The following is a 142,485-nucleotide window of genomic DNA, read 5'->3' on the forward strand; positions in this document are numbered from 1 at the left end:
CATGAGCAATAAAACATGTCAAGAAGTCTGAAAATACAGAAATAAAAGAAATCATCGTAGTTGGGTGGGTGAAAAATCCCTATAATTAAAACCACAGGGCAGCCCAAAATGAAGAGCTGGGACTCAAATGAGATGAAGACACCTGGACTCTGTTTGCACTTATAGCAGGCTTTAATGATAGAGGCTTCCTCATCTCCCCTCCCAGACAGCCTAGGAGAGCTGAAGAAGCTGGTATCTGGGAGGAAACGTTCCAGCAAGGTGCCACTTCTCCAGCACGTAGCAACGTCTCTGTTAGAAACATGGAGGTCCAGCATATGAGGACCAAAAAAGTCCAGAAGAGAATATGCTTTGTTAGATAAGGACCGAGCGTTTAGATGAGGCGGTTTAACATCCTGACGTGACCCGACGCAACGATGACCAGCAGTAGTCCATCAGCTGGGCCTGCTCCGCTGATGTTGGGTAAACAGGAAGAAGCCCAAAACATCCAGAATCACCGATTGAGTGGATCCAAGATCTGACCCGCACACGCTTCCCAGAGCAAGTACCGCGCCTACGACCGCTCTTCCAGCACTTCCGTTTGGAGGGATCCCAAGCTGGATCACGCCAAAGCAGTTCCTCTGGTACCAACGCCAGCAGCGCTGGGAGTTCTCCGGATCGCTGTCTGACGCAGGGGAGCATCAGCAGAGAGTCACGGATACCAAGAAGCATCTGTCGCTCATACACCAACAGGGAGCGAGCTTCAGGATAAACGAAACGTGTTTTCCTGCAGGAGCTTCAACTTTTACAGAGAACTTACATCATACTGAGTGGACGATCCGTTTCCTGTGTTCTCCTTCCTGTTCTGGTTGAAGAAACATCTGAAGGTCCTGCTGCTGCTGGCCTGAAACCACAGAGAGGTCCAGCTTTAATACAGCTGGAGTGTGCTGGAGAGGCGGAGGTTTGGATCAGTTTAAACTGCAATGGGACTGCAGAAGAGACCCTGCTGTCACTCCTCAACAGAACCTGAAGAATACTGAGCCATAAATCTACCACTGGGTCCAGATCATCCTCCATAACCACTAAAATAAAAGCTGATGACTCCAGTGTTGGAGGGATGAGCATCATCATGGAGATCCAACTTTATTCTAAGAAATAAGTTTAGTTATCAACAGCTCAATAAATGCTCAGAGATCTGATCTCCCAAAGAATCAACCAACTTCAAACTGTGAGGAAGAAACATCACAAGAAGGTCTGATTAGATCAGGTTCAACTGAGGGATGAGGATGTGTGAGAACCTGTTGCTGAGCAGAACCTACAACAAGCTGAGTGAGAACATTTAATCTGAGACGGGTACCTTCTGACGGCATTTCCATAAAACTCCGAGGATGAGGATGAAGATGAGCCATATGATAACTGAGATGATCGCAGGTAGACGGCTCCTCGGGTGAGCGAGCAGCGGTGATGGAGGCTCAGCACCGCCTGTAACAGAGACCGGATCAGAGTTAGTTTAACAGAAGATCTCCAGATGATTTCTGTCCCTGCAGAACATCAGAAACCAACAGCATGGAGTTCTAGACGTGATTTATCCAAGTGGTGCTCAATGCAGAACCAACGTCAACCCCAACCCCCTGTCAACAGGCAGGTTAGGTGGGGGTTCTGCAGTGAGACCCCTCTGGATTTATCCACATGTGGACCATAGTCCATTCAATCTGAACCTTTTGATTTAGTAAAAAAAACAATAAACTCTTCCTGTTCATCTGGAGCAGTTTTCTCATCACTTACTGAATTCTGCAGAACTGCTCTGATGGTCAAAGAGGCTGCAGTTCACTGGGAAAGATGGAAAAAGTGTCAGGAAATATTCGGCTGAGCAGGAAAGAGACAGAAACATGCTGTGTTAAAAACCATCTCTCACCTCTGCAGTCGACAATCCGCTTAAACTGAAAAACAAGGAAACAAAGACATAAAATTACAGCTTCAGTTTGTTTCCAGTTTCCTTTGTTCGTTGAAGTTTGTTCAGAGTTCTTACCACCAAGCAGTCCGTCTCGTGTCTCAGGTGATGCTGGCAGATCTTCAGGTCGATGTGCTCGTCTGTCAGATTCTCTACGAGGGTTTCGTTGAAGAAAGAGTCCCGGGCGATCACAATGTGCTGCAATATCAAGTTGGGAGATCATCTGATCATTGATAAATTCATGAATCTGATCATCAGAAATTCTAATTTGCCCTTAAAAAAATATTTTGTTCACTTTGTTCTTTAGTTTTTATTTTGAGTCCATTTGAACTACATTTATTAAATTCAGCAACTCATGTTTTCTGTCTCATTCTGATCATTGTGTCTCCTTGTCTTTTCACTGGATATTTGAAGAAGTTTCATTGGACATGTTTTAGTGAAATTATAGTTTAGTTCATTTTATTTGAACAGAATTGATAAACCATTACATCGTGGTCCTCCCAGTATGTGTCGCAGTCAGGTAAACTGGTCGGCTGGGACAGCTGGTATCTGAAGGAACCGTTTGGAAGTCGGGTGATGCTGCAGTTCAGGGGAGGAAGATCTGCAGCTGCTTCAGGAAACATCAGCAGAGACTCTAAACCTGAAACATGAACAAAGAGAACAGATTCAAAGTGTTTGTCAAGTTAATCCAACAAATCTGACAGGTCTGAATGTTTTACTATCTTCATGCAACTGGAGTGCACTCTACAACAAATCAAGCGCACCCATCCCTGTCATTGCTCTATCTCAGCAGGCAAATCTATAAGGTAATCCTGTTCACCTGTGCTCAGTTTGAATTCTATTCAGAGAAAGAACTTCAGCTGAAAGCTTCTCCAAAGACACCACTGGTAGGAACTGGACAATATTATTTGAAGTACATAATACATATTTAATTTGAAAAACTAAAACTGTACTGAAATTTGCTGATTGTTTGTGGTTGGATACATATTAGTATGCACGCTTTGCAACATAGTTTATTTACCTTTTTTATTCACTGTTAAGTTAAAAGTCAATTATTAAAAGCATTAATTAAGAAACTAGTTGAATATGAAAAGTCAAAGTGAACATTGTTGTTTCTGATGTTTAATGTTTATCTCATGTTTGTAGGTTATCAACCTACTTATGTCCTATGAATGTTGCACTGCTGTTAAGATCCATCTAGAAAGAAAGGATGAATAAACAAATGTGACTGAGTTGAGTTGTTCCTGCATCTCTTTGGAGGAAGCAAAAGCCTTTTCAAGTTTGGGAAAATGCTGAAGTAACTTCAGATGGTGAAAAAACTTGACAGTGTTTTTATTTAAAGTTGACCAGTTTACATTGCAGCTCTGTAACCAACACTGTTTCCCTTCTGCTTCCTCTTCGCGCTTCTCCAATAAAACACAAACTTCTCCGCAGTGGTGGCTCAGAGGACAGTCAGCTCAGGCAGAAGAAGAAGCTTTCAGAGGCATTCATTTAAAGAAGAGCAGAGATCTAAGCAGTTCATTAGGAAATTATTGGATTAATATGAATTTATTTATTGTAAACTATTTATCACATCTTTCCAATCCTATGCTATCCACATTACTCACTGTAAATAGCACATTTAGGAAAACACAAGTCATGTCAACGTGTTGCTACACTGATGGATATATAGTGCTGATAAGAAAAAAGTATTTACCCCCTTACAGTTTTCTTTTAAATGTTCCAGATCATCATTTTTTTATATTAGACCTAGAGAACTTGGGTGAAAACAAAAAGCAGTTTTCAAACCATGATGTCATTTACTAAGGGAAACAAGGTCCAAACCGACCTGGCCCCACATGGGAAAGTAAGTACTTTCTAAATCTAATGACTATTTGTTTGACCCCTGGCAGCAACAGCTGACCTCGGCTGTTTCTAATACTTTGGAGGGATACTGGTCCACTCTGCTTCACACAGTTGTTTTAATTCAACCACAATGAAAGGTTGTCCAGCATGAACAGCCTGTTTATTACCATACCACATGGTCTCAATAGGATTTAAGCCCACACTTTGACTAGGCCACTAACAAAACCTTGATTTTGTTTCTTTTGAGCCAGATTTAAAGCCTGGTTGAAAAACCTGAAAGACATTATGACCATCTAAAAGGGTTTTAACCTAAGAAAGGAGGAGTTTCTATAAGATTTTAGAAATAAAAGGCAGCTTGGAGATGAGCGACTTCAAGGGAGAAGCCGATGACTTGATGTGGCCGACTCCATCATTTAGCATGGGCAGAGTTACTGGTTGAAGTTTATAAAACCCTCCTGGACAACAACCGCTGATGTGAAAGAAAGGAGCAAAGATCTGAATGATGGATAATCAGGCTTCGACCCTTGATTTGTGAAGAGACAACTGCTACAGCAACGTCTGCGTCCCTTTTTCCAAAGTTAGGTTAACTGACAAGCGAGCACGATCTGCTCAAACGGACGTTTTGCGTTTGACTGTAGCTTGAAAGCTTTTAGGATGAGAGCTGCAGCCCGAAATCAGACTTCCAGCATCGGATCAAATAGGAAAACCTCACCGCTGAATCTGCGGAGCGTGAACATCCAACATCTAACCTAAAACTAATTTCACTGTGGTTTTTAACCGTCCTTATTATATTTAGGAGGGCAGTAAATGACTAAGTTTCACCAGCCGTCCACCACATCTACCGTGGCGACCATCTCCGCCGGCCGGATAGAGCAGGCATCCGGAAGAGATAAGTCGGTATTCCTCATAAATTCGGAGATAAAGTTTTTTTGCCCACCGTAATAAAAAGCACCAAAATTTGTGATTTTTTGTTTAATATCTAGAAGAGCGTGGCGATTACACACCGACAGAGACTCAATGTTAAACACAAAGTATAAAAACAGAGAGCGACCTGAACCACACACACTGGTCCCATATTGTTTGAGGAGTTTAACTCGGCTACTTACATGGTGTGAGCTGAGAATATTAAACAGATGTTTAACAGGCTGCAATTAAACTCACCAATCAGGCTGATCAGACAGAGGATCATTCTGGAATTCATGCTGCCACCAGTCAGTTGTGTTTGCTACTACACGTAGAATACACAGGTATTTATATACAAGTGGGAGGGAATATACCACAGGTAGATATCCTATCAACTTACACCAAATGGTGGGAGGGATATTCCACAGGTAGAATGGGGTGGAAACATCCTTCATAGCAGACATCAGTAGAGTATTTAGACTCTGTCATCGTTTCATTGCTGCTGAACCCTGTAGTTTGGTTCGGTTCCACTGGGATATATAGTTTAGTTACATGTTAGCTAAGGCTAATTACTGCACTTATGAACCAGAGTTTTAACTGGATTTTAAAATGCAACTACACCTATAGAAACATCAGTCTATAAAGTTAAATGATTCCCCACAAATAGTGTATTGGTTGTAATATTTACAGAAATGTAATTACTTTGCTGTAAGCTGCATCCTACACGTTTTGTTTGGACAATATCTTATTAGGAAAACTGCGGTTTTGTCAGAAAAGTACAGCACAGAAGTAGAAATGTGTCTCGTTAATGTCCAAATCCACAAACATTTGAACATTTTTCTCAGTTCGGTACTTTAATCTGCCATGTCCCTGCTGATTTAAATGTAGGGACTCACCTTGATGGAGCTAAAGCTTTCTGAACATCCCTGATGGTCACCGTGAAGCCTGGAGATAAGCGGGTTGGTTTCTTCATGGCAACTTTTAGATGAGCTTTTTAAAACTTTTCGGAAAATAGTCGGTTCCAATATTTATTTGTTTCAAAAAGTGCGTAATTCTTCTGGTACGTTACGTCCCGTAGATCCACCCTCCAGCCTCCCTCAGCTCGGCCAGGGAAGACAGAAGGTCCGTCGCCATATTGGAAACTTTTAGATGTTACAAATTCAGAGAGTTCACAGCAAGTATCACCCTGAAATTCACCCATTACTCTAAATGTAACTTAGAATCCCAGAGCTGGATGTAAAAACAACGTTTTTCTTTACAAAATAACAAAAAATCTCAATGTAAAGGAGACGAAGTGGGAAACTCCCCGATGTCCTCCTGAGTCCTGACTTCCGCGTCCTTGGAGAAACTATTCCACCAAAACACGTCCCAAACTGACTCCGTTAGTCAGGAAAGCAAAGAAATAATATATTAAAAGTGAAAACGTTGCACAAACTCCGTAGAATATTTCTCGAATTGGAGAAAATTTAATCCAGGAAGTGACTGATCTTCAAAAACGATCCTCTCAGGCAGACGGCGAGGAAGAGAATGAAATGCGCATGCGCCGTAGAATAGTTTTTCGTGAGGCTCTGGCTTCGTGCAGGCGGGAAAAGCTGCAGCACTTCCTGTTTAACTGCCTGTTGTTACTGGTAAACCCTGCTGTTATGAAGGCTAATATGTTTCAACTGGATGAATGTAACCGATCATTTTCAAGTTCATTATGTTTACCACAGTCAGCTGAACTTTAAAATAAACTTTAAAATAAACTTTAAAATAAACTACAAATGAAAACAGTTCCTAAATCCCAGCTTCCAGGAGCTAAATAGAGCCTCTTTTAACGCAGAAAAGCTCGAAGCCATGATCAAAGTTCCTCTTTAGAACTGATGAACATTTTCTGCAGAAAAAATAAAGTTTATTTTTTTTATGTGGACCGCCAGAACAAAGAGGACAACAAAGAAAAGTTTTAAAAAACATTGATTTATTGGTTCCTTTGAAAGAACACAGCTACTCTGTGTTCAGACGGGATAAAAGATAACAGCTGAGGATTTGAAGGAACATCAGCACTAAGTCTTAGAAGTAACATCTCAATATGTGGATGATGTGAGCTGCAACAGAGCAGCATTTTTTTTTTCGACTTATTAGTCATGATTTCAACACTTTCTTGGAAAGGAGTCAAACTCTGCAGAACCAGAGACTAAATATTTGTGTCATACCCCTTTAGAGTCTTTTACATTGTAAAAGTAGTAGCGCTATCTTCTGGACACTGAACGAATATGTCAAGTTTCTGCCTTGAACTCATGTTTAGTAGAAGAGAAGCTATTGACCCTTCACAGGCAGGTTTCTAACTGACTTCACCATCAGATTCAGAGGAACTCAGAGTAAACAGAAACACCAGAGCAGAGTGCTGATTGGTAACTAAGCTAAGAGTTTACCAAAGATAGGATAGGTGTTAACTGCTAATTTAATTCACCCCTGTGGATTTTTACGATACAAAAGGATCTTGATCCACCAGGTTACGTTTTGCTGGGAGAACATCTCCATCATCATGGAGCACATGGAGCCATCTGTCTGCTTTATTTAACTGAGTTTCAACTGTTTTAGCTGCTGGCTGATTGGGGAGACTAGGTCATGTGACCCAGTCTTTTATTGTGTTCATAAATTAAAGAGCTTTTATTGTTGTTGATTTCTTCAGGTTTCTTCTCTGATGTAGAAAATCCATCACATCTTTCATTCATTTTGATCTTTAACCCACATTATTATATTTTGTTCATATTTTATATTTTATTTTATTTTTAGCGTCAGGAAGGGCGGAGAAGGTAAGGTTCATATTTATTTATATTTCTCTGCTGAATCCAGATGCTTCTGTGCTGTTGTTTTTACTATCAAGCAGGCTAGCTCTGTGTTAGCCTGCCTCCTCGACCCAGTGGTGGGAAGCAGGAAGATGCTAATGCAGTTTTTCATCTTCAGCATCGTCTATAATCCCGTTCATGAGGCATCGACTGACCATAACTGTAATCTGCAAAGGAGCAGAAAGGAAGGTCCTTTTTTCTCCCTGCAGCTGTCAGACAGAACATCCAGACTTTCATACAATCTGTCTGCAATCTTTACACTATTTATCCTGTTATTTTCCCCCAGTCGTTACATTTTACAATGCTGTCAAAAGTATTTTTAATGATTTCTTCTCTTTTCGCTTTTGCCAAACCTCAGTGTTTCCAATCATTAATGGTATTAAATAGATCTAACCTATTACTATTACTGAATACTAAAAAGAGCTTTCAAATGACAATTTTATTTTAAAAAGTGTTGTTTAATTATGAATAAACGGTGATTAACAGCACCTGATCTAATTACTGCCAGTCCTGTGGAATAAATAAATCGCTTAAATATAACTTGTCTCACAACATGAACAGCAATATTTAAGATGTCCCAGTTTTACCAGTATACCAGTGCTATGACTGGAAATATGCTACCCTCCGTGAAAAAGTAAGTGTTAAGTCATTAAGTATCTGGGATTTATCGCATTTTGGGAAATCTTAGTACAATGTCACTCACCACGCCCAGCATGATTACCGCCTTACCTTTAGTTTAAAAAAATCTCCTTGATAGAATCTGTATAAGAAACAGTAAACATAAAAGTTGTAGTCAGATTTGGGTATGGTCATGTTTTAAAGAGTTTAAAGAAACATACCAGTAGTTCTACTTGTGTAAAATGACTAAATTTCTTCTGATCTTTTCCAAATTGTCCATAAAATTAAAAACTAATTTCCCTGACGGATGATTTCAGGCAGCTGGGCTGTTCTATTTATGTTTATCAAAATAAACACAGAATGACGCTGCATGGGTTTATTAGGACAGCTCCACAGGGAACCTGTATGAATCCCATCCCTACCAGAACCCCAGCCCTACGAGAACCCCATCTCTACCAGAACCCCAGCTCTAGCAGAACCCCAGCCCTACCAGAACCCCAGCTCTAGCAGAACCCCAGCCCTACCAGAACCCCAGCTCTAGCAGGACCCCAGCCCTACCAGAACCCCAGCTCTAGCAGAACCCCAGCTCTAGCAGAACCCCAGCTCTAGCAGAACCCCAGCTTTAGCAGGACCCCAGCCCTACCAGAACCCCAGCTCTAGCAGAACCCCAGCTCTAGCAGGACCCCAGCCCTACCAGAACCCCAGCCCTAGCAGAACCCCAGCTCTAGCAGGACCCCAGCCCTAGCAGAACCCCAGCTCTAGCAGAACCCCAGCTCTAGCAGGACCCCAGCCCTACCAGAACCCCAGCTCTAGCAAAACCCCAGCCCTAGCAGAACCCCAGCCCTAGCAGAACCCCAGCTCTAGCAGAAAGTCTGAAAGGAGAATATCTGAACATTAGTAACATTGAGCTCAAGGTGATTTGAGTTGAGCAGCAGGACAGTGATTTAAAACCAGCCAGTCTACATATAAGTGACTCAAAGAAAAAAACAATCAAGATTTAGGAATGGGCTAGTCAAAGTCTGGACCTAAATCTGATTGATACTGTGTCATGACCCTAAACAGGCCATTCATACTTGAAAGCCTTCTATTGTGGCTGAATTAGAACAAAGAAGAGTAGACTAAAATCCCTACAGAGCGATCTAAAAGACTGACCCTCAGTTATTATAAACTCTTGATGACACTTTTTGCTGCTAAATGTAGGAAAACCAGTCATTAGGTTGAGGGGACCAAAACCTTTTTACATAGGCTGAGTTGAATAGCTTTTTTTCCCTAAATAAGTGAAACCTTGTTTTGAAAATGGCATTTTGTTTTAATTTGGGTCATATTTGGTATGGAAATTTGAAGATATTTAAAATATATCTACATGGTGTTGGAGTTGTTAGGGCGGCTGCCTTGGAGTGAGACGTCCCTGGGTTTGAATGCTGGTCAGGGCCTTTATGCACTAAGTTTCCATATTCTCTGCTTGCAGGTTCTCCCCAGGTTCTCCGATTTCCTCCCTCAGCAAGAAAGTTTTGAACTTAGTCTAAACTGATCACCATAAATTGCTGGTAATTACCAGTATGTGTATGCATGGTTGTTTTGCTGTGTGTCTATGTTGTCCCTGTAATAGATGTTGTCCCATTGTCAGCTGCAGATAGGGACCAGAAGCCCACGATCCTGCTCAGATGAGGTTTAAATCTGACACATTTCAGTGTGAAGAAAATATTTTTTTAAAACCCCATCGGTAACAAGGCAAATACTTTTCCATGGTACTGAACAGGTCCAAACTTTCAGTCAGCCGAGCCATCTACTTTAATGGTAAAATAAAATATAGATCATGTTGTACTGAAGAAGTCTAGAGGCCTTTGTCTCTGTTCGTTTGCAGGCTAGCTTTATGAAATGTTTTGAGCACATTAATAACTAAATCTAACTGATAGAGTAAAAGTTTCCATTGAAATAATAACTCTGCAAATAAAAAAAATAGATGGTTAGATCTTATCAGGTCAATAACTGTGAAAGTCATCAATGCTGTTTTCAGGAATATTTCCTGTAGGAATGCTTTATTATTTGGTACTTATTTAAATGCTAGCATACATTCATAAAGGGGTTTCTACATTCGGAATGAGTTTGAGAAATGTACAGAAATGAAAGCAACAGTACACTACAATTAAAGTAGGTTTTAAAGCTGTGGGCTGTGCCCTTGAATGGCTTTAAGTCTGTTCTGCTGCTGAAGCATTGCCATTTCCATGCAGTGAAACAAATAAAAATGTGTTTATTTTATTCTGTTCTTAATCATTTGTGATGAAAATGTCATACAAATAATTATTGTTTTCCTGAATCTGGCTCGCCTGCACGGCCTTGATGGCTGGTTATCTTCAACTTCTCCTGGAAGTTATGTAAACATGACGCTCTGCTCCCTCCCTTCCCTGAGGACATCTGTGGACCTGCTCAGAACTTTGTGGCCAGTTGATGAATATTTCAACGTACCATCAAGGACAATGGCCTCTGTGACATTGCTTCATGGACTTACTTGCACATACACACATGCTCAAGATAAACATATGCACCTCCTCACACCACCTTCACCGTTCCCGGCATGATGTTGTTTTGTAAACTTGTTGCTTCTTTGTTCTGAGGTTTTTTACAATCTCAAACTGTATCCTGCTGAGGATAAAGTGTAAAATATGATTTTTTTTCTCCTCTACTTACCTAATGTGGCCTCTTTTCTCATCTAACAAGGGCAGCGCCTGTGAGTGGGCAGCAAAGCCTCGGTGACCCGTCTCCCTTGTCTTGTGTCATGATGTATGTTTGGATGGGTTCTACTGGACTTCTAATTTCCCCTCGGGGATCAATAAAGTATCTTTGAATTGAATTGAATTGAATACTGGTAAGCCAACCCCCTCAATATGAAGGAAGATATAGAACAAAGAATAAGTCATGATTAAAAAAACATTGTTTTATTTTGACAGTCGATTCAGAGGGGCACTGCATTTTATTTTGAAGCAGTATATCAGTTCCGTGCTGAAACTGACGGAGTGAAACAGTTGGAAAAGTACTGCAGGCTGCAGCTGAGCAGGAAAACTGTGAGTGAAAGTTGAAGCGGAGGTTAGTGAATGAAGATGGACTCTGCGGCGGTGGAGATAGACGGCAGCGTCATGGAGGGAGTGAGTATTCACTTTATTTAGCTGAGAAACGAGGCGAAACCCGCAGGCGGTCCTCCTCCGCGGTGATAATAACAGGCTAACGGGGAGCTAACGGCTAACAGCCGCCTCTCTGCGCTCTGATGCGGCTTCTGTTTCACCCCGGTGTCGGTTCTTTGCAGGGCGGACAGATCCTGAGACTCTCAGCGGCGCTCAGCTGCATCACCGGCTCCGCTATAAAGATCACCAAGATCCGGGCTGGCAGGAGCACCCCGGGGCTCAGGTGGGATGGCGGCTAACAGGCTAACGTTAGCCTATTCATTAAAGTTGGTTCAGTCCATTTTAAATGAACAAAACCTCGTTTAATCAGCGCCGCTGTTAGTTTGTTTATGTGAGATTTGTGTCCCAGCTCAGTTTAAACCTTTAACTTTTATCTGGTCGCTGCTGATTTTAAACCTGAACAGATTTCATGACCAGTATCCCCCAAAACAGACCAGACTTCATTCAAAAAAATCTCCATAAATAAGAATATTAATGAGCATCGGAAGCATCAGTGAGTCAGACTGCCAGCCAATAGGAGCGTCTTTCAGGTTCATCTGGAAGTATTAAAGCCTCCAGATTATTCGCTGTTTTCTGTGCAGCTTCCTTCCTTCCAGACAAATCTGCTTATCATCAAACATCCTTCAGTTCCTGCTGATTCAGTTCACTTTGGGCCAGAAATTTAAAAACTGGATGATCATGGTTTAGCTCAGCTGAAACTGAAGTAGATGTGAAAAAATATAGCTTTTTGAGACCATAGTTTGAGCTGCCCTCTTTAGAGAATAATACAACTTAATTATGTTTTTCACATGTTTACAAAACCTAACGAGTAATTAAAAACCATTTGATTGGTTAACAATTGATTTCTATTGTTAATTTTCTTCAGTTTGGCTTCAACACATTTTTTGTAAATAAAAAAAGCTTTTGTGTTGTTTCTGTATGAGAGTAGAGGAAGAGAAGAGAGAATTTATATAGAATAAAAAACTTAATGAACTTATAAGAGGAGTACATGTTGTGAATAATGAGGTTAAATAAATCCTTTAAATATTTATGATCAATTAAGAGAAATAATTTTCCCACTTAAAAAATAATGCAAATAATAAATAATGCAGCCTTATAATATGACTGAACCGAACCGAGTCTTTTCTGTCACCTTGATATTTTATATTATTGCTTATTTCCATATTATTTTGGTCAGAGTTATTAAGAGTCACTTTGGAGGGTCTGAAGAGCTGCAGGTTACAGACTCCTGGTCTAAGCTGTGTCATTCAGCAGAGGCCTGGTAGCAGTAACAATAGAGGATTAATGGTAATAAATGTCACATCGCTACTTCTATGGTCTTTATTCTGTGTTTTCAGACCACAGCACCTGATGGGCCTCCAGCTGGTCTCAGATCTGTGTTCAGGCAGTCTGCAGGGAGGCACCATCGGTTCCACAGACATCAATCTGACTCCAGGGAAGATCCAGTCTGGGAACCATACGGCAGACACCCAGACTGCAGGGTGAGTCTCTGTCAGCAGCTGCTGCACTCTGTGTTAACTCCTCACTCCCACAGCTTTTAATAATGTGTGTTTTCTGTCAGGAGTGTGTGTCTGCTGCTCCAGGTGGCTCTGCCCTGCGCTCTTTACGCTGATGCTGCCTCACAGCTCTGTTTAAAAGGAGGCACCAATGCAGAGATGGCCCCTCAGATCGACTATACTGTAAAGGTAGGCTGCTTGCTCCCTCTGCTGGAACTGCCAGGTCACTACATCAGGTCTTAAAGGTTAAAGATGCACCGAATGATTGAATGCTTCATCCCAAATGTTGTCCAGTTTGTAACTATTTATGTCTGTTGACACAGCACTGGTTCCATAGTTAGTTTGACGTCAGGAGGCTGATTCATGCCCAAATAATTTGTTGGGTAATATTTAGTAGCTTTACACAGGATACTGCTGAAATGATCAGATCCCTGACAGAAATGAGAAGAGAGGAAGCTGAAGTCCAAAGAAAAACTTTGAAGAACTTCAGACAGTCTGCAGAACGGTGGATCGACACGTTAAAACAGGAATGTCCGACTCCAGACGTCAAGGTCCAGTGTTCTGCATGTTTTAAATGGATCCCTGCTCCAACACAGCTGATTCAAATGGTGGAATAAGCTCCTCAAGATGCCGTGAGGTTCTGACCATTTGATTTGAGTTATTTGTGTTGGACCAAAGAAACATCTGAAACCTGCAGCACACCTGCTCTTCAGGCTGAATTCTTAAACGATTGGATGAAGGTCTGTCTGTATCGAGGGAAACTGGATCAGGGGTTCAGTGGTGTTTAAATATGGCTAAAAATATTTTTAATCAAGACTGTTTTTAGTGCCTTCCTTGTCCCTGAAGCCCCTGTGATGAGAACCATATTCTGTGATCAGGGGAAGGCAGTGATTGCATCCATCCAGGCCCGACCCAACCCAACCAGCTGGCTTCTGTTTACTCTGAGCTGCTGATGTTGTGCAGCGGAGAGTCATTTCAGATGCTTGTATTCATGTGATGTTCTTTCTGTCAGTACCCAAAGCTCATGACCACTGGCCAGGGTTGGATTCTGGTTCTGACAGGTTCTATTGTACTTTTATTCCCACATGCTGCCCCACTCCCCCTTCTAACACGAGCCCAGGTTGTTAAAACACGTCCCATTGGCGAAGTAACCAAGTCCAAACCTGCAGGTGAGGTCGTCACGGTGGAGGGGATTACAGTAGCTGACTCGGCAACCCCAGAAGCTATGTTGTCCCAGGCAGTGAACCCAATGGAGGGGTTTTTCTGGGCTTACTGGTTCTGGCTGAACATCCAGACTAACTGTTATTACTTCAGCATTATGGAACCAAACGACCTTCTAAGGATTTAAGGATCTTCTGGCTTTTAGGAGCCCGGAGTGTCAGGTGGGAAAAGAGCCCGAGATTATGCTGCAGGATGAGAGATGACGGCTAGATCTAGATGCGGTCTCCTTGGCCTACAGCATGGCACCCTGGAGATGATGGCTAATCATGGCTTTGCTCTTCCTGATCGCAGCCATTTGTTCCATCAGTGTGGATGAAGGGATTTTATGAAGGAAATTACATGTAAGTTTTACCGTAAACAACCACTAACCATCTTCTAACATCTAGATTTCTCCTTCAGGTCTTTAAACCCATCGTGGAGAAGTTTGGAGTCCACTTTGACTGCGACATCAAAATGAGGTCCGTTCACTGATTTTTCTGCGCCACGGCTGCTGTTTGCTGTCAGAACGTCTGGATGTGATGGGTTCTGTTTGTGCTGCAGGGGTTACTACCCTAAAGGTGGAGGGGAGGTGATGGTGACGGTGAATCCGGTCAAGGAGCTGCAGCCCGTCACCCTGACAGAGAGAGGAAACATCACAAAGATCCACGGCAGAGCGTTCGTGGCCGGAGTCCTGCCCTTCAAAGTAAAACTTGCTCACAGACGCGTCCCATTTCATATTTATAGTCTCCTGTCTTAATGTGTCTTTACATTTTTTGAGTTTGAATGCCTCCCTAAGTCGCTCGTTTGTCTGTTTGAGCCGACTTTATTTTCCTGTTTCCTAGTTGGCTAAAGACATGTCGGCCGCCGCCGTTCGGACCATCAGGAAGGAAATCAAAGAACTTTACATCAACATCCAGCCTGTGCAGGAGAAGGAAAAGGCCTACGGAAACGGGAACGGCATCATGTAAGCCCCGCCCACTTACCACTGCAGCATCTGTCTGTGATCTCTCATCAGCAGCTTGCTGATTGGTCGCTCTGTCTGTGCTTCAGAATCATCGCAGAGTCGTCTACAGGTTGCCTGTTTGCAGGCTCGGCTCTGGGAAAGAAAGGTGAGGATGTCGGTTGACCAGCAGGTGGCAGCACCACTCTACAAACTGGTCTCATTGTTTTCAGATCACTGGTTATATGTAGACTGATTCATTACAAAGCGTTGTTATTGATGTACAATTCCCTTTTTAAGAAAAACTCAGCTAACTTCATTTCAGGACAGTCTTATATCTGCAGCACAATTTAAGCTGAAATCTCTCCTTCAGTCTAATTAGCAGGCTGGTCGCTGCAAAAGAGGAGCAGATATGCTAAAATCTTCATACTTGCAATGGTTCCCCCCAAAGAAAAGCATGCAGCCATCATCTGCTTGCATCAAAACGACCTTACATGCAGGAACCGGCTGCTGAAAATATTGCTTCTGGAAGAACAGTTTTCTGGATCATCAAGAACATCAAGCTGAGAGGTTCAGCTGTTGGGTAGAAGTCTTCAAGATGTCCAAAAGGGTCCAGAAAGCTTTAGGATCATCTGCTTCTGAGGGGCTGCTACAGAATTTTGTTGCCACCAGTGCAGAGCTTGCTGAGCACTGGCAGCAGGTGAATATAAGTGCATCTCCATGGATAAAGAAGCATCTTCAGACAAACAGGAAGTTATGGGATGGGCAAGGAGCACCTTCTTCCAACAACCCTGGAAAAGGTGGAGAAACAGAACACAAGAACCTGAGATTGACTCTCAGGACTAAGAAGACAAGAATGGGTCACCATCTGTCAGGATCTGGTTCTAACGTTGAGGATTACATCCTTATCAAGACAGAGAAGCAGCACTGCAGATGTTACATGTTTACATAAATTTAATTTATTAAAAAAACTTGGGATGCATCTTTAGTTGTTCTTCGGGGTAACAAATAATTCTGTTATTAAACAATGCAGCCAAAACATTTAACTACGACTCATCTGAACATGAGATCTGATGAGTTAAATCTCCATTTGTTAACATGGACTCTGGTCTTTGCCATTGTGTTACATTCCCTTAGTGGACAGATCAGATACGTTCAGCTCTGATCCGACCAATCACGTCTCAGGTCCCCGCCTCCTGTAACCTCTAACCTGTCTGTTTCAGGTGTGTATGCAGATAAAGTCGGTATTGAAGCTGCTGAGATGTTGCTGAGAAACATCAGACACAACGGCTGTGTGGACGAGTTCCTGCAGGACCAGGTGAGACTCAACACACCTGATGATGACATGTCAGGGGTGATCGGCTGTGACCTCACTGACCCTTCCTCCTCCTCAGCTCATCATCTTCATGGCGCTGGCAAAGGGAACGTCTCGGATTCGGACCGGCGCAGTGACGCTACACACACAGACGGCTATCCACATCGCAGAGCAGCTCACTCAGGTCAGACGCCCTCTAATTGGGTCTTAAAATTGTTAAAGTTAATATTGAAACTGTAAAATTTGTAATTTTGGTTTCTAAAAAAAAAAAATCAACTTATCAATATTTCACTCACTGACAATTGTATTAGCAAATTAATAGATTATGTGTAATAATGTCCCCAGAGAAAGGTAGGGTTCTGTAAATGATTGCCTTGTAAAAATGTTTTAAATCCTTGAAATTTTACACAATTTGTTCCTTTTTCTCCACAAACTCTAATGTGTTTTATTGGGATTTTATATGACAGAGCAACGCAGAGTAACTGTGAAAGGAAATATTCAAATAAAGATCTGAAAGGGTGGTATTTATTCCGGACTAAATTCAGAAGTCAGCCAATCTGTTCTGTTTCTGGCCTCAGAGGTTTGGTTAAAGAACATTAATGAACAAACGGGATCATGAAGACCAAGGACCACAGCAGACAGGTCAGGGAGAAAGTTGTACAGACGTTTAAGGCAGGGTTAGGTTCTACAACCACATCCCAAGCTTTGAACATCTCCCAGATCTCCGTTCAATCCACCATCGGAACATGGAGAAAGGATGGCACAACTGCAGACCTACCAAGACATGGAGGTCCACCTGAGCTGACAGGCTGGGTAAGGAGAGCATTCAATTAGAGAAGCAGCCAAGATGGTAACTCTGGAGGAGCTGCAGAGATCCACTGCTAATTTGAAATAATCTGTCGTCAGGGCAACCAGTGCTCAAATTTTTCACCAATCCGTCCTTAGCAAGAAGAAAGCAATTGATTGAAAATAAATTTGGCACAAGCCGTGTAGGGGCCACAGGAAACATTTGGTAGATGGTGTTCTGAGTCAGATGAGACCAAAATTCAACTTCTTTGTATCCCGTGTGGAAGAAAGATGAGTCTGCACATCACCGACCAAACCACGCCCATAGTGAAACAGGGTGGTGGCAGCATCATGTTGTGGGAATGGTTTTCACCAGCAGAGCCAGGGAAGATGGTTAGAGTGGATGGGACCTCCAGACCCTAAACATACAGTACGAGTTACAGTGAAACAGTTCTGATTGAAGCATGTCTTAGAATGTCCTAGTCAAAGTACAGTCCTAATTCTCATTCTCTAGATGTACATAGCTGGTGGAGACAGCAGTAGTTCTTTCTACAAAGTGTTGACTCTGGAGGCTGAATATAAATGCATGCCACACCTTTCAGATTTGTCTCTTTAATAGTAACAGAACCTTTCAGGATGAGATGTGATATGAGTGGGTGGGGCATCAGGGCTCCCTTTCAATAACGTGACAAGACCCAGCAACCCAAACGCTTTATAATAACAGACAAATTCACTTTTTTGGTCCTTGTTGCTTTTATTGAACAGTAATTTTGACAGGAAAAGGGGCGGACAGAGAAGAGGAAGACCTGCTGCAAATAGCCCAAGACTGGGTTCGACTAAAATTCAAACCCAGGACCGGCTCGTCGAAGACTTTAGTCTCTGCGCTTGGTGTGCCTGCTCTAGCAACAGCCACCCAGTTTTTCTGCAGGTTTTCTGTTTTTCTTTACTGGAGGAACTGGGTCAGGTTTGCTCACACACACCTTCACCGATCTGCTCACCACGGTTTTGTGATGGCTGCTCTAAAACATCAACCTTGTTGTCTGATGTCTTCATGTTGCGTCAATATTCCCACAAAGTGTTCTTTCCTGATGATGTCATCAATTAAGTGCACCAGTCCCTCCTGAGGCAAGACATCCCCACACCACGATGCTGCCACCACCGTACTTCACAGTTGGGATGGTGTTCTCAGGCTAGCAAGCTTCCCTCTTTTTCCTTCAAATATAACGATGATCATTATGTCCAAATACTTCAGTTTTGGTCCCATCAGACCACAAGACTTATCTTCAAAAATGTAGAAACATCTATCTAACTTGTCGTTAGGTGTGTGTTCATGGCTATTTGTCCTGTGTGTCTCTGTGATGGACTGGTGACCTGTCCATGGTGCCGCTTCTCGCCCAGTGGCCACTGGAGATCCACGCAGGGCCTGGATTTTATAGCATTGATCTTCTGCCACAGTTTAGACTTTATAGATGTTTCTTTCTGCAGTCAGTCTCTTCAGAGGCCTCAGCCTCATGTTTGGAGCTTCTTCATAATCGGCTGGTGAAAAATCAACACATTTAGGTTTTTAATCAGAAACTTAATTCATTCAAACCTCCACTTCCTGTTGTGTTTGCAGGCAAAGTTCACGATAACGAAGAGCGAAGACGAGCTGAGCAGCAACGTCACCTACATCATCGAGTGTCAAGGATCAGGAGTGGTTAACCCCAACCTGTAGTCTCACACACACACACACACACACACACACACTCTCTGCTGGACTCGTAGCTGTTCCTGACATGGCCGACCCTCTTAGTTTCTGTCGCTCAGGGTTTTTGTTTTGTTTCCTTAAAATACTGTAATAAAATAAATAAATAAAATTCTTCCAAACAAACATAATGTGTTTTTTCCGGTTGTTGTTTCATCTTTAAAGGAACATTTAAAAGTTTTGACTTAAAACTTAAATTTTTGGTGATTTTATTGTTGGGAAAAGTCATGTTCTAGATTACCTGTTTCTGGACATGAACCACTCTTGTACAGCTGAATTCTGGGTACTGTAGTCTGCTCCAGCTGAGGATGGAAAAATCAAAAACACATGACGTTTTCCAGACTTCAGCTGCTGGATCAGGACCAGTACTTCCTGTGTTGTCCCGCCTTGTTTCCGTGGCGTCAGCAGCGTGGTGTCGTGTTGACTCTGAGCTCTTTCACACACCTGCTGCAGGTGAGCTGATGTACAGCTGGGAGTCCAGCTCAGACCTGAATGTGTGTTGAAACCCGAGAATGCTGTAAGCTCACACCTCTGGCCCCTCCAGGACCGGCAGTAACCCGATCCGGGTCACCCGACGCCTCCTGGGCTCAGTGTCCTCGCAGTCTGCTTGTTGTCCTGCAGCATGGCGCAGACTCGGGCCTGGAGGAAGCACCAGGATGAACCCCGGATCCCCCAGCCTACACCAGGACCTGGACTAGCTCCCGGTTCGGGACCAGCACCAAACTGTGTCTGGATCTCACTGATTGCAGGTAAGTTTAACATCATGATGCAGTTTTGATTCCCTTGTCTCATCTGCTGCTTCGTCTGGACTCTGAAACCTTAAAACCTAAAATCAGAGCTAATTATTTAATATTCTAACAGCAGCTTTTTCTCTTAATGGGCTAAGAGGATCAAATAAGTTTGAGCCTGAAATAAACATGGTGGGGATATTTTCCAAACTCAAGGTTTTTAGATGAGAAGATGAATTCTGTAGCTGTCTGCCGCTCCTGAACGCCATCTGAGCTGACGGTCCGGACCTAAAGAGCTGATGGATGCAACGAGAGAACAACAGGAGCTGCAGACTTTCAAATAAAGTCCCTTATGAGCAGAAATATTTTCTTCTGGAACATCTCAACAAAGTTACAAAAAATATATTTAATATGAAATCCACTTTTACAGGAGCACATTGTCCAATTAGTGCACTTCCGTTAATTAGTAAGATCATGGGAAAAAATTGCTTTTCAACAGATGCAAAAAATATTTCACCACTAATGGGCTGATTACCAATAATCAGCATAACCTTTATGGCTAGCGATTACTCATAAACTTCAACTAATACTTCTTTTATTATTATGGAACGTTTTTGTTACAAAGCAGCCCTCATTTTTTGCTGAACGAGTTGTTGTTGAAAACAATCAGTTTTTTAACAAGGGGAGCAACAGGTGAAGACATTAAACTCCCTCGACCCAGGAAAACTCACCTGAACTCCACCGTGTTCTACAGAGCTTCATCTCACTGGAACCAACTGACATTAACTATACTGTTCGTAGAGTCCAGAACAAATTAAGACTCGAGAAGATCTTGTCCTCAGAGCTACTGCAGTTGACTTAAAGAACAGAGCTGTATTTATTTAGATATTGTTGTGTTGCATCATTTTTATCTTTATGAATTTATTTCATGTACTAATGCTATTTGAAATGGTTGTAGTGAAAACCCCAGGAAGATTAGTAGTCCTGGGCAGCTAATGGAATCCTAATAAAACAACAGTATTTTTAAAATTATGATTGTGTCTTGCTTGAAAACTTTGATGAACTCAAAGTCATAGTTGTAAATTAAATCTAAGTGAAAGAATAGAATAGATTTCTAAACCATGCAAACTCTATTGTAGTCAGGTTATATTTTATGGCAAAATTCGTTTTTAAAGCTTCACATACTGGTGATTCTCAATAAATAATAGTCATTTTTACAAGTAATTCACTCTTAACACATGAAAAAAAATCATTGTTTAATTGGAGGGATATATTTTAAGATTGTATTTATTCATTTTGATGGTTGTGGCTTACTACTAAGCTTACAGTTTATCAGGAATTTAAAATAGTACATCAGACCAGTAGGAGGATTTTAAATACAAAAATATGGGCCTGTTGAAAATTGTCTCCATGTTCATTACAGTATGTTCACTCCGTACTTGGTCTGGGCTCCTTTTGCATGAATTACTGCATCAGTGCAGCGTGGCATGGAGGAGATCAGCCTGTGGTTCTGCTGAGGTGTTCAGGAAGTCCAGGTTGCTTTGATAGTGGCCTTCGGGTCATCTGCCTTGTAGGTTCTGGTGTCTCTCACCTTCCTCTTGACAATACTCCATAGATTCTGTATGGGGTTCTGGTCAGGGCCGTTTGCTGGCCAATCAAGCACAGTAACACCAGGGTCATTTTACCAGCTTCTGGTACCTCTGGCAGTGTGGGCTGGTACCACATTCTGCTGGAAAATGAAACCAGCATCTTTATAAACTCTGTCAGCAGAAGGAAACATGAAGTGCTCTGAAATTTTCTGGTAGACGGCTGCGTTGACTGTGGACTTCAGAAGATCCAGTGGTCCAGAACCAGCAGATGTCATGGCACCTCAAACCATCACTGACTGTGGAAACTTCCCACCGGACTTCAAGGAACGTGGATTCTGTGCCTCTCCAGTCTTCCTCCAGACTCTGGGACCTTGATTTCCAAACAAAATACAAACTTTAATGCAATTTATTTCACATCAGATGTTTCATTGCATTTTACTGAACAGATCCAGTTAATATACAGAAATGTATATGTTGTGTAGAGAAGACTTTGGACCACTGAGCAGCCGTCCAGTCCTTTTTCTCCTTAGCCCAGGTATGTTTTTGTCTCTGGTTTAGGAGTAGCTGAACACAATAAAGCCCACGTCCTGGATATGTCTGTGTGGTGACTCTTGAAGCTCTGGTTTCAGCTGCAGCCTTTGCTTCACAATTCTCTACAGGTTATGGTTATTGCTGTTGCTTGTGCACCTTTTTCTAACGCGTTTGTTCCTTCCACTAAACTTTCCATTATACTGCTTTTATACAGAATTCTGTCAACACTTTTTGTGGCTTACCCACCTCTTGGAGGATATCAGAGGCTGCCTGCTGGATACATTTTGAGTTGGCAGTCTTCCCTATGATTGTGTAAACCACAGTGGAAGAATATTGTCTTAAAAATCTATTTTTATTGGTTTGATTCAATATTTAAATTTTCTGAGAAGCTGAATTTTGGGTTTTCATTAGCTGTAAGCAGTAATCATCAAAATGAACAGAAAGGGCTTAAAATATGCTATCACTTTTGTAGTTTATGTTATAAATTTGGTCCTTAAAGTTTAATTTTTATTTATTTTTCTGTGGTGGAGTAGAATATTGCATGTCTGCCGCGGCATATGATATAAGCCAAACTCCATACTCAAAGTAAAAACGTCAATTCAGGACAAAATAAATCCGTGAACTAAATGTGAATTTATTGTGAAGCGAGTATTATTTGGTTTTCTCCTTCAACGATTGTTTCCGGTGGACAGTGAACGCGGCACAAAGTGTTCTGTTTGTTGATTGGCTGCGGTTTCCTGAAGAGCGGCTGCCGTTGTTATGGTAACGTGTCTTAAGGAGGGATTTAGTCAATCAGACTTTCAGACTCTCGTCAAGCTGTCGGAGCGTTAGCATGCTAGGCCGGGCCGATTTATGGGTTAATGGGGGAGAAACAAAACAAGAGAAACAATGGGAATAAATCCGCAGTGAGTGAAAAGAAGCTACAGTGACTGATGTGGAACCGAGGAGGAACTTTTTAAACTTTTTAAACACTATGTATCCCGCTCGCTGCTAGCCCCGCAACTGCTAACAAGTTGGTAGTTGGAAAGTTTCTGAAGTCGCCGGGAATTAGACGGACCCCTTTCTGGAGCTGAACAAGTTCCGGAATTAGACAGATCCAAGACGGTGGAGGGTGTTAAGCAGTCCCCGGTCCTGTCTGCCCTGTTCGGGATGGCTGAAGAAGCCGAGCCGCAGGGAGCGGCAGAGTTGATCAAAGGTAACTTTAAGAAATATGACGTTAAAATAACTAAATGAACTTAAATGTCACAGGACAAGGTGAATGTTACATATTAAAATAAGATACTTAAATTTAAGGAACTCAACCTAAAACCCTTTAAGAACATTTAAAATCTCCCACATAACTTGGCAGTAAATTAGCTATTCATAACATGCATAACACTATATAAAGTTTATACAATAAGAGAAATGATGCTGTAATTAGTTGCTGTTCGGTAAACCTGGATATTCTGTAATTTAATTCTTTTTTCAGTTTGGGTCAAAATGAAGTAACATTTTAAATGTGCTTTTTTTTAAATGTGTTTTGACACATTTAAAGCTTTTAATTGGCTTCAGGCAGCAGGTGGATGACCTTCAGGTGATCTTTCCTGCCTCTCGGACTTCAGCTTATTAATGATGATGACAGGAGATGTTCACAGCCACCATTTCTTCATCAGTTAAAGCTCTGTAGAAAAGCTCTTTGTGTCACTAGTTTGATTTACTGAACAACAAAAATAATTTTTCCAAGTTTATCAAACCCATATGGTTTACTCCTTCATCCTTATCTTTATTTCCTTTAAAGTTTATATATTTATACTTAATGCTGGAACGCTCTGAGCTTCGGAAACCGAAGTCAAATTCTTTGTGCACATAAATAAAGCTGATTCTGATTTTAAATGGAGTATATAAGTGTTGAAAATAACCTGTACAGTAGTTAATAACTATGTGAATAATGATAATTAAGACTAGTTTATTATCTTGGTGTTGTTTTTACAGATTTATGATTTCATAAATGAAATGCATTTAAATTAAATGTTAGTTTTATTAAAGTTCAGGTCTTTGATTTGTTCTGAACTTAAGTTAAAAGTAAAAAAGAAAGCAGGAACAAAACTTGTGTGACGTGCAGAAAAGCAAACGCTACCAGCCTAAATTTTCTGTTTCAATATTACGCTGTAAAGATTTGTAACAATAGCAACCAGTGTTTGAATCCAATGTGGCAGAAAGTAGCAGGACCAAAGGTCACCGCAACCCAACCCCCAACATGTCGTTTTTAAAATTCATTTCTATTTTGGCATTGTTTCAATCCATCACACAAACTCTTTTTATATTGTACGAACACACAGTTGTCTTTTATATTCAGTTTTAAACCCCGTCTCTCTCACTAAGCAGGTTTTGGATATTTCCTGGAAGTAAACCGTTTCTTGCCCTGAACATGATTATTGTAATTTTGAACGCGATCAGATCAACCAGTTAGAATGTTTGTGACTTTAAAAACTGGATATACACTCACCGGCCACTTTATTAGGTACACCTTGCTAGTACTGGGTTGGACCCCTTTTGCCTTCAGAACTGCCTTAATCCTTCGTGGCATAGATTTAACAAGGTACTGGAAACATTCCTCAGAGAGTTTGGTCCATATTGACTTGATAGCATCACACAGATGCTGCAGATTTGTCAGCTGCATCCATGATGTGAATCTCCCGTTCCACCACATCCCAAAGGTGCTCTATTGGATCTGGTGACTTTGGAGGCCATTTGAATACAGTGAACTCATTGTCATGTTCAAGAAACCATCTGAGATGATTCGTGCTTTATGACATGGTGGGTTTTCCTGCTGGAAGTAACCATCAGAAGATGGGTACACTGTGGTCATAAAGGGATGGACATGGTCAGCAACAATACTCAGGTAGGTTGTGGCGTTGACACGATGCTCAATTGGTACTAAGGGGCCCAAAGTGTGCCAAGAAAAGATCCCCCACACCATTACACCACCACCACCAGTATGAACCGTGATACAAGGCAGGATGGATCCATGCTTTCATGTTGTTGACACCAAATTCTGACCCGACCATCCGAATGTCGCAGCAGAAATCGAGACTCATCAGACCAGGCAACGTTTTTCCAGTCTTCTGTTGTCCAATTTTGTTGAACCTGTGCTAATTGTAGCCTCAGTTTCCTGTTCTTAGCTGACAGGAGTGGCACCTGGTGTGGTCTTCTGCTGCTGTAGCCCATCTGCCTCAAGGTTCGACGTGTTGTGCATCAGAAATGCTCTTCTGCATGCCTTGGTTGTAACGAGTGGTTATTTGAGTTACTGTTGCCTTTCGATCAGCTCGAACCAGTCTGGCCATTCTCCTCTGACCTCTGGCATCAACAAGGTATTTGTGCCCACAGAACTGCCGCTCACTGGATATTTTCTCTTTTTAGGACCGTTCTCTGTAAACCGTAGAGATGGTAGTGCGTGAAAATCAGAATCAGAATCAGCTTTATTGCCAAGTTCGTACATACAAACAAGGAATTTGACTCCGGTACACTTTGCTCTTTTGTTCTGTTTTTGCATTACAGAATATACAAATTTACAATATACACATATATAATAATAAAAAGGTGCATTTGCAACATCTGTCTGCTGTTGTTTTGTACTCTATTAAATGTTCATCAGAGAAACAGCCTGGGGGAAGAAACTGTCTCTCTGGCGGCTGGTTTTAGTGAACAGTGCTCTGTAGCGTCACCTGAAGGTAAATCTCTGAACAGTTTATGTGCAGGGTGTGTGGGGTCTGCAGAGATGTTAGCAGCTCTTTTCTTGACCCTTGACCTGTATAAGTCCTGGATGGAGGGAAGGTCAGCTCTGATTATTCTCGTTGCATTCCTGATTATTCGTTGCAGTCTGGACCTGTCCTGTTTTGTGGATGATCCAAACCACACTGAGATGGATGAAGACACGACAGACTGAATGATGGCAGTGTAGAAGATGACCAACAGCTTCTGTGGAAGGTTGAACTTCTTGAATTGCCTCAGGAAGTACAGTCTCTGCTGGGCCTTCTTTCAAACAGTGTCTATGTGTGAAGACCATCTCAGGTCCTCAGAGATGGTGGTTCCTAAGAACCTGAAGTGGTCCACGGCCAATACAATGTTGTTGAGGGGGGTGTATGGGGGTGGTGTTCTCCAAAAGTCCACCACCATTTCCACAGTCTTGAGTGGGTTGAGTTCCTGGTAGTTCTGACTACACCAGTGTACCAGCTGATCCACCTCATGTCTGTATGCAGACTCATCACCGTCCTGGATCAGTCCAATGACAGTGGTGTCGTCTGCAAACTTAAGGAGTTTCACGGACGAGTCCGATGAGGTGCAGTCATTTGTGTACAGAGAGAAGAGGAGTGGGGATAGAACACACCCCTGGGGGGCACCAGTACTTAATGATCTGGATCGGGAGAAGATGCTCCCCAGTCTCACCTGCTGCTGTCGGTCCGTCAGGAAGCTGTTGATCCACTGACAGGTGGAGGCTGGGACGTTGAACTGGGTGAGCTTCTGGTGGAGGATGTCTGGTATGATGGTGTTGAAGGCCGAGCTGAAGTCTACAAACAGGATCCTGGCGTATGTCCCTGGGTGGTCAAGGTGTTGCAGGATGAAGTGTAGACCTAAGTTAACAGCATCATCTGCCGACCTGTTTGCTCGGTAAGCAAACTGCAGGAGGTCCAGCAGGGGGCCTGTGATGTCTTTCAGGTGCTTCAACACCAGCCGCTCAAAGGACTTCATGACCACAGACGTCAGGGCTACAGACCTGTAGTCATTTAATCCTACGATGGTGGGTTTCTTGGGAACCGGGATGATGGTGGATTGTTTGAGGCAGGAGGGGACCTCACATTTCTCCAGTGACTTGTTGAAGATCCTTGTGAAGATTGGAGCGAGTTGATTAGCACAAGCTTTCAGGCATGATGGGGAGACGTTATCAGGTCCTCCAGCTTTCTTTGTTTTCATGCGCTGAAAGAGCCTGTTTACATCTTCCTCTGAGATCTTTAGTGCAGGCAGAGGATCTGATGGTAGGGGGTTGGTTGCTTTATGGGAGGAATTTGTTCCTGAATGGGATGTAGAGGGGATGATTTGAGGTGTGAATGGCTTCCTGTCATGTCTGCAGTAGAAGCCATTCAGACGGTTGGCCAGGAGACGACTCTGTTCAGGATGGGTGGAGGGGCTCCTATAGGCAGTCAGGTTTCTCAGACCAGTCCATACAGCTGAAGTGTCACCAGGAGAAAGGTTGTTCTTAAGCTTCTCACTGTAGCTTCTCTTGGCTGCGTTGATCTCCTTTGTTAGTCTGTTCCTGGCCTGCTTGTACTGCGCCCAATCTCCACTGCTGTGAGCTTCTTCCTTTTCCCTGCAGAGATTCCTGAGGTGTGGAGTAAACCATGGCTTGTTGTTCCCAAAGGTGCAGAAGGTCTTGGTCTGCACACACATGTCCTCACAGAAACTGATGTATGATGTCACCACATCAGTGAGTTGGTTTAAGTCAGTGGCTGAAGTTTCAAAAACAGTCCAGTCTGTGCATTCAAAGCAGGCCTGTAGCATCTGCTTTGATTCCTCAGTCCACTTCTTAACAGTGTGAACCTTGGGTTCCCAGTAGATCAACAGTTTCTGAAATACTCAGACCAGCCCGTCTGGCACCAACAACCATGCCACGTTCAAAGTCACTTAAATCACGTTTCTTCCCCATTCTGATGCTCGATTTGAACTGCAACAGATCGTCTTGACCATGTCTTCATGCCTAAATGCATTGAGTTGCTGCCATGTGATTGGCTGATTAGAAATTTGTGTTAACGAGAAGTTGGACAGTTGTACCTAATAAAGTAGCCGGTGAGTGTATGTGTGTTCCTTATTTCTCACATTATTTACAATCCTGATTGCTCTTTTTTATTATATGTATAATAGGTGTTTCCTAGGGCTGCAGCTAACAATTATTTAGCTAATCAATCATCTGTCCGTTATTGTTTTGATTAATAATCAGATAGCAAAAGGTGCTTAATAGGAGATTTTTTACAGAATTCGAACCAGGTGAAACTAAAGCTTGGCCACTTGAGGAGTTCTGGATAGAGCATATTTACACACAAAGAAAGTTTTTCATCTTAAATGCAAAATGTATGTAGTTTTTGTACAACTTTTGCTTAATTACTGTTCTAAGTGGGTTATTCTTTCAGCAAATGGCATATTTTAGAGTATGTATACTCCAGTTAACGATTAGTCAATTACTACATTAGTTGGCAATTATTTCAATAATCGATTAATCGTGATTAATCAGATGAATTGTTTCAGCCCTAGTGTTACCCCAGACTTCAACATAAGTAACATACGGTGGTTTTACATGTCTTATTTGAAGCCTCCAGCAGGTTTGTGGTTTACTTTTTCACTTCTTTAAGGTTGCATTGACTTTTCTCAGGGGTGTATGTTTTACATCAGGGGATGTCGCCGCTGTCTCAGCATCGGTGTGCAACATCACTTGGATGCAATATTTTATAGGATATGAAATTTAACGTGCTGAGCTGGCAAATTCTGCTTTACCATAAATACAATAGGTCTAGTTGGATGTACTGTTCTTAGTGGTTTTACTGGATGCATGTTTAGCCGCTGAGATGCTAAACATCACACAGGGTGGGGTGACACTGTGATCAAAGAAAAGTAACATAACATTCATTTAAATTGAGTTTTGAGCATTTTTATTATGATTTAACACCCCAGTTTATTTTTATATTTACTACCAAAGAAATAAACTGGTTTCACGTGTGTGAAATGGCTGTTTGCTGGTACAGAATGGAAGTGGGATGGGATGGAATAATGCTGTAAGGAAAACATCCTCGCTGGAGCGTCGCTGTGGTGTTTCTGGCCTCTCCTGTCTGGATCCGGATCAGGTCGGGTTGTTGACAAGAAAACAAACACAATCTGAAGCTTCATGTGTGAAAATGGTCGTCCTGCTTATAGAGTCTCAGAGGCTGAAACACTTTGAAGGAGGAGTTTCTATAAAGATGAGGAGCTGCTCTGACAATCGGAGCGCAGAACAAGAGAGAAACTGCCTCTGAGCTGCCGAAGGGTTAATCATCTTCATCACGACTGGTTCACTGAACGGTTCTACTCCACTGCTTCACCCTCCTATTTACCTTACTGTTGAAAATGTAACATTTACCTGATCTGATTGAATCTAAATAGTTCTTTGCGTTTTCCCTCCAGACCGCCTGTACTTTGCCACGTTGCGCAGCAAACCCAAAAGCACCGCCAACACCCACTACTTCTGCACCGACGACGAGTTCATCTACGAAAAGTAAGTTTGATTTAAACATCTGCTGTGTTCCGTCCATCTAAAACAGAGATTCAGCACACCTATGAACAGGTGTGACGACATGTTGAGACATGCAGCCGTTAATAGGATTAGAGTTTATGTTGACTCCCTTGGTGTCGATTCATCCGGGACCTGGCAGGTCCTGATTGGAGGTTGCTGGACTTCTTCTCTTGTTTGTTGAAGATGTTTCACCTCTCATCCAAAAGACATTTTCAGTTCTGAACATGTGTGGAGCCCACTGACCTGTTAGGGTCACACGGGTCACTGGTCCTACCCCCTGATGTTAGGGTCACGTGACGATTCAAACGTGTCAACCTGCCCCCATTAGTGGGATTGTTATGGCTACATCTCCTCAGCCTGATACCTCGACCCGTGTTCAGAACTGAAGCAGTTTTTTTCAATGAGGCAAGACGTTTTGAGGAAGAAGAGGTCCGGTTGGCGTTAACATCTCTGGCATGGTTTAGTCTCCATCTCTCCCATAGCTTTCCTGTTAGGCACACAGTTAAACACATGATGAGTTTGTGTGGATGAGATGGTTCTGGTATTCCAGAACCATCAGCAGACCAGTTTGTCCCTACTGCCTACTCTGTGGCGTGTCTACACGTTTAATTGAACCTCGGTAACCGTGAACCGATCAAGCTGGACAGATTTTAATGCCACATGTGAACTGTCGTTGTTCGGCTTGTTGACCTGGATCAGCAAGGAAGCATGTTGGTAGTATGTCTAAACCGGGCCATGGTTCTCCTGGCTTCAGTAAAGGTTTTATTTTATTGTTTATTTCTCTGTTTGTTGTAAAACTTTGATCGGCCAACAATGATTGTTTCAGATATTTATCTGTTAACTGCGCTCAAAATATTTTTTGAGTCTTTCTGCCCTGACTGATCCATCATTATTCATACTAGGAGCAGGGGGTGATGTCACACTGTGTGTGTGGGAGAGCAGTCACTGTAAAACAACAACAAAAAGCTGATTTGAAAGGGAACATTTCATATTTTTAGTATCTTATATGAATGATTAGCATGGTTAGCATTGCTAACTTGTAAACATCACTTTTTGTGTAGATATGGTGTGTTCATGTGACCAGGAAAAAGGTTGGATTTATGGGTTTGGGAGCAGTTGGATCAAACGGCTAGTTCTGGTAACTTGGTGCATCTTTGGACTACAGGAGTCAGTAGTTTGAGGTCAACAAACGGAAACGTTCTGTCACGATTTCATATTCAATCAGATTTATTGTTCTGTTGGAGGGTTGACCTTTAATCTCTGAGGAATCCGTCTCTGGTTTTCTCCTACGGCTGCTTTGGATCTATTAATTTGTTTCTGATTGTTTGCAGCTATCTCAACAAAACAGGATTTTCTAACTTTTTTCCAAATTTTTCCAATAAAAAGGTTTTTTGTTTCTGGCGTCGGCTGATGAACAAGTTTCAGCTGAGAGTTCAGAGGCTGCCTGGCTGAGTTGGGAGTGACCTGTTGGGAAAGTTTAGATCATTTTGAGCAGGACGTATTTCTGGAATTTCAGGGGAGACTTTCACTCTTTGCTGCTCAGCATCATTTCCTGTTTTCCGTCTTGTTTCAGTCGGAGGATTTCTGACTAGTTTGAACCTTGTTTTCTGTTTCTCCTCAGTTTCTATGCAGACTTTGGTCCTCTGAACTTGGCCATGTTGTACCGATACTGCTGCAAGCTCAACAAGAAGCTAAAGGTGAGTTTCTCTGCTGCTGATCCTCCCTCTGCAGGAATGTCCTGAATGTCAAAGAGGAATGATGTAAACATGATGCAGTCGTTCATTCAGACAGTGCAGCAGGTTTGCTCCGCTGCTGCTGCTGCTGCTTGGTTGGACTCTTTCAGCTCCTCCTGCACACCATTAAACATGCTTTCTCCTTGTTTGTGTTTGTTGCCATGGCGCTCGGATTCCTCTGGTGGACTGTTGTCGCTCGTCATGCCGACTGGATGGTCCGGATTCGCATGGTGGGATCAGAGTTAAAATCTTAGCATGAAGCTTCATGCAGATCATCTGCAGCAGTTAATGATTGGTTCAGACTGTGGCCAGAACCCACCCAGTATCCTCTCCTCCTTTCATCTGTCAGTGCTGGAGAATGTACCTGTTCCCATTTAAACCAGTCCAGCTGACTGGGGGATGATGTTACTCACTGGTTTGCTTTTGGCGTGAACTTTTCCATTTAGAGCCCAGACCTTCCAGAAGCTAGTCCTTGGAAAAGTTTTCACAGCCTTTGAACTTCTGGATATTTTTCAACCCTAAACGTCGACATGTTTTACTGGGACTTCATGTGACAGACCAACATAAAGCAGGAAAATAAAACCTGGGGTGGAAAATGTTTCATGAATAAAAATCTGAAGAATCTGGTGGGAATTTGTATTCAGCCCCTTCACTCCGATACTCCTAAATAAAATTCAGTGCAGCCGGTCAGACCAACCGCTCTGGAGATTCTTTGGAACCGTACCGAGACCACCTCCTCCAAACGAACTCCGGCGAGGTTCATTTATGGTGTGAGTGTGATCCAACAGGGCTACCGTCGTACGCCGCAAGCTTGATTCAGACACCTTCCCACAGCCGGCTTTGCATTGCATTGTGGGATTTCTTAAAGCAAACAAACTAACAGACAATGGCAACGTGTCTTTGTCTTAAAGCATAAAGACCAATGCAACTTTCTTCTCAACATCATTCCTTTACTGCTGGGATAATTTTACCTGAAATAAACCCAGAACCACACTAAGGGTGTGGTAAAAAGCCAATGGTAACTCTGGAGGAGCAGCTGGGAGAATCTGTTAGGAGTCTTTGATTTGCACTCCACAAATCTGGCCTTTATGGAAGAGTAGTGAGAAGAAAGCCAGAGGAGGTCCTGGTTGCAGTTGCCCAGGAGATGTGCAGGGACACAGGCAACATGTGGAAGAACATGCGATACTCCGATGAGACCAGAATGAAACGTGACCCTGAATACACCACCTCCATGGTGGCACATGGTGGTAGCAGCATCATGCTGTGGGGATGCAGTGGTTAGCACTGCTGCCTTGCAGCAAGAAGGTCCCAGGTTGGGATGCCACCATGGGCTCTTTCTGAAAGGAGTTTACATGTTCTCCCGATGCATGTGTTGGTTCTCTCCGGGTTCTCCAGCTTCCTGTCATGCTCCAGAAACGTAGGTTAGTTAATTTCCCCAAGGTGTGTGTGTGTGTGTGTGTGTGCTTGTTTGTTCTTTCTGTCCTTCTGTTGCCCTGTGACAATGCTGAACAGTTTGAGAACCAGTAGTTTTGTTTAGAGCATTTTTATACATGTTAGAGTGGCCTAGTTAAAGTCCAGGCCTAAAGAGAATGATCTCAGATGTTCCCAGTGCTGTCTGACTGAGCCTGGTCCATCCATTGCTTCTTGGTTTGAACAAAAACCCGGATTTGAAGCTCGGAGTTGATCCATTTAATGTGTTTCCAGTCCGCCGTCCCTCATTGTGTGTAACCATCAGGGGTGATTGGATGGAACGAGGACTCTGCTCGTGTTTTTGGGAGAGTAGCTGCTCTCACTAGATGTTTACTGGGTTCAGTGGGTTCATCGGGCAACCTCTAATGAGAAAATGGAGACGGCTGATTATTTAACAGCCGGCTGTGACAATCTGCATCTCTGTGTTTTCTCTGATTCAGCAGCTGCAGTTTTAGTCCTTCCTGAAACTCACAAACTTGAATTTAGTCATCAGTTCACACTTTAAATTCAAAGAGGTGTGGAAAGTTCTCGCCCAGCTTCCTCTTCTGGGTTTCTGGTGTGACTTTATGGTTTCTGTGAGGGGGAAAACAAACAGCAAAAATATATGCAAGTTCTAGCTGAACATCAATTAATAAATGTATTTTTAATTTTGTTCTGTTTGTGTGCAGTCGTTCACTCTGACCAGGAAGCGCATCGTTCACTACACCAGCTTCGACCAGAGGAAGAGGTCCAACGCCGCGGTTCTGATCGGAGGCTACGCTGTGAGTCCATCTTTTCTCATCAGTTTGTCTCAAAGGGAAGAATTTCAGCACATCTATCCCTCTGTTACACTAAACAATGTTACACTGTTTGTGTAGGATGGTTATTTCTAGCTGTGTGCGTGTTGAAGGGTGTAGGCAGCTGTGGTCAGGAGACACTTAGCAGTAGAATCGAACTGTCATTGCACATGTCACGTGTACAAAGCAACAAAATGCAGTTTACATCCACCCATGAATATGCTATAACTGTTAGTATAAGTATATACAAGTTATGGATGTACAGACTGTAACAGATTATCTATACAGTTTAATCAATGGTGGGCTGACAGACGAGAGAGCAAGTAAGTGGTGTTTAAGTCCATGTGTTAAAATGTTCCAGTTCATATGTTGTTGTTGTTGTTGTTGTTGTTGTTGTGTATCAGGATACAGTCCGTCGTTGTTCAGATGTCAGGAGGCAGAGTTCAGGAATATGACGGCTGTGGGGAAAAAACTGTTCCGGTTACTGGTGGTCTTAGTCCAGAGTTTCATGTAGCGCCTCCCAGAGGGCAGGAGGATGAAGACTCTGTGTGCTGGGTGACTGGAATCCTTGATGATTTTCCCAGTCCTTTTCAGACACCGCTTCCTGTAGACGTCCTCTATGGCATGAAGTGGTGCTCTGGTGATGTGCTGGGCGGCTTTCACCACCCTCTGGACCGCCTCCTGGTCTGACGCAGTGCAAATCCAGTACCAGACGGTGATAGAGTGGGTGAGGATGCTCTCGATGTTGCAGCGGTAGAAGTTCACCAGGATATCTGAGGACAGGTGGTTCCTACTCGGAGTCCTCAGAAAGAGAAGGCGCTGTTGAACCTTCTTCACCAGCTTGGAACAGCCGGTCGTCCAGGTGAGATCCTTGGAGATGTGGACACCCAGGAACTCAAAGCTGCTCACGTGCTCCACTGCCGTCCCTTTCAAATGGATGGGTGGATGTGGGTCAGCGTTCCTCCTGAAGTCCACGATGAGCTCCTTAGTCTTCTCAACGTTAAGCAGCAGGTTGGTGGTGTCGCACCACTCAGCTAGACGATCTATCTCCTCGCTATAGGAAGTCTCATCGTTATCTTTGATGAGGCCGATCACCGTGGTGTCATCTGCAAACTTAATGATGGTTTGCAGTCATGCGTGTTCGGGCAACTTTTATGAAACCATCTAAAGAAAAGCCCAGATTTACATGGTTTGAGGCAATCCCAAATGGACAATGAAAATCAGAAAAGCAACCTGCATTTCAAAATGAAGCTTCTCCAAATGAAAGCTGCAGAGCATCGCAGCAAAAATCTTCCTGAACTTTTCCTCAGTCCGCAAAAGTACTGAAGCAGGAACGAAGCACCAAACGTTCATCGCATGCAGAGCAGAAGGTATTTAATGCAACATCTTCTGATTCTTGATTTAGCTTGAAGTTTGAATGCAGTGAAGCCAAATCCTCCAACAGCCTCAGATGATCCTGGATGTTCTCCACTGGATTGACTGAGTTAATCAGCCGTCTTCCTTCACTGTAATCATGCATTACACCGTTTAGGAGCAAGCGTTCACAATCGCCGACGAGGTGATAAACTCGTCTCAACGTTGGGAATCTGTCTACAGATGAAGTCTGTAGATTAACTGTCTCCTTCATTCATCGGGATTCATCGGTTAGAGTTGATTCTTTGAATTAATGACTTTTCTTTATAAAACGTGGTAAAACGTTCATCCTCAGTCTTTCCACAGCATGAAACTGACACTTTAACATCTAACCCACCATTTTTACATGATCTAAATAATCAGTTTTCTTCCTGTGGCGTTTAGTTTGTTCTGTTATTTCCATGCAGATACTATCTGACTTTGTTGGTGTTCTGGAAGTCAGGCTCTTCTAGAGCTGCTCAGCAAGATAAAATCTCCTCATTCTTCAGCCTCTTCTTCTACTCATAGAGACATCTGTCTGTTAGGAAACACCAGAACCAGAATCCACTTCTACGGAGCTGATTCTGCTGCAGGGAGTCCAGCCTCCTCGGTTTATTTTACGCTCCTGATTTCTGGCTCTGCAGGTGGAGCGGTCTGTCCGGACCCAGACTCTCTCCTCTCTCTCCTGCTGCGTTTTGCACATTGAATATTTGATGTTGGTGCAGCTGCTGAAACAAAAGGTGATTGTGTGCATGGAGCAGCTTTGGACCCAATCAGACCCAGTCAGACTCGCAACAAGAAGAGTTTTTCATATTTTAAGAGATTAAGTCTCCACATTAGGAAGCAGAACACTGCAGGTGGTTTGTGTTCAGTGTGCTCACCTTACACTCCAGTTTTCAACAACACAAGAGATTTATTTCTGTCCTCAGAACCTAAACTACCTGACTGAGAACGGATCTTCTTCATTGTGATCATTCAGCACCTTCTTACAAGTCTTTCCTTTTAGGGCTGCTGATCCACTGCTACAGTTCGTCTCAGAAATGTAGATGTTGATTCAGACACCAGAACCATTTTATGTTCATAAAGCAAGTCCTTTCTTGGGTTTGTGTTCTCCAGATGAAGAACAATGGTCTTTCCTTCTTTCCTCAGGTGATATACGTGAAGAAAACTCCAGAGGAAGCCTACAGAGCTTTGATATCTGGTTCCAACGCCTCCTACCTGCCCTTCAGGTGAGTTCCTTCACTCTGTGAATCCTGTAGCTGTTCTAACACAGCAACAATAATCTTATTTAATGTAGATTTTCCATCTAATCCAGTCTGATTCCTCAGACATGTCTATAATCATTACGCTTGCATCCTGCTGATGATCCAGATGCTGGCGGAAAGGAAATCAGGCTCCTTGTAGAGATGTGTTATATACTGGATCACCATCATGTCTCTGTAATGTCTGATGTCGTGATCACGGTCCAGCTGCACTTTCTCTGCTTGTTTCTGCAGCGAAACGTCTGACATTAAAGATCCGGACGTTTATTTTTACGATTATTTCTTTTAAAACCAGCAAGTACTAACAGTCAGCAACGTTTTCATGTAGAGCTGCACAATTTCAGGAAAATATGTATCTGTTACAATATTGTTGCAAATTGAGATGAAATGAATTATGATTAACCCCCATTCCCTCGTGTAATATCGGTTATCGGCCAAAACAACAATATTAATATTTATTGGCCCAAAATGTTCATATCTGTGCATCCCTACATTTCTTTCTTTCCCGTTACACGATAAGCCCACCGCTCTCCATGAGTTCTAGCACCTCAGAACCGCTCCGGCTGTGGGCGTCCAGCTGGCCAAATGGATCACAGCTATGCAGAGCATCATTGCAGGACATACTGCCTCCATCCAAGCAGGGTTTTGTGACTGCAATATTGCACACACTGATATTGTCTATTGTCATGGTAACCATTAAAAACAGCAACTGTTGCGGAGACGAAACAGGATGTCATGGTCTAATCCACAGGGCTGCAGTTATCAGCCAAGCTGGTTTCAAACATGCAGCCATCGTGTCTTCCTTTTCACCGCATCCCTGTTGATCAGAACCAGTGGCTGAGGTTCCAGTCATCGAAAGCTATGGGCTGTGTGCAGATCTCAGTGTAAACATGCTGCTGTGAGCTTTAATGACTGACTCTGAGCTGGCAGCAGCAGAGCAAAGGTTTGGCAGTGATGATGAAGGAAATGTTTGCATGTGGAGGTTTTCCCTCAGATTCCCTCCTAGTTCTCCTCCCTTCCAACCGCAGATCAGACCAGGGTAACCAACCCACTTTATCCGCTGGATGGAAACTTCTGCTAATAATTAGCAGATGAAGGTCGGCCCATCTGCTCCTGTTTGGATTTCCAACAAATAAAACTGTTCTGCTGCTGCTGATTCTCTGGCTGGACTCTTCTTCTACTGCAGAACCTGGTTCTCACACGAGATATTTGGTGCTTTGGTAAAGTTGGTGTCAAGCTTCTGTTTTCTCAATGCTGACCCAAACAGAGCAGCCGAGCCTGTCTGATGTGTGTGTGTGTGTGTGTGTGTGTCAGTGAGATAAAGGGCTTTTTGTCATGAACACACTGAGCGGTTACATAACAGCAGAAGACTTTGTTCTTCTGTCGGCCTCATGAGGAGCTCTGAGCTCTTTGCAGACCGCTGATGGATTAAACATGATGTAGACAGGCCACGCCCACTGAGGGAGACCTTCACTGTCTGCTCGTAAAATGATCACTTCAGAAGCTTCCTGGACCCTCTGATCCTCAGTGCATGTTTGAGATGTTGGAACTTAAATAGCAACTTTCCCTCAAATAGAAACATAATGGCACCAAACATGCAGTTAACTCTGAATATCTGGAGTTTTTTTCAGAACTTGAACAAGAAAACCCTGATTTTAAGTGAAAAGGTTTCTCTGCCTGGAGGCCCGTCCAGAACAAGAACATTAACTCTGTGGATCTACCAAGGAAGCTGAAGGTGTAGTTGAAAGGTGGAGTCCAGCCTCTGCTGCAGCAGTAGTGACCCTCAGAACAACAGAACCCAATCAGGGTCAAAGGTCATTCTGGAAAGATGAACAGCTGCCCTGGTCTTTAAAATATATATACAAGTCCTTCTCAAAATATTAGCATATTGTGATAAAGTTAATTATTTTCCATAATGTCATGATGAAAATTTAACATTCATATATTTTAGATTCATTGCACACTAACTGAAATATTTCAGGTCTTTTATTGTCTTAATACGGATGATTTTGGCATACAGCTCATGAAAACCCAAAATTCCTATCTCACAAAATTAGCATATCATTAAAAGGGTCTCTAAACGAGCTATGAACCTAATCATCTGAATCAACGAGTTAACTCTAAACACCTGCAAAAGATTCCTGAGGCCTTTAAAACTCCCAGCCTGGTTCATCACTCAAAACCCCAATCATGGGTAAGACTGCCGACCTGACTGCTGTCCAGAAGGCCACTATTGACACCCTCAAGCAAGAGGGTAAGACACAGAAAGAAATTTCTGAATGAATAGGCTGTTCCCAGAGTGCTGTATCAAGGCACCTCAGTGGGAAGTCTGTGGGAAGAAAAAAGTGTGGCAGAAAACGCTGCACAACGAGAAGAGGTGACCGGACCCTGAGGAAGATTGTGGAGAAGGGCCGATTCCAGACCTTAGGGGACCTGCGGAAGCAGTGGACTGAGTCTGGAGTAGAAACATCCAGAGCCACCGTGCACAGGCGTGTGCAGGAAATGGGCTACAGGTGCCGCATTCCCCAGGTCAAGCCACTTTTGAACCAGAAACAGGCGGCAGAAGCGCCTGACCTGGGCTACAGAGAAGCAGCACTGGACTGTTGCTCAGTGGTCCAAAGTACTTTTTTCGGATGAAAGCAAATTCTGCATGTCATTCGGAAATCAAGGTGCCAGAGTCTGGAGGAAGACTGGGGAGAAGGAAATGCCAAAATGCCAGAAGTCCAGTGTCAAGTACCCACAGTCAGTGATGTTCTGGGGTGCCGTGTCAGCTGCTGGTGTTGGTCCACTGTGTTTTATCAAGGGCAGGGTCAATGCAGCTAGCTATCAGGAGATGTTGGAGCACTTCATGCTTCCATCTGCTGAAAAGCTTTATGGAGATGAAGATTTCATTTTTCAGCACGACCTGGCACCTGCTCACAGTGCCAAAACCACTGGTAAATGGTTTACTGACCATGGTATCACTGTGCTCAATTGGCCTGCCAACTCTCCTGACCTGAACCCCATAGAGAATCTGTGGGATATTGTGAAGAGAACGTTGAGAGACTCAAGACCCAACACTCTGGATGAGCTAAAGGCCGCTATCAAAGCATCCTGGGCCTCCATAAGACCTCAGCAGTGCCACAGGCTGATTGCCTCCATGCCACGCCGCATTGAAGCAGTCATTTCTGCCAAAGGATTCCCGACCAAGTGTTGAGTGCATAACTGTACATGATTATTTGAAGGTTGACGTTTTTTGTATTAAAAACACTTTTCTTTTATTGGTCGGATGAAATATGCTAATTTTGTGAGATAGGAATTTTGGGTTTTCATGAGCTGTATGCCAAAACCATCTGTATTAAGACAATAAAAGACCTGAAATATTTCAGTTAGTGTGCAATGAATCTAAAATATATGAATGTTAAATTTTCATCATGACATTATGGATAATAATGAACTTTATCACAATATGCTAATATTTTGAGAAGGACCTGTACAGTAATAGATAAACAAATTAATTATAAAATAATCGAATATTTATTTTACGTATACATCATATTGAGATAGATCTTCTGTTTTCCAGCGGTTTGGTTTATGTGGGCTTAATGATGTAAAAGAAACACATTTTCTCTAACTACTGATCATAAAAAACCCAAATATATATTTATCTAAAAGCAGAAACCTGAGCAGTTCTGATTTTCTGCCTTCAGCCGGGTTTGTTTCAGGACAGGAAGCCATCTTTGATTAAGCAGCCTCCATCTCTCCACTTTGACCTCAGCGAGAGTCTGACACTGTAGACTCCCCTCTGCTCCCAGTGTGTTCGTGCAGAGACCAGTTGAGACCAGTGTCACTGAGAGCTGAGTACGTCGGGACTGATGGTGTCCCTCTGCAGCCCTGGTTGTTATTCAGTCTCATCAGGTTTCCCTGGTTGTTCTCCCCTGCCACCCTGGCTGCATGAGCCCAGTTAGCAGGTTGATTCTGGTTCGGTTTTTTTACTTAGATGGTGGAAGAAGAAGTTGCTTTCTACTGACTGTGACTAAAAATACTGCTGCTGGTCCTGGATCTGCTGCAGCTCCACTGGTAGCTCTGGGTCCTGCATGTTTTCCGTTCTTTGAAGACGAGCACATTTCAGCAAATTTGTCCTCCTCCTGTGAATAATTTAATATTCCACATGTTGCTAGAATTAAATGTAGCAGATTTAATAAATCAAGCTGAAAACAATCAGCCTCAGGGTGAAGCTCCATGTTAGATTATAAAGGATGATGTAAAGCAACATAATGGGCTGCAGAAAAAGGTCCTGCAGCTATCATCAGTATGCACACTCATATCTCATATAAACTGGATTATTCTGGCACATTTCTTTCATTTTGCAGGACGTTTCTAACGCAGTTTGTTCCTTAAATGTTGGGGAAGATTTCAGAGCTGCAGTCTGAGTTTATAAAGAAACATTAAGAGGTTTGATGGGAGCTGTAGGATTCAAAGCATGGTTCAAGTTCTCTAAATGTTCCTTCCCTCTACCAGACTGACAGGCTGTAGCAGCTCATAACCACTGAGGAAGGAACAGGATGGGGTCTCATAAAGCTCCATCTGTATTATTATCTGTGTTGGAGTTAACCTGCGTTCTGTTTTCTGTCTCTGCAGGGATGCCGCCTTTGGGAATTGCACCTACAACCTCACAGTGCTGGACTGTCTGCAGGGAATCAGGAAGGTGAGATCATCAGCTGCTTCAAACCGTGGTGGTAAAAATGTTCTGCAACTAAGATGTTTAAAAGATGATGGCTAGAATCTTTGATGGTGATTTCATAGCAAGATCAGAACCTGGTCCTAAGCGTCTAGAGCCTGGTCCTAAGCATCTAGAACCTGGTCCTAAGCGTCTAGAACCTGGTCCTAAGCGTCTAGAGCCTGGTCCTAAGCGTCTAGAGCCTGGTCCTAAGCGTCTAGAGCCTGGTCCTAAGCGTCTAGAGCCTGGTCCTAAGCGTCTAGAGCCTGGTCCTAAGCGTCTAGAGCCTGGTCCTAAGCGTCTAGAGCCTGGTCCTAAGCGTCTAGAGCCTGGTCCTAAGCGTCTAGAGCCTGGTCCTAAGCGTCTAGAGCCTGGTCCTAAGCGTCTAGAGCCTGGTCCTAAGCGTCTAGAGCCTGGTCCTAAGCGTCTAGAGCCTGGTCCTAAGCGTCTAGAGCCTGGTCCTAAGCGTCTAGAGCCTGGTCCTAAGCGTCTAGAGCCTGGTCCTAAGCGTCTAGAGCCTGGTCCTAAGCGTCTAGAGCCTGGTCCTAAGCGTCTAGAGCCTGGTCCTAAGCGTCTAGAACCTCTAAGCGTCTAGAACCTCTAAGCGTCTAGAACCTGGGTCTAAGCGTCTAGAGCCTGGTCCTAAGCGTCTAGAACCTCTAAGCGTCTAGAGCCTGGTCCTAAGCGTCTAGAGCCTGGTCCTAAGCGTCTAGAACCTCTAAGCGTCTAGAGCCTGGTCCTAAGCGTCTAGAACCTCTAAGCGTCTAGAGCCTGGTCCTAAGCGTCTAGAGCCTGGTCCTAAGCGTCTAGAACCTCTAAGCGTCTAGAGCCTGGTCCTAAGCGTCTAGAACCTCTAAGCGTCTAGAGCCTGGTCCTAAGCGTCTAGAGCCTGGTCCTAAGCGTCTAGAACCTGGGTCTAAGCGTCTAGAACCTCTAAGCGTCTAGAGCCTGGTCCTAAGCGTCTAGAGCCTGGTCTGCAGAGAAGAATGCAGCTGCAGAGAATGCCTCAGCTCTGAAGTACCCTCTGTATGTGGATCTTCTTGATGCATGAGAACCTTGATCAGTGGAACAAAAACCCAGTTTGTTTTATCTCCAAGCATATTTGATCAAAGCTTTTTCCTCATAAGCTTCTGTCTAACATGGATATTAAAACGTGGAAATAGTCTGCTGCACTCCTAAGTCGACCACATGAAGATAATGAGAAACTGAGGTGCTTTTGTGTGTTTCAGATTGGAGGTTTTAAACCTTTGCTTGTGGACTGGAGATCCAGAGTAGATCAGAAATGGAACCGTTGAGGTCCACTTTGCCCGAGCGTTTTTTCTTATCTGTTTTCCTCTTTTCTTTCTCTGACGGCTTTAAGTTTCAAACGCAACCTAAACAAGTTAAAGGTCAACAGCTCTTCATGTTCAGAGCTGCATGACATCAGGGAAACGCGTCATTCTTATTTGTGTCTCAGCCACTAAAAATATACCTCCACCGTGAGCATAATATTCTAAGTGAAGTATTATATAGAATAATTATTCACAGACTTTATTTATGTTAATTATTATGGTTTTGTGCTTGCAGCCAATAAAAACAGGACATTTAACATCAGACCAGTAAAGAAACATTAATACAGAAATGTGAGCTTAATGAAAAGTTAGTTTCCTACCTGCTTAATTTATTTTTAAAAGTACTTTTAACCTGACCAACGAGGGTCCTCAGAGCATATATTCTAATTTATTGATGATGGCTGATTATGGCTTTCTATATGGCCCGTGAAATCTCGTATCCTAGCAACCACTGCATCCCTGCTGTCTCTTACAGCTGTGATTTTGCACACACAGATATTTTGAGGATGACTGTGATTGGATGATTGTGTAGCTCTACTTATTTTAATGCTCAATATTGTTCTGGAGAATGATGAGCCATGGAGTTTACAGCACCTCACAGTACCAGGAAAAGCTCAAGAGAGTCTACAAAAATATTAAAGACCACAATGACCGAAGCGGGTCAAACCGAAATCTGTGGCGCTGTTCTGAAAGGGATATCTGGATGTCAGCAAACTCACTGTTTTCAGAGAACCATCTGGTGCTGGAACCATGAGTGGAAAAGAGATGGTGGCATTTAGGGCTGAAACAGCAATTTGGATCAATTGCAATTCATTCATTCATTCAGCCGGGTTTCAGTCACGTGATTTTGATGACGCGCGAAGAGGGCGCGATTTCAGATGGAGGGCAGGAAGTAAAATGTCAAAGGAGGCAACCGTTGCAGAGAGTCTGTATTGTAGGAATTTAGATCCAGTTTCCAGGCGAAGATACAAACAGTTAATTAACAGATATGTTGGATATGACCCGTATCTCATCAAGATGAGTGAGTTTTCGAGAGAACCTAAAGATTTGCTTTTAATCGAGGCTGTTGATATCACGAACTATCTGGTACTTCAAACGTCTTACTACACTAAACAGCAGATGAAAGCCTACAAAAGTCTGGAGGCATATAACGTTTTTGTCAGTGGGTGGGTCCAGAACCTCGGCACCAAACGGCTCCGCGAAAATAATCGTTTGGTCTTTGCCAAGGTGAGTGTGAGTTCATATATTCATATATTAGTGGAGATGTTAGCGGTTAGCAGTAGTGGTTAAAACAAACATACAGCGCCTCTCTACGGCTACATTAGCCTGACAGTCATTTTCAGTTAGTTTTTTACATCTTTCACCTTTATGAATGACAACCTTTGGCACTCGATAATAATGCTTTTCCTTTCCTCTGCTGGAGCGATTGGAGCAGCCGTAAACGGCACAAAACATGGGCATGTTTACAGATGGCAAATCCTCGGCTACTTCACTTCCTGCCCTCCATCTGCATTTCGCGCTCTCGTGGTATAGCTATGTGACGTCACGTGAAAGCTAATCGTCAACTAATTTAGTAATCGATGCCATGTGCTCAAAGAACAACCCACTCAGAGCAGCAGTTAGACCAAAACTGTTCAAAAAATATATACATTTTTAAGATGAAAACTCTTGTATGTCAGTAAATATGTTCTATCCAGAACTCCTCAGGTAGCAGAGCTTTAGCTTCACATGGTTCAAATTCAGTAAAAAATCTATCTATTATTTAGCACCTTTTGCTATTTATATTAACATTTGCATTAATATCCAAACTATATAGCTTAAATATTAATGCTTTCCAAAAATGGTGAATATTTGCTCCCTGCATAGTTTATAAAATAAAACCCTTATTGTTGAAGGTAGCAGCATCCCTCCATCCACCTGTACCCCTCATAAGAAAGGCCCAGTAGGCATCTCTACAGGGTGCTGAGAACGTCTCCAGCAGCCTCATTTTGTTCCAGATAAGCTGAACTCAGTTGGAGATCACCGGAGGTCATTGTGCCGTTTTCTAACCAAGGTCTTCTCTGGGTGCTGAACAGTAAATGGTGTTGGTTCTGAGTCCAGTCACGCTCCGTCTAATTCCCTACAAACACCAGATTCAGTGCGTTAATGAGACAGTTTGTTTGCTCCGTCTGCACAGAGCATGCTCAGATCATCACAGTGTTACTGATCGAGTGTAAATGTTTGAATCCTGCTGGAATGTTTTCCTGTTCTAAGAGCTGAATCATTCTGTCGGTTTCAGCAGGTCAGAAACCATCACCCCCACTGTGCAGATTTCACACGGGCCGAAGAGTCCGATCGGAGATTATATTAGTTGTTTGCTTGACTTGGTGTTGGTCTGTTCAGCTTAAATGACCAATAAGATGATGTCAGAGGTAGGAGAGATGGAGAACAGCTTCACAACATCTCAACATGACTGAGGTCTTCATCTGGTTCTCTGGACCAGGTTTTAAACACAGCTTTATGGACTCTGTGGCTGAGGTGGAAATGTTTGTATCTCCAGAAGAAGCAGGAGGCCGACTGGAAAACTCCCAGCAGACTCCTGTTACATAACAGCTCAGCATGGAGCTGGACAAGGAGCTGCTGAACTGTCTGAGAGCGTCGACAGCCAATCAGAGGGCAGCAGCTCTCTGGAGTGTTCGTCTGGGTGCTAATCTGTCAGAAGTGTGAACAATCTGTCGCTGAGCGTGCTCACATGGAGCCGAGAGTCCCAGGAGTTTATCTGGGAATACTGGGATCTGGTTCTGGAGTAGCCTCTGGCTGCTGCTGTGTACTTACCAGCTAACCACCTGCCTGCTTATTCATACAGTTCAGGTGTTTGTTGGTCTTCCTGTGATCTTCAGGTTGTTCTCCAGAAATCCTTAACAACTGATCAACAAGGTCTGTCACAGTTCATCTTTGGACCATTTATCAAATCCTCTGTCTGGTCCTGTTCTAAAAAACCAAAGGAAGCTAAAGTAAAAACCATCCCCTGCAGATGAACACGATCTAAAGGTCATGTCTTATAAAAACCAGGAGGAAATTCAGCAAAGAGCTGAAGCAGAGCCTGAGAGATGCATCAAGCTGATCTTACGCCACGTTATCAGATGCCAGCTCTGAGTGTTTTCTTCTGCATCTCCATCACAGTTTAACATTTCTCACTTTCTGGCTGCTTGAGGATGAGTTCGATTTAAATTTGTGGAAGATTGTCCCAGTGAGGCCAGACCTTCACCATGTTCTGCTGCTGCAGGGATACACAGATGTTCCTCTTGGAGGGATTTCCTCACCTCTAGTATTAATATTACTGTTTTCTAAGATCTTTACTTTCATCTGTGTTATATTGATAATATGAGTAATCAACTGTCTTTTTGAATATTGTTTTTAAATACGATAGATAATACTTTGAGTTTGCACAGAAGGTTGTCTTAAAACGCCTGAAGAGACATTATCACTTTAGCTGGGTGAAGGCTGGGAAGCGTTTTCAGTTAATTGTTCAACCATCATCTTCTTATTTGGGTGATATTCCCGTTTATTGATACCTCTGGTTAGACGCCGTGTTACCTGTGGGCGGAGCTCTGTGCTGCGTGGCATGAACGGCCACCGTCACCAGGGCTGAAATACAAACCGTGAGATATTTCATAGCTGTACAGTTTTATTTTTCCATCTTGTACATTTCCCCTTTCTGTGCAGCCTTTCAGGTTTATTTTCTGTTTTTAGATTTTTGACATTGAATGAATTTGCATGCTGCCATTTGCTCATCACTTTGCTGCAGGTACACCTGAATTTCCTCACTGAGGCACAATAAAGGTTATTTCTGTTCTATTGCAGAGACCTTATATTTTGCAGACCTACATGATAGACATGATTTTTTCTCTGTGTTTCATTGGATTTAAATACTTCAAGGTTGTCCACCTTTAAATCAGGTGTTTAGATCTAACTTGTCATGCTGCAGGTTGGTTTGTATGTTTCAAAACAGTTTTATCTTCCTGGTCATGATTCTTTCTGCTGTTTGGTTCACATTATGGAGGAAATATTGACCTATTAATTCACTCATTGAAAGATGTTTTGCGAACACTTACTCATCAAATAACTGCGGTAGAGTCTGCTTATTAAATGAAAGAAATCCTATTTAAATCTGCTAAACCATCTGGATCAAACGTTGCAGTCTCAGGATGCGGACCGGTCTCCCTCTCAGTCTGCTTATAATATGAATCTGTATTTATAATCTAATTTTTGTAAAAGAAATCGGTTTTCTTTGTGTTTTTCAGGCTTTGCAGCACGGCTTCTTTGACTTTGAGACATTCGACATGGACGAATACGAACACTACGAGGTAAAACTGGCCCAAGAACCAACCAGCTACAGCTGCAGAGCCTTTAGGGGTTCATCTAGAAGGAAAACCTGCAGGTTTTGGTCTGAAAACTGTCTAAAGCAAAGTTTTCAGAGTTTCCTTGCTGCAGCTGGAAGTCTGTGTGCGTTTTGTATGGAGTTAAATTTGTCTCTATATTATTCAATCAAACAAAAAACTAATCTCAATAAAAAAATATTAAGTTGTTATCAAAACTTTCAGAGTTGTAACAATTTTTTTTTATTTTTATGGAATATTTTATTTTGGGGAAAAAAACAAATTGTTTGATAAAACTTTTTTAGATTAAAATGACTCATTTTTTCTCACAAAGAGAAAAAAGTTATTTGCAAAACATAAACTTTTATTTGCGCAGGTCAAAAATCTTTGGTTACGAGTCTCGCGTTTTTGGTTGAACTCAACGAATTTTGAGTTCTGGAAACATGAACATCCTGGGCGGGGCCTAAAGACGAACGCTGTAAGACGTTTCCCTATTGGTTAGCGCTAACTAAAGCAGCAGACTCTGATCCCCCGCATCTCTGAACTTCTGCTCGAACTGCAGGGCTTGCAGCGTCGCTTCAGTGAGGAGACATCAACTCTACAGAAGAAAACTGCGGTCAAGTGAGCCGACAGTCAGAAATACGCGGTCACGCCACCTGACACCAGCTCTCTCTTAAAGATTAGCGTCGCGCATACAAGGTGCTTTACGGTAATGGAGCAGAAAGGACCAGATCCTGGCAACGGTTGAGAAAATAAGAGAAAAACAGGAAAGTAACCTACAGAACATTTATATTAATTACATTTTTACAACTTTCACATTCATGTTTTATGTAAAAGAATAAATATTTAATATTTTACTGTACAGTTTTGGAGAAATATCTTGTCAAAATACCTCAAAATGCTCAACCATTATATGCATTTGTCCCACCTTCAGGAATTTATTTCTCCAAAACCATGAGAGGTGACAACACAATCTCTTCAGATTATATTAGAGGGTTATCTATATTATAACCAGAATTAGTATTTCATAATTTCACTGTAGGTTTCTGGAGAAATACACAACTACCCCAACAAAGTACCACAAACGCTTCTTTTTGGTGAGGTTGATGAGATCCTGGGAAGTGGTCTGGACAGCTTAAAGTGCAAGAGCATCCAGATCTCCTCTGACCTCTCCTGGACCGGAAACGCCCCTCACCTGTTGAAGAAGGTACAACAACAGCTCTTCTTCATCTCCTCAGCTGCTTACAGATGTCTGCAGGGCCACGGTGGAAAGCACTCTGTGTCTCAGCATGACAGTGTGGTGAGGGAACTGCACTGGAGAGGAAGTATCACGGGTTGTGAAGACAACACACAGGATTATGGGATGCCGTCTGCCCGACATGGACTCTGTTTTATACAACACTTGGGGTAGTTGTGTATTTCTCCAAACCTTTACAGTAAAATTATGAAATACTAATTCTGGTTATAATATAGATGACCCTCTAATATAATCTGAATGATTGTGTTGTCACCTCTCATGGTTTTGGAGAAATAAATTCCTGAAAGTGGGACAAATGCATATAATGGTTGAGCATTTTGAGGTACTTTGATCCGTTATTTCTCCAAAACTGTACAATAAAATATAAAATATTTATTCTTTTACATAAAACATGAATGTGAAAGTTGTAAAAACGTAATTAATATAAATGTTCTGTAGGTTACGTTTCTGTTTTCCTCTTATTTTCTCAACCGTTGCCAGGATCGGGTCCTTTCTGCTCCATTACCGTAAAGCACCTTGTATGCGTGATGCTAATCTTTAAGAGAGAGCTGGTCGGCTGACGTCACCGCGTATTTCTGACTGTCGACTCACTTGACCGCAGTTTTCTTCTGTAGAGTTGATGTCTCCTCACTGAAGCGACGCTGCAAGCCCTGCAGTTGGAGCAGAAGTTCAGAGATGCGGGGGATCAGAGTCTGCTGCTTTAGTCAGCGCTAACCAATAGGGAAACGTCTTACAGCGTTCGTCTTTAGGCCCCGCCCAGGATGTTCATGTTCCCAGAACTCAAAATTCGTTGAGTTCATCCAAAAACAGAGATCGTCAAAACCAAAAACGCGAGACTCGTAACCAAAGATTTTTGACCTGCGCAAATAAAAGTTTATGTTTTGCAAATAACTTTTTTCTCTTTGTGAGAAAAAATGAGTCATTTTAATTAAAAAAAAGTTTTATCAAACAATTTGTTTTTTTCCCCAAAATAAAATATTCCATAAAAAAAAAAAAAAATTGTTACAACTCTGAAAGTTTTGATCACAACTTAATATTTTTTGATTGAGATTAGTTTTTTGTTTGATTGAATAATATAGAGAGAAATTTAACTCCATAGTTTTGCTGATTATTGCTTCTGATGAGGAAAACGGTGTTTAGAAATTTAGACTGTGGTGCCCCCTTCAGGATGACCAGAGTACTTTTCAGCTTAGATCTAAATGAAAGGAAACCCAGGTTACAATAATTAGAGTTAAAGATTTCATTTTATTCTTCACTACCTGAAATCATCCAGCAGCGGTTCTACATCTTCTCACCTGCTTTGTGTTTCTGTCTCCAGCGTGTGGAGAACGGAGACCTGAACTGGATCGTCCCGGGAAAGTTTCTGGCCTTCAGCGGACCTCATCCTAAATCTAAGATAGAAAACGGTGCGTGAAGAAGTTTAAGCTGTTTTTCTTTCAATATTCTATGAAAAATACTAGAAACCTTTATGTTCTGCACAGTATTATCGCTGCATTTGGATCATTATGTCAATGACATACTATAAACTTAATTTTTTTAAAGCAGGTTTTCCGTTTCTTACCTAGAAAAGCTTTAATGAAAACAAACAGGAGTATTTTCACTGCATCCAGTTTTTTAATGTTCATCTTATTTTACATTCAGTATCTTTTCCATGAGGATCTCACCCACCCAGTTTAGACAGCATGAACTCCACCTACATACATGGCCGAGTTTATATTCCCACCCTTCATCGTGTTCGGTTAAGCTCACTCTTCTGTTGCACAAACAAAACCCTGAGCTCTGATCGTTGAAACATAAACGGATTCCAAAGCTTCCAGAGATGCCCAATAAGTGAGAAAAGAGCATTTTCCACTCTTGCACTTCTCACCTGAAAGTTTCCAAATTAGTCTTAGAGAAAATATCTTGGTTGGACTAGAAAGGTGTTTTACCCCTTTGGTTGCTCTGCCCCCTGCAGGTTACCCTCTGCACGCACCCGAGGCTTACTTCCCCTACTTCAGGAAGCACGACGTGACCACCATCATCCGCCTGAACAAAAAGATCTACGACGGCAAACGCTTCACCAACGCCGGCTTCGACCACTACGACCTCTTCTTCATAGACGGCAGCACGCCCAATGACATCATCGTACGCCGCTTCCTGCACATCTGTGAGACCGCACAAGGAGCCGTGGCTGTCCACTGCAAGGGTGGGTGGTCTCTGTCTCTTCTATCTGTCCCTCCTCAGAGATGTGAGGTGTAGTTCTCAGAGTAGCCAGCAGAGAGGGATGTACTCCTAGGAACAGTGTAGGATGAGAACAAACATGAAAAATGTTTCCTGCCCAGATTAAACTTTGAAAGTTTCCTTCGACGGCGTCTCTCAGCCAGTGGTTTCTTAAACATTCGGTGCTGGAGGAGAGTTGGCCGATGGTCTCTTATAGTCCCGTTTTATTAACGAGAGTAATTATTTCAGATTATCAAACGATCAACGCTCTGATGTCAGATTTATCTGAGCATCAGAGCATTTCCAGCAGGGATGAACAGAGATGTAGTTTATGGTCTAACATCAGACACTGCTCTCTACATACTGTGGGCTTCTTTTCTTTTAGTTAGCTGTTCACACCAAGGGCTTAAAGTCTATTTATACGAGTTGTAGTCCAGCTTTAACATCTCCTGATCATCTCTTCGCCATCATTGGTTAATACTATGACAGAGCTGCTCTTTGACCAAGTAACAAATACATTTTGCATGTGACCCGACTTCCTTCGGACTCTCAGCTACCTGCCCATATGTGCGATTTGCTAATGAGGCAACTAGGAGATGGCAGTCACTGGCCCTACCCTCTAGTCAGCTCAGTGTTTGGGTCGTTGTTACCTGACAATCCAAACGTGCCCCTAATGATGCCATTTGTGTCATTTTGATCATGTCCCAAGGTTTGAATTGGTGAAAAAACATCTGGAGACGAGTCAGAGCTGCAGAGTAGAAAGATGAAATCTGAGTCCGCCTCCTCACTGGAAGGAGCCCCGTTAACGGCTTTAATGGCCCTATTAGTGTGATTTTATAAGTCCATTACTTCCAAGCATGTTCAACCATTTGATAGAGGGGTGAGATGCCTTGAAGAAGCAAGAGAAGAAGTCCATTTGCTTCCCCAGCGGACAGAAATGGCGGATCAGAACCGGAGTTGAGGATGCTGAAGGCTACTTGGCTTCCAGCTGATGTTACCCGAGAGAGCAAGCAACTCTGGACCCAAAGAGCAGAGAAGGGAACAGGGGGTTTTATTCTGACTAAAATCTGAAAATAAAGTGAAAACAAGACGATAAATAAAGCTTGAATTAGTCTGCTAAAAATCGAATAAATATTACAATAAAAAATAAAACTGGTTTGTTTAGTTTTCCAAACAATCATAAAAGATAACTTCTTATCATGGCGTCATATTCTGCTTCGCACTGCTGGGATAAGCAGGTTCTGCCTCATTATTCGGACAAATCGCCGCCGCTTCCTCCGGAGCGAAGTGTATTTTGGAAATGTGAGCGCACCACCACCGTTTCCTGTATGATCCGAACCCAGGTTCGGTTCTGTTGTCAGCTGGTTTCCCAGCACGAACGGCCTATTTAAAGTCCAATTCAACTGAAATGCTGTTAGTTTTACACCTCCACCTTTGTCTCGTTAGTCCACAGAATAATTTCCCAAATGTCTTCAGGATCATCAAGATTCGTTTTTTGGTGTAAATGTGAGATGGACTTTGTGTTCTTTGGGTCAGCGGTGGTTCTGACCCAATTTTTGACGAGTCTTCTTGTTGAATCGTGACCTCTGACCCTAACTGAGGCAATGAGGCCTGCAGAGCTTCAGATGTCCTGGGTTCTGACTGTGATCTTCTGGAGGGTTGCTGATGCTCTCAGCCTTTTTCTACTGTGTTTGGCTTCAGTGACAACTGTCATGTGCTTCATCAGGCTAGGTTCAGGATATCCCGGGTCAGGACTAGATAAAGGTCCGGTATCTCTGGGTACACTGTGTGGATTTTGACTTCATTTAAATGTGGGGCTTCTCTTTCAGGCAGCAGCAGCGCAGACACAAATCTGCGACTCACCAGCAATAAAGCTAATCTGAAGCCCTGTTCAGAAGTTCTGACCCAAACAGCTGAGCTTAGTTCAGTCATGTCACTCTGCTGAATCACACCTGTCCTTTCTGTCTCTCTCCATCAGCTGGTCTGGGCAGAACGGGCACTCTGATTGGCTGTTACCTGATGAAACACTACCGCTTCACAGCCGCTGAGGCCATCGCCTGGATCAGGATCTGCAGGCCGGGTTCTGTGATCGGCCCGCAGCAGAACTTCCTGGAAGAGTAAGTCTCCTGTTAAGTGTCTACGCAGCTCAGGGTATTTCCTCTGTTCAGTGATGATTCATTTTGAAAGCAGTTTCTATACAAAAACCTGCAGAAGAAAAACACTTTATGTCAGACCTGATTCCTGCTATGTTTTAGGTTCTGTTCTGCTATCAGTGGTTGGTGATGAGTGCTGACCCACTGCGTGTTTTACTTGGCTGTAATACAGCACTGTCAGTTTCTGGACAATTTTCACTTTCCACACAAGCCATGGCAGGAGTTTCCACAATGAGCTGGATTTGAATCCGATGGGAAGATTTGAAACAGTAGTAACTTGGAAATGACTGTAGACTTTACGACGACCACTGATTGGTTAATGGATCTGATATCTAGTTTCCCAAACATTCCCAGGCGTTCCAACTAAATTTGGGGGTGAAAGGTTGTACTGAAAAGCAGCGGCGTAACATTGGCGGGTCAACTTTAAGGCCCCCCGTTCTGTTTGAGGACCCGTCAGTTGGGCACGAGAAACTAAAGGATGATCTAGAAAGAGCTTTGGATCGACAGAGAGTTGGTTCACATCAGCGCTGTGTGGAAAAAACGATTCCGTCTGCCGAGCTCACAGAAAGCCGCTTTAATGTTCTCACACATTTCACCAAACACGTCATTTATTTCCTGCCGCGACCCTTCACCTCGCTCTGCTGAGGAGCTTCGCTGAGGGAGATGTTTGCTCAGGTGCTAGGCTAATGTTAGCCTGACGCAGAACATGTTTACTCCGTGCTTCCAGGTAAACTTGCAGAAAGAGTTCTTCTCATGCTGAAGAACTTTGCTGTGAACGTCGGGTTTTAGCGGCTCGCGGCGCTGGGTTCGGGTCTCTGATTCCAGCCTCTGGTGTTCTTAATATTTTCTGTGTGCATAACGGTTCCATTTGGCTCGGTTCTGCAGGTTGGGACCAAACGCAGGACTTCTCGGGGAAATTGTGTTCCTAAACATAAATTACTTCAGATAAGAAAACTGAGAACAGAGGCAGGAAATCCTGCAGGAAAGAGTTTGTGTTCCAACATTTCCACTCAGACGTCTAATAATCCAGCATTAAGAAAGAATAATTATTGATATCATTCTCATAAAAGTGAAACAAAACTTCATGTCCCGACTGTAGTCTGATCCCTGAGCAGCAGCGCCTGGTAAACTGATGACCATAGATCCACTGGGCTGAATCTGGACCAGTTACACGAGTTCAGCAATGGTGTGGAAAAGGTGCTGTAGCTGATACCGGTCTGAACTCTGTTCTGAGTCTGAGCTCTGGGGCATCGGTGCCCAGGTCCGGTCCTCCAGAGCTTCTGAATCGGCTCTGCAGAGGCCTGCTAACGAGCCAATCATTGGAGAAGGGATGCATCTGTACGCACGACAACGTGATTTGAAAATGTCCTGGTTGTCGTATAGATGGGAAAAACTAAATCTCCTGGTATGTTTAAGCCCTGGTACATGTAGGACTCCAATCAGTAGAAATGAACGCGTAACGCCTGCTGATGGATGTTCTGAGTCATCTGAATGGCGCCTGCTGGAGACGTGGCAGAGAAATTACACCGTTTTCTAGATTAGATTAGAATATTATTAGTTCGTTTACTTCAGTGACTCAGGTTCATTAAGTGAAACACATTATACAGATTAACTACTGAGACCAATTTATTGAATGTGACTTTATATAATATAACCTACTTTAGTTAAAATCAGGTTCTTGTGTGTTTTTATCACTCATAAGGTAATAAGTAAATTCTGGATGAAAGTAAAATGAGGCCCATAAAGAACTTTTCACGTCAAGATGTTTTATTAGGATTAAATCTGTTAAAGTCCAGTTAAACAAACAGATCTTTTGACTTTTTAGTAGAAACGTCATTCCTGACATTTAAAGTACTCTGAAAATAGTAAAAAAATTGTAATAGTTTCTTTCTATGTTGCCATTTGTCCTGTAATCTATTTAAACAGTTGTTTTCCTGTCCATGACCCGACCATTTTAAACCACTTAACTCCAATCATTCAGGCATTATTTGGCTCCTAAACTTCAGGAACATAATAGACAACTTGGTAAACAACCATTTTTAAATTGGATCTTCAAAACTATTTACCAGCAGCCGTAGTCTTTAATTTCTTTAACTGAATCTATAAAAAACTAAATTTGACTCCGTTCCAAGAAAGTGATTCCCAAAGAGCCGTTGGTGAAACATGTGAGCTCCAGAATGTGAGCCGCTGAAGGACGGTTTGTCCATCAGGTCATCTGTCAGGTCATCTGGATCATCAGATATTTTATAGCTGCTTCTAAAGGCCATCGTCTGAGTTTCCCCCACATTTAGAAAGGTTTATAGAACTTCAACATAACCTCGTTGGAAAGTGAAGTGGAACGTTTTCTCAAAGTTAAGGTTGGAGCTGTGTTCAGTGTGTTTTCGTGTAAATGTGTGTGTCCACAGAAAGCAGGCGGCTCTCTGGTTGCAAAGCGACAGCCACCACTCCCCGAAGGGAAAAATGGAGGACAAGGCGACGCGTCTCATCAGCGGCATGGACGAGCTGTCGTTAAGCTCCACCCACATCGGCAGCGTCCCCCGATCATCCAGCTCCGACCATCTACTAGAGGTTAGAAACACAGCTGCCGCAGTTTCATTGACTCTTCATTTAAGACTCGGTTCTTTAGTGCTGTGGGTTATCGATGCTGTGTTACGGACCCGCCTCACGGTTCCAGCGCTAACCTGGTTCTAGTACCTTTTAGAAAAGCCTTTCCATCTCCGCACCAACTCTGTGACGGTCCTCAGGAGAAGCTGCATTCATCAGCAGCAGGAGACGGGCTCATGGAAACCAACAACCAATCAAAATGTTATGAGCACCACATTTAGTTTTTCACTTCTAATCTGCATAATTTAATCCCAGGCTTCAGATTTATTTCAGCAAATGAGATTAGATTAGATCTGGTCTAACATGACATCATCGTGTTGATGTACGTGAGCCTATCACCTGATTACTGTTTCCAGCTGCATCTATAAACACTGTTTGGCTCTGCTTATAAATGATGTCTGGGGTTAATATCACCAGGCTGAAATCTGGCTCCTCTAATGGCCGTTCACAGACACCCCCCCATGTTTCAGTGTTTATAAGTCAAGCTGCTGATGGTCTCAGTCTCCATGTAGACCGGTGCTCTGACCAACGCTGCAGGTTTGTCTCTCTGCACTCAGACCTTCTGCAGAAACTCTGAGAAATACAGCAGAGAGAGGATCGAACTTTAACCAGACAAGATGTTTATTAGTGAAGGAGAAGCAAAGATTTGGAGCTGGGTCTGTCTGTGTTCCTACAGAACCAGTTAGGAACAGAGTCTTTATTGGGAGCAGGTTCTGTTGGTCCATTAAAACCAGAGTGATGACAGTTAGGGGTGAATCTCTGGTCATTTACTCTGTTTTTAATCTCCAATTTAGAATGATCCATTATTTTAAAGCTTGGGCCACAGAACCTTATCAATAAGTTGTCAGTAACTTAATTAACTGCATTGCTGTGGTTGTGTTTCTATCACTGGGTCGGCATTGGGGATAAAAGCCTTCCCTGTTCAGTTTGTTGAAGTCCAATTGGCTGAAATAAAACTATAAAGCTTCATGTGTAGAACCCCATCGGTTCTTTTGGGCTTTTTCTGAGACATCTGGATGCTTGCCTGTGTCTCCCAAAATATATCTGAGAATATATCTTGTTTCACTGAAGCAAGATTTTTAAAAATGCCAAAATGTTCAATAATATGAGCAGAATCTTCTATCATTTTGTCAGAAAAATGCAGAAACCGGCAATATTCTAGCTTGACTGCAGAACTATCCAGATGCATTAGGGCAGCAAACATTGAGTTCAAACCAGTAATGAGAACATATTTATGAATGTAAATTTCACGTAATAAATCAAAATGCAAAGTTACATCTCTTTAGGGTCTTTGAATGCATCATAAAATCTGATGGATGCTTTGATGCAGGAATAAGGATTCAGTCATTTTCTATTAGATTTAATGCTTGGTTCTCTCTCAGGAAACAGGCAGAACATTTTCATTCATCTTCAGGGTTTGTTGCAGTTATTTGTTGAATTAAACCAAAGTTCTCCTCAGAGAGAAAACCGGGTCAGACCTCAGAGGATGAAGGAATCAAATGGTTCTCTAACACAAGCGAACTCCTGAGATTTTTCAGTTACTAACAGCTCTGTGCAGAACTCCACAACCTCTAATTAAAGTTTATTTAGCTTCTTGTTAGTCTATTCTCTCATCAATCATCTTATGAAGGGCTGTTTTATCGTCCAGGGAGACCTTACAGACCCCTCAGGTCCGACGCAGGGGGACAAACTCCGCGCCCTGAAGAGCCGACGCCATCCTCGTCCAGCTGTGACCGGACCTCTGAGGTACTGGACTTCAGTTTATGCCTCAGGCAGGGGAACGTGGGGGTCGTTTTATATTTTCTCTAGGTTGGTGTCACAGACACAGCAGCGGTTGGTTACCTGAACTCATGGGTCTCGTTTTGTTTCAGATTTGAGGAGACAAAGGTCCACAGCCGCTCCAGCTCCCAGCCGCTCCGGTACGATCTTCATCTGATCGGTTTGGGTTTAATCAATGTTAAATGCAACTATTGTTCATGATTGATGTGTTTGTTTCTTAGGTTATCTATGGGTAGCAGTCAGAGCCCTGCATCGGTACTCAAACCCTCCAAGTTCCCAGCATCCTCTGCTTCTGCTGCAGCCAAGAGGATTGGGAGGAACTCGTTATCGCCGATGTCGAACATTCGAAGGTCAGATCTCCACCAGGCTTCCTGTCTGAATGCTGCTCTTCTTCTTTGGCATGCTTCACTCCTGCAGTCCTCCCCCCAGCCCTCTTCCTCATCATCTCCTACTCCTCATCTTTATCTCACTTCTATCACTTTTCTTACATCCTGCTTCTCGTCATCAGGCTAAGACGTCTTCTTGCTGTAACTGATGATTGTACTGAAGGACGATCTGATCTGCAGGTTGTGTTACTAAACATTAGAGAAACGATTGGATTTAGAAAAATAAATCCAGATAATATTTCTATTTATTTTCTGGTTCTTTATGATTTGTTTGCTTAAACACTGATTCATTCAGTCATACCAGCTGTATTTAAAACTCACTCTAACCTGAGTCATGTTTGAACGCAGTGTTTTCAGTCTTGGTAATTAAAAGCCAGCGTTAACGAACCAGGACCCGTCTTATTAGGTTTGAAACCATTCCTCAAATGATTCCAGTGACTCGATCACTAAATATCCTAGGGACTAAATATCTGCCTCGACAACCTCGGTGGTTATTTGTGTTGCACAACGCTCTCACTTCCGCTCATGATGGCCTGTTCTGCTGATACGTGGAGGCCAGGTTCAGCTATCAGCTATGGAGGGTCAAAAAGAAACAGAAAGTGTCAAAAATGTGGGATCACTTTAAACTCGACGGCAAAGAAGACGGCGCAGTGCATGCACCGCAGAACCGACTTGGCATCCCATAACAGCGCGTCCTCCATACTGCAACACCTGAGCAGGAAACACGCTGCAGCGGTGGACCAACCAGCCCCAGGACCAAGTCGCTCTGAAAGCAAACCAGAAAGACACGTTTTACTGATGCAACACTTCTGTCAACAATAGATGTCTGCAGAATGAGACTGAAAGTGAAGTTTCGTTTGTAAAATTACCTTATTGATGGGTCATTTGTAATTATTTTTTATGTATTCTGTTTTTGCACCAACAAACTGGAAGAGTGTAACTTGACAATATCAGGGTTCTATTTTATCTGGATAACTTTATGTTTTTTGAGGTTAAAAAATCTCTTCAGAAATCCAGAATCTGTTCCCGCCAGGCCGTTGTTCCTAATTAACTTACCTGGTTAAATAAAAAGAACGCTAGCTGCAGCCTTACATCCTGTTTCTGTTTGTCACCTTCTGCAGTTTCTGGCTGTTTCTAGATGAAACATTTTGCCTTTAAAGCTTCATTAGAAATGATTTCATTTTGATCACAAGCTGCCGGGCTGAGATCAGTCGGTGGGAAAGGTTCTTCTGATTTGGCTTTCACAACAAAACACGTAATCGTACATTCCAACATGTTTACAGGCAGACGCGTTGAACTTGGATGAGTTTCCTCTGTGTTTGTTTTTCCTGTTGCAAATGTCTTCAGTTTTTATGGCAACACAATCTCACATTTAAAGTAGGTATAAAGTAGATGACACTCAATAAACTAATGGGAATCATAATTGACTTCATATTATTTGGGAAGATAATTTTTCAGAAATCCCGTGTTCATATTCGTCCTCAAGTAGGAAATCAGTCTAAACTGTTAAATCTGATGCAGTCTGTGTGAGAAGGTTTGTTGAACTGCAGTTCATTTTAGTTTGGTTCAAGTAAAAATATGTGAAACAGTTTGAACAATTCGGGTTAAATTCCACTAAATGGTGCAACTGCAGACCCTGTTGGCACTGATGGGTCCCAGCATGGAGAAGATACTGGATGGAGGAACGAACACTGATTGCCTGAACTGGTAGATCCTCCTGCTGCTTCTGAGTAATTTATTGACAACCTGTTTATTCCTCTACCTGATCATTAAATATGGACCAGTAACAATAGAACTGAAGGTTCTGAAGGTTCTGACATGATGTCACATGACGTGGGCTGTAGCTTTCATGTTGTTCATGGATGTTGTATTTGCTCCTCCCACTACTGACCACAGCTCAGCTTTTGGCTCGCGATTGGCCAGCTCCCTCGGAGATCTCTATGCCGCCGACATCGAGGAGGACGAGAAGCCTTCATTTTCCTCTCTTCCTCCCTCTTCTTCCTCCTCTGTTTCTTTAAGCCCCTCCCCCTCTCCTCTGGCCCCGCCCTCTCTGTCTAACTATGGTAGCAGGACTCGGAGCATGCAACAGGAGGTCAACAACAACAGTACCTTGTACTGCAGCTCTGTGGCGCCCCCTGCAGGCAAAGGTTACATCAGACCACAGCCTCAGGACATTGGTGCCTACAGGGGCCACGGGCCCTACAGCGCCATGAAGGGCCCCTCAGGACGTTACCTGAGCCGCTCCATACCTGTAAGTCCTCTGACACAGCAGCAGCTTTGCTCCGCCCCTTTGTTCTGATCGGTTCTTTCTGTTCTGGCTTCAGTGGCACCCTGAATACAGCTTCAGTTCAATCTGTTTTCAGCGTGTTTCTGAACTCTTCTGTTTGTTGGACAGCAAGCATGTGACGAGGTGTTTCCACACTTATAATTAGAGATGCACCCATCAGCCGACCAGAGATTGGAATAGACCAGTTGAACCCTTAACTGGCTCTGATTAATGAGAAGAACATTAAAAGCCCAAACCGGGCTTTGTTGTTAGGATTGTTTCTTTACATTTTTCCCCACGGGCTCCATGAGAGCATCAATAAATATCTATATATTCAAAAAATATGATAAAATCTGGTCACTTTGTACGACTTAGTGATAAAAAAAAAAATTGAATTTTCTCATCTATCTGGGGTCCGGAGAAGCCTATTTTATGATGGCATGTTTTCTATGAGCAGTTTTTGTTTTTGTGGAGCTTAAAGCCGTAGAAGAAGCTTAAAAATGACTGAACTTGCTGCAGACTATAAAACATGTTGTGTTTTATAGTCTGCAGAATCAAAACAACCAGAATCAGCAGGTCAGACCTAAAAGAAAACCAGACATCGGTATCGGCCAGGCAGAACCTCATCGGTGCATCTCTAATCGTAATAAAGCTCCAAAGAAAGAGCTGCAGATTAAAGGAAGGCTTCGTCATCATGACACCATATACAGGTCCTTCTCAAAATATTATCATATTGTGATAAAGTTAATTATTTTCCATAATGTCATGATGAAAATTTAACATTCATATATTTTAGATTCATTGCACACTAACTGAAATATTTCAGGTCTTTTATTGTCTTAATACGGATGATTTTGGCATACAGCTCATGAAAACCCAAAATTGCTATCTCACAAAATTAGCATATCATTAAAAGGGTCTCTAAACGAGCTATGAACCTAATCATCTGAATCAACGAGTTAACTCTAAACACCTGCAAAAGATTCCTGAGGCCTTTAAAACTCCCAGCCTGGTTCATCACTCAAAACCCCAATCATGGGTAAGACTGCCGACCTGACTGCTGTCCAGAAGGCCACTATTGACACCCTCAAGCAAGAGGGTAAGACACAGAAAGACGTTTCTGAACGAATAGGCTGTTCCCAGAGTGCTGTATCAAGGCACCTCAGTGGGAAGTCTGTGGGAAGGAAAAAGTGTGGCAGAAAACGCTGCACAACGAGAAGAGGTGATCGGACCCTGAGGAAGATTGTGGAGAAGGGCCGATTCCAGACCTTGGGGGACCTGTGGAAGCAGTGGACTGAGTCTGGAGTAGAAACATCCAGAGCCATCGTGCACAGGCGTGTGCAGGAAATGGGCTACAGGTGCCGCATTCCCCAGGTCAAGCCACTTTTGAACCAGAAACAGCGGCAGAAGCACCAGACCTGGGCTACAGAGAAGCAGCACTGGACTGTTGCTCAGTGGTCCAAAGTACTTTTTTGGGATGAAAGCAAATTCTGCATGTCATTCGGAAATCAAGGTGCCAGAGTCTGGAGGAAGACTGGGGAGAAGGAAATGCCAAAATGCCAGAAGTCCAGTGTCAAGTACCCACAGTCAGTGATGGTCTGGGGTGCCGTGTCAGCTGCTGGTGTTGGTCCACTGTGTTTTATCAAGGGCAGGGTCAATGCAGCTAGCTATCAGGAGATTTTGGAGCACTTCATGCTTCCATCTGCTGAAAAGCTTTATGGAGATGAAGATTTCATTTTTCAGCACGACCTGGCACCTGCTCACAGTGCCAAAACCACTGGTAAATGGTTTACTGACCATGGTATCACTGTGCTCAATTGGCCTGCCAACTCTCCTGACCTGAACCCCATAGAGAATCTGTGGGATATTGTGAAGAGAACGTTGAGAGACTCAAGACCCAACACTCTGGATGAGCTAAAGGCCGCTATCGAAGCATCCTGGGCCTCCATAAGACCTCAGCAGTGCCACAGGCTGATTGCCTCCATGCCACGCCGCATTGAAGCAGTCATTTCTGCAAAAGGATTCCCGATCAAGTATTGAGTGCATAACTGTACATGATTATTTGAAGGTTGACGTTTTTTGTATTAAAAACACTTTTCTTTTATTGGTCGGATGAAATATGCTAATTTTGTGAGATAGGAATTTTGGGTTTTCATGAGCTGTATGCCAAAATCATCCGTATTAAGACAATAAAAGACCTGAAATATTTCAGTTAGTGTGCAATGAATCTAAAATATATGAATGTTACATTTTCATCATGACATTATGGAAAATAATGAACTTTATCACAATATGCTAATATTTTGAGAAGGACCTGTAAGTCTGTTAGGTGTTTGTTTTTAACCTGGTTATGATGTCATTTGTGTCTCCATAAACCTTTTTAAAACCTGTTCATCAGTGGGAGGCGAGGTGTTTCTTTTCTTCACTGTTTTACCTTGACTAACTCTGAACTCCAAGCTGCTGCTGAGATGAGGAAATGCTTCAACACACTAGTGTGAAAGGGTACCGATGACCCAAACGTGGTGTAAGAACTGAGGCGGTTCTGATCAGAAAGCTCCAGTGCGGTAGACGGATAAATATCAGAGCTTAGAGTCCGAAACTCTTTTCCCTTCATGAGTCGAGTCAAGTGGGCTCAAACCGACGGCACTCTTGGGATTCTTCATCAAACCCAGACGACATGGGCCAAAACCGGCACGACCCAACTAATAAAAAGCTGTCTGCTAAATATTTATGTGATAGTTTATATAAAGCTGTGATGATTAACAGAGTTTAAGGAAAAAAAACATTGAGATATTTGTGTAAATGAGTTAAAACTTAAATTATCTGTAAAAATCATTTTAAAAAAGGCTCATTTATTATATTTGTTTTTTTGTTAAAAGTTTCAGATCATCAAATAAATTTAAATATCAAACATAAACCCAGTAAATACAAAAACCTGTTTTCAACCAGTGATTTCATCCATTAAGAGGAAAAAATAAATAGGACCTACCATGAAGTTGGCTAAAAGATCTCAAAGGACAGGGTCAAAGTAATTTCTGAGGCGTCGAGAAACCGGAGAACCTCAGTGAGAAGCATTATCCAGAGATGGAGAACACATGGACCAGTGGAGAACCTTCACAGGAGGAGGACATTTCTTCTGAGCACTTTTTAGATTATTTGTCCTCTTCCACCAGAAAGTGAACATTGGCGCCTTTTATTATCTTTTACAGGCAGCTGGACGGCTGTGTAAATACTTCCTAGAAATGCCAGGGATGCTCAACAATCTAAAGTGAAAGTGAAATGTCTCCAACCATCTGGGATGGTGGCCTTTTAATTACTCATCAGGACCTGGTCCAAGGGGAGGAAGACGAGGAATTCTCCCTTTTTACATTTTGGAAAAGAAACCTCAGGGATCACTAGACGTCTCTGCTGCTTCTCTAGATTTGGTTCATAAACAGAAAAGGGTCGGTCTGTGACATGGAATATTTTTCTGTAATTCTGTTTGCAGATCGAACTGAACAGATATTTATGGTCCAGTTCCTGTTCACCATTTAGCCCTGTTACTCTGTTTTATAAATGCATGACGATAGCTGAAGGGGTCCCGCTTTGCTTTGGTTCCCGACGGAACAGACGGAAAATTTTACCAAAACAGATCCATCCATGAGCTGCTCAAGCAGTTTAGGTTCATTTTTATACCACTTTTCATGCAAAAGGCAGTTCAGGGTGTTCCATAAAATGACAATAATATGATGATCATGATAACATTTATGCCGTTGGCTTCACTCAAAGTACAGCCACTTCAGTCTGTAATAACACATTTAGCATTTTTAATTTTATACATTTTAGTTATTTATTACATTTTCTGACAAAACAGTGATGATTAGTTTGCACATTTTCCACGGCACAGCATTCCTAATTGGGTTGATCCTAGATTTGGTTAAAACAAATGTTCGTATCAAAGGAAACCCAGCATTGTTACAACTCACTGCATTAATCCCTCCTGCTGAGCAAGCGTACGGCGACGTAAAGGAAAGACTCCTTTTACACTGGAAGAAACCTCGAGCTTGAATCAGAACCAGACTATCTGCTGAAACCGGCTGAAGGTCCTGAGGATGGAACTGAAACAAAGAAAAACACTTCCCCGCTCCAGGAGTACTTTCCATGGCAAAGTGAAATAAAGGGGGTACACATTACTACAGACAATAACTCCTTCCGTGGCCTTATTCAAGGAAGCACTTCAACACAGAATTACACAGACAGACATATGGGAATATAAAGTTGGTGGCAGCATTAGTTGTCAAAATAGCAGAAATGGAGAGCAGTAGGAAAAACAATTAGTGAGGAAACTGATCAGTATGTTCTGCAGTAGCCTAAGGCTAAAGCAGCATAACTACAGCATCTCCATATTGGGACATATCAGCCCTAGGGAAAGCCTAGTGTCTGAGATTCACAGGTCAGGTGTACCTTCAACAAAGTTTGTGTAAATGAGGTCCAGCTGTGATTTATTGTTTTAAATGATTTCCTTTCCTACATGCAGGATTTCATTATTACTGTAACAAGAAAACATTTGAGTGGAAACTTCTCATGTTTTCTCTTTCAGTCTCTTCGGTCGGAGTACATCCAGTACTAAAACCAGCGGTCCGACCTGAGGTTCCGACGACCCCATCCCAATCCTCCTCCTCCTCCTCATCACCTGAATGCTCCGGTTTTTAAAAGGGAAACAGAATAAATTCGCGAGAGCTCGTCTCTGTGGACTGAATCACTTCACCGCTCAGACTGTATGTAAATATGATGTAATCTACACGCGTGTTTGGCTGAACATATATTTACACCAGAGACTGATTTTATATTCGCTATTTGTGACAGAAGAGGACATATTTTTGTTTTAACAAAGAGTATTTTTGAGTTTTTTGGGTTTTGTTTTTTTTTTCCTTTTTGAGAAACAGGGGTCAGCTGATGGCGACTCTGCCTGTCACCATGGTTACAGTATTTACGTCCAGTCCGATCAGTCCACGGGCAGATTTTCCTGCCGACGGGACGGATCAGCGTTGTTTTTGTTCTGATCAGCAGCAATAACAATGAAGGGACCAGATTATCAGCTAAACTCAGGGGACTGAAGTTTTCAGAGTGTGGACGCCTTAAAGAAGCTTTAAAGTTCAGGTTTTACCCGTTAAAAAGTGTAGCGGACTGAATATAATGATGGATAACCAAGTACAGACCAAGTTCTCATTCTCAGGTTGTAAATTATGTCACCAGCACAAAAAAACAAACAAATGTTTTATTCTTTTTTTATTCTGAGACCTCCAGCGTGCCTGGAAAAAATTTAAATATTTTGGACATTTTAAATAATGAACTAGTCTGTAAATGTAGATTTTAGTTGCCTTAAAGACATGAGCAGAAGATTTGTCCAAGTGTTGATATTTACCATCAGACTGAAAGATTTGATCATAATAAACCAACAGCTGCCTTTAGGGGGCGCTGTAGGGCACATGAAACGTTATCACATGACTGTTATATTTTAATCATGTTTTAATTCTCTGTTCACTAAATGACCTGTCATAAAAAATCATTTTTGTTTGTGAACTGGAAACATTTGACCCCGAACGGCCATTTTTCCATATTTCACTGGTGAACAGGTTCTTAGTTCAGAGAACACCTGGGGTAGAAAATTTATTCAAAGTAACATTGATTCAGAACACCTCAGAGGCTTTCAGTAAACGGGTCAAAAGCTGCTGGGATCGGATCTACATGGAACCTCCAGCTTGTCCCTGGCTGGATGTGATCGACCACAGCTGTGGAAGTTCACTTCAGACGTCGGATCAGAGCTTCGACCGTGACCTGAAGATGCCAGACTGATTGATCTGTTGGGTTTCACCTTTAGGACCCTGAAGGCAACGTTGGTTCCTCTCCTTCACATGTCAAACAGGCTCAGAGTGCCTTGAACAGGTCATCCTGTTGAGAATGATGAACTGTGGCCATGAAGGGAAAGACTTTTATTTTGGCGGTCCCCGACAGAAGGATGTTTAAATGAAGTTGTTTTAATCTGTATTTATGTCACACTGAGGCTTTAAAGGGAAGTCGGAAGATAATGTAGATGTTTTTTCTTTGAACTGACCGCAGAGTTTCTATAAGAACAAAAACAGGAAATAAAATGATTCTTCTAACTGTCGGTTATTTGAGTCTAATGTCAGAGTTTCTACAGTTTGGGATCGGATTTGTGGAAATTTTAAGTATCTTCCAGGTCTGTATAAAAACAGGGAAAATGTTTCTATTTGAATCCATTTGTGGACCAATTTTCATCCATCCATTTATCAATCCCTCCCTTGGTCTGCTCTGGTTTTTGCTGGTTCCGTACTTAAAGCCCATCCTCTGGAGAAATATCTGCATTAAATTCATTGTGTTGATGCTTTAAAACCGACAGGAAATTAACTGAGAACTCTGGGAAATGGAAGAAGTGCAGGAACCCTGAAAAGAACATCTAGACCTGCAGGTTATAGAACAATATGACCTTAACTTTGAGTCTTTACGGAGTGAGTGAGAGTCGGGTCACATGACCGCTGATCAATAAAATGTAACTCAGCCTGTTATCAGTTAATCAGACCGAAGACTGAGAGTTCATCACCTGGAGAACATACCTGCAGCTCAGCCCGGAGCTCCAAGCTGTCGGATCACATTAATGGCTTTATGGAATGGCTCTACAGAAACCCAAACAGGTCCGACCTTTACAGCAGAACCTCTGGTACCAGTCCAAAATAAGACCAAGGAAAGATGCTGCTGTGACAGGACAAAACAGACTAATAATAATAATACAATAGAAATAAATAATTCAAAATTAAAGTGAAATAAAGTTTTAAACCAGCCCCAAAAAGTAAAACTATCAAAGATAATTTGTCAAATGAAAAATGAAACTTCCATAAATGAATAAAAATATTTTCCTAATTCCAAGATGAGCCAATAATTCCTTATTTTATTTTCATATTTTAAACGGTGTCTGCGGCTCGTTAAATGAACCCTAACATCTGATTGGTCAACCTGCAAACCAATCAGCATCTGTATAAGTGCTGTAGCTCTCTGGAACTAAAATATGAATAAATAAAAACATTTAATGAATGATTTCAGCATTGAATTATTTGATCATGTTTTATCTTAAATGATATATTTAATGCATGTATTTCCAGTTTTGGGTCTCTTGGCCCTTCAGAGCAAACAGTATGTTGTGTTTATTTCAGATTCTTTTATTTGAATTGTCTCATTTAATCTCATTTCCTCTGATAAACTGAACATGTAGACGTGTCGTTTGAAATGAGAAAGAGATTTAATTAGGCCTGTTAGAGAGGCTAACTTTAATTCAGTGATTTAAACTCATCATGTTTATATTTATGAGTCCGTTCTGTTGGAGGTCGGAGGGGGATGGAGGAGGTCAGCAGGGGGGGGCAGGAACACCTCATAATATAAGTAAAAACATGGTTTGCATTTTGTCCTGCAGGGGGCGATCTGGGCTCCCACATATAAAGGGTAGTCAGATCAGAGGGGGGCGTTTCAGCTCATTTTCTGCTTCAGACTCAGAAACAAGAACACAAAGGAGAGGCTGCTGGTGCTGCTGCTTCATTCATCCCCTCATCCATTCACCCGTCCATCAGTGAGCGGTGAGGATGGACCCACTGCAGGACCACAGGAGTTTTGTTCAGCTCCTCTCAGGTAAGATTCGGGTTTTCTCTGCTTCGTTTCACACCTAGCAGTCTGTTGGAGCAGATATGAGCTCATAGATGCATTTTAATGATCAGTCGGGGGTTTTGGGGTTCTGGACGCTGCTTTATTTAAGCCTCAGCTGCTCTGCATTCATTTCAATAAAACGGCACAGAGACCGAGGACACAAAAAAGCTCCATTAAAAAGGCTCTAAATGATTCTTGTAATGTGTTTAAAGATAAGAAAGCTCTGTGGATCAGTTACAGTGAAATATCAGTTTATCTGAACCTCTGACCCATCAGGTGATCACCTGATGGGTCAGAGGTTCAGAGACGGTCACTTCACGCATTTTCTCCTCTGTTTTTTCTAAGGAGCTGATTAATTAATCAAAATGTTAAAGATAACAACTGATTCCACATTTTTAGCCTTGAATTAGATTCTGTTCTATGAAAAGATGTAATTAGGCCTGTTTGACAGCTGGGTTCTGTTTTTAAAATGTTTTTGAATGTTTAGTGTCTGTTACAAACAGGACTGCGGTTTTGTTTCTTCTATTTAATAATCATGGCGTCAATCACGCTTTCCTCGGGCAGTTTGTGACCCATCCTGATTCAGAGCCCCAGAACAGCGTCGCTGTTTGTTTGTAACGTTTGCCGTCTCAAACACGGCTGTTTAAACAAGCGGGTCAACATCGGACCTCCACAGAGCGACCTGCCGAGTTGAAACATTTAAAACAGGTGTGTTTGAACAGCAAAACATGTCAAACATGCAGAGCAACAAGTCCTCAGGGACAAGACGGGGAGGACACCGGTGTAATGTGTGGAGAAGTATTGATTCCTTAGAGGGTTTTCATCAAATAAATGTTAACGTCAAAGATAACGTGAGGAAATACAAATAAATCATGATTTCATTTATTCAGAGTAAAAACTGCCCAAACCAAACCGCCATTTGTGTTTTTCCGGATCAGAAGTGGTTCTGGCTTTGGAACTTGGAAGATCATGGAGCCCATTTTTTTCCCACTCCCCCCTATTGTTGAATCATGACCTCTGACCTTAACTGAGGCGTTGAAGGCTGCAGAGCTTGAGATGATGATCTGCGTTCTTCTGTGACGTCCTGGTTGAGTCGTTGATCCTCTCTAGGAGTAATTTTGGCAGGTCGGCCCCTCCTGGGACGGTTTTCTCTTTTTGTGTTTAGTGGTTCTCCCTCTGGTTCTCTGGAGTCCAAGGTTCTTACTTTTCTTTAGAATGAGGCCGGAGTTGCTGCTTTTTGACATCTTTTAGCCTACTTCATGTTGCCAGACAGATCCTATTAAGGCAAGTTCTGGATTTTAAAGGTTGGACAGAAACCAGACCTGTGTGTTTAGTGACATTAAACCAAAAAATGTGGTTAATTAATGATTTAACAAGGATCACTTTCCACATCGAGACATGTTGGTTTGGATGTTTTAAAAACTTCATTTAGTTTTTACTCGAGTTCATTTATTAAGTGCAACAACAGACAGCTGTGAGGGGTATGAATACTTTTTACATCACTTTAGTTCTCTTGAAAGCTCCAGTCAGACATTTATGGATGGTCATGTTTAATTTCTTTTCATTTTCAGTTTGTTTTTGCTTCTGTTGGAATAAAACATGGAAACAAAAGTTGTTTCACACAGAAAATCTGTTCCAGATGTTTGACATTTAACCCGCTGCCAGCAAACAAAGAGTCAGTTTTACAAAAATAATCATGTGAAGCAGCAAAAAGATCTTTTTGGTTTAGGGAAAAGTGGATTAATTCATTTCAGGAGAAAAATAAACCAAAATGTCTGAATTTCTGCTTGAAGCATCATTTAGTTAAATGATCTGAAGCCTTATTTCATTCTGCTAGATCTCGTTGTACAATCTACCGCAAAACTCCTTTCATTTCCTTTATTTAAAAATGTTTCAATGTTGTCTTCATCAGCAGTTCTTTGCTTTCTGAAGGTAGTTTAGAGTTTTTCTATTTTTGTCTGCTTTTTTACTCCGGATTAATAAATCCTTTGATTCCTTGGATGCAAAGTACAAAGAGATTAGAGGTGATTCCAGACTTTTGCACAGCTTGCTATAAACCTTCTCAAACCTTCTCAAACTGTATTAGGATAACTCTGTGGTAAGACTGTAACGTTATGCGTGAAACAGCTTTAGATCATTTCTGTAAAATACCATAATTACCATTAACTTGTTCAGTAATGGAACGAAGATGCAGAAACGTTCAGGCATGATGTTTGAAACAGTTTCTGCAAACATAAATGATCTCTGTCAGCCTGGGCTCTTTCTGCATGCAGTCTGCATGTTCTCCCCATGCATGTACAGCACTTTGAATTGTCTTACTACTAAAATGTGCTTTAAAAATAAACTTGGCTTGCCTTGCATGCATGGCTTCTCTCCACGTAGTCCTGCTATCCCTGAATTAGCTTTACGTATGAGTCTGTGTGGTTGTCCTGATGGACTGGAGATCCATCCAGGATGTACCCCGACGCTCTGCAGGTATGCACCCTGCTGGGATAAACTGATGGGTGGGGTTTAAAGAAACAACTTCAGTACCATCTCTTCATTGCAGCTTCTGCTGAAGTGCAAGAAGGTAGAAAGTCTCCATTCCCAGGAGTAACAAACTGAGTGAGGTGTTTGTGCATCGTTATCTTCATAACTTCAATCATTTTTATTCCTGCAAAATACAAACTAAACTCCCCAATTAAATAAAGCATTCAATCAACATAACTGAGTGAACTGTAGACATTTCAGCTCTGGTCTAAATCTGAATAAACTGAAGGAGCAAGACTGCTTGGAAATTATGACATCTGCCGCTTCATGGGGCGACTAGCTCAGTATGTTGCAATCCAAGAGTTGTGGGTTCGATTCTAGCATCCTTCTGCTGGGTCTTGATGTGCCCCAGGGCAAGGCACTTAACCCCAAGTTGCCTGCCGCTCAGTGTGACTGCGAGTGCCACTGGGTCAACTTGGTGAGTGTTGAGCGCTTTGAGTCGATCGGCCTGACTAGGAAACTATTTTATAAATTCATTTACATTTAATAAATGTTATAACTAATGATTATTTAATTAGGGTGTTTTGTTCATTTTTTTTTTTTTTTTTTTTTGTAGGATTCAAAAAACGAACAAAAACCATAATACTCACACTCCTCACTCCTAATTACTCCTAAAGGGAGTTAAAATTCACACTTTTTACCATTTCTTTCCATAAACTATTAAAGATTTAAATCAGCTGTAGATTTATGTGATTTTTTTTACTACTTTCTTTCTAACTTTTTGTCATTTTAAAATAATTTCTTCAGTTGATTATATGGGAATTCCCAGTTTTTCCAACCTCAAAGCATTTCGTCCTGGACTGAAACCACTCTGGTTGTCTCGTGTTCATGTGGACAAGAGGAATACAGCCTAAAATGGTTCTGAAATCATGAATATTCTTAATAACTGTCAGGTTAAAGGGCCACTGTTGGCTCCAGGGACCCATCAGTGATCCACCAGAGCACACATAGATCTGTTCTTCAGGCTCTGAACCACCAGCAGCCTCAGTTTGGTGCCATTCCTTCAGTTGAATCACAAAGAAAACAGTTTGATTGACCTAAAACAGGATTTTAGCTTCTTTAAGGAGATTCATCTAAACACTTAGTGTTTCTCTGCATTACATGAGATTTGCATAAGACAATCTGAGAGAAGTGGAGCAGAAACCAAGAAGTGTTGAGGTCTATAGATCTAATAGTCTTTAAAAACAGGACAACTGCACAGCAAAGAGGGAGAGATCCATCATTGTTCAGAGGAACTTCTCCCTCTCTGTCACTTCAGGCTTTTAACACAAAGACACGTAAACAATACTTGGCCCAGAGCTTCTGTTACTGGTTCTCCTAAACTTCAATATCTGCTGCTGTGGCTGCAGAAGAAAACGAGTCGGTCCTCAGAGCATTTATTCCTGCTGATCCAAAGGCTCTAGGACATCAGGAAGGTGAAGGACAGCAGGACAAAAACAAGATCGACATGAACTGAATCAAGAACAAACATCAGGAACTTTGCAACATGTAAAAGTGATGATTAGGCAGAAAATAAAGTGATCTTCAAAGCAGTGAAGGTCTGAAACTTCTCACCAGATGTCTGATTTTGTTTCTCTTCATAGTTGTGCTGCTGATGTCATCGTGGTGCGTTCAGGGTCTCCATGTCAACGTGTTTCCCAGGAAGCCTCTGTTCAGGCTCGGCGCTCGCCAGCAGATGGTCTGCTGGGTTCAGGACTGTCCCACGGTACCGAGCATTTCCTGGTTCACTGTTAATGACCGTCCGCTATTGGGGTCTACCCGCACCAACAGAACGCACTCTGTCCTGACCTTTGACCCTGTGACGATAGAAGACGAAGGACAGCTGGCGTGTAAAGTCATTTGTGGACGACAAACACCACAGAACCGAACCTCTGTCAGTGTTTACTGTGAGTTTTCACACCCAGATAAATCCAGCGCGTCTCATTCCATGGTCAGACCCTAATATCTTGTCCTTCCTCTGGTTCCAGCATTTCCTTCAGACCCTGTGGTCACAGGTCAGGACCACCTGAGAGATCACCTAGAGACGGTCCTCACCTGCCAGGTGTCAGATCTGTATCCTGCTGTGGACGTGAACTTCACCTGGCTCAAAGGAGACACCGTTCTGATGACCACTATGAAAGATTCTGGGTCCAGCTCCATTCAGTACCTGCCCCTGAGAGAGGACTCGGGAGGGAACATCACCTGTAGGGCAACGCTGGACCTGCAGGATCTGCCATCTGAGTCCAGAACCAGAGAGACCACCATCCCCCTAAATGTCCTCTGTGAGTCAGTTCAGTCCTGAGACTTTTAGTCTGTTCCTTTCTTATTAGCCTGAGTCAGAGGCCTGGGTCCACATGTCCTGAATCTGAGGCTAAGGTTTATATCTAAGTGCTTCTCCCAGGTGTATTGCCTAAAGCCAAGTCGCGATGTATGATTTCCATGTCCTAATACTTTACGTCTTTAATTCCAGTCAACATCAAATGTTTCTGTTGAAGCTGACTTGAGACAGTCTGAATCTGAGTCCTCCTTTCCACCGTAGACCTAGAGATCATCCCTCAGCTCAGCCTCCTCTGTCTCATCAGATCTAATCCCCTAACTTCCATCTCCTCCTCCTCTTCCTCTGCAGATGCCCCTATCATCAGGAATATGTCCGACCCTGTGGAAGTGATGGACGGCTCTCCGCTGACTCTCAGCTGTTCTGCAGAGGGAAACCCTGAGCCGACCATCACCTGGACAGTAGGTGGTAGGTCTCTGCAGCGAGGTCGAGGTGGTCAGCTCCACTTATCGCCGGTCAAACTTTCAGACGCCGGACAATACGAATGTGAAGCCAGAAACTCAATAGGAAACCAGACTGCAGCTATAAAAGTCACTGTTCTAGGTGAGAGTGAACCTCTTGTCTCATTCATTGTCTCTTTTTTTGTAGTCCTTATTGTCCCTTGACACACCTGCCTGTTTCCTTGTACAGCTCCGCCCACCACAACCTCCCTGTCGGTGGATCCAAGTGAGGAGGTCGTGGAAGGTCAGCAGGTTAATATTACCTGTAGCTCTGAAGGAGCTCCGCCTCCTACACTTGTTCTAAAGAGGGAAGGGGAGGAGCTTCTGAGGACTGACTCCGCCTCCTTACTGAACTTCAGCCTTCCTTCTGCTTTTCTGGAAGGCTCCACCCTCTACGAGTGTGAAGCCTCCAACCGGTATGGCTCCCAGCAGGCCTTCAGGTCCATCACTGTTAGAGGTACTTTTACTCCCAGCTGTTAGATCTTGATCCTAGGAGCTCCGCTCTAGAAGCCTGATCCTGTAGGACCTGGACTCAGGCTCTCCATGTGTACCTCCTCTTTCCCTAAGCTCACCCTCTGCAGGTGGAGGCGAGTCCTGAGGTCTCAGCGGAGCGAGGCTCAGCCCTGACCCTGACCTGCAGGGCCTCCGGGTGCCTGCACCCCCCCACCCTCAGCTGGAGGAGGACAGACCGGAACCGGACCCTCCTCCAGAAGACGGAGCAGCAGGACGGCTGGTCACAGCTCCACCTGCGGAACCTGGATGTCCAGCATCAGGGAGGATACAGCTGTGAGGCTGAGTGTGACTCCGTCATCAGGACCAGGGAGATCCACGTTCAGGTCTACTGTGAGTCTCACATTAACATGGTTTCCAACCATAATGTTCTGACAGAGGTTACAACGTCGAGATACTTTTATTCATCAAAACAAGGTCAAACGTTTGCATACAACCCAGCAAATATTTAGTAAATGTCTCTTAGCGAGGCGCACCTCAACAGTATGCTGTTCTATGCCGTCAACAAGCTTCAGGTTAAATATTTGACAAAACTGTTGAGTTCCTTTGAATGGGTTGGGCTCCTGGCACAGACCAAACTTTTAGGCATAATTCACTAAGGTCAGGGTTCAGGGATCCAGCTTTGTTCTGGACCCAGTCCGGATGTGTTCAGGATCATCGTACTGTTGGAGCATCCAGCTGAGTTTTAATTGTCTAACTCTTGATTTGAGGTGAAGTAGAAGAATTTGGAGGAAATCCTACTTTATTATTTAATCGTCTTTGTCCAATTTATCATTTCCACAGGTTGAGAAATAATCCCACAGTATGATACTGCTACCACCATGCTTAACAGTTGATCCCATGTTCTTAGGTTATCCTTCACTCCTTCAAAAGCATTTCCTTTGCCAATAAAACGTCTCCAGAAAACATTTCTTAGTCAAGCTTGGAGGTTTCCACTGCAGAGTTGGAGCCTCGCTCTTGGTTGGTACGTTCTGCCCTCACTGTGGTCAGTGGCTCTGGAGTTCTACCTGTTTCTGGTCCGTGGTTCATTGAGCCTCAATGGTTCCTAGCTTTGGTTCTGAATGCACTGACCAACTTCCTTTCATCTGAGGGTGAGTTTTAGCCAGATGGTTGACTGTCCAAAGTGAAACCAGGTTTACATAATGAACTGAAGGTGCAGACCAAGAAAGACACCTCCCAGTTCCCAGGTGTCTTCTGGAGAGACGTTTTATGCTCAGACAAGACAAAGATTCACCTGTTGGACCTCAACGAGCCTTTCAAACTTCAGAACACATTTTCAGCTGTGAAGCATGGTGGTGGCAGCATCATGCTGTGGGGCTGTTTGGCTGCCGGGAGTACTGGTGCATTGCAGAAAGTGGATAGACATCCTCCAAACAGGTGACATAGTGGACTATGCTCAACAGTGCCAAAAAAATAATAAATTTAACCTCCAATGAGGAACAATGATTAAAAGCCTACATTTCCTTCATGTTCATGTTGATAGTTGGGTTTAAAGTTTGAGTTTAAAGGCCACCTGAAGTTCAACAACATAAACCCACAGCTGTCAAATGCAACGTCCCAGAATCTAGATACGCTAGTAGCTTCAGTGGGGGTTTGGCTTCGTGCCTGCTGAGAGATATCAAGTTTAAAAGCAAAGAGAAAGTGCTCATTAATCAGAAATCCTTCTTTTTCCAGAACAATCGCTCATATAAGTTCAGAGGAAGTCGTCCCAGTATTAATCACTAGGATCCAGTTTCATTTTGATTGGCTGCTGCAGCGTTCATCCTGCTGCTGCACAGGTCAAAGGCCGGAAAGTTTTACTTTGTTTATTTAGTCCAAGTGGAAGCAAAAGCATATCTTTCTGGTAACAGAATAGGGTAACACCTCCTTCTTTTAAAAACACAACACAACACAGCAGCCGTGGGCGTCGGGTTTCTGAGTCACGCTGCCAGAAAATACAGAGAGGAGCTGAAAGTAAAGCCACTGAATGAAGGAGTTCCTGTTGGGCAGAAATTTAACTAAAATCAGCTGCTCTGAAAATAATTTTTAAACCTGGAGACTCTGATATGAACAAGGCCTCGACTGAAAGACACGAGGAGAGACAAGAGAGCTGCTGAGTGTGGGAAAAATGTTACTTCTATCCACCCTGATCCTGCACTCTGAGCTGCAGAGGACAAACTCCACAGCTCCGACTGACGGGACATGACCCAACATGGAGAGAGAAGCCGAAAAGCCCCCACCCACGCACATGTACTGACTGGACCTCTTCACCGAGCTGTGAAATCCCCCCATTCAGAGACAGGCAGGAGGAGACGAATCATTGTTTCATCCGGCCGCTGAGCTTCTGCAGAACTCTGTAGTCCAGGCCTGAGTCCTCCATGATGACGTTCCTGTAGTTGGATCTATGACACGCTCCAGTTTATCAGAGCCTGAGCTGCTTTTAAGTCCAGAACCACTGGAAGAACAGGAAGAAATCTACCTTTTTAGACTCTCGACCATCCAAAAGGAAAAATCATTGCAAAGTTGAGAATAAAAACCAAAACAACAAAAAATGATTCGTTCAGGCTATTTCTGATGTATAAAATACAGCACAGGTTAAATATTTGAACTTCTTACTATGACAGCATAATACATAAATAAATTAATACAAAAGGGTAAAAAATAATTTAAAAATCAGTCCAGGCAATTATTGATCTATAAAATGGGGCAAAACTGGACATTTTAATTGAATTTGAGTGATCTATTAATTCTAATAAGAAGATGCTTTATTAATGACCCCCCTGACATCTGAACTTTTAACTAATCGACTCAGTAGTTCATCCTGGGTTTGAAAGGTCACAGCTTGTTGGAAGGACTCTCAGAAGGACTTGTAGTGGTCCAGTCTTTAACAGGGTGATGATGTCTTCACAGATATTTGTTTGACCTCCAGAGAAGAGAAGTCGTCTTTTTACCTGAAAATGTGGAAGAAGAACCAGAATACCTCGTGGAGGTTTTAGGAGGTTGGATACTTTGGAAGAGGTTCTGATGAAGGTTTTTGGTCTGACAGTTCTCAGCGGAGGTTAGAGGGTTTTTGAATATGTTGAACAACTCCACCAGGAAGTTGTTGGTTTTTAAACAGAGGGTTTCTGAGACACTTCAAGAGGTTCTGAATGATCTGAGCTGATTTTAGAGGTAATGGAGATGTTTTACGGGTCTTCAGGACGGCTCATCTGTCCAAGATGTTTTCAGACCATGAATCCTCCCAACATTATTTGATCATTCTGAAGTTCAGTGTGAAATTGGAATAACATAATTAAAGGTTTAGACGAATAACCAGATGTCCTTCATCCTGTCTGATGTTTAGTACCTCTAATTGGTTTCTCTGCTTTTCTCCGGTCTCTCCAGCGTTCCCCTCTGATCCCGTTCTGGAGGATCCCGGTCCAGTCCTGCTGAACAAGGAAACCCAATTTCGCTGTGATGTCATCAACATCTTCTCAGCCAATCAGCTGAGGTTCCGCTGGGTTTCGGGAAACACAACTTTGATGACCGAGATGTACAAGTTCTCCGGTTCCCTGCAGAACATCTCGTCTGTTCTAAAGCACCAGTTCAAGGAGGTGCAGCAGGTCCTGACCTGCAAGGTGGAGCTGCTGACAGAGGATAGAGGAGTTTGGAGGTCCAGATGGACCAGCATTGCTCTGCAGATCCACTGTGAGTAATTAGGGTTTGGGATCTCAGATTAAATAAATCCAGAATTATGCTGAGGTGATGAGAGTTCCACCCAATGTTAGCAGTTATAGTTGAAATATATTTAAAGTCACTCGGAGAGACGAGTTCATTCAGATTCTGCTGATTTCTGAACCGATTCCAGGAGTGAGAAGCTGGATATTTAGCAGAATACGAGCCTTCAGCACAATTATTAAAAACAGTTTGGTAGCATCACAATCTTATTATGAAGGGTGATGGATGTGAAGCTGGAATGTCAAGAATAGCTTCATTTAGGAGGATAGTTTGATCTTCCAACCAACACAGCAGATAATCCACCACTGGAAAAAAACCAAACGATGACGACTCTGAGCTGTAGTTATTGTGAGGTGATATTAAAGCGGGTTACCGCCTGTGCAGAGCTTGCACAGCTAATGGATTCTATAGTACAGGTTAGCACCAGTGGTAAGCAAGCTCTGTGCTGGTGGTAACCTGCTTTATTAATTCTCTGAACTAATTTCTTGCGCTCACTTCATAAACATTTGAACTGTCCCTTTAACATTTTAATAATCCTAAACTCTGTTTCTGACTCAGATCCTCCGAGGTCGACCTCCCTGTCAATCAGTCCAGGTGAGGAGGTCCTGGAGGGTCAGCAGGTGACGTTTACCTGCCGTTCATACGGAGCTCCGCCCCCCATGGTGGTGCTAAGGAAGAATGGGGATGAGCTTCTAAGGAGTGACCCCAACTCCTCATCCTCTGTCACCCTCAGCATCTCCTCCACCCTTCTGGAAGAGTCGGGCCATTACCAGTGCGAAGCCTCTAACCAGTACGGCACCCAGTTTGTCTCCAGCTCCATCACTGTCAAAGGTCAGCATGTTAATTATTAAACTTGACATTTCTTTTAAGCCTTCCAAAATGATTACCTGATAACCCAAAATAATATCCAGGGCAGGTCACATAATTAGTAAATAGAGTTCACTGTGTGCAGTTTAACCCCAGTCTAAATGCAGATGTTCTGTGAAGGCCTCAGCAGTGGTTTGTTGGAGAACATTAGTAAACATTAAAAAACACAGCAGAGAGAAAGTTGTGGAGAGATTTAAAGCAGGGTTAGCTTCTAAAATGGTACAAAATGGTAAATGGCTTCTACTTGTTCCGCCATAGTGCTTCATCAAGTCCCGTAAGACTCCTTTACACCACAATCAGTCATCCACCCGCTGACAGTGGTGAGCTACAATGTAGCCACAGCTGCTCTGGGCCAGACTGGCAGAAGTGGGCCATACAATCGGTGCCACCGAACCCTCTGACCACCATCAGCAGGCAAGGCGGGTGAAGTGTCTTGCCCAAGGACACAACGACTGAGACAGGCAGAACGGGGGTTCGAACCGGCAACCCACCGTTACAGGACAAACTCCTACTACCCTAAAACAATACCTCAACAACATCTCCCAGTCCATCATCTGAACATGGAGAGAGGATGGACCACCTGCAGACCTACCAAGACATGAACGCCCACCTAAACCAGAAAGCCAGAAGAAGTCCTGATTGCAGTCTGTTGGAGACACAGCAAACATGTGGAAGAAGGTTCAGAGGTTCCTCCTGGGTATACATGGTCCCAGCTTGTTGGGAACCAGTTAAAGATGTTTTAATGAGGTTGTTTTAGGATCCAGCAGGTTTCCAGAAGCCTTCTAGATGTTTAATGGACTCTTGAAGACATTTCTGTGAACAGATTAAAGTAAATGTGGGAATCAACCTCATTGGTCCTCTGGTCATTGTCAGTTTTAACAGGATCAACCACAGATCCGATCTTGACCAGACTTTAGTCAGCTTTCCTCCAGTGACCTCGAGATGCCACGGACACACTGACCTTTTCTATTTATAGCTGAGAAGGACTCATAGTGGTCCATCTGAGAGTTGTAGCGGTCTTTCCCTGGACGATCATGGCTTTATGGATGTTTTTTTTGACCTCCAGAGAAGAACGGCAATTTCTGGAAATAGGAAAGAAGATCCAGAATGCTTCCTGGAGGTTTCAGGAGGCTGGATATGCTGATGAGGTTCTGATGGTTCTGAGGTTTTAGGCTCATCACACAAAATCTCTCCAGAATACATTAAAGTTTGTTATGTGGCAAAATGGAAAAAAGTTGAAGACTTTTTGAAGACTGAACTTTCTTTCCATAAAGTTCTCAGTTCTTCCTCCCGCTTCCTGTTTCTTCTTCTGTTCTGATTACTTTTATCAGGGAAGTCGACCTCTCGCCTTTTGCTACAAGATGCCCGAACAGAAATAGGCTCACATCACACTTCTGAGTAACGGGACCCTTGAGCTGTCAGCCTGCCTTCAGTGGGTGATCGGACCGGGCCGCTGCAGGAACTGTGGGTGTTAGTTTGATCTCATGTCCCAGTAATACGTGTTTCTCAGTCCGAGAGTGCAAAGAAACGTCCAGAAACCCATGAACGCAAATAAAAGACGTCCTGCAAAACTAACCTGAATGTTTATTTGAACGTGTTTTTAAAAGAAGTAAACTAGAGAAAAGTTTAATTTCAGATGTTTTTGATTAAACAGATTTCAGAAAAATCTTCTAAAGCTGCTATGAAGCTGTTAAAGCTGCAAATAACAGAAACCAGTTTGACCCCCAGTCAGATGGCAGGTTTGTCCGGATCAGCCTCTTGACCTTTTGTTTGACCTTTAACCAGCACATCATCACCTGATAGTGAAGTGCTCTGACCCATGGCTGCAAACATGGAACGTTTCCAACCCATTTACAGAAACACTTAGTCTTTCTCTAGTTTTTTGTTTTCTTTCTGGGAAAGCAGATTAAAAACTGTTCATCAGAAATCTTTCAAGTTTCTACTAAACCATAACAGGCTGGAAGCAGCTGCCAGTGTCTACTTCACTTCTCTGTTATCTGAGGAGGTCAGAAGGCTCCTGTGATTGCTTCAGTCTGAACCTCCCTAAAGTGTTAGAATTAGTCACCAATGCCGCCTCCACACTCGCTTTTCTCCACGGTGTCCAGAGATTTATCACAGTTGATGTCAGCATGCTAGGAGACAGCTGGAGGCTCGATCGCTTCAACAGAACACGGCCAAAAGCAAAGCAGATCTTCCTCAGAGGGTGAATCACCACGACAGTAGAAGATCTTATAACTGATTCATCATTGCAGGGTTTTTTAAAGCGAAAGAGCAGCAAAATCTAATGTGACTCACTCAGATTTGACCATTCTCACTCATATGTCGCAGCATACTGGATATTAATGAGGTTTAAAGCCAATTGTGTCAGAAAAGGTTTGTCACCGTTCAGATACAAACACCCACCTGCCTGCCTACCTACCTACAGATAAAATAAAACAAAAATACAGAAAGATACACACAAAACTTATAGAAGAAAATAAAAGCATATAAAATCAATTTAGTAAGTCTTAAGTTCAGATTAAAAAACACCTGGTCCACTTTAAAGCATAAATTAGTGGAAGCTTGTTCCACATCCTGGAGCAGCAGCAGCAAAGGAATGACCTCCCCGCTGCTGGGACGTTGGTCTTTCTATGGTGCATTGATTTGAAAACCTCAGTGTCGTCGTGTTTCCAAAGACAGATCAGAGGGAACGAGGCTGTTTATGGCATTAAAAGCTTGAACTGAACTGAAAGCCAGTGAAGCGATGAAAACACTGGGGTGATGTGGTTTGTCTGGATGTGTTGGTTAAAAGACGGGCTGCAGCGTTGTGTGTGACACTTTATCTCCCATAAGCAGCTCAACAAAGTTTCCACTGCGTTTAACTAGTAAATAGATTTGTACATCATCAGCATAGAGCCTAAAGGCAATGTGTACAAAGAAAACCGGACTGAGAATGGAACCCTGTGGTACTCCTCAGGAGAGTAATGCACAGGATGAAAAAACATACCACCCATAACAGAGAAAGTCCTGTTTCCTAAATACAACTTAGACCAGCTTAGCACGATGCCACAAATACATAATTCTCCAAGCAAGAAACAAGTACTGTCTGGTCCACCATACCAAACACTGCTGTAAGATCCAGTAGTACCAGCAGAACAGGAGATCTAGCATCAAGAGCCAGGGTGAAATCCCTGTGAACTTCTAAAAGGGCTGACATAACATAAGCAACATCTGCTGTCTAGGCTATAACACATAGCTAGGCTGTAACAACCATAACACCTGCAGAACTTGCTGAAACACCTGCAGAACTCACAACACTGGCAGAACGCAATATAAAACCTGCAGAATATTATGCAACACGTCCAGAACCAGAGTGCAGTGTAACAACTACAGACCATATGAAGAACATCTAACACTGCCGGAGAACTTGAGCAGGCTTTAGGACTTGAAAAGACCAAATGTGCAGTACCATCTCAAGAACATGCTGTAACGCAGGCAGCATGTGATGTTGCAGCTGCCATGCACAACATAACTTCGCAGGAGATACTGTAGTACCTGCAGAAGCCAATGTAAGACCTGCATGATGCTAGGTGAAGAAGTGCAGCATACACTGTAACCACGCCACCTACTGGACACAACATAACAGCAGAAGGAGATGTACAACGCTCTAAAAACCTGCAGAACATTATGCAACCTGTGGAGAACGGACTGTAACACGCTGCATGACCTGAAAACATGCTTCATCACCTTCAGAACCTTCATGTTAAACATCCTGCAACTCCAGCAAAGCGCACCATCACAGCATCATGTAACACCTGCAGAACCCATTCTAACACCTTCAGTCTGGTTTCGTTCTGTTCAGCTCCCCCGAGGAACACTACCGTCCTCATCCTTCCATCTACGGAGGTCCAGGAGGGACAAAATGTGACTGTCTGCTGCCAAACAATCAGCTTCCCACCATCTGCGGTGATCCTGAAGAAGCTGAACAACGGAACCGAGCTGTTTTCCACCAACGGCACCTTCCTGCTGGTCAACTTCACATCCAGAGACTCGGGGTTGTACCAGGTCAACGTGAGCAACGATCTCGGCTCTGAGATCAAAGTCTTCAGCATCAGAGTCAGAGGTGAATAAAATCACTAAATCACTAAACGAAGATGTTAGATTACATTTCATTAAATCTTTTGCCTGTTTTTGTTTTGCAGAGGTTAGAACCGGACTTCCTCCAGGCTTCAACATCATCCTCATCTCAGCCGCTGCCGTTGCTGCGGGACTGACTGCTTCTGCTCTGGTTCTCGACTACATGAGGAGATCCAGGAAAAAAGGTTTTTATCAGCTGCCCCAGTCCGCCCCGTCTTCAGCATGATGCTAGCAGTGAGCCAACAGACTCCTTCCTGAAAGCTCTAAAACATGGCTTCTTCTTCGACCCTCTGTGATTTCCACACCCAAACGTGTTGCTACCAAGTTTTAAAGTCGTGTCCTTTAAAATTTGGTGTGTGATTCCAAGAAGATAGCTGCTGGAATACTGGAGTAGGGCTTAGAGGCACTGAAATGTGGCAGCTGACTGACAGGATGTGGCTTCAGTGTTTCTGTATGAGGCCAACTGCATTGGGACCTGAACATATTTGGAGACAATCTCAAACTAGTGCTAAACCTCCCAAATCTTTGATTCCCTGACAACTAACGTGCGTCATGTGGCCAAAGTAGGGCTACATGTTACATCTCCTCTCAATGCGAAGCTTCTTAGATCGCAGCCTTGTCTTTCACATCCCCAATAAGATTCAAAATGTCCCAGTTTTCCCAGCATACAGTGCTGTAACACTAGTGTTTCTGCTTTTTAATCACATTTAAATGTTTGATGTCACCAAGCTAATTTAATCTCAGAATTAATAACAAAATATAGTTTTAAGTGATAATTTAATTTATTAAAGGAAAAGCGAACCAGCCTGTTCCATTGTTCACTTGTTAAATCATGAATCATTTGTGATTATCCACTTTTTTGTAACTTGGAGTGCAATTACACTCCCAACACTCAGCCTGACCTTTATAATCAAGAACCTGTCTGACAACACGAAGCAGGCTAAAAGATCTCAAACAGCATCACATCATGACCTGATCTAAAGAAATTCAAGAACAGATGAAGAGCAAACTTACTGACATCTATCAGTCTGGAAAGGGTTGCAGATCCATTTCTAAGGCGTTGGGACTCCAGAGAACCTCAGTGAGAGCCTTTACCCACAGATGGAGGAAACATGGAACAGTGGAAAACCTTCCCTGGAGTGGACAGAGTGCCAACATTACTCCAAGAGCTCATCCACAACTCATCCAGGAGGTCAGAGAAGAACTTAGGGGAACAGCAAAAGCTCTACAGGCCTTCCTGCCTCAGTTAAGGTCAGAGGTCAAGATTCAACAATAAGGAAAAGAGACTGGGCAAAGATGGCCTCCATGGGCAAGTTCCAAGGCCAGATCCACTGCTGACCCTAAAGAACATGAAAGTCCATCTCACATTTACCTAAAAACATCTTGATCCTCAAGAGCTCTGAGGAAAATATTCTGTGGACTGAAGAGACTAAAGTGGACCTTTTTGGAAAGTGTGTGTCTTGTTACATCTAAAACTAAAAGCTTCAGAAACAGAACGTCATACCTGGAGTCAAACATGCTTCACGTCTTCAGGACCTGGACAACCTGCTGTGATGGAAGGAGCCATGAAAACCCTGAAAGAGAATGTCCAGCCGTAAGTTTGTGACCTTGACCCCGGGCACACTTGGGTTATTATGGTCCAAAGTACACTAGCCAGACCACCTCTAAATGCAGAACAAAATAGAAGACTTTCAGTGGCATAGTCAAAGTCTGGACCAAAATCAGTTTGAGATTGTGTGGAAAACCCCTGAATGAATTAAAGCATTCCTCTAATGGAAAGTGGGCCAGAAATGGCTCCACAGACTCGGTACCAGTTACTGCAAATGGCAGAACCAGATTTAGGTTTAGTGGCCGATTCCAGGTTGGTTTAAATCGCTTTTCCATTAATACATGAAATTATCCGTTAAATGTTTCCGATCATCAACCTGAGTAAATAAAAACATTTTAAGTGGGACAAAAAAAAAAGGAAAAACAAAAGAAATCTGCAACGGGGGTGAATACTTTTCCACAGCACTGTATGCAGACAGTGGCATGTACCGACTATTGGGTCTCAGCATTAAAACATGTTGCTGTCTTTCCCCTAAATGTGACGTCTACCTCATCCTCCCTTTGAACTGCGGTTGTGAGCCCAGCGTTTGGTTGATGCGTCCCAAACCTGCGGTGGGAACCACAGGAATGTAAATACTGCTTATCAGAACCCTCGAGGCTTTCTACTCTTTGCACATATCGACAGGCAGCTGGAACCCCCTCCATGTGGACCCCATGACCACCCTGCAGGAAAGGTTCTAATGGGTCGACTCTGAAATGTTGTTAAACTGTTTCGACTGGTTTTTTTTTCCTCCTCATGAAGGAAAACATATTCAGTTTAAACTTGTACTTTCATTTCCTTCTGTTTGATACTGATGCAGCTACGTGTTTTTATTAAAGATTCTGCTGATCTAACGGTTCTGTACAGTTCCATTCTCATTGTTTTTGTTAAAAATATTTACTTCCTCTCTCTTCCTTTAACACTTGTGGCAACATGATTTGATGTCCTGGGATTTTTATTTCTCTGTTCTGGCACTTCCCAGTTGCTTTCCAGCTTTCACTTTTGCTTCAGCGGCTGTTTACTGGAAGTCTTCAGGATATCTTGGACTGGTACCGTGGTGACAGTTTGGCTGCAGCCCTGAGACTCACAGATTTAAAAGACTGGTTGCTTTTCACTGTTTTCTTTAGGCTGCAATAGAAAAAAAGGCTTTTGGCTCAGATAGGAAATTTCCACAGTAATTAAACGGTGCCTGTTGACAAATTTAATTCAAGCTCAAAATTTTACCTTAAAGAAACAAAAATGCTACAAATATTTGACTAAAATATTTCAGTTTTTACCCTAAAAGGTATTTTTTTACTTTAGGCACAGATTAAATCCTGATTAGTTTGGATCATTTTAGTTTTACTGCATCAGGAAAACCCAAAGACACGATGGGAGCCGAGCTGCTTCACACTCTAGCATTTAAACGTCGAAACAAAACCAGCGGTTCTTATTCGGCCCGTTTTGCCTAACTCCTGGAGTAGTTGCACAGGGCTGACCAGTTGGTTTAAAAGAAAGGAACTGTTCTGGTGGCTTTTGTCTCCAATGCGAAGACAACTGGCTCCCGGGCTCGTTGTCATGGAAACTATGATGTGAGGTGTGAAGAGAGGAGCTAATGTGGATCAGGTCCCTCACTGGTGTTGGACCCGTTTCAGCTCAGACTCTCTTGAAACACAGTGACAGACAGTGGTCTGTTCTCCAGGTCCGTTTCAACAGAGCCGCAAGGTCCTCATCAGAACACTGACTTCCAGTCATGTGATGCAGTCTCCACGGCAACCAGGCGAGGTCCAACTGAGACTGAGAAATGAGGGGAAGCTGCTTGACGAGCTTTTGTTCATTATTTATTATCGTATTCAACAGGGAGCTCTGGTAACACCTGCAGAACCAGAACATGCTGTAAAACCGTCAGAACGCACAGTAGTAGCTGCAGAGCATGCTGTAACACCTACAGAACCAGAACTTCTTGTAGCCTCTACAGAACACAATGCAACACCTGCAGAACTTCATGTAAACCTTTTTAAACATGTAAAACCTGGAGAACCAGAACACCCTGCAACACTTTGTAGCACCTACAGAAAAACTGTAACATACCTATAATATGACTTCATGTATCAACATCTCTACAAGTAGAACACTTACAGAACACTGCAACAACTCTGCTGTAGTGCTTTCATCTACAGAACATTAGCTTTTATTCTCTTCTTGTAATGACTTTTATATGTTAACCAAGTTTAGGCATCTCTGCCGAACCTTTGGGAAATCCTATATTAAGGCATAAGTTCCATAAACAGACGTTCATGTTGGATCGTCTTGCAGCAGCTTTCTGAGATCTTCATTTAAATGTCTTGAACTCTGGCTGACTTGCTGAAGGCACTACAAATAACTCGGAGGGTTTGAACAGTGGATCAGAGGTTAAAGATGCTCCTTCCTGCAGATTTCTACAGCTCTAAAGAGACAAAAAGTGGAATTTCTGGCAGAGATTCTTCAGGTCAGGAAAACAAGTATGCTCACTCTCACTGACAGGAAATACCACCGTAGCAGGAGATTAAAACGACAAGACGCAGCAGAACTCCTCTCCACATAACCGATTCCAGAGGTGAGGGGTCGCAGAAACCCGGCAGGACAGTGAACGCGACATGATAGGAAAACACCAGATGGAGCAAAAAGTAACATTCATCTTGTTTCTGCTGAATCTGCACAAAGCAAAGAGGCTGAGTGACTGAGGGCCTGCAGGGACATAAAGTCCGGCTCTTCAGACTCTGTTGATTCGAAGAAAAATAAAAGAAATGAAGCTTAAATGTCAGAGGGCAACTTCAATCCAGCAGAGCACTAATATGAACACAAAATTACAAACGTTTTCCTGTATCACTGCTGAGCAAATATAACCTGTTTTTGTTTTTTTTTTGTTTTTTACTTTAGGGAAAATTAAAAGGAGGATTTTAATGCAGCTGCTGCAATAAAATGCAAAGTGCTACAAATTAGCCTGCAGCTCAGAAACGTTAGGTGTCAGTTTACTCAGTGAGGGTAGTGGGGTTGCAGGCTTCCTTCAGATTTGAAGCGAGCAGATGATCTGTCGATGTTTTTTTTAAATTTACTATTAAATTTTTCTGATGAAGCAGTTGTCTGGGTAAAATCATTGTTGTCAAACACAGAACATTATTAGCCTCATAGCATAACTGCCTGTTCTGGTTTACTGCTACATCAGTCAGTCATTTTCTACTGCTTATGCCATAGTGGGTTGTGGGGGAGCTGGTGCCTATCTCCAGCAGTCTACGGGTGAGAGGCGGGGTACACCCTGGACACATCACCAGTCCATCGCAGGGCAACACACAAACAACCATGCACACACTCATTCATACACCTAAGGTCAATTTAGAGTGACCAATTAACAGGCATGTCTTTGGACTGTGGGAGGAAGCTGGAGTACCTGGTGAGAACCCACACATGCATGGGGAGAACATGCAAACTCCATGCAGAAAGACCCCCGGTTGGGAATTGAACCCAGGATCTTCTTGCTGCAAGGCAACAGTGCTACCAACTGCGCCACCGTGCAGCCCTGCTGCTACATTTTCAATAAAAAATCTAATCTTGTTTTCTGAGAAAATTCAGCTATATGCAATCAGGCTAACTATATGTTCCTGTTTATGGGATGAAACCTTCCCATCCTGACTCTGGGAGTACCACAAGGTTCTATTCTTGGACCACATTTGATCACACTTTATATTTGTCACGATGTGTTGACTGGTGAAACGTTCAGTGCAAACAAAGAAGTACTTTAATAAGAAAAACTGCAACTAACAATAACCAAAACCTGAAAAACAGGAAGGTGCAGCAGCAAAAAGCAGTGTGAAGAACCTCCAAATGACACACCACTGGAACCTTGCCACATCTGTTTGAACCAGAGAAGAATATTTACTGAGGACATGATTACCTGGACACAAGTAGGAGTGAAACAGCTGAGGGGAACTGAATAATTAACACTGTGAACTCAGGGATCTATGGGAGAACACAGAAACCAGAAATGCAGCACAACTAAACATGAGAACGGATCAAGGTACCATCCAAGAGGTAGCAGAAACTCAGAATGAATAACAGGAAGTACATTTGTACAGAACTCGGAAGAAGACGGATTTCAAAATAAAACAGGATCTAGGGTACATAGAAGAAAAAGTAACCAAAGACAACAACTTCAAACAGAAACTAACAAATAGATGAAAAGTTCAAAGTAAACGAAACCAGAACATGATCCGACTACTAAAAACTTCCAGATTTGTGCCCAGATGTGTTTAGATGATAGTTTTACACATTATGAATAAACTCGATAAGCATCTGAAACTTGTGCCATCATAAACTGAATTTGTATTTGTGTAATTTTAAATTAAATGCATTGGTTTGAAAATAAATTTCACTAAACTGAAACTGAATTTAATGGTTTAAAACTTTATTTGTTTGCTTTCAAAATTGCTTTGCTTTGTATTGAAAATTCAGTTTGATTACTTTCACTTTCAGGTCTGAAATTCAATTTCTCCAAAATTCAGTTTTTTGCGTTACACATCCGGGTTTTTGAAGCCACAGATTAATCAAACACAGATTTACTAATTCACGGATGTCATTCACTATTGCTGTGTCCAAATTCAGGACTCATTGGGTGGAAGTTAAACAGATATAATTCAGTCAGATGAAATCTAATATTGTTTGGTTTGTTTATTATAATAATGATGATTAATTCAATTCAATTCAAAAATAATTAATTAATCCCAAAAGGAAATTAAATGTTGTTATAGCTCATATTATGAAGGTTTCCTCAAAGAGCCGTTGTAGATGCTGATGGCTGTGGGCAGGAAGGATCTCCTGTAGAGCTCCGTCTTACAGCAGATCTGAAGAAACCTCTGACTGAAGACACTCTGTTGTTGTAGGACAGTCTGATGAAGAGGATGCTCAGGGTTCTCCATAATGTTCTTCATTTTATGAAGAAACCTTCTTTCCACAATGATCTCCAGAGCTTCCAGAGGAGTCCCCAGAACAGAACCAGCCTTTTTTATCAGCTTGTTGAGCTTTTTTAAGTCCCTGGTTCTGATGCTGCTTCCCCAGCAGATGATGGCAGAAGAGATCAGACTTTCCACAACAAATTTATAGAAGATTATTATTATTATGCTCTGCAAATAAACTGATTTAAACTTTGCTCCTAAAGTTAATATGTTAGTGTTTAAGTTGTTTAAAGCTTTACAAATAAATTTAAAAAATAGTATTTGTCATCAATGTATTTTATCTAGTGTTAGATTTTTATATCTATGAACACAAAATATTTTCAACATTTTAAATGGCTGATTAATGAACAAGATCATAAAACAATAACATTTTAAAACAAAACAGCATTATAATCCATCAGCAATATATAAAAGGGTAAATAAAAACCGTGTAGTCATTTACAGTAGAGACAACATTATTAACCTTCAGGCTCCATTTGTTCGGCTTCACAGCTCTGCTTCACGCTAACGCAGTTGCTAGGCAACAGAAGTTACACTGAGGTAAGTGCGAGAGAAACGCAAACCGACGTAACACCGGCGGCACTATGCTAATCTGGCATGTTTAGCTAATAGCTACAGGAAGCATAAGTGTTGCTGTTTGACCATCATTTGTTTACATGACTTCTTATAGACGTTTATTTGACTTGATGATTGACATCAAGCTCATGTAGCTGCACTGCTGCAGCTCAACATGCCGTAAAGGAAGTTGAACCTGATGTGAAACGTAAATCAATGAATCTGTGTCTGATTAATCTGTGGCTTCAAGGACCCGGATGCGTGACACAAAAAACTGAATTTTTGATCTGAAATAGAATTACAGACCTGAAAGCGAAAGTAGGCAAACGGAATTTTTAATACAACAAAATTAAATTTAAAAGCAATGAATTCAGTTTCAAACCATAAAATTCAGTTTCAGTTTAGCGAAATTTATTTTCAAACCAATGCATTTAATTTCAAAAACAAATACAAATTCAGTCAGCAATTCAAATTCAGTTTCTGATTGCACATGTTTCTTCCCATACATTACCTCCTCAATTTTGATGCGTCATACGTTTTTAACTTATAGTTTTTTTACTTAGGTGGTATGATTTAATTTGACGGTATTATACATTCAACCTGCCAAGAAACTGTGTGAAAATGAGCCTGTATGGTGCTAAACGTGGTTCACCCAAAGCACATGTTCTCATTGAGCTTCGTTGGTATTTCAGGCACTGATTTCTGTTCATTGTGATGATTGTAGCTTACAGTTAATAAAAACACAAAACTTAGCTTCTTAGAAAATTCAAATATTACATAGGACCACTAAAAAACAAAGATTTGATGACCTTGTTTGACCTTTACAACAGCAGCCTTTACCCTCTCAGAATAACTGCCTGTCTGGACCGACAGCCAGCAGCAGAACTTTACAGCTTAAAACTGAAGTTAAACCTGACCAATCAGGTCTCTGCTGGCGACCCGATCTGTGAACACTGTGTGTTGGTCCAGGGGAGAGGAGGTTGGAGCTCCTGCAGAAATAACCCCATTCCAACATGCATCAGGGACCTTCGACCCCAAACAACCACTTAGGTGTTCTGATGGAGAGCTTTCTCTGTGCTGGGGCCTCACCCAGGGATGGTCCTCCTCTGGACATGAGGACAACGGACACCATTTTGCATGCCTCCAGAAGCTCGTTCTCTTCTCCAAACGTTTTTCTGTGTAATTGACCTTTATTTAGTGTTTTTCCTTTGTATGTGTCTGTCTGTATGCTTCATGTGATGTTCTTATTGTGTTTTGAAAAACTGCTCTATCAATAAAGCATTTAATTACTTATTAACCTTCTCTTCATCCATGAGATCACTGAGGTCACCATGGAAACCGAGGTGTGAGTCCTGCACAGGATCTCTGACTCATTTCCAGCTGATGTTTCCTCCATTAATCTACGCAGGTGTTGGGAAAAGAAATCGTGATTTAGTGTCCTCCTCAGGTGAACAGTGTGGGCGGGCTGCTTGTGTCTAAATGAATCCACGTGTGAGCTTAGGAGGAGAGGAGGAGATAACTCCTCGCTTCAGACCAGGTGAGACAAAGGAAACCGTCTTCTGAGAGAAACAAATAAACTACATAACAGCTACAATCTGGTCATTATAGAAGAGTGGTAAGATTTTTAATTTTAAAAACCAGAAGATGTTTCCTCCAAAGTTTGCCTCACATTAGGACAATGAAAACGATGCGTGTAGGAGACACAGCAAACGTGGGGAAGAAGGTGCTCGGATCAGATGAGACAAAAATGTATCTTTTGGTCTGTGTGGCAGAAAACACCCTAAACACACCAGCTATAAAGCAAAGAACAGTGGTGGCAGCATCATGCTGTGGTGATGCTTTTCTTCCGCAGGGCCAGAGAAGCTGGTCGGAGCTGAAGGGAGGATGGATGGAGCTAAATCCAGGACAATCCCTGAAGAAACCTGTTGGAGGCTGCAGAAGAATGAAGACTGGGGTGGAGGTTCACCTTCTAGCAGGACAACTACCCTGAACATCCAACCAGAGCTACAAGATGTTTACATGAAGGCATATCCATGTGTTAAAATGGCCTAGTCAAAGTCATCATGGAATCCATGGCAAAACTTGAAACAAATTAATGAGGAATGGGCACAAATTTCAGTCTGTAAAAAGCAGGAAGAGAGTTTTTGCTGTTGTAACTATGGCAACATGTGGTTCTATAAAGTAATTACTCATGGGACTGAAAACAAAGGCATGCCATACTTTTCAGATTTTTAAAACCTTTGTAAAAGAAAAGGAATGACTTTCCCTCCACTTTCCCAATTAGTCCCTACTCTGTGTTGATCTATAACAAACAATTTCAATAAAATACACTGAATTCATGCTCGTCACATGACACAGTGTAGAAAAATTCAAAGGGTGTAAATACTTTTTCAAGAAGTCGTAGAATAAAAAACCCTCCAACACTTCTGATATGTGGGCTACTGTCATCTGGTCAATAAAGTATGAAATAAAAGCTGTTTCATACTTTAGTTTCTTATCATAATTTATCACATTGAGTTCAGTGGATGTTTCCTCAGACTCCACAGCATCAGCTGCACTGGAGCGCCATCTGCTGGCCGGACTCGATTTGATTCTTCAAATCTGATTTAAAGCTTAGACAAAACAATAAGATTTTTTTTATTTCTAATTCAGAAATGTTCATGTTTGTTGAAACCAGGCATAAAAAGGTCATGAAGGCAACACAGAAACCATAACTGATCACTGATTTTTAAAGAAAATATTAATATTAATATTAATGAATTACTGCATCCCTGCGGCATGGCATGGAGGCGGTCAGTCTGTACTTCTGTTCAGGTGTTCAGGAAGCCCAGGTTGTTTTGATAGCGGCTTTCGGGTCATTTGAATTGTTGGTTCTGGTGTCTCTCATCTTCCTCTTGACAATACTCCATAGATTCTCCATGGAGTTCACCTCAGACCCATTTGCTGGCCGGTAAATCTCAGTACTACCATGGTCCCCGAACCAGCATTTGGTACCTCTGGCAGTGTGTGCTGGTACCAAGTCCTGCTGGAAAATGAAATCAGAATCTCCATAAGCTTGTCAGCAGAAGGAAGCATGAAGTGCCCTAAAACATCCTGGTAGATGGCTGCGTTGACCTTGGACTTGATAAAACTTAGTGGATCAACATATGCTTTAGTCTGAAAGGATGACTTTGGAGCACCGTGCAACAGACCAGTCATATTTCTCCTGTTGTCTCTGGCTCAGAAGAATATGGCAATGAATGCAACAGTTGCACCCCATGCCCCAGAAACATCTGAGCGTGGTGGCTCTTGAAGCTCTGACTCCAGCTGCCGTCCACATCTTCTGAATCTCCCCTAAACTCTTCGATGGACTTTCATCCACAATCATCCCCGCTGCTGTCCTGCTCTTTCTACTACTCTTTTTCTGTCCACTAAATTTGCCATTAATATGCTTGGGTACACCACTGACCTTTTGTGGTTCACCCTCTGAGTGGAGAGGTCCTGCTGGACATCTGTCAGGTCAGTCTTTCTCACCTTTCTCTACCTTTATGGCGCCGATGATGGCTGCCTCGGAGCTTCGCTCTCTCTTTGTTTTTGTATTTTGTGTGTTTTTATGTTTTTCGAGCCACAATCCTGTGGTCTCATTCAGTAGAGAAGAACTTCTCAACATCAGAGAGTCCTCTCTTGGGTTTTTTTCACCATCTTTCATCGATCCGAGGTTCACTGAGCTCCTGGCAAGTGGAGCTGCGGCTCTATACGAGATTCTGCGCCGAAAACGGCGGAGGGGAAACCGTGCTGGCGCACTGGTAAAGCTCCGCAAAAGAGGACTTCGCACACCACTGCCTTCAATCCACCTGGCAAATGTCCGCTCTCTCAACAACAAGATGGACGAGCTGCTTCTTCTCACCGGTAAAAACACGGACCTCCGTGGATCAGCGGTTCTCTGCTTCACCGAGACATGGCTGAGTGGAAACATCCCGGACCGCGCACTGCTGATGCCGGACCTCCAGCTGCTCACAGCGGATCGCAGCGCGGAGCTATCGGGGAAGAGACGAGGAGGCGGAATCTGCTTTTATATAAATGAAGGTTGGTGCAGAGACATAAAAGTTCTGGAGAAACATGTAGCCCGGATCTGGAGTCATTTTCCATAATCTGTAAACCGTTTTATTCACTGAGAGAGTTTTCCTCGTTTATAATAATCGGCTCATATTTTCCACCTCATGGCTGCACTTCTGCTGCTGAAAAACATCTTGCTGAGCTGATTACAGACCTGGAGAAAAAATACACGGACTCTTTCATCATAATACTGGGAGATTTTAACAGAACAAACCTCTCCAATGAACTCCCCAAATACAGACAGCATATTAAGTGTCCCACCAGAGATAAAAACACACTGGACCATTGTTACACAGCTTTAAAGGACTCATATCATGCTGTTACCAGGGCTGCTCTGGGTTTTTCGGATCATTATCTAATCCACCTCATCCCAACCTACAGAGACTAAGAGCTTCCAAACCCAAGGTTCACACTGTTAAGAAGTGGACTGAGGAATCAAAGCAGATGCTACAGGCCTGCTTTGAATGCACAGACTGGACTGTTTTTGAAACTTCAGCCACTGACTTAAACCAACTAACTGATGTGGTGACATCATACATCAGTTTCTGTGAGGACATGTGTGTGCAGACCAAGACCTTCTGCACCTTTGGGAACAACAAGCCATGGTTTACTCCACACCTCAGGAATCTGCGCAGGGAAAAGGAAGAAGCTCACAGCAGTGGAGATTGGGCGCGGTACAGGCAGGCCAGGAACAGACTAACAAAGGAGATCAAAGCAGCTAAGAGAAGCTACAGTGAGAAGCTGAAGAACAAGCCTTTCTACTGGTGACACTTCAGCTGTATGGACTGGTTGAGAAACCTGACTGCCTACTAAGGAGCCCCCTCACCCATCCTGAACAGAGTCGTCTCCTGGCCAACCGTCTGAATGGCTTCTACTGCAGACATGACAAGAAGCCATTCACACCTCAAATCATCTCCTCTACATCCCATTCAGGAACAAATTCCTCCCATAAAGCAACCAACCCCCTACCTTCAGATCCTCTGCCTGCACTAAAGATCTCAGAGGAAGATGTAAATAAGGCTCTTTCAGCGCATGAAAACAAAGAAAGCTGGAGGACCTGATAACGTCTCCCCATCATGTCTGAAAGCCTGCGCAAATCAACTCGCTCTGATCTTCACAAGGATCTTCAACAAATCACTGGAGAAATGTGAGGTCCCCTACTGCCTCAAACGATCCACCATCATCCCGGTTCCCAAGAAACCCACCATCGTAGGATTAAATGACTACAGGCCTGTAGCCCTGATGTCTGTGATCATGAAGTCCTTTGAGCGGCTGGTGTTGAAGCACCTGAAAGACATCACAGATCCCCTGCTGGACCCCCTGCAATTTGCAGACGACACCACTGTCATTGGACTGATCCAGGACGGTGATGAGTCTGCATACAGACAGCAGGTGGATCGGCTGGTACACTGGTGCGGTCAGAACTACCTTGAACTGAACCCACTCAAGACTGTGGAAATGGTGGTGGACTTTTGGAGAACACCACCCCCATACACCCCCCTCAACAACATTGTATTGGCCGTGGACCACTTCAGGTTCTTAGGAACCACCATCTCTGAGGACCTGAGATGGTCTTCACACATAGACACTGTTTGAAAGAAGGCCCAGCAGAGACTGTACTTCCTGAGGCAACTCAAGAAGTTCGACCTTCCACAGGAGCTGTTGGTCATCTTCTCCACTGCCATCATTCAGTCTGTCCTGTCTTCATTCATCTCAGTGTGGTTTGGATCATCCACAAAACAGGACAGGTCCAGACTGCAACGAATAATCAGGGCTGACCTTCCCTCCATCCAGGACGTATACAGGTCAAGGGTCAAGAAAAGAGCTGCTAAAATCTCTGCAGACCCCACACACCCTGCACATAAACTGTTCAGAGTTTTACCTTCAGGTGGCGCCACAGAGACAGTTTCTTCCCCCAGGCTGTTTCTCTGTTGAACATTTAATAGAGTACAGAACAACAGCAGACAGATGTTGCAAATGCACCTTTTATTAGATATGTGTATAATGTACATTGTAAATATGTTTATTCTGTAATACAAAAACAAAACCAAAGAGCAAAGTGTACCGGAGTCAAATGCCCTGTTTGTATGTACGAACTTGGCAATAAAACTGATTCTGATTCTGATTATTGTGTAGGTCATAACATAACACTTATGTATTAAATTCCTTTTTCATTTATCTTATGTAATATTCCAAGTTTCTCAGAAACTGAATTTTGGTTGTTATTAGCCATAATCATGGGCTGCATGGTGGCACAGTTGGTAGCATTGTTGCCTTGCTGCAAGAAGATCCTGAGTTTGACTTCTGACCTGGGGAAGACATGGCTGTTAGGTTAATTGGTCTCTAAATTGCCCTACAGTATAAAGGGGTGTGTGCATGGTTGTTTGTCCTGTGTATCTCTTTGTTGCCCTGTGGTGGACTGACGACCTGTCCATGGTGCCTCTCACCCATAGACCGTTGGAGATAGGCACCAGCTCCACACGTATGGAAGATGGATGGATGGACATAGTCATCACAATTAGCAGGAATAAACACTTGGAAGATATCCCACTATGTAATGAATATACTGTATATAATATGTGAGTTCACTTTTTGAACTGATTTATTATATTAAACTTTATGATGATATTCTGTTTTACTGAAATGTCCCTTTATATTAAGAAAGGACAAAATAAATATAAGACCTTAAAGGCAAACAGTCATAAGAAGTTCTCAAAATCAACAATAACTTAGAATTAAAAAAAAAAATTTATAAACCAACCTAATTTTGAGAGTCTATGATTTGTTATGTTATTTGATGTATTTCTTCTCTCTTTGTTAACCCAATGATACCAAAAAAGGGAAGTTTAAAAATGGGGAAATCTCGAGCGCTTTTATTGTGAAACCTGTCCTCACCGGAAGTTGACAGTTAGCATCTCAGTCAGTTTTACCTTCCCGGTGAGAGTGTGAGTGTCCAGGTGTAAAAATGTTACCTTTATCTATAAAAGACGACGAGTACAAACCAGCCAAGTTCAACCTGCTGCTCAAACTGTCCGGATGGTTCAGGTAAACTGGGCGCTGCTAGCAGCTAGCGGAGGCTGTTAGCCGGATGCTAACCTCTCGGAGCTCAATCTGCTTCAAACTTGGTTTCGTTCAGTTGTCATGCTACAGAAAGGCTGGTTTTATCCTCAGCTTGTGTGTTTTGGTCTGACTGTTACGTGTTTTTGAGACTGCTCGCTTCGTGTTTTTGTTCATGGTTTTATTTGTTGTGGCAGTATGTTTGTTTCTGTTTGCTTTTCAGGTCGATTTTAGCCGATAAAACCTCCAGGAATCTGTTCTTCTTCCTCTGCCTCAACCTCTCCTTCGCCTTCGTGGAGTTAACATACGGCATCTGGAGTAACAGGTAGGCTAACATTCTTAGGAGCATCTCTCTGTGTTTTCTGTTGTCTGGTTGTGCCACGTAAGTGTTAGCGTTAGCTGTGTGTGTGTGTGTGTGTGTGTGTGTGTCCGTCATCTTCAATCTGAGACTCTGCAGTTACTCAGTTGCCTCAAACTGCGCATGACTACAAAAAAAGCGCTCCCGATCTTCATCAGATCAGCTTTTTCTTTAGATTCTGAAACCGAGTTTTAATTTTAGCACAAGACAAAAATAAATATTAGGTTTGGTGAGTAATTTTCCCTCCATTGACTTCCACCTAACTTGTGATAGGATTGTAGTCCAAAAGTGCTCTCCTCACTGTACAAGCACTCACACCCACTTCCTGCCAGTGCTGAGCAAGCTCTGCACCGGTGGCAACATTGTTCTGTAGTGCTCCTTATCGGAGAAGGCTGGAAAAAATAAAATTTTTAATTTAACGTGCTATTTGTTTGAAGCTCATCTTAAAAATGGACAGAATCAAGTTAAATTGGTGTTTATTACCATCTATTCTTAATTTTCTCTACAGTTAATGAAATGGGCTGATTTACCTCACATTAGGGTCAGAGCCCTGCCTCAGATGATGTCGTTATATCTGTAGGAAGTGGCTGAATGAATGGGTTGAAAACATCTGCATGAAATTAGAGACCTTTTCTATGTTGTCTATGCAGCGTGGTCATTCTAAGGTTACAGCTGGAGAGCCGCCATGTTGTCAGTTTTGCAGTTTGAACTTTTTAAATGAAAGAATATTTTACTTTGCTCAGTTTTGAGTAACAAGAAAATGGTTTTACTGGGAAGGTTATCAGGAAAATGTTGGTGAAAAGGTACCACCACAAAGAACCCAGGCAGGAACCTTCTTTCTGCACGGCAACACTGCTAACCTTTTCTCCACTGTGCTACTCGGTGAAGATGGAGTTTTTAACGGAATGAAACTCTTTGCAATAAATAAATCTGGATCTGATCTGAACTCTTTGAACTGTCAGCAAAAACACTTAAAGGCACAAAATGTATCAAATAAACAATAACATTTTAGCAGTAATGCAGTTTTTAACGTCTTGTGTTGTACGCAGCCGTTTCCTCTCTGTGCCGAGATCTGGCTAGTTTCTACAAACAGGTTGTTTAACACAAAGTTAAAAAACCTGTCCTCCCGGGTCTCTTTTACAAACATCTGCTGGTAGTTTGAATCCAGCTTCCAGAGGAGGACATTTTCATCAGACCTGGGAAGAATTTAGTGTATTTTCTGCTGGTAAAACTGTAGATTTTGTTTAGCTGTGGATGATTCTTTCACTAAAATATAAACTATGATTCAGATGTGATGTTTGAGGTAAATTTAGTAAGAAATTACAAGCAGTTTATCCTGAATATTCAGCTGATATTCAACTGTATTTGTGGAGCACTTTTCATACAGATAGATTTAATACAAAGTGCTTTACAGGAGTAAAAAAACATTATAAATGATTTAAGTAATGAAAAAAGATGAATTTATTATTCAGGATCTGAGAAAACACCTGAAATAAATAACTTGTGAATAAATAGTAAATGCAGAAATATTAATATCTAAACATCTGTGTTGAAATGTAAAATAAAGTCCAATAGACAAAATATATAGACAACTAAAACATTCAAACACAAATAATTATTAAACTAAAAGCCAGACTGAATAAATAAGTTCTCTTCTTCTCTGCTGCCTCTGTGTCCAGTTTAGGTCTCATCTCAGACTCCTTCCACATGTTCTTTGACTGCACCGCCCTGCTGGCTGGTCTCGCAGCCTCCGTCATCTCCAGGTGGAGGTCCAACGACAGCTTCTCCTATGGGTGAGCCCTTCCACCCTCGCTCTGAGCTCAGTTACTCGGGTCTGATTGTCAGGCTGTCTTTGAGCGGTCTGTGTTTGTCTCCCAGGTACGTCAGAGCAGAGGTTCTGGCGGGCTTTGTCAACGGACTCTTCCTCATCTTCACTGCCTTCTTCATCTTCTCAGAAGGAGTTGAGGTAACATTTAAACATCACACAGACTCTCAGAAGGAGAATGTGGTCCACAAGCAGGCCATGAAGTAGATGATTGGGTTTGCAATGAGCTGTGGTGGCCACCAGAGGGCACCAGTACTACCTTTATGAGTGGGGTCCTGTTGTTATCAGGCAGTTACCAGAGAGTCCAAAGGTCAGTCAGAGCAGCAAGTGAAGGTGATCCTGCTGTGGATTCACTGTCCTGTGTGCAGGTTATCTTTAGAACCAGAGCAGAACCGGTTCCATTTCGTGTGGTTTTTTTAGAAGAATGGACTGATGATGAGTGTTGTATCAAAGTCAGTGACGTCTGCTGAGTCTGCTCCCTGGAGCACTCTGCCTCAACGTAGCACCGTAAACACACGGTCCGTCCACACGGTCCTGCTGAGGTTCTCCTGTGGCCAACTGGGTGCTGATCTGCCAGTACCTGTTGGTCGACCTGCTGTAGGAGAACCTCACCATTCGTGTCCCGGTGACATGAGAATATCTACGTGTCTGCAGCGATGAGTCTGTGATCCAGCTGATCTGATGTCATCATAGCAGGATGGTCACATGACTTTTAGTACCTGATGTTTGGTTTCATCTGCACCGCTCGGTCTGGATCCCGACCTTCCATATCAACGAGGGCGTTGTCCTTACTAAGGCTGTACGATATATCGTAAATCCGTCGTCATGACAACATCAGTGTGCACAAGATTCATATCTCAAAGGACAGGCAGATAGTCGCACCAGACAATGATGACATTACCCAGAATGCTGAGGGTCACCTAGAGATGGAAGCACAGATCACACCTGATATCACCATCTCCTCTAATATCATGCAGCTATAGTCCTAACATCATCTACATCTGTCCTCCTCTGGTTTTGCAGTTTCAGACTTTTTCATAACCTGTATAAAAGTGATCTTGTTCCTCCAGGGTTCCTGAAGGTCTGAAAGGTTAAGGTTCTCCTTGGACTTTGGCTGCTTTTGACTTGTTTTAGGTCCAGTATCTGAGCACTTCAGGGGATTCTTCTGTTTTTGGTTTAATCCACAGGTTTCCGTCTGGCCTATAGGTGATGAAGCAGTCTTCCCAGCATTCAGTTCTTTGTGACCAGCAGCTTGCCATGTCTGAAAAATACCAAAGATAAAGTTTTAAATGTAGAAAATAGACTTTGAGCTCTGAAAGGAAAGAAACTGAGAAGAAAATCTGTCGTTGGTGGCTGGTGATGCAAAGCTCTGAGTTGGTGTGATTTTGTTGGAGAGAATGAACAGCGCCACCAACTGGGGTCACTGGGTAACACGTCTGCAGTTTATTCAGACTGTAAGAGATTGAGACTCATTTTTAAGGCTAGATTTATACAATAAATTTCACATTTGAGTTAAATTACTGAAATAAATGCAGGATATTCAGATCATTGAGGCGCATCAACGAGCTCCTCTTGGCAGATTCTGAGGGCCACAGAAAACCTTGGTTTGATGATGGTAGATTACTTGATGATGATTAATGATTTGCAAACCGGTTCTGTGTTTTACACATTAAGTGGTTCTATTGGATCAGACATCACTTCTTCTGTGTATTTCTGTCCTGCAGTTGTCCATATTTTCAGCTTTTAGAAGATCTCAGTGCTTTCTTCATAACTTGGATCATCTTCATACTTAATCTTTTCATGCACAGCCGTGTAATACGCCTGCAGTCTTTGTACTAAAATGTTTAATTTTGAGGTTTTGGTCATGGAAGCCAGAACCTTCGTATTGGAGGAAGATGTTTCCATGAGTGGTCTCAGAAAGCATGTATTAGATCTTTCAAAGATGGAACTGACCTTCATCTCCTCTGCCTGTGTGTCAGAGAGCTCTGGAGCCACCCGATGTTCACCACGAGCGGCTGCTTCCTGTTTCTGTGGCTGGTCTGCTGGTCAACCTGGTCGGGATCTTTGTGTTCCAGCACGGAGGACACGGACACTCGCACGGAGACGGAGGTAATCGGATCTGGAACCCACACAGAAACCAAGGAAACCTGCATCGAACAATCAGGTTACTTTTCTCATCAAAACTTAGAAGACTAAAATTTTCACCCCTACCTGTTTGTTCTCAGGTCACGGCCACAGCCACTCTCCGTTCAACGGCAGCCTGAACCACGGACACGGAGGACACAGCCACGATGGACACGGAGGACACGGACACAGTCACGATAAACACGGAGGACACGGACACAGTCATGGAGGACACGAGGAGTCCCACTGTCACAGTGAGACAAACATCTGCCTGGTTTCTAAGTTGAGATGTTTTCAGGGAACATGAAGCTGATCCTGTTGCTTTTGTTTCATCAGATGAGTTGCAGCGCTCAGAAGGCTCCAGTAAACAGATCCTACAGGGTGAGACCCCTCCCTACACACACACACACACAAACACACACCTTCCCTGTTAAAAGTAGCAAAAAGCCTTAAAATAAAAGCATCTTTAACTGCAGCAACTTGGTAAATGTAACTCAAACCGCCTCAAGATGATCCTCTCAGAACCTAAATCCACACCACCAGGGTACACTCTCACACTATTATACATCCACATTGGTGAAGCTGCTGTCTTGCACAGCTGATATGCAGCAGTTATATTTTTTACATATTTATTTCAATACCTTTAATCAAAAATCATCTTTACAAACCAGGGTTTGTTTTAACTGAGAAGCTGCACAGATTTCCTGTCTTCATCGATCATAGAACAGAAATATCCTTTGACCTTCAGTGGGGAAACTTGGGTGTAGCAATGAAAGACAGATGGAAGCAGATTCTCACAGAGTAAAAATATAAAAACAAAAAGGGGACATTTACAACATATTCAGTTAATAAAAACAGCATAATTAGATTCAGAGAAACGTTTGACTGAGTAGGGTATATTAAAAACCAATAGATGTGCAAATAACAGCAGGGATGTGAATACTTAGGAGCAGTGGTGGCTATAGAGTCTAACAGCTGCTGGGAGGAAGGACCTGTGATAATGCTGCTAAGGGCACCTAGGATGCAGCAGTCTCTCACTGAAGGAGCAGTTCATCGGCTTCATGCAAGGGCTGGGAGATATTGTCCTACACTGATGTTATGTTTGCTAGAGTCCTTCTGGGTCCAGGGGGCATCCTAGGACAAAGCTGGCCTTCCTGATGAGCTTATCTGCAGCGTTACAAATACAATCACACGAAAGTTTGAAACACGTTTGGGGTTCATTTCAGACAGTTAAGACCATTAATTGAATCAGTTTGTAAGAATATGAGAGTTATTTAAAATTCATGTAAAGCATCAATTTTCTTTATATATTCTTCCTTTCTCAGTGTTGCATATTTCAGGTTGTTGTTCTGAGATTGATGTCTGAGCTGATGAAGGTGTGTTGATGTCTGGTTTCCAGGAGTCCTCCTGCACATCATCGCCGACACTCTGGGAAGCGTCGGTGTGATCATCTCCGCTCTCCTGATGCAGAAATACGAGCTGATGATCGCCGATCCCATCTGCTCCATGCTGATTGCCGTTCTCATCGGAGTCAGGTGACACTTACCGATCTCTGATGAGATGATTCTCCTTTGAAGAAACACTGTCGGCTTGTTGAAACGTTCTCACATCTGTTTGTGCTGCCGCCCTCCGACCCTGCTGACTGACAGCTGTAACTACAGCCAGTCAGCAGAGCTGACACGTGGGCGGTGCCTCACTGAGCCGCTTCACGGCGAGCTGAGACCACAGCTGAGTCTTTATTGTGTGAGTCCTTCGCCTCAGCAGGCAACCAATCAGCGGGCTGAGGACTGCCAGAGTCCAGCTGTGTCGGGGTGTCGAGCCGTGGTGAGGTTCAGGGAGGAAGGAGAATAATGGAGTGAGGTCACTTCCTGTTCTGGAAGAAAGCTGCTGCTGTAACTAGTTTTTAATGTCTGCCTGAAAGACCTCGATACTCAGAGGGATGCTGAGGAACCAGCCGGGACCTCTTTCCAGGCTTCCTTCAGTCTAGAAAAGTCTGGAGTTTGAGTTTCCAGATCATATGTCTGCAGATGTTTTCTGAAGCTCCAGTTTCTACATAAATATCTGAATTTATAAAGTTTTTCCAAGCAGTTACTTTTCTGCTGGTTTCTAAATAAGAGATGCTCATAATAGTCCATCCATCCATCCATTCATCCATCAGTCAGTCAGTCAGTTCTGGTTTTCACATCTTTAAAGCCTGATCTGTGTATCTCTTGTATTCATACGTGAACAGTGGCAGAGAAGGAATCCTGTTTGTTTTTTATGGTCCGTTGTAGAATCTGTAGAACTTTCTTGGTCTCCTCTGCAAACATCTGAACCTAGAACCTAAAACAACTTGGAGAAACTCTTCAGCAGATGCTGGAATAACCTTAAACACCCCAAGTACCAGTTTATTGATTACCAGAAGCTAAGACCTGCTCTGTGTGACTTTTGAACCTTTTTGTTGCCAGAACTGAGGATTGTGTAAAGTGATCAATAGAAGCTCTTTGATGACCACAGGGCCTTCGTTAGTGGCCAGAAGAATCATTTCACTTCTTTTAAATTACCAAAGACATCCTTTAAAAATCTATAAAATACCTCAGAGACCAACAGCACACAAACATCCTCACCAGTTAACGTCCAGATGACATTAGACCCATTTAAACCCTCCTCAGATGTCCTCCATCCTGCCAGCTAAGCATTCACTGATGATAGCTGGCGAAACTTTACCAGCCTGAAAACAAGTCAGCTTCTGTGTCATCTTTGTAGAACTTCCTATGTGGCCGACCAGGACCACCTTCCAGCTTTCCACATCTCCCCGTTAAAACATCCTTTTTTGTTTCATGAAGGTGGATCTCTACACCTACCAAATCTTCTGATTAAAAAACTAAATCTGACCACTATGGCTGCTCAATAAATCGCCATTAGTATCGGTCCAACTGGTCCGATATTAACAACCGATGTTTATCTCCAGCTTGTTGCTGTTTGTGTTTCGGGGAGGGGGTTGTTTGGTCATGTGACAGCGATGCAGCGAAGGATTGTTGGATGTTGAACTGAAGCAGAGAAGCAATGTGGTCGTTTTTCACGGTGTTGAAAGGGAAGGGAAATATATATTATATAGATAATATCGGTTATTGACCATAACAGGTTCCTTCTTAGTTAAACCTGCAAACAGAAAACTTCTAGAACCTTCCTAAGCATCCCTGAAAACATCGTCACTGCCGACCAAAGCTGCACGTCTAAAAGTGAGAAATGGAGCTTTTAGAAGAAGTCCAAAAGTGTTTGTGGGTAAAACAGAACCTCCTCGATGACTTAAACAGATCATTCAAGTTTCTAGAGAAGGTCCTCTTCAATAAAGATGGAAACTTGAGAAGGAGCCTCCGTTGCTTCTAAAACAAACTTCAACACCAGAACAATGTTCTGCAGCCGCTGCTAACTTCCATCTAAACTCTTAGATGAATAAACAGACTGATGGATTTCATCTCAGGTTTCAGCTCTGCGGACTCATTCCACCGAGGGAATGACCTGAAAGGATGGAAATCAATGATGGCCACTATGGAAACCGGTTTCCACTAATGTCAAGAATGTGCCGTCTGTAGTTAATGGACTTCCAACCCTCCTGGAACCCGTCCTGGAGCCTGGTCTCGGCTCCTCCGTCTCCTGGATGAGGACGCGGCGGTCAGGTTTCCCTGAAGTCTCGGCGATAAATCTGAGTTGCCGTGCGCTGCCGTAGTTTGACAGCTGGAAGCGAGCGTAGCTGCATACTTCAGGACTCAGCAGAGCTGAGCTGTGGTCAGCTGAGAGGCCTTCACATGACCACAGAGATCAGATTTCTGCAGCTGGAAAGTCAGAGTCACCGCGGAGCTCGGATCCAGTTAAACGCCTGCAGATGTGTGGAAACTCGGACCAAACTCCTGCTGAAAGTCTGAAGATTCTGCATGTGGATCTGTTTCAGGGTCCTGTTTGAAGTTCTAAAGGACCAGCTCTGTTTTGTTCTGTATTATTGTGATGTGTTGAAACGTGCTCACCTCTGACCTCTGACCCCCAGTGTGGTGCCGCTGCTGAAGGAGTCCATCAGCATCCTGATGCAGAGAACTCCGCCTTCACTAGACAACGCCCTGCCAGAGTGCTACCAGAGGGTCGGTGCTGACCTCCGGCCCACCTGTTCATCAGGTATTCTAGGATTAAAGCCTCGGCCTGTTTTAACCGCTGGATGACGTGTTGTGTTCAGGTGCAACAGCTGCAGGGAGTCTACAACCTACAGGAACCTCACTTCTGGACTCTGTGTACAGACGTTTATATCGGAACGTTAAAGCTGCTGGTGGCCCCCGACGCTGACAGCCGCTGGATCCTCAGCCAGACCCACAACATCTTCACTCAGGTATCTGAACTCTCACCTGAAACAGCTGGAGTTCTGCTCCACAGAAACCAGCTAGGTTTCTTTGAAGAAGCTTTTGACAGGAATTGGTTCAGAGAATTATTACAAGCAACCGGTTCATAATTCAGTTCATGGCATCATTGCTCATGGACCCTAAGAGGACGCTGGACCTTGGTTCCCCTATTCCTGCAAAAAACTGAAATACATGAAAATAATTTTTAAAGGCTTCTGAATGAACCGTAGTAGTATTTAAGACTGAAGCTGCTTTACTCTCGCCCTGTTCTGCTGAGCTTTGAATCTGATCTCTGCAGATGCTACAGTTTTATCTGTTGCAGTTAAGATATTTGCTGCTTTTAGTTTCTCAACAGAACCTCACTTAAAATGTTCAACAGGCCTGTTTGTTCAGTTATAAAGCAGCTCAAAGCTGCTTCTACATTTCAGCTTTTATGTTTTCTTTGTTTTTCAACAGCAGATAAATTTGATCAGGTTTAAAATGAGGGGCTGGTCTGGTTTACCGTCTAAATAGTAATAAGTGGTGAACTATGAACATGAATGATTCGGATTCGGTTGCGTGAACTGAACTTGGAACTGGTTCCTGTCTCTGCAGGCCGGAGTCCGACAGCTGTACGTCCAGATCGAAATGGCTGCCATGTAGACGCTCCTCCTCTGAACCTGGGACCAATCACGTTCAGGCATCTGGTGCAGGTGACCTTTGACCCCCTCCACAGAAGGGAGGGGCGCAGGGGACACAAAGAACTGATGAACTCAAACAGCCATGTTATTGTTTTATATATAAATTACCGTTCCTGTCTGGGTTTGATGGGCGACGTCCTCCTCGCTCCCCCCACCCTTCACTTTGTTTGTAGCAAAGTATTCTGGGTAAGTGCCTTTTATCAGACAATCTGAGCCCCTCCCACTATTGGTGGCATCACAATTGTTGACTGCTGATTGGTTCAGTGTAATGTCACTTTTCTTTAAATTTTTTTTTTTCCAACTGTGCCATACCATGTGACCTGTTAGTGGGATCTTTTTTAAACTCTGTAATAAATCAATTTCTCTGCTCAGTTATTCATTTTTATCTTTATTGATGTTTACAAAACAGCTGCAGGAGGCTCTAAGTGCCGACAAGCCCACATTAGTTTGACAGATTTGAACAGGATCAAACGGTTCTGGTTTGATGAATTGGGTTTGAGCCCGTCCTCTGGAGGATTTCTGGCAGATACGTTTAAAAAGCCCCTGATAAAACAGGCGGTCCATCAGGTGTTAGGATGTGTATGTGGAGCTGTCGATCATTCGCAGGTGTTGCAGTGCGTCCGGTTCGGCGTTCACCCGCAGCATGTCTACCTCTAGCGGATGGAGTCGGGCAGTGACCACCAGCGAATGGAGCGGACCACCGAGATCACATGACACCAGCTGATGTAACATCCCCGTCCGGATTACCTGGTCGTCCGCGCCGAGCCGGGCCAAACCGACACACACTGTGTCCTCTGTTACACCTGGACAGAGACGGAGCGGTGGGAAGAGTTGGGAAGACAGCAAAATAAATCCCGTTTTTCCGAGTCAATGTTAGAAAAACACATTTTAATCCTTGTTATTCATTTATGTGCTATTCTTTCCTCAATATTTTGACTAAGAATGTTTTTCTATTGTTAAAATAAATGAATCTGTCAATAAAAGTGACATTCAGTTTTTCTTTAGCTCCTCCTGAACCCAACTTTAAACAGTTTTTATCTACAGCTTTAAATACAGAAAATATTAGAACATTTGGATTCTGGTGTTTTGTTCCTCTTTCATTTAAGGAGTTGATCCCAGTAAAACTGAAACACTGAACTGGAAAGATCCACTGGAGGATCAATCAATAGATTGATGACTGATTGGTTGTTGAACTGATCAGGTTCTACTCACCCAGCTCTCCCCCTTCCTCCCTCCTCCTCTGGATGATCTGAATCAGCTGATCTGCAGCCTGACTGACGGTCATGAAGCGAGGAGGCTCATAGATCTTCTTCCCTCTGAAATCAGTAACAACGACAAACCGGTCCCTTTAAACCTGGGTGGTCTAACTCCGGTCCTGAAGAGCTACTGTCCTGCAAAGTGTGGATTCATCCCTTTCTCCAACACACCTGAATCAGATGAATGGCTCCTTACCAGGCCTCTGCAGAGCTGAATGACTAAATGCTGACGAGGGAATTCAGCCATTTGATTCAGGTGTGTTGGAGCATGGATGGACAAAGGGCTGCAGGAAACTAGCTCTGATGAACTGGACTTGGGCACCCATGGTTTAAACCAACAGCATTTAACAGGAATATTAATAAAAATGAAACATGATGCTAAAGGGGACACCAAAACATTAATTCCATACTGTTATTTATTAAAACTCTAAAACAGAAAATCAGTGTTGCTCTTTTAAGACCAAGGAGGAAACTAGCAGTCTGATAACAGATCATCAGCATTATGATCCCTTCTATAAAAGCAGGACTTTCATGCGTTTGCTGCTCTGGCGCATACAGACAAATGTCCACCATACCAGGGCAGAAAGTCATCAGCAATAGAGGACAGACTGTTGCTGTTTATAAGTTTGGGAAGGGTTGGAGGGGTTATGAGGTCAGTCCTACGGAGATTATTTATAGGTGGAAAACATTTAGCTGCCAATCTTCACAAGAGTAGACATCCCAGAAAATGTATCCAAAAAAGTTGGCTTGTTGTCTTAAAGAGATAAAATAAAAAACAATACTCAAGCTTTTAATCCCTAGCTTTTAGCCAACATGTAAAAGTTCCTGAAAAGACATTTAGAGGAAAACAAAACAAATATGGTTGTTTCTAAGGGTTGAAAGAGAAAGCCTCTTTGTTTAAAGAACAAGGCAGCGAGGCTTAGGTTTGCAGAGCTGCACCACAACACTTCTGGCATTTGTTTTAATGTTCTGGTGTGTAAAACCTAAGAATCTAAAATATGGTGATGCTCTGAGTTGATGAGAAACGGTCAGTGAATTTATAGAGGGTAGGAAATGTTTCTGAATCAGATCTGGTTTATGTGTAGAGAAAATAATGAGCAGCTTCATGTGGTTCCACTTTAATGTGTTCCTGCCTCAGAACAAAACCATCACAGCAGGATCTCACTGGGGTTTATCTCAGAAAATAACAGAAAACATCTGAAGGAGCTCATCACAACAAAGATGACTAGGGACAAGCCGAATGCTTCCAGCTATAACCCAGAGGACCTGGTTCTGGTCCGATCTGGTTCTTACCTCATCATGTTCTCTATGCTCTGTTCTTTGACTTTAATATCTGTCAGAGAAAACAGAACAAGAAAAAATAGATGAAACTGCAACTTCCTTTATGTTTTTTTTGCTCATGTCGGACATTCAGCTGAAAGAATCAATGATGGAACACTGACCTGTAATTAATTTAGTCTTTGATAAATTACCAAATCATTTAGAAATGAATTTGTCTAACATTTTTCTGAGAACGTATTTGGGGCCAGATTGAGATTAGGGCAAACCAGTCATACAATGTATGGTAAATAATATGGAGAACATCAAGAAATGCCTAAAAACAACTTTTCTTTCTGTGGTTTTGATCTGAACATTCATAGGTACCGTTGTGTTTTATTTTGTAACTTTTTCATTTTACATAAAATATTTCTAGAAACTATGTTTACAAGAAGCATTTTAGAAACGGTAAATAAATTATTTTGAACAATTGATGTGGATATGGCCAAACTATATTTATCTTAAGTTAGCTTAGCCTACCTAAACCTACCTTAGCCAATTTTAGCTTAGGTAAACCTGCCTAAGGCCACCTTAGCTAAACATGGCAAAAGTTAATTTAGCCGACCTGCTTTTACCTCTGTTAAATCTACCTAAACCGCTTTAGCTAACATTATGCGTTTTTTTTTTTTTTTTTTTTGCTTAGCCCACCTAAACAAGTTAGTCGAACCATGGTTTAGGTTAAATTAACTTACCTAAACATAGCTGTAGAGACTTGATAAAGCGCTATCCAAGTGCAGGCCATTGGCCATTTAGCTAACATTAGCCTAGATAGCGGACCTTGGCTTAGTCTAGCTAAACAATTTATCTTATTCTACCTAGAATTACCATGGCTAACCTTAGCTTAGCTGACCCCCAGGTTAGCTTAGTTTAGCTGACCTTGTTTGGTCAAATCAAAACGTAGCTGAGTTTAACCAACCTAAACTGTAGGTTAGTGTAGATAAACTAAACTACTTTGAGCTAAGGTTAGCTAAAGTTATTGTTTTAGTTGTGTCAACCTAATTTTTAAAATGACCTTAGATTAGCATATATTAACTAAATCTACCTTGTTTTACCCAAGCTTATATTAGCTCCTCATAAACTGGCAAACATCAAATTTATCAACCTGATTCTGGCTAATCAGAGATGATCATCTTTCTTATTAATTAACAATAATTTCTGAGCATTTTTGTTTTCAGTAAAGCTAACTAGCTGCCATGTCATTAAATATGCGTGGATGAACATGGTCTGTCTCCATATTACACCCAGACAGAACAAAATACTGACAAAAACACTATTTTATCTCAGGCATAACTTCTTATTCTTATTCATTGTATAAACACTGTAAAACTGTATTTTTGTCTCTGTACATGTAGCTGCACATGAAAACATCATTTAGCAGATCTGTTAGCTGAAAACCTGGCATAGAGTAGATAATCAGATGATCAGTCATGCATCTCTCAGGTCCTGGACTCTTTCCTGTTTCTTAAAGACAGGACTAGTCTTCAACAGGCTATGTAGAGATGATGGATGAGCATCTAGCTCTTTATTCCCTTATTTTTTTATTTCCTCTAATGAATATTAACAACACACAGACCAGCAGGGCATTTACCTCCTAGCAGACTGTTAGTTTAAGGGGGTTAGGAGCCTCTGGGGGCCCCAAGTGATTGATGGTGACACCTGGGGACTCACTGAACAAACTATGGTGGATCTTGGATGGTGTTTTAAGAGGCACTCCACACATATAAGGGACTTTCTTTCATATGGTTTATTTTGTCGTATTTTTCCCCTCTTCTAAACATTTATTTTTGCGGTTTTATGTTTGTTCGATTCTCACCTAAAAGGCAGAGCGTGTGCAGTCCAGCTGCTCTGTTTTTACAGATTTTGTCGTAGAAACTTTCAGGTCTCCACGTTTCTGTCCAAAACACCACCGAAACAGTCTCGCCGAAGTTATACAGCTGAAAAACCCAAAAAGAAACCAGAGGTTGGCTGTCACTGCTCAGGCTTCATATGTGTCAATAAATAGCGAATTAAAGAGGAAACAGAGACATGTGCGTCTCTTCTGGTTTATGAGCAGCTGCTTGTGTTATAAACGTGACTGTCCAGTTTAAACCTCCAAATGTGTCTTTAATTCTCCGTATTATCACCATGTCTCAGCTGCTGCTGCACCTTTGTCCAGAAGAGTCTAAGAGAAGCCAGATCCTGGAGGGGTTCTGATGAGGGGGCTTCCCTCTGACAGCAGGGGCTGACTGAACCGACTCCCAGTGGATGGAAACCCGGACTCATTAGCATATTCTGCCCCTCATTAACATATTAACAACATCCCAGTGGAGACGCTGTGTCAGCATTAAATCTGTGAGTGTGTGTTTATGTGTGTGCGGTGACAGCTGGTCCTGCTCTCTCATTTGCTGCTTTGACAGCTAAGTTACTGATGAGGTCACATTAATGTGATGCTTTCAGTGGTATAACACTAATACAGTTTAATGAGTTTTATCAGGACCCGCAGCAGATGGGATGTCTTAGCCCTCTGTACTGGCTCCCAGGAGGCCACTTATATTAAGATGGCCATAACCAAAACTAAAACAAACCCCGAATTCTTCCTCTCAGGTTCAAACCCTGACTCTTTCAGGTATTACTTTATGGTGGTTTATTTCCTGGTTACTGGGTGGTTTGTGAGATACATTTGCAATTCAAAGAAAGTAAAGTCACCTGCAGACCACAGCAGCCCACTGCGTTCATGATGGAAGCATTATGGATGACTTTGTATGGTATTCCAGCATTCACTGCTCTAAGGACAAGGTCACTGTGAGTGGTAGCTCTGCAGGAGAAAACAAAAGAGTTACAAGTTTATTGTTTTGTTTAGCACAAAAAAATCCAGTTCAGCAGTCCAAAAAAGACACAATGAGAGAACAAACTGTCAAAGGTCAGAAGCATCAGAAACATACAATTTTTTGGTTTTCTCCTGAGAGCTGAGCAAAAACAACACGGAGGAACTGAATTACAGAGTAATGTTCAGAGGCTGAGGTCACACACCGGTTGAATCTTGGTGTTTTTAAAAGAAACATCTGAAGATAATAAACTCTTCATATAACTTCTAAAACCAAACAGAGTTTCTGAGTAGGACACAGCAGGCGAACTGCTCACTACTCTGTTATTTACTCTGAGGAATCTGTTGGTTTTTGGGGAGAAATGCACAGAAATGAGGGCTGGAGCAGCTGTGACATTAACTCTGTGGTCACATCAATTCCTGCCGCAGTTCAACATGCTGACGCAGCAGACCTCAGATCTGTTGGGCCGATAGGGGATTCTGGTTCCACAGTCGTGATACGTGGATAATGTGACTCACCCAAACGGGTCACCCACCACCAGGAAGGCTACGTCAGTTACATCTGTGTCCTTCAGGATCTCATCAGCTCCCTGTTCCACCAGATCCCTATCTGCCAGGATCAGCTGCTTCCCATAATACTCCTCCTGGGGGTAAAATCAACAAAATGATGGGGAGCTTTTAATGTTGTCTGAATATCAAATGTGTCTGCCACTACCAGATGTGGATTGTAGAAATTATTATTGCTGTATCCATCATTTGATCTGATATATTAATGATATTTCTAATTACCACCAGGTCAAAACTGAACATTACTAACAGGAACCACCTCCTCTACTCCTGGCTAAAATATTTGCCGCACAATGTCCATGACTCTGTTTGTATGATACCAATGGTCCTCTGTAAGTCTATAAATATATTACTCAGCTAAAGCATGGTATACTAAGACAAATATTCAACTAACACTGCAAAAGACAGTGTTGCTGCAGGAAATAGTACACAGTCAACGTGCCAGCTAAAATAATTTACATGCAGCCAAAAAAGCTCCTTAGTTAGTAAATACCCTCATAATGAATACAACACACTGGTCTTCATAAAGACCAGTGAACCAGAAAAGCCAGAAACACATGAACATCTAAAACATCACTGATAAACAAAATAAACTATCATCCTGCTAAAATATTTCACACAACCTAAGAACATGTTGAAATGTCTGTTGTATTGCTAAACATTTTTACTGAGCTAAACAGGCTATCAATGAAAAGAACAAAGATTGAGTTGTTGCTTCATAAGAAATTTTAAATCTTCTGAAAACAACCATACTTTCTTGGTTAGTGGCTACAACAGCTGCCAAAAAAGCTAATAAATGTGTTTAAAAGACCCCTGAAGCAGTTCAACAAAAATACATATATACATATATGTTAAACTAATTAAACCAATACTGATCTGCAAAGATAGTAAAACATTTTTAGAAACAGCAAAAGTAATTACATAGAAGTCAACCACAACGGTAAAGAATGTCTTGTTGTTTTTTATGCTGACATGTAAAAGGCTGCTAAGGTAGTTAGGACCCTGTTAAAGCAGCCAAAATTGCATTCTGTAAAAGTAACGTCTAACAATACTAGCTGCTAAAGAAACTACAAAAAGGCTAACACAGTGCTAAAGCTGTTAGCTGCTAACTAATCACCTAAAGAAGCTAAAATAATATATTAAACACAATTCGGAAATAGTGAAAAGCTAAGGTAAGTACTAACAAAACAACCTGCTAAAATGACTAACAACTAGCGGTCTGCTAAAGCAACTGCTAACAAAATCAGTAGTCTGAGTAGCTGCAGAGACGCCATATTTTGTTAGCTGCTAGCAAGACTGCTAAGGAGGCTAAAGGAAAATAAACAGAACTTTGAATGAGTTAACTGCTAACAAAGCTAAAGACGCTAAAACTATAGCAGTTTGAATTTATTGTTGATCTGTTTATAGCCCTGGTAAGGTAAAAGCTAACTACGTCAACACACCAGTAATTGTTCACAATTTATTGATCTTCTGTTAAAATAACGGCTAAAGATCTGTCAGGATACCCCAGCGTCTTCCCTCAGTCCAAAAATATGACTGTTAGGTGAATACGTATTTCTAAATACTAATGATCATGTTTATGCTAATGACACTGTCTTATATTGTGATGCCAACCCAGTAAAAGGCTTTTGAAAAGCTACAAGCAGCTTCTGTTGTGGTTCAGTCCAATCTGGGAGATCTAAAGCTTCTTTTGAATGATGACAAATCTAAAGTAATGTTTAAGATCATGTCCAAATCAGTTACAGCACCATTATTGTTTTTCAAGGCTCTCAGATTGAATTTGTATCTCAGTATAAATACTTAGGTTTTATTATTGATGAATCTCTGGCCTTTGCTGCCCACACTCAACAGCTGGTAAAATGTTGAAGCTGAAGTAGGGTTTTTATTTCAGAATTAGGTTTTGTTTATCTTTTGAGGCTAGGAAATATCTCACCATAGTCTAAGATGGCCACTTTGTTGCCCATTTTAGACTATGGTGACATGATTTTGTATGCATGCATCGTCTCATTGGTTGCATACGTCGGATTCTGTATATCTTGGAGCCTTATCTTTCATCACTGCTCTTGGAGCCTTTACTCACCACTGTCCTCTGTGTTGGACAGACGGCCTTATCCACACACAGATTCTGTCACTGGTTTAATCTTATTTACAAAGCCATCTTGGGCTTTCTTCCCCCTTATCTCCTGTCCTTTGTTGTTAGGAAATCCTCAGGAGGTTATTCTCTCAGATAGGTTTATTATTATTTATTATCTGTACTTAAGGTTCATACTGATCAGGGCAAAAATAAAAATCCTTCCAGTTTGCTGCTCCCTTCGACAGGAATCAAGTACAGAAAGACATGAAGGTGAAGGAGTTGGTCTCTTTTAATGTTTTTAATGTCATTATTAATCATTTTGTAAATGAGGCATTTGCTATAATATTTTGAACAATATAGAATTGTATTCTAGTCCTATCTTTATTTTTACGGGTCTCTTTCTTCTTGATGGACTGGTGACCTGTCCAGCGTGTACCGTGCCTCCTGCCCATCGACCACTGGAGTTACTCCCCACTCACTCGAAGACCATGCAAAGAAAATTGTGATTTGATATGCTGTGCAGCTCTACATTCAACACAATGAAAGGAGCCGAGTTCAGAATGTTGTAGCCAATCAGAACAGCCAATCTTATTTACTCTATAAACACTCGTGTCATTGTTGGCATTGCTACTACAGTGTGTCACAAAAGTATTCACACCCCTGAACCTTTTCACAATTTGTTGAGTTACACCACAAACACCAATGTATTTTACTGGGATTTTATGTGATAGACCAACACGGTGTATAATTTCATTGTTTTAACAAAAATCTAGAAAGTGTGCCGTGCATTTATATTCAGCCTCCTTTAATCTGTAAGCCCCAAATAACTCCCAGTGCAACCAATTGCTATCAAAAGTGTCATGATTGGGTTTTGGGTAGGACCAAAGTGCAGAGACGGAGACGCCAGGAATCAGATGAATGAAGGTAAGTCCGAGATTTATTGTTCTCACTCACGGACCAGGCAGGGAAACCAGAACCAGGCCAGGACACCGGAGACAGAAAGCAGGCGTAATCTAACGTGACCTAACACGTCTATGACAAGACGATGACAATGACACAGCGGGTAACAAAGGCAACTAAGGAACATATATACAACAGGATTTGCAGGGAGAACCAATGGACATCAAGACCAGGTAATCAAGGGAAACTAGGAACAGGTGTGGAACGGACTGCAGGGAGACAGAGGGAGTGAGACCAGTTAATATTATAACACAGACAGAAGGAAAACAAAGACTAAACCGGGTTTAAATAAACAAAAACACAAACTAATACACAGACAGATCCTGACAAGAAGTGAGCTAGTTAGTAAAAAGGGTCCTTCAGTGTGAAATTTAATCTCAGTATTAATTAAGCTGCTCCGTGAAGGCCTCAGAGAGAGAACAGCATTGTGAAGACCAAGGACTATAAACCGAAAAGCGTTAGGTTCTCCTACAACAACCCAAGCTTTAAACATCTCACAGAGCTCTGTTTCATCCATCATATGAAAATGGAAAGAGGATGGACCAACTGCAGACCTGCCAATCAGCCAAGTAGAGCATTAATCAGAGAAGCAGCCAAGAGGCCTATGGTAACTCTGGAGGAGTTGGAACGATTCACAGCTCAGGTTGGAGGATCTGTTACCAAGACAACTATTATTGAGAACTCTACAAATCAGGTCTTTATAGGAGAGTGACATGTGTGGAGGAAACCGGACACGATGACAAATATGTTACCATCTGCTTTTTGTGCTTCAATTGCTTGATTAGTGATTACGCTACTGGCTGTACCATTCCCTAAAAATCAGCTTTTTATTTGCTATACAAGGTTGCAGTTTTGAGAATGTATGATATAAACATACCCAGAATATCATTTGTTGTCTATTTCGTTCATTTCTGTTAACAACATTGCCAGGACTTATTGTTAAAGTTTTGGTTTGACAAAGCTCCATTTGATTTAGATGGGAATGAGTGGATTTTTTTGTCCAGCCACATTTAGGCCTGGGAATGCCTTGGGGTCCCTAGAATGAGCTAGAGGATGTCACCAGGGAAAGGGATGTCTGGACTTCCCTCCTGGATCTGTTGCTCTGTGACCCGATCTCAGAAAAGAAGACAATGGATGGATGGATGGATTTTCAATTTCAGCTCTTTTTAGACTTTTTCCAACACATATAGAAACACGGTGGCTGCAGGATCATGCTGTGGGGCAACCTTTCTTCAGCAGGCATTAGGAAGCTGGTCAGAGCTGATGGGAAGATGAAGCTAAATACACGGCAATCATAGCAGAAAAACTAGTAGAGGCTGCAAAGGAATGCAGAGCAGGTCTACCTTCTAGCAGGACATCAACCCAAAACACAACCAGAGCTACAATGGAATGCTTTGGATCAAACATATCCATGTGGCCTAGTCAAAGTAAAAACCTAAATTCAATGAATAATCTGTGCCAGGACTTGAACATTTTTGTTCACAAACATTCTTCATCCAATCTGAGTTTCAGCAATTTTGCAAAGAAGAATGAGCAAAAAAAAATGCAGTTTATCTCGCAAAGCTGGAGGAGACAACCCCCCCAAACACCTGTAACTGCAGTAAAAGGTGCTTTTACAAAGTATTGACTTAATACAAACACCCGCCATATTATAAAGATGTTTGTAAAAAAACACAAAAACACACTTCTTCATAACTGGGCACTAATACACTAAATAATAATTAAATTAACTGATGTTTGATGTTGTACCAGGACAAAGCGTGAAAAGGTATGCAAGGAACTTAATTATTTTTTACAAATGGCTCTGTCTGTATTTCCGTCCTGGGTTCGGAAATGCATACTGGTTCCTGGGTTCTGGTAATCCGGACTCACCAGTGCCTCTTTTCCCACAGTCAGGATGGAGGTGTAGGCCTCCAGGTAAACCCGGGAGCAGCTCTTCACCGCCTGCAGACCCTTCACCGTGATGTCGGTGGCGTCTCCGAGCCCCAAGCCGATGAGATACAGCATCCTGTCGGCCCAGACTCGTAAACTTCACCGCATGGAGCCAGAACAACTAAAGGTCCGTGTTCTCTCGCATTCACGTGTAATCTCTCTGAACTTGCCGGAATACGGCATGCTGTAAAATGTTTACAGTCACGACAACTATCATCGCCATACGGCCTATCTTACATCTGACAGCGCCAAACTCCGTTAGCAAAATAGTTCATTTACAAATATTCTTCCCTGACTGAAGAGTTTTGACAGAATAGGAATAACTTAAACATATTTTCCTTAGCTGTACATCCCACCTTTAATTCGGTTAGCAATTGATAAAGTAATTCTTTAGCATTTTCTGTTTTTAAACATTTTACTCCATTGTTGCCGCTGCCTTGTGTGTCATGTTAGCATATTTTCCTAAATACAATCTGGGACTCATATATTTATAATAAAACGTATGTGCGGAGATCTAAAGACCTCTTCGTAGGAGCTACAAAATGAGCTACACGCTCACAAATGTGAATATTTCCTTAGTTAACAAATGTTTAGTGACTCAAAACCATTTTGAGTGAAATTGTATATTTCTTAAATTGTCAATCAGTATTCAGAAATACTAAAGATCAGTTTAAAATATCTTACATAGAATATGTTTAATGCATTTATACATTCTCCTTACAGTCAGATTAACCTTTAACTGTTTCAGGTCAGCCTGGATTACCACAATTATTAATATTAGCTAAATGCAAGAATAATAAGGTACGTTTTTATTGCCTTCTTCAATTCAGAAGTTTACATATATTTCTATAATGTTTGTTAGAATTGCCTTTTTTAACTGTCTGACCCAGGTCAAACCTTTGGGTTTCACAAGCTTCTCCCGATATTTTGCGCGAATTTCTCCTGCGGAACTGGTGTTACTGGTTTGTAGGCCACCTTGCTCTGCCTACCTTTTCAGCTCTACCTACAAAATTAATAATGGGACTAATATCCGAATTTTGTTATGGCCATGACAAAACATTGACTTTGCTGGGGGGAGTTTGTAACTAATGTGGTGGTTTGTAACCTTTTTAAAAACCCAGTTGTGTCCAAGTTTTATCTTTCTGGCTGATGTCTCAAGAAGTTGCTTCAATATTTCCACATAATGTTCATTCCTCATGATGCCATCTAGTTTGTGACATGCACCAGTCCCTCCTCAGACAAACACCCTGACAACATCATGCTGCCATCCCTGTGTGCCACAGTTGGGATGGTGTTCTCAGGCTTGCAATCTTTCCCCTTTTCCCTCCATCTGCAACAATGATCATAATGGCTAAACACTTCAATTGTAGTTTCATCAGACCACAGGACATGTCTTCAAATGTTAAATATTTGTCCCTGAGTGCATTAGAAAACTAAAATATAGTATTTTTGTTTTTTCAAGTCTATTTGGTTTTTGTTTAAATTTTGGAGATTGCTAAAGAACAAACTGAACGGACTATAGAGATATGGAGAAACATTTTGTTGACTATATAAAATAAAGACTGGTCCTTTTGGGGCTAGGTGGGGCAGACAGCTCTCCAGATGACCCATAAACACTGAAGTGAAGCTACAGTACGCTGTGAAGTATGGTGGCCAATGCATCATGATATGGGACGGTTTATCGTACTCTGCTGTTGGACCTGATTATTGCATACCAGGCACCATGGATTAGTCTAAATACATCCAAATACCTGAAGAGGTCATGTTGCCCTGTTATCAAGGGGAAACCCTTAACATGGGAGTTTCACCAAGACGACAACCCCAAACACACCAGTAAATCAGCAGCATCTTGGTTCCACACCAACAACATTAACATTAAGGAAGTGCCAGTCGAGTCATTGGACCTCAACTTAATCTTGTGGTTGACTCCATGCAACACAGATGTGAAACAGTTCTTAAAAAACAGTAGTTATACCAATAAATTTTACTTTGGTGATTCACAGCTAGACAAAAACTTTAAGATCCTTTCGGTTTTTACAGGAAATGTTTGAGTTTGTAATGAAAAGATCAGATTGATAACAAATTGGATAAATTTTCCCTCTTTGTTTTGATTTGTAATAGATTGTACAGTGTTCCCATTGCGTTTGGAGGTTTAGAAATTTAAACTATAATATGGATTTTAGGCTTTACCCCCAAACAATGCTATTATTTTGAACATGTATGTGCAGAAAGTGTTTGGTCTTGTGAAAATCAACACTTGTCCTTGAGAAAATTCCCACCTTAGCTGACTATGTTTGTTTTCTCGATGGAGTTTTCCTGGAATCTCTTTAGAAGTGAGAACAATTTTAATGAACAATTTTAATGAAAATGAATGATATTCGCTGGTGTTCAGCTGTAACTGACTCTCACTCACTTAAAACTGTGCACATATATTTATATTATATTGTAGATATGTTTATACTGTTTAATTTGTACTGTATTGCACCGACTACGCCAAAACAAATTCCTTGTATGTCCAAAAACATACTTGGCAATAAAGCTTTTCTGATTCTGATTCTGATTCTGATTCTAAAGCAACATTTATTTCAAACCATTTATTGGGTTTTGAACCTTTTTTATAATTGTTTTTTTTTTTTTTACCATCCTCCTGTTGCAGTCACATGGGTATGAATGTAAAAAAACTCTCTCTCTCCTCCTGCTGCTCTTGGTCGTCCAGTCGTCTCCATGGCAATGGTGGTCGGCACCACGGTATGTGAAAGTGGTTCTGAATGAGTCGGTGGGAAAAGCTGCTTCTCTCTCTCTCTGCAGTCTGTTTCTCCCTCGGTCGCCCCTTGTTGTGATAAACAAGCCTTCTGCCCACGTGACTTGCTCCCATCCCCTGTGCCCCTTTTAACTGGGAACCAGTGAATGACTGGGATGGGAGGTGGGGTGGAGGAGGAGGATGGAGAGCTGGATTGGGGCCTTTTGTTGCAGAGTTTCAGGGTTTGTTTGGCTCCAGTCATCCAGAGAATCAACACTCTGGTTCTGTTAACCGTTTCTCTTCGGTTCTGTGCAATGTTATGAGCTTGGATCTGGATACTGGGTCCCTGATAAGCCGAATCAGTTCAGATTCATATCAAACCGTCATTATCCTGTATTGTTTTTATACCTTTGCTAAAAGATCCTAAGAAACCCATCATAGTCCTGATTAAAGAGATCTGAAAATGAGATCTGCTTCCTATCTGCTACACTTTATCACTGATTTTATTAACCTTAGCAACTAAAACATAGCAAAGATATCACGCAGAACCAAAACCAGAAAATCTGCTGATTAATCAAACAAAAAACTTTCAAATATTGAGGATGTTTAGGATTTTTGTTGGAAGAACCCTGTAGTTTCCTAAAGGTTCTGAAAATCTGTCATCATTTTATTTCAGACAGATTTCCTAAATCCACAACTCTATGATTTATTATTTATCTCTTATTGGTTTAATTGATTATCATGCATATGTTGGCCTTTGCCCGACCTCCTGGGGTTAACTCGTTGGGGGAGCAACTGAGGCCTTTTGGCCTCTTCAACCTTTTCTGCTCAAAGGAGCTAAAGTTCATCTCTCACCATGAATGGGCACGAGATGCTGTCTAATCTGTAATACTATTAAATATTAGACCACAGGGGCAGTTTTATAGTCTAGGAGCTGAACTGAATTAGTTTAAAAGGCTGCATTAAAATCAGTCATCTGACATTTAGTTTTATTATATTGCTGCAAATCTCAGCATATGGGACATAAAAAAAAGGAAATATGCTAGAGTTTATTTTACTATCTCACCATTCACACATCAGGTAATTCAAAGTGCTTTACAGAAAAAACAATAAAGAAGCACTAAAATGCTAATTAACGATAACAACCAAGCAGTCTGATCTGAATATTCTTTGGCTAAACGGGCCTCCAGAGAAAAATGATGTTTTCCATCCTGATGTAAAGCAGCCCGCTGATTGGCTGGACTTTAAAGGTGTCATCACTGCAAATAGAAGCATGTTCCAGGTTTTCTGGGTTCAGTTTTAATTACTATGATTTCTTGAACAGGGTTGAAGGCTGATTTAATAATATGCTTGATGTTGTATAATTTCATATTCTATTACCACACCTACGTATGCTGTGTCATTTTTAGCCTCCTGCTGATCTTTAACCCGGTTTACCCACTTGCTCATTGATATTATGGACACATGTACTCAGTGACTGTAAGGTAATAATATGATAATATAAAGTCGAGTGTCATAAGCATACATGTTAAACAATACTATAACGGCCCAACAGGCAGACAACAGTCCCCCACAACTGGACCAGGTGTTTGCAACAAGGGAAAAGTGATGTGGCCCCAATCTGATCCAGTTGTGAGTGACTTCTTGTTTCCACATTTAAAATTAGTCAGGTTTTCATTTCTACGCAGTATGTGTGCTGGATGAAGGTGCCTCTTTTGCCATGTATAGTTCGCTATCTGGGACTGGAACCAAATAACAAGATCCTGGATACAAGCAGCTAAAATTAGCTTTCTCAGGTGGATGATGGGCTCAGTCTTTGGAGATAAGGTCAGGAGCTCAGAGTAAAGTTGGTTTTAGCATCTAATCACGAGGCCTCTCAAGGCACGTCCCACTGGGAGGAGACCCAATTTATCCGTTCACCAGAAAAAGCTGGAGAGTGTTTCTGGTGAGAGGGATGTCAAGGTTTTCATCCTGGACCTGTTACCTCCAGACATCTCAAATAAGCGGAAAACTTTGAATGAATTTAAAAATATATACCTCGTAAAATCCGTTTATTTGACAAACTCGTAATTTAAGTTCCTGCCGGGCCAGTAAAGACAAGTTGTTTAAAGCCTGATGAAAACCAAAAAACTCAGCAAACAGCATCGGGCTGAACTTTCTAACATTAAAAGGGTTGCTTGAAATCTGACGCTACCATGACTGAAACTCTGATACTGATGCCTCGCCTCAAGCGAGTATCACAGATCTGATCTGAGGTCAGGCCGTCTCCGTAGATCTCAGACAGAAACAGGATTAAAACGGATAACCAGTCTGAACAGGATTAAAGCTGTTTACTGTTTGAGCCAAGATCTCACCTCAGATCAGCTGCAGCAGAGACCAAATATCAGCTACCTCTCTTCTGACTCTTCTGTCTGTAAAAACTTACATTTCTTTTAAGAAAGTGTATCGAAGTGCAGTTTTATGATTTTTTGTTTAACTGTTGAAAACAAGCCCAGATCAGAGTGCACAGGAGGGAATATCCCAATAAAAGGAACCATTCTGATATTGTCTTTGACTTTTACCCCTTATCAGGAACTCTGTTGCTAAAATATTTAATGTTTCCTTTTCCCAGCTCCATTTTATCCATTAATAACCATCTCTTAATGGATTTCAGGCCACAATATTTTCCTTTCCTTTCCAGTTTTGTAGATCGGAAAGGAAAGGAAACAATTCAGGCCTTTTCATGAGGTTACTGGTCCAAAAGCAACATCCAGAGGATCCTCAGTTTTTTACAGAGCAGAATATCTTCTTTCCAGCCGTAATTTCCAATTTCAGATCATCAACAACTTATAAAACCACAAGGACAAGAGATTACTTTGGAAAAGTATAAAACTCACTATATTGTGTTACATTCTTCTTCATTTTTTCCACCTCACTCAGCTTGGAGGCATCAGGGATGGACCATCACACAGAGGAGCATGGATCGTAGTCGGATAAATCAATAATCCAGATCTTTGTTGTGGAGAACGGAGTATCCAGCCTGCAGCCAGGCTCTGTGATAGGATGGTGTTGCATCTTTTCCACCTCTTTGTTGGCACTGTTATTGCATATAAGGCCAGCAGAAATTTTGCACCAACATCTGCCACCTTCAGGACCACGTCTGTTCCAGGAATTTCTTTACTTTTTGCAAAGATAACAGAAAACTTACATTCAAAAGGCAGATCTGAGGAAGAGGAGTATAGGGCTTTTGGACTGACCTGCCTGCAGACCTGACACAAAACCAAAAAATGGAACAACAAGCCCACACTGTTGGACTCCGTCCGTCCGTCCGTCCATCCGTCCATCCATCAATCCATCATTACCCGTTATATCTTTGCAAGGTTGCTGGGTATCATTGATTGAGAGGCGGGGTACACCCTGGACAGTGCGCCAGTCCATCTACACATGCCTGCGAAACTTGCAAACTCTGTAAAAAAGACCCTAGGCTGGGATTCATACCTAGAACCTTCTTGCTGCAAGGCAACAGTGCTACCAACGTCTTGACCGTGCAGCCCTGACACTTGACAGTTCTGGTGAAATGTTTTCATTTATTTCATGAATTTCTTTTCAATATTTCTTTTTCCCAGTTATTCAAGGTAATGTGTTCCTTCGAGCCTGTTAGCATGTCAGTTTTTATTAAAATAATCTTAAAGTACTTTTTCAGCTGACAAGGATTTAACCTATTGTCATTCTAATAAATTAAATAATTACATTCATGATGCATTTCAGCAAATATTAAAAAAACAAATGTTGAAATTAGTTGAAAATTGAATGAAAAAGATTTCAGAAGTTGCTTATATATAAGTCAACTATTATCAGTCTTCAAATACAATTTAGCTTCCTTTATTTAATTATAAAGGATTATTTAGAAACATTTTAAAAATAAAATTCTTTTGAGGTGCCTGAGTATCTGTAACAGGGTTGCATCAAACACGGCACATGGCGTAGATGGCTCCCAGCGGGGTCTGTGGGCTCGTCGCTGCAGCTCCCTGGGGCTTCTGCACTGTGGCTGCTGGGTGGTTCCCCTGGAATTCTCCTCTGCTCCTCTCTGGGGGGTTACGGTAGTCCCGGTGGCGGTTCTCCTGGGGTTCCTGTGCTCTGGGGGGCCTTTGGATGTCTGTGGCTTGGATCTCCTCCATATCTGTCCCGGGTCCAGGGGGCAGGTCTGTGGCTCCTCACACTCACTATTGCATATTTTTATGGAGAAACCTTGCATACACAAGCGCACTCACACTCAGACCCACAAGTGTTTAGATTCAGGTGTTACCAGATACACAAATGTTCTATATTGAGCCGCATTTACAACTAAATACATCTTGCATTCATGAGTACCGTGCCGCTTTGGGTAAAAAGGCTGGTAATACGAACATTTCTGCAGGTGTAGAAGCAAGCAGGGTGTTATCTTGTATTCTCTTCATCCTTCTTTCTCTTCTCCATTCTATTCTCCTTCTTTCCCCTTTTCCTTTTTGCCCTCCTTTCTCTCTTTCGTGCTTCTTTTTTTTCCTTTCCATTTCTGTCTCCGTGTCCGTAACAATTGAAATAATCCCATAGCAGTTTCTAATACAGTTTCTTTTGTGAATATCAAGCAGAGCTTTAAAGCGTCAGCTGTAATGCTCCACTTGTGAAAGTAAATTTGTTGGGCTTTTTCCTGGCACTCAGAGAACAATTCTGAGTGCTTCTCTGCCGGACCGAACACGGTAAAAAAAACAAACACGGCACATGACAAATGAAACAACTCATAAAAAGGGAACCGTTGAGCTGGATGAATCAAATATGACGGTTTATTACCTGTTTTTCTGGAAACCATAACTAACAATCATAAAGTTAATGGACCGTTTTTCAAAAATGTTGGTGCCTAAATTGACCCATTTATCAAAACTGAATGAATAATAATGAAAACAGCTGGTTAAGGTTTGATTAAGGGACACGTTAGACTGACATTTGGTACCAGAACTGAAACCAGCCCATAGCCACCAGTGTGTGGGCCATCACTGGCAAACCTGATGCTCCAAAGGACCATTGTTCTTGGGGTATGTGGACCGAGTGGAGCTGGACTGTATGGGCCAGAACCGGGCCAGACCAATTTGGCTATGTGGGAAAAAGGCCTTATATTATTTGTATCATCAAACCAAAAATGACTTTTAAGAGTTGAAAGTGGGACAGGAAACATTGCAAGATGGGACCAACTTCCCCGAAACACCTTCTGTTTGTAATTTACTGCAGCATGATAAAAAGAAATCAATGGTTCAGAACAATTTAAATGAATCTGAGAAAACAAAGCAAACCGTAAGACATCTTGAACTTGTTTTTACGTTTCTCTCCCTGCTGTTAGAAGATAAACCTCCCTGGTTGATGTGTTTCATCAAAATAACCAATCCAGTTTAAATCAAGTAAAAACCAAGAGTAATCTCTCTAAACACACAAAGACAAAAAAAGTTAAAGATCAGATAAATTATTAGATGCCGAACTTCCCAGTTGTGTTTTGATTCTTGTCTCCAGCAGTGGGACAACAGCAAGAATGGGGACAGGCTCTGCTGTGCTCACTTTGGAGGTTTAGCTGCCTACAACCCCCTCGGGTCTGATGTGACAGGATGTGGACGTTGGTTTTATCTCTCTGGGCGTTCCTGCAGCTCTAATTACGATCCTGGTCATGACTGTGGCGTTCTGGTCGCTCAGACTGCGACACATTTAGTGTTCAACGGGTCTGATGCTGTCGATGCAAAAAAGGGTGCAGACCGTTCACAAATCATCTGGTTCTACTGACAAAAATAGCAGCAGGTCTACGTGGACTGAACCACGTCAGAGAAACACCAAGAGACTAACCAAAGCCAAGGTGACAGATCAAAACTTACAGGTTTCTGTTTTTTGTTGGGGGAATTTAAAACCTCAGAAATGTAAATGAAGAGTTTTATTTTATCGCAGCTGTCATTGACAGACACCTCTATAAATGCTCCATAAGTTTTAGAAATTTGCTCTTCTGGAGCGTATATTAACACAATGCCAAGACGGAAACGCATCAGCAATGACACTAGATGAGCAACTGCTGCTGTCCATCAATCTGAGAGGAGTTAAAGATCCATTTCCAAACTGTCACTCTACAAAGAGAAAGATTGTTTACCGTTGGAGAACATTTCACATAACTTCCAATCTACTCAGGAGAGGACGTACCCGTAAATTCACTGCAAGGGAGAAGCTGGCTCTGACGAGAGGACAGTTTAAAAAAAGTCTCTTTTCTCTGTAAGAAATATAAAAGAAATACAGAATACAGTGAGTTGAAAGGTTTAATAGGGCAAGAGCTTTGGAGATGCGTCTCAGATCCCCCCAGACGGCTCCTAGAACAAGGAGGAGATTGAATGTAAGTGAAGAATGAGGCTGAGAAGTAAGGAGAAATGAGGGTAATGAGACAGAGGTGGAAGAGTCAAGGGATGAAGTGATGCCCTGTAGGGGGAAAAGGAGGGTAGGGTTGAACGATTGTGACGCCCATCGATGGGTGAGCTAGGTACAGGTAGAATGCTGGGAAATTAGAGGCGTGGCCCCGCTATCTAGCCTACTTTAACATATTGACTTCATATGTTACTTCCCTGAACTTTTACAGTCCCTATGTGAACCATTACAACCCCTGCAGGTTCAGAAAAGTAATCCAAAACGGTCCAGAAAATACCCATTAAATGCCAGCAAAGCAATCCAGAACTCTAGTATGATTTTGGTTTTTAACTTGGATCTGAACCAACAAGACTTCTAGAACAACCCTGATTGGACAGATAAAACTCAACCACAGATGCTAATCTGTAGAAAACCTTCCACAGCTTCTCAGCACAAACACCGACTGTCAAGGCTGGTGATGATCTAGGCTTGTTTTACATCCTGAACGCCTGGGCACCTTCCTGTCATTGAGTGGACCAGGGACTTCTCCACAGCAGTGCCCTCCAGTCAAATGAGAGGTCATCTGTCCAGCAGGAGAAGCTTGGCCCAAACTGGGTCATCAACAGAATAATGATCCCAAACACAGCAGGAAATCTACAACAGAATGACTAGAAAAAAAAGAGTCAAGGTGTTACGCTGGCCTAGTCAAAGTCCAGACCTCAACCTAAATGAAATACTGTTTTGGGACCTTAAGAGAGCTGTGCAGAAACAAATGTCTGCAGACTAATTAAACTGGTGCAACACTGGAAGGGAAAGTGTGCTATGGTTCCTCCACAATGATATGACAGACCGGTGGGAGTTGTTGCTGCTGAATGTGGTTAGCTTGCTGGTTAGCATGCTGGTTAGTTCTGTTTTCTGAAATGGAAAACGACACTATGATCACCGTCAGTGTTCATTTTAAATTTGTTGAACTTCATTTTTAGTTAAATTTTGAATTAATTGAATTTTTAATGTGTTCTGATATCTAAACCATAAATTTTCTGCCTGTTCTAACCTTTTATAAAACAGATTTTCTGGTTTGCTGGGGATAATTTTATATTTGTGTTTGTTAATAAGAGTCAAGTCATTCCAGGTAACTGGCTTGGATCCTTTTTGCTGTTTCTCAAGCTGGACATTTTGACTGGATCATTTCCTGGAAGCTGAATCTTTATGCAACGAGTTAAAAAACTGTGTGAGGAGGAAGGACAGGATGAATCAGAGAGAAGTGGAGAGGGTGAGGAGGCCCTGCTCTCTTTGTAGTTCCCACAGAACCATCTCCAATTACAGGACAAAGACAACTCTTTCAGCCCCACAGCTCCAACATGGCGGCTTTGCATGTTTAATGAGCGGTCTGCTGAATGCTAAAAGGATCCCGGGGTGCTGCAGAGGCCTCAGCACCCCCCAGCCCCTTCCAGGCGCCACCTACACACCACCCTGTAACCCACTGGATTGGGCCTCTTATTTCAGAACCCACCGGTCCTGATCTGTCCCACAGCTGTACCACAACAGACAGGACCCAAAAAAAGAACTGGAGGACTGATTTTCACCAAAAATAGAGAAACGATAGACTCCACAACTGAAAGGGCTGATGATATTCACTGCAAGGTGCAAGAACCTGCAAATTATACAACAGTTTTTACTTGGTAGCTCTGATCCAGAAAGGTCCTGCAAATTAATTAAAGACCTGTAAAATAAAAGTACGTAAACATCATAGTATCAGACAAGAGGCACATGGTTGATCTTTTTAATAAACATTTTATAAATCCAGTTTATATTTCAGTAATAGAAATGTTGATCACTCCCCCTGCCCACAGCTTCATTTTACAGTTTCAGCATGTGAGGTACTGGAAGAGCTCCTTAGGTTGGACCTGCCGGGTCCGATGAGCTGGATCCTTTTCTTTTCTGGTTCATGTTTCAGACCTGGCAATGGTTGTACAGCTGCAACCCTCAAACTCCTAAATTGCATCTGGCTTCTGCTTTGGACTCCTAGTAACGTTGCGCTTTAATTTTTATTTGGCCCTGTGAATCATATTTGTCTCATTGGCTTGGCAGCATTTGGCATTTCTGGTAAATCTAATTCCTTCTTCTCCAGCTATCTCACAGAAAGAGTGCAATGAGTGAAATCAGAAAACATTTTCTCAGCCCTTCCCTGTTAATAATGGTGTTCTACAGGGATCTGTTCTTGGTCCCACCATATTTTCCATCTACATTAATGACATAGCAAATTCTGTGCATTCATCCATTCATATTTACATTGATGAGACAGTTCTCTACTCAGTTCTGGCCCCTCCCCAGATTTAGATCAGGCAAAATAAAAATTTCACTTCCTCTGTAACCCAACACTCATTCAAATGACCATCCTGCACGTTTTAGATTACAATGATGTAATTTACACAACAGCATGCAGGAGCTTACTCATAAAACTTGATGTCCTCCAACACTCTGCCATCCGGGTTGTAACAAATGCTTCCTGAAACCGGCCATCATTACACACTTGTCACAAAATCCATTGGTTGATGTTAATATGAAAAACCCTTCTTGGTCTATCCCTACCCTACCTGTGTCAACTGTTGCACTCCTGATCCTTCGGTTGACTGTATGGTTTTTCAGTTTATTTAGTCATGTCTTTCTAATTTTCCTTGGGAATTTGATTACTTAGTATAATGTTTACCTTGTTTTGTTTGTTGTTATATAATTTTTGTCAGCTAATTTTCTCAACAGGCCCTGCCTTTTGCCAGGTTGCAGTGGTAAATAAGAAATTGTTCCTGTCTGGTTAAATAGGGGTTAAATAAAAGTAAGTGGGGTTTGAACAGATTTTATTGACATGATATTGTTACAAATTGGACAGATTCGAGATGGAGACAAATATGAGGACTGGGTGGACTAATGAAATCAACAACATCCCATTTAAACACAGCAGGGCGATGCTGCTTGTTGCTGCTAAAAATTCAAAAAACCAAACTCATTTCGATAAATTTGATTCAAGGATGTGAGCACATTTAAGAAGGTTGCAGATTTATCAGGGGGAGACTAAATGCCCTTAAATCTACAAATAAAACATGCACAGTGTAAATGATTACCATACATGATAGTAATGTATACTACAATGCTTTTGACCATCTGCTGGGCTATGATGCTTAATGTCCTCAGATGCTGAGACTGAGATAGATGATAATTTAATATTTATTCTTGTATTGATCTCTTCCTTTTATTCCCACCGAACCTCCTGCTTTTAATGTTTAAAGTGGATCACACAAGCAGGATATGGCCTGAAAAACAGTCCAGCCAACTATTACACTCATGTAGGTGGTCCACGAGTTCCTTACCTCAAATTAACACACTGGCCAGCAAGGAAAGGAAAACTCTTACTGGATTTTAAACGGCACACTAAAAACTCGAATAACTAATAACTCATCCTGTATTCAGATAATTACCAATAACCAGCAAGTTTTAGGTCTATAAGTAAGAAATTGTATAAAATGCTCCATTGCTCCAACAATTGTTTGCTAATTTAGGAGCATAGCAGCAGAAGTGTGTGGTTATTTGTGCACTAATTTAAAGCTTCACATCTCAAAATTATGTCCTGTGGGTTTTAAATCCTTCGCTTGTAGAACAGATGGAGCACAAATTATTGAAGAATGAATTACATTTAAATGAAAAGTCAGAAATGGAAAAACTGTCTTGGGAAAAACTTGATACTAAGCAGAGATAATCACAATCAAGAAAAAGCCCTAAAAACCAGCAATCGTAACTAGAGAGGATGTTACGACAGCAAAGAAAATCAGAAAAGGAAACAAAACAACAGAAATACACAGAATAGGTGCTGGTCATGTTGCCTCGGAGCCATTTTGAACCTTTTCCAGTTTGGTTTTCTCCTACCAAACATGTTCAGGTTGGAAATGTTGACATCGACCACATCTTCATACGATGGTTCATTTCTTCCAGGAGGACGTTTCATAACCACTTTCACAATAATTAATATTTAATGCTATTCTGCTTAAAGTCCACTGTCAAGAAGCTCCTGCTGGTAGATAACATTATTATCATTCTTCTTATTATTATTATTAGGTCACTTAAAGTAATTGATGAGGGGTTCAAATCTTAAAAATAATGCCTGTAGGAATTGTTAAGGAAAATCTATCCCTTGTTCCTTATCTTCTAACCTGGAAGGAAGACTATTTTTAGTGAAATGATCACTGTGAGTAGAATAACAACGATAAGTGTGCATATATAATATAATGACCTTTATCTCTCCACTGGATACAGAAATACATGCAGACTCTGAACCAAAAAGGATGCCTATCTTAAAGCGGACATATCATGCTTTTAAATCCTCCCTTTTCACACTTAAATCATTCAGTTGTGGTCTATATAAAGTGGAACTGCGATGTTTTGGTCTAAATTTCTTGTTGTTGTAGCTCCACAGGCTCCTCTTTTACAAAGAGTGTTCAACTCCACCCCGTTCAACCATTTTTCTAGTTTAATAACAGAGATAAAATTATCTGGCAGCACAGAAACGAGACAAAAACGGCAAAAACAAAGCAAATCTATTGACAGAAGGAACTGCAAATAGATCTGCACGTGCTTGTCTGCAAAACTGCAAACAGCAAATCCTTCTTGATACTGACTGAGGTTGCTGAAGCACTCGTCCTTGAATTACTTCACGCAGACGAAGAGGAATTTCCCCATTGATGTGTGAACATTTCCATGAAAAACAAATGTAACCGGGCACTTTGAAGAGGATCAGATGCTGGGGGATGGTGTAAGGAGATGTGTGGGTTAATACACCCAACAACCGAACCCAACCGAACCTCTTGCAGAGTAGGCATACTTGAGCTTGGACTACAAAACCGCAGTGAGAATTGAAAATGGCAGATACGCGAAATTGATCAGCCGGAAGTCCATGACCTTGTTTAGCTGCAAATACTGTGACGTAACAGTTGTAAAAACATAACAGATGATAGAGAAAACTGATCAAACTAAAAAATATGACCCAAACAGAATATAAAGATATCTTCGCAACATCTATTGAGAATAAATTCAACTTTTCTGCACTCCTACAAACTCCTGGTACACGACAAAATGAATTTAAAGGCTAAAAAAGTGGATTTTGTATATGTTCCCTTTAACCATTCTTATATAGAGAAATAGGACTAAAACTGGGTGGAGCGGAGACCAGTTTGGAGTGGTCTGGCTCGTGTGTCTTTACCTTATTTGGTGTACTTCTTATTCTTCACAACCTTTACCCAGAGTAGACAATTAAAGCTCACCCACAAACTCTTAGATAGATAGATAGATAGATAGATAGATAGATAGATAGATAGATAGATAGATAGATAGATAGATAGATAGATAGATAGATAGATAGATAGATAGATAGATAGATAGATAGATAGATAGATAGATAGATAGATAGATAGATAGATAGATAGATAGATAGATAGATAGATAGATAGATAGATAGATAGATAGATAGATAGATAGATAGATAGATAGATAGATAAACATGGTTTCTGTTAAACTAATTTTATTGCCCTTCACACTCAGAAATCAGACTGAGAAAACAATCTTCATGCTATATTGAATGTTATAATAGACCCAGCATTAGCTTGAAAGCTTTATTATTCTAACAGACTCAACTGGCAAAACAGGGATAAAAAGGTAATAAACTACTGAATTAAATTACATGTGAGCTTTGACTGTTTGAATGATCATTAACATAATTCATGAAAATACCGAATTACAGTAGAAAGTAGACAGACACCCCTATGATTAATAAATATCCTTTGTGTTTTGGTTCTCCCTTAGTTTTGTAATTGGATCATTCTGGCTTGTTATTAATTAATTGATTTATTTTGGTTTCTGACACTCCCAGCCTTCCGTACTTGGTTTGCTCCATAGTTTCTTTCTTGTGTTCGGTTCACTGTGAAGTTGTTCTGACTCTTGTTTTAGTCTAATTCATAGTCCACAACAACAGAGAAATAAGTTCCTTTACCTCAGGCTGCAGGAATAATGTTCTTCCTGGCCTGGAGGGCGAATGCAGGACTCCTAGGAAGTCTCCATAGGTCCCTCTAGCTGCAGCACACCCACTTCATATTTCTTGGACACCATGAAAAAGACGCTCTGCCCAGTGAATGCGTTAAGAACAAGCTGCAAGAACTCTCAAACCAGGGCTGCAGAATGAAAATAGGTCTTTAGAGTTTGGCTGGGAAAATCTATTTTTCCAGTGCTCCTGTTGATTTGCCGCTCCAGTCTGTAACTATCCAGTTGTAATCTCTTTTTCAATAAGCCATCATCATGAGGTTACTGTTTTCCTGTCTGCGTTTAGGTCCTGTTCCACAAACCTTGACAGTACGAGGATCTTGTCCTTTCAGTCATGATCCATAACTCATGACCAAAGGTGATGGCTGGAATATTCTGTGGATGTCCTGGTAAATTGAAAGCTGAGCTGCAGCAGCAGATGAAGCTCATATCCATCTGTTCATTTCCAACTCCGTCCTGCAATTGTTCCTCAACAAAACATCAACATACCAGTAGTCAGATAACAGGCCAGCTGTTATTTACATACATTTAAATTCATTTTCAATAAGAACTTTTAAAATCATTTTTGTTGATTTTTACATCTTGCAGCTTCTCAACTGCAAACCCAACAACTTTTCGCTTACAAAATAGAAAATAACTAATTAAGTTTTGGTCGTTTTATCGTCTTCTTTGCGTCCCCCTGACGTTCACTGTGTTACAAATAAAAACCTCCTAAATTCAAACCTTTTAACATCGAAGAAATCTTCAGCAGTGTCACTAATCTTCACACGTTTTTGCATTATTGCAACAGCACCATGGTACATACATCTGGATGGGGTTCTCTGGGTTCTCAGGGTTCGTGCAGCATGTAAACACCCTTTTAGGTTTCTGGTTTCCTGTAAATTATAAAATAAATAAATAAATTATTAAATTCATGCAAAGCATACCTGGTTTGTTGCTTCAGTTACTCAGGAGCACCACAGTAGTGTGCAGAAAATCTTTGTCACTGTTATCTGATAGGTTGTAAACAGATCCAATCAGCTGGTCCACATCATTGCTCCTCTGTTTACTGTGACCACCAAATGTCATGAAACACCACGGTTTAAATGTTCCTGCAGAGTCTTTAACATCTCCAGAGACAAAGTAGTGATTTATAAAAACCTCTAATTATATTTAAGTTCCCTTTCTTAATGTGAGAACAGCCAGACCCACTTCCCTTACTTAACCAATGAACATATTCTTTAATTATTCATTTTTTCTAAATGTAATGGAAAGCAGTAGAATTAATTTACTTCTAGTTAGTTTTGTCTGTCATCACTGACTCATTACACAAATAAAATCTTCTTATTTACTTCTTTTGGCTGCAGAGACCATCACAGTAGAACATCTGCCTCTATTATGTTCCCAGCATGCTGCTTCATGATCCCAACCCTTACATTTGTTCAGGGTGAGCAGTAGTTTCCACCGGTACCTCCATGCTGACCATGTTTTCTTGATTTGGGAAAGGTTCTAAATGGGTTTTTCCTCCATATTTATCTGGGTTTGAGAATGGCCCAGATGGTAAACTGGCTTCTACAGCTGCTGAATCAAAATAAGACCAGAACTGACTTTGGGAACTGGAGTTCCTTGCTGGAAGTGGAAACAAGTGGCATGGTAGATGTTTAACTCTTGACTAGATGTGAAAGGCTGTCAACTTAAATTATGACCGGTTCTGGTGGGGGATGTCATGTCATGCTCACCAATTTATCAATGCCAGAGTGTTTGGTGCAGGTGCATCTAAGTTCTGGTACATATAAAACCTGATTAAAGGCTTCTCTGCAGGTCTAGGGTAGGGTTACCCTAAATAAACTTACATCTACACACAACATCTTGCAAAAATGTTTACACCTCTTGATTGTTTTTTATTCTTTTTCATGTAAACCACACGGGGTTCCGACTGGGAAGAGACCCTGATTAAGACCTAGAGCTCGCTCGACAGCCTATATATCCTGTCTGGCCTGGAAATGCCTTGGGATCCCCCTGAATGACCTGGAGGGGCTGCCAGGAAGTCTGGGTTTCCCTCCTGGACCTATTGCCCCCCTGAATACTGGGCACAACTGCAGATCTACCAAGACCTGTCCACCTAAACAAACAGGCTGAGTGAGGAGAACATTAAGCCAAGAGGCTCATGGTAAATTTGGAGGAGCTGGAAAGATCCACAACTCAGGTGTGAGTATTTGTTGAGAGGATAACTAGCAGTCAGGCACTCCACAAATCAGGTCTCTATGGAAGAGTGGCAAGAAGAAGACAACCTTTGGGGAAAGAGAACCTTAAGAAGTCATGCATTACTTCATGTTGGGCTGTCACAAAAATCCAAATACAATCCATTAAAGATGAAGGTTATAAGACACACGGACTAGCGGATCAGACATCACAATGGAGCTAAGAAGATAATTAGAGATTTTTTATTTATGTTTCTTTAAAAACACAAAATAAAAGCCAATGGAGAACTCTATGTTTCTTGTTGTGTAAAAGTGCAGTTCTTGTTTGATTTTTCTTTATTTTGAAAATCATTTGGTAGTGTTAAAAAAACTAGTAAGAACAGTGAGAAAAGGGGAAACAATGATCATCTTTTTCTACTATCTTTTATAAACATTAAGAGTCGAATCATTTAAAACTCGTTCGGAGAGGGGAGGTGGGAATGTTGGAAATATGTTTTTCACGTCCTGAAAGGTTTGGAAAGCACTGCCTTAAACTGAGCCTCAACCCTAAATGTAAGCAACATTTCAGGAATTACTTTTGTTTCTAGAAGGAATTGGGTCCAAAAGTGTTGGTCGTTTATGGATTTATGATCCCACAAATCCAGTTACACACACACACACACACACAGTGATTAATTATACTGAATGTCGGAAACCAGATTCAACTTTCCGAGTTTTTTCTTTTAAACAACAGAAACACCCGTCACCCCCTCCCCGCTCTCTCCCACCCCCTCTGCCCCGCTCTGGGGGCAGCGATGGCGAGCTGCCACATTCCTCACCGCCGGGATAACAACGAATCACATCCCAGGAAGTCAGAGAGGAAGAAGCTGGCTAATGCTTTCCTGTTAAACACTAAAACACACTCACATACACAAACAGCGAGGCACACACAATCAGCCGGTCCAAACCATAATTACAGGCTGCAGATGTTCGGCAGTTAAAGTTTCACTGCAGCAAAGAGTTACAGACCCAGGAAGAACCGGGATCTGGAGCAGAACCAGAACAGATATCTAAAAAATAAGAGCAAAGAAATGGAGAATAAGGAACAGTGAAGTGTTTTAGCCTTTAACTGAGACCAGAACCACAAGTGAAACCAGGACTTTCTTCATGTTTGATGCAGTTGGTCATTTTAGTTTTGTTCTTCGCTCTCAGTTCTTCTGCTGCCTGGGTCCCGTTTCCCTCCTCCCGTCGTCATGGTGACGCTCAGTTATGCAGGGCCTGAATACAGTCAGCAGCTTCGCGGAAAGAGGCCTTTGTTACCCACAACCCCCATCACCTCCTCCCCCCCGCCCTCTCCTCTCATCGCTTTTCTGTTCATTTCAGCTTCGTTTTCAACCAACCAGAAACTAACTCTGGACTGGTCTCAGGTCTAACACCAGTATGACCCTAATATATACTCGCAGTACCGGTCAGAGAACACATGCAGTCACAGAGCTTTGGAAAATATTTATGAATCTTCAACTTTTTTCATATTTTGTCACGTTTCAACCATAAACTTCAGTGCATTTTACTTATAGAGCATGATTATGAAGTGGAACACCCCTTTACTCTAGTTCTCCTAAATAAAATCCAGTGTAAAAGGGTCCATTAGAACCCATGCAATTATTAAACAGAGTCCAGATGGGTGTCATTTATAAATCTAGCTGTTCTTGTGAAGGCCTTTGGGGTTTTGTGGAGAGCAGCAGTGACCACACGGCATCTTTAAGACCAAGGACCACAGCAGACAGGTCAGGGAGAAAGTTATGGAGATGTTTAAAAAGCAGGGTTATGTTCTAGAATAATATCCCAAGCCTTGAACATCACCCAGAGCTCTGTTCAATCCATCATCTGGACATGGTCATTTGCAGTAATGCAACTAATGCTCCGGTCTATAAAGGTTATGAAAGAGATGAGCCAAAAAGCAAAGTTCTTGATTTTTATGAATGAGATCCTGGATACAAACAGCTGAAAGGAGCTTCCTTCGTAGGGTGGCTGGACTCAGCCTTGGAGATAGAGTAAGGAGTCCTGTCATCTAGAAGAACTTTGGAGAAGAGTCACTGCTTCTCCACATTCAAAAGGAGTCAGTTGAGGTGGTTTGGGCAACTGGATGCTTCGTGGGCGCCTCCCTTTGGAGGTTTTCCAGGCACGTTGCACTGGAAGGAGACTCTGGGACAGGCCCAGATTATCCTGGAGGAACTATATTTTACTTCAGACCTGGGAGCATCTTGGGATGCGCTAGAATGAGTGGGAGAGTGTCACTGGGGAGAGGGATGTCGGGGTTTCCTCCCAGACCCGTTACCCCGGTGACCCGGATAGGCAGAAGACAAGGGATGGATTAATAATCGCAGAGTTCCACAGGGTCCGGAACTCGAACCCCTTCTTTTTATTTAAAAAATGCCAAGGAAGGAAGGAAGGAAGGACCTTTTAGAGTGTATTAGCTTGACTGTACCTATAGTTTTCAGTGAATATATATTATATTTTCTAGAATAAAAGAAAATAGAATGGTTGGAGCGTCTTTATTCTTTCTAACATGGACCATGTATTTTAATTAAAGTTTTAAATGTATTTACTGCTGCTTTTATGCTATTGATTCTAGGCTTTTCCCTCTTCTTCTTTTTCTTCTTCTACTTTTTCTCGTTATTATTACTATTATGTTATTCTGGGAAATCACTGATTTGAAGAGCAGCAGACCCAATGAGCAGGAGGTTGGCATCATCTTCATCCTCCTCCTCCTCCTCGTCCTCGGTGTGTGTGTGTGTGTGTGTGTGTGTGTGTGTGTGTGTGTCCTCACCCTCACTCCGCTGTTTGGACTCTTTTTGCTCCGGACTCAGGCTGAAGGTAGAAAATGTGAAATAACATAAAAACAAGTTTTCCTGAGAACATTTCGATCTTCTGATCGCCGATGCGAAGCTTCTGCAGAAACCCGCTGATTTTTTGTTTTTTCTTGGGGAATAAAAAGGAAAACTGAGCTTCAGGGAGTCGCTTCATGTTCTTCTGTTTGGAGGATCCGCGTTCTGCTCCGTTCAGGTCAGTTTTACTAAATAAATCAGATTTTAATGGAGAAAATAAATCTCAGTAATGTCTGTTGTATTAAAACGCGATGAAGTCGCATCGAGAGGAAGAGCGACGTTTTATGGAAAATAAACTGAAGAGATGGATCTAGCATCTCAGGGAGCAGAACCACCTACTGAGACTTTGATAACATACGGTGATATTTTCCGGTTTAGGTTTCATAAAGTTGAATCTATATCCTGATGGTTTATGCATGACAACCGAAGTCCAGATGAAATGTTCAGGCTGTTAAAGGACAGTACTGATTATCAGTGAAAAGTTTCCACATGAGACCATTTTAATGAGCTGCTGGACAGAAATATCAAGACATTTTGGGATCAGATCTTGCAGAAATGAATTCAAACCTGCATTCAGAGGAAGTTTTAGAAGCGAAATCTGTTTACAGTTTAATGTTTTTAACAGTTTGATTATTCTTTTAGGTCTTTGATTATATGGAAGTTTTAAAATGCTAAAACAGCAAAAATAATATGAAATATGACAAACTCCCCATTTCTTTGAGAATTTGCCTCAAGGTTTAAAGTAAAATACAAAATTCGATCGTTTTTGTAAATTAAACATAATCATAAATTCGTGGATTAGATTTCTAGATGTTAATTACGTTGTTTTCCTCATGTTGATTACAACAAATAAATAAACATTTCAGAGCTGGATGAACTACTATGTTTTCCCTAAAGTTTGAACATTTTTGAGATTTCCTCTAAAATAAGAAATTCAAACTGAACGATGATTCAGCTCGGGTTAAAGGTCACCTGAAAGCGTTCAGGAATTGTTTGTTTGGGAATGTTTGCGCCGGTAATTGGATAGAGTTCAGTTTGCTAAATAATTCACTAAGGAAAGTTTTTAATGAGCTTTAATTAACTCCAGAGAATGCCGCAGCTGTTTTAGGCAATGTTTCTGTAAACTTTAACTAAAACACGCTGAGTTTTCTAACGTGACTCCAGTTATTGTAGAAATTAGAGATTTAAAGTCCAGAGCGGAGGAAACTTTTCACCATCGGGGATTAAAAACCGACCGGGACCATAAACCGATGTAGCTGAACTTGATCCTGAAAGCATTATACTGGAATAATTCCATTAAATATTTCTGGCTGAGATGAATCTGTTTGTCTTGCAAGGTGCTTTGAGATGACATAGGTTGTGAATTGGCGCTACATTCAGGAAAATTATTTTCTCTGCTCTCTGCAGGACCATGACCACCTCCAGCAGCAGGACTCTGCTCCTCCTCAAGGCGACCAAATGACATGAGGGACTGAAGTTTGAGGACATACCGCCCCCTGCTGGACTCCAGTTGCAGCTGCAGGCCATGGCTGACAACAGTTACTCCGACCTGATTGCCAAACACTACAACTACACTGGCAAGTTCCGCAAGTCGACCCAGCAGGACTCGGGTCTAAAGGCTGACTCGGTGATCTTCATCATCGTATGCTGCTTCATCATCCTGGAGAACATCCTGGTCCTGGCCACCATCTGGAGGACCAAGAAGTTCCACAAGCCCATGTACTACTTCATTGGGAACCTGGCGCTGTCCGACCTGCTGGCTGGTGTCGTCTATACCGCCAACATCCTGCTGTCTGGTGCCAACACCTACAAGTTGACCCCCACGCAGTGGTTCTTCAGGGAGGGCAGCATGTTTGTGGCGCTGGCAGCATCCGTCTTCAGCCTGTTGGCCATCGCCATCGAGCGGCACCTCACCATGCTAAAGATGAAGCTGCACAACAATGGGAACACGTTCCGAGTCTTCCTGCTGATCAGCACCGTGTGGATGATTGCAGCGGTGCTGGGCGGCCTGCCGGTGATGGGCTGGAACTGCATCCAGAGCATGGCGCAGTGCTCCACCGTCCTGCCACTTTACCACAAGACCTACATCCTGTTCTGCACCACTGTCTTCAGCATTATCCTCATGGCCATCGTGGTGCTCTATGCCCGGATCTACGCCCTGGTACGCACCCGCAGCCGCAAACTGGTCTTCCGCAAAGTCACCAATGGCAGAGGCAACACCAGCGCCAACAATAAAAGTTCAGAGAAGTCCATGGCACTGCTGAAGACTGTCATCATCGTTCTGAGCTGCTTCATCGCCTGCTGGGCGCCGCTCTTCATCCTCCTGCTCCTGGACGCGGCCTGTGAGACCCTGACCTGCCCCATCCTCTACAAGGCCGAGTGGTTTCTGGCGCTTGCTGTCCTGAACTCCGCCATGAACCCGCTCATCTATACGCTGACCAGCAACGAGATGCGCCGGGCGTTCCTCAAGACGCTGCTTTGCTGCACCACCTGGATCCGGCCGAAACCCAAATTCACAGGACCAATCATGGGAGCAGAGTTCAGCCGCAGCAAGTCCGATAATTCCTCCCACCCCAATAAGGAGGAGGGGGACTACTCACAGAAGGAGACGACGGCGATATCTTCCGGGAACGTCACCTCGTCATCCTAAACAAGGAGACGGAGAGTTTGTGATTATTCTGATGGTGCAGTCGCTGTCATCTTGAACCTTCAGCGGATCTCACTGGACTAACGGAGACTTACCCAACTGGTTAAACAGGAACCAGTGAAACCTGAGTTAGTGGGAGTCCGCACTCTGTATGTAGCTTGTAATGTCCGGCTGGTGTACCCGTAGCATCTCTGGACGTTTCTGCTCCCAGCTGTCAGAACTGGGTCAGAACAGAACTGGATTCAGCAGGATTCCCCTCAGCCTTGTTGATGAAACAAAACATTTCCCTGGGAACACAAAGTGACGGGATACTGGGAGCATTGGGAAGGTTAATAGCAGCTCTAGAAGTGGATATTCATTGAAGGCTTTTGTTTGAACCAGACTTTATACTTACCCTTCAAGAACATCTAGAACTTGTAGCACTTAAACACACTACTGTCTATTATTTAAGAGATTACTTCCTATAAAATGTCCCCCTTTAATCCAGGGTCCTAAAGGAAACCCGACTTCTGGAAACCTGGCTGTGAAATCAGAGCTCGGCTGCTTTTTCCTATTTTTGTTACATAAATCATACGATTCAACATCTAGGTTTGGACAATTATTACACCTTTCAACAGAAGAAGCTACAACTCATGTTTTTATTGCTCTTAAGTTTGAAAATGCACTTATGTCCATATAAATGTTTGATTTGTGGTAAAAAAGTGGTAAAAATATTAAAATGCAAAAGGAAAGTCAATGGAAGGAAAAAAACTTGTTTAAAACACAAGATAAATCTTTTTACTTATTGTTGACATTTTTCCACAACCTGGACTAAAGAAACAATTATTACAACATAAAAAATTTTTAATGTATAGGCGTAAATCAAATTAATTTCAACTCTTATTTGGCTGGCAAAATTTTTATTTCACATAATTTTCTAAATCTTTACATTGTTTTATCTACAATAATGAAAATAATAAATTAGATAGAAATGATTAATTATGTATTTTCATATTTTTTCATCAATTAAAACCAGGCTTCTTTACATTTGAGGGGATGCATTAAATTTACCCCCAGAAAGCAGTTTTGATAGATATAAATTCAAATTTCCATCTCAAATTTCAACCATTTGTTATTTAATATAAAGCTTTTTATTGCATTATTTGGAGCCGTTATGTTTTCCATTTGAAAGACCCAAACAGAAAACTAGTAGTTATAAGGTGTTTTGTTCTAGTAAAAAAAGCTGTTAAATATAAAACAAATTCTGTTTGTCTGTAGATTTGAGTGGGAAACCATCTGTCAAGAAACGCTTCTGATTTTGTTTAATTACTGCATGTAATTTAGGGCATTTTAATACCTTTTTATAGATTTTTAACCGTACTTTATTGGGTTAAAGATTCAGAGAGAACTCATTTAAACTAGAAATAAACTGAATCAAGAAAGAGTTGTGGTATGACAGTCAAACATGTCAAACAGAAACATGACAGTTTAAATTTATTTTGAAATCTTTAGCATAAAAGATTGTAGCAGAAATTTCAAAATTTTACCTTTTGGATTCCCAGAATACCGTCAGACAGTATGACGACCCAAACCTGGTCTCTGATGTGTGTTCTGGTGCCGGCTGAACTTTGGATTCCCAGAATACCGTCAGACAGTATGACGACCCAAACCTGGTCTCTGATGTGTGTTCTGGTGCCGGCTGAACTTTGGATTCATGATATTTCCACCTGTTACATGCATGTAAAAACTGTTTTTGTAAAAGTCGTAGAATCTGTTTATCTCAATGTGTTTCCTATGTCCAATATGTGTGTTTCTGGTGAACTCAGATTAGGTTTTATTAATTTAAAAATGACACTGAAAACCTGTTTAAAAAATAATTCTGAGCGTTCCTGTCATGGATCCAACAAAACGCCATTCTGAGCACATTAATGCCCAAAAAAAATGAAATAAAACGAGAAAATTACCCAAGAACTTGCTATTAAATTTACACTAATATTTATCCTAAAACTGCTGCTTAGGGTCTCATAAAGCATTATAAAAATGTATTCTTTGGCACAAAGGGGCTCCCATACTGCCGGGCGGTTTTCATGATTATCTCCAGCTCTGATGTTCCCCAACAGTCTGAGACAACCTCAGATGTTCCTCCTTACTTTGTTTAACTCCTGAATGTTTGTTTATTTGTTAGAACTTAATAAAGGAAGAAATAGAAACACAGTTTTTGTCGGAACATCCGTCCATCCATCCATCCATCCATCCATCCATCCATCCATCCATCCATCCATCCATCCATCCATCCATCCATCCATCCATCTATGAATCAAGGGAACAGCGCTAGGCTGGTTTAAATCTTATCTGTCTGACAGATTCCAGTTTGTTCATGTAAATGATAAATCATCTTTAAACTCCAGGGTTAATTGTGGAGTACCACAGGGTTCAGTACTTGGGCCAATTCTCTTTACTATATATATGCTTCAAATAGGTCAAATTATCAGGCAGCATAGGATACATTTTCACTGTTACGCTGATGATACTCAGCTTTACTTATCCATAAATCCTGATGAACCCAACCAGTTAGATAGACTACACGCATGTCTTGAAGATATAAAAACTTGGATGACTTTTAATTTTTTGCTTCTAAATTCAGACAAGACAGAAGTTGTCGTCTTTGGACCGGAGTCTTTAAAAAAGAAACTGCTTAGTCAATCACTTAACCTGGATGGCATTAAATTGACCTCCGATAATAAAGTAAAAAATCTTGGTGTTATTTTTGACCAGGACATGTCATTTAAATCCCATATTAAACAGGTTTCTAGGATTTCCTTCTTTCATCTCCGGAACATTGCCAAAATTAGAAATATCCTGTCCAGGAGTGACGCTGAAAAACTAGTCCATGCATTTGTTACTTCAAGGCTGGACTATTGTAATTCTTTACTATCAGGATGTCCACAAAATGCAGTTAAAAGCCTTCAGCTGATTCAAAATGCTGCAGCAAGAGTTCTGAAGAAAATTAAAAAGAGAGATCATATTTCTCCTATTTTAACTTCCCTTCATTGGCTCCCTGTTAAATCCAGAATATAATTTAAAATTCTCCTCCACACATATAAAGCCCTTAATGATCTAGCTCCATCATACATCAGAGATCTGATTGGTCCATATGTTCCTAACAGAGCACTTTGTTCTCAGACTGCAGGTTTACTGGTGGTTCCTAGAGTCTCTAGAAATAGAATGGGAGGCAGATCCTTTAGTTATCAGGCTCCTCTCCTGTGGAACCAGCTCCCAGTTTTAGTCCGTGAGGCAGACACCCTGTCTACTTTTAAGGCTAGGCTTAAAACTTTCCTTTTTGATAAAGCTTATAGTTAGAGTGGCTTAGGTTATCCTGAGCTATCTCTGTAGTTATGCTGCTATAGGCTTAGGCTGCTGGAGGACATAACGACCACTTTCACCCTCTTCGCTACATTCTCACACTACTCTCCAATTTTGCATTATTTCCTGATATTTCAGCTTTTAACCTTGTTCTCTCTTTTCTCTTCCTAGAAGCTACACCTGGCCTGACTCTGTGTCTACCTGTGACACCTTTCTGGAGAGGGGCATCGTCCGAGCTTCTGCTGGCAACAACTTAATGCTCACCTTCTACAGATGATCCACATGGCCCTGTCTTTCAGTGTTTAACCCTTTCTCTCTCCTAGACATGGTGATTGACTGAGCTTCTACTGTGACTAACTCTATGTGCTCTCTTTCAGACTCTAACCTTGAAAACTGGCTCAGAGTTTATCTGTTCTTTCTTTCTAGATGAAACGACTAAAGGAGCTACATCCATTAACATTTACTTATCCTTCTCATAGAAAGTACTCCTGGATCAGTGCTTCTTTGTTCTTTGTGTCTCTGCTCTGTTCTCTCAAACCCCCAGTCGGTCGTGGCAGATGGCCGCTCACACTGAGCCTGGTTCTGGTTCTGCTGGAGGTTTCTTCCTGTTAAAAGGGAGATTTTCCTCTCCACTGTCCTCTCCGCTATATAAATAAAACTGAACTGAATTGAATTGAATTGAATCCATCCATCCATCCATCCATCCATCCATCCATCCATCCATCCATCCATCCATCCATCCAATCCATCCATCCATCCATCCATCCAATCCATCCATCCATGTTGAAGGAGGGAAACCCAAACATCTCTCTCCTGATCTTCCTGGTAGATCCAAGCCATTCCAAGACTCCAACAGGTTTTTTATCTTCTGTGGGTTCTCCTCCCTATAAAACATCCCAAATAAATTTGCCAAGGGAAAAAGTCCAGATCTCTGATCAGATGCCTGAATATCTGATCTGCAGCAGCTGT

General features: G+C 42.1%; 6 protein-coding genes and 3 long non-coding RNA genes across 14 annotated transcripts; 7 read left to right on the forward strand and 2 right to left on the reverse strand.

The window, feature by feature from the left end:
- The first annotated feature begins 2,573 nt into the window (after positions 1-2,573).
- On the forward strand, positions 2,574-10,893 carry LOC124873870. Its single transcript, XR_007039651.1, has 4 exons — positions 2,574-2,814; positions 7,451-7,470; positions 9,590-9,668; positions 10,840-10,893. It is a non-coding gene; the product is annotated as an uncharacterized LOC124873870 (long non-coding RNA).
- A 193-nt stretch (positions 10,894-11,086) lies between these two features.
- On the forward strand, positions 11,087-18,907 carry rtca (RNA 3'-terminal phosphate cyclase). Its single transcript, XM_047373911.1, has 11 exons — positions 11,087-11,264; positions 11,423-11,523; positions 12,638-12,781; positions 12,862-12,985; positions 14,417-14,475; positions 14,558-14,699; positions 14,839-14,960; positions 15,047-15,105; positions 16,160-16,254; positions 16,331-16,435; positions 18,653-18,907. The coding sequence occupies exons 1-11, from the start codon at positions 11,214-11,216 to the stop codon at positions 18,749-18,751; spliced, it is 1,101 nt and encodes a 366-aa protein (XP_047229867.1). The 5' UTR covers positions 11,087-11,213; the 3' UTR covers positions 18,752-18,907.
- A 3,500-nt stretch (positions 18,908-22,407) lies between these two features.
- On the forward strand, positions 22,408-64,742 carry cdc14ab (cell division cycle 14Ab). 3 transcript variants are annotated; one of them, XM_047375144.1, is made up of 16 exons: positions 22,409-22,824; positions 28,815-28,905; positions 30,545-30,620; positions 32,795-32,887; positions 35,444-35,523; positions 40,177-40,243; positions 45,870-45,932; positions 48,521-48,608; positions 49,157-49,387; positions 51,380-51,518; positions 53,960-54,122; positions 55,807-55,904; positions 56,030-56,077; positions 56,159-56,287; positions 58,220-58,574; positions 63,169-64,742. In XM_047375144.1, the coding sequence occupies exons 1-16, from the start codon at positions 22,779-22,781 to the stop codon at positions 63,196-63,198; spliced, it is 1,797 nt and encodes a 598-aa protein (XP_047231100.1). In that variant the 5' UTR covers positions 22,409-22,778; the 3' UTR covers positions 63,199-64,742. The 3 variants fall into 3 exon arrangements, with proteins under 3 accessions (XP_047231102.1, XP_047231101.1, XP_047231100.1); XM_047375146.1 differs by lacking the exon at positions 58,220-58,574 and having other exon boundaries at positions 22,408-22,824; XM_047375145.1 differs by lacking the exon at positions 28,815-28,905 and having other exon boundaries at positions 22,408-22,824.
- Positions 64,743-66,107: 1,365 nt separating this feature from the next.
- vcam1b (vascular cell adhesion molecule 1b) lies at positions 66,108-83,195 on the forward strand. 3 transcript variants are annotated; one of them, XM_047375223.1, is made up of 10 exons: positions 66,109-66,266; positions 70,394-70,696; positions 70,778-71,071; positions 71,416-71,667; positions 71,755-72,021; positions 72,132-72,407; positions 75,438-75,740; positions 76,329-76,601; positions 80,479-80,739; positions 80,819-83,195. In XM_047375223.1, exons 1-10 carry the CDS (start codon positions 66,221-66,223, stop codon positions 80,977-80,979), a joined length of 2,436 nt encoding a protein of 811 aa, XP_047231179.1. In that variant the 5' UTR covers positions 66,109-66,220; the 3' UTR covers positions 80,980-83,195. The 3 variants fall into 3 exon arrangements, with proteins under 3 accessions (XP_047231180.1, XP_047231181.1, XP_047231179.1); XM_047375224.1 differs by lacking the exons at positions 80,479-80,739; positions 80,819-83,195 and adding an exon at positions 77,969-78,212 and having other exon boundaries at positions 66,108-66,266; XM_047375225.1 differs by lacking the exons at positions 80,479-80,739; positions 80,819-83,195 and adding an exon at positions 76,896-77,956 and having other exon boundaries at positions 66,108-66,266.
- Positions 83,196-88,335: 5,140 nt separating this feature from the next.
- Positions 88,336-90,237, forward strand: LOC124874485. Its single transcript, XR_007039816.1, has 2 exons — positions 88,336-89,400; positions 89,716-90,237. It is a non-coding gene; the product is annotated as an uncharacterized LOC124874485 (long non-coding RNA).
- A 4,619-nt stretch (positions 90,238-94,856) lies between these two features.
- Positions 94,857-104,744, forward strand: slc30a7 (solute carrier family 30 member 7). Of its 2 annotated transcripts, none has more exons than XM_047375122.1 (11): positions 94,857-95,003; positions 95,239-95,340; positions 97,053-97,166; positions 97,252-97,339; positions 99,178-99,307; positions 99,424-99,576; positions 99,659-99,703; positions 100,722-100,857; positions 103,347-103,437; positions 103,530-103,679; positions 104,284-104,744. In XM_047375122.1, exons 1-11 carry the CDS (start codon positions 94,924-94,926, stop codon positions 104,329-104,331), a joined length of 1,137 nt encoding a protein of 378 aa, XP_047231078.1. In that variant the 5' UTR covers positions 94,857-94,923; the 3' UTR covers positions 104,332-104,744. The 2 variants fall into 2 exon arrangements, with proteins under 2 accessions (XP_047231078.1, XP_047231079.1); XM_047375123.1 differs by having other exon boundaries at positions 94,988-95,003; positions 97,058-97,166.
- dph5 (diphthamide biosynthesis 5) lies at positions 104,738-115,467 on the reverse strand. Its single transcript, XM_047375124.1, has 7 exons — positions 115,219-115,467; positions 110,265-110,389; positions 109,628-109,736; positions 108,756-108,876; positions 106,919-106,958; positions 105,582-105,685; positions 104,738-105,172 (listed from the first exon to the last, which is right to left on the reverse strand). Exons 1-7 carry the CDS (start codon positions 115,351-115,353, stop codon positions 104,940-104,942), a joined length of 867 nt encoding a protein of 288 aa, XP_047231080.1. The 5' UTR covers positions 115,354-115,467; the 3' UTR covers positions 104,738-104,939.
- A 20,010-nt stretch (positions 115,468-135,477) lies between these two features.
- On the forward strand, positions 135,478-139,473 carry s1pr1 (sphingosine-1-phosphate receptor 1). The gene is made up of 2 exons (XM_047375810.1): positions 135,478-135,705; positions 136,935-139,473. Exon 2 carries the CDS (start codon positions 137,053-137,055, stop codon positions 138,175-138,177), a length of 1,125 nt encoding a protein of 374 aa, XP_047231766.1. The 5' UTR covers positions 135,478-135,705; positions 136,935-137,052; the 3' UTR covers positions 138,178-139,473.
- Positions 139,474-139,655: 182 nt separating this feature from the next.
- On the reverse strand, positions 139,656-140,408 carry LOC124874460. Its single transcript, XR_007039809.1, has 2 exons — positions 139,824-140,408; positions 139,656-139,745 (listed from the first exon to the last, which is right to left on the reverse strand). It is a non-coding gene; the product is annotated as an uncharacterized LOC124874460 (long non-coding RNA).
- Between the last annotated feature and the right edge of the window lie 2,077 nt (positions 140,409-142,485).

Source organism: Girardinichthys multiradiatus, chromosome 9, assembly GCF_021462225.1.
Source record: "Girardinichthys multiradiatus isolate DD_20200921_A chromosome 9, DD_fGirMul_XY1, whole genome shotgun sequence".
NCBI classification, from domain to species: Eukaryota; Metazoa; Chordata; class Actinopteri; order Cyprinodontiformes; family Goodeidae; genus Girardinichthys; species Girardinichthys multiradiatus.

What these genes read in the sequence shown, in the direction of transcription:
- rtca (XM_047373911.1), top strand. Translation starts at nt 11,214, where the DNA reads ATGAAGATGGACTCTGCGGCGGTGGAGATAGACGGCAGCGTCATGGAG. An exon ending in AGATCGACTATACTGTAAAG is followed by an intron (nt 12,986 to 14,416) that starts GTAGGCTGCTTG and finishes TTTCTCCTTCAG; the next exon opens with GTCTTTAAACCCATCGTGGA. An exon ending in GACTGCGACATCAAAATGAG is followed by an intron (nt 14,476 to 14,557) that starts GTCCGTTCACTG and finishes TTTGTGCTGCAG; the next exon opens with GGGTTACTACCCTAAAGGTG.
- vcam1b (XM_047375223.1), top strand. Translation starts at nt 66,221, where the DNA reads ATGGACCCACTGCAGGACCACAGGAGTTTTGTTCAGCTCCTCTCAG. An exon ending in TATAAAAGTCACTGTTCTAG is followed by an intron (nt 71,668 to 71,754) that starts GTGAGAGTGAAC and finishes TTCCTTGTACAG; the next exon opens with CTCCGCCCACCACAACCTCC. An exon ending in CAGCTCCATCACTGTCAAAG is followed by an intron (nt 76,602 to 80,478) that starts GTCAGCATGTTA and finishes CGTTCTGTTCAG; the next exon opens with CTCCCCCGAGGAACACTACC.
- slc30a7 (XM_047375122.1), top strand. Translation starts at nt 94,924, where the DNA reads ATGTTACCTTTATCTATAAAAGACGACGAGTACAAACCAGCCAAGTTC. An exon ending in GCCGTTCTCATCGGAGTCAG is followed by an intron (nt 100,858 to 103,346) that starts GTGACACTTACC and finishes TCTGACCCCCAG; the next exon opens with TGTGGTGCCGCTGCTGAAGG. An exon ending in CCCACAACATCTTCACTCAG is followed by an intron (nt 103,680 to 104,283) that starts GTATCTGAACTC and finishes CTGTCTCTGCAG; the next exon opens with GCCGGAGTCCGACAGCTGTA.
- dph5 (XM_047375124.1), bottom strand. Translation starts at nt 115,353, where the DNA reads ATGCTGTATCTCATCGGCTTGGGGCTCGGAGACGCCACCGACATCACG. An exon ending in GCACACGCTCTGCCTTTTAG is followed by an intron (nt 106,959 to 108,755) that starts GTGAGAATCGAA and finishes TTTCTCTGACAG; the next exon opens with ATATTAAAGTCAAAGAACAG. An exon ending in GGAGGAAGGGGGAGAGCTGG is followed by an intron (nt 105,173 to 105,581) that starts GTGAGTAGAACC and finishes GTCTCTGTCCAG; the next exon opens with GTGTAACAGAGGACACAGTG.
- cdc14ab (XM_047375144.1), top strand. Translation starts at nt 22,779, where the DNA reads ATGGCTGAAGAAGCCGAGCCGCAGGGAGCGGCAGAGTTGATCAAAG. An exon ending in TTCTGATCGGAGGCTACGCT is followed by an intron (nt 32,888 to 35,443) that starts GTGAGTCCATCT and finishes TTCTTTCCTCAG; the next exon opens with GTGATATACGTGAAGAAAAC. An exon ending in CCGATGTCGAACATTCGAAG is followed by an intron (nt 56,288 to 58,219) that starts GTCAGATCTCCA and finishes TACTGACCACAG; the next exon opens with CTCAGCTTTTGGCTCGCGAT.
- s1pr1 (XM_047375810.1), top strand. Translation starts at nt 137,053, where the DNA reads ATGGCTGACAACAGTTACTCCGACCTGATTGCCAAACACTACAACTAC.